At 40.3% G+C, this 110,081-nt stretch overlaps 1 protein-coding gene across 2 annotated transcripts; it reads right to left on the bottom strand.

Annotated features, from left to right (window-relative positions):
* Positions 1 to 27,675: 27,675 nt before the first annotated feature.
* Positions 27,676 to 103,689, bottom strand: KCNK10 (potassium two pore domain channel subfamily K member 10). Of its 2 annotated transcripts, XM_020777574.3 has the most exons (7): positions 102,911 to 103,689; positions 75,045 to 75,382; positions 59,577 to 59,694; positions 51,565 to 51,725; positions 39,150 to 39,336; positions 31,968 to 32,110; positions 27,676 to 29,568 (listed from the first exon to the last, which is right to left on the bottom strand). In XM_020777574.3, exons 1-7 carry the CDS (start codon positions 102,960 to 102,962, stop codon positions 28,954 to 28,956), a joined length of 1,614 nt encoding a protein of 537 aa, XP_020633233.1. In that variant the 5' UTR covers positions 102,963 to 103,689; the 3' UTR covers positions 27,676 to 28,953. The 2 variants fall into 2 exon arrangements, with proteins under 2 accessions (XP_020633233.1, XP_078239842.1); XM_078383716.1 differs by lacking the exons at positions 75,045 to 75,382; positions 102,911 to 103,689 and adding an exon at positions 72,542 to 72,643.
* Between the last annotated feature and the right edge of the window lie 6,392 nt (positions 103,690 to 110,081).

The following is a 110,081-nucleotide window of genomic DNA, read 5'->3' on the forward strand; positions in this document are numbered from 1 at the left end:
TTCAAACTAATAATAATAATAAAGTTTTCTGAAATTTATACCCAGATTGTTCTCAACTAGCAATAGTAGAAAAGATCTATCACAACATTTTAAGCATGCAATTAGCTTATGTGCCATATTAATCATCCACTTGTAGCAGTGTATTTCGTTCACACAGCTACTTCGGAAAAGTTTACTGCACAATACAGAGGTGCAAAAGCAGCTTATGATTTGAGCAAGAAATACCTCCCCCCAGAATTCTGGGTGCCCCTGTGAGGATCTCCCCTAATAGTTTTTATAGATGTGTCCCTTTTATGTTTCGCAATAACATTTGTAGTACAAAAGATGTCACAATTGATCACCATTTATGAAACATCAAGAACATTTAATGAAAGAGGTTGGTAGAAATCCTCTGGAAAGACTATGCACATACTCAAAGCATGCATTATCATTTCTAAAGACAATGCGGCACATGAGTGTAGTCCATGAGAAACTGGAGCATGACTCCACTGGACCACATTTGTGTACATGTATATATGCACTTCCTAGGGATGTGACATTTGTTTGTTTGGTTTTGGGGTTGTTGGGAGGTTTTTTTTTACTCTAACTCTCAGGATTCTTCAAGGAACCATAACCTGGCAAGCCACCATAAAGGTAGATTCTGCCTTAGAAAGTCAAGACAGCTAATTCTCACTGAAGACCAGTTGTGTTCACAAGGTTGTGATCCTTGTTCATTCCACAGCTTGCGTCACATTTTCATGAGAAGCAACTAGAAGTATAAATATTTGATGTTCATCTTTTTCCAGATCCATCATACTCTAAATGTTCTTCCTCCTTGAGTCAAGTGCCAATGTGTCAGCTCCAGATCAACATGCTCAGCTTGTAACAACTCTGGCGATGGCAGTGTGAGGACTGCTGTGTTTGTTTGGACACCTGGCCCTCCGCATGGGCAGGGCTAGGTCACCAGAGGCTGTGAGAAGCACGACGTGTGGGTGATGCAAGTCTACACCCTAGTTGTATAGATTTCAGTGGGACTAAAACATGTTTACTTCTGTGCTTTGTTTTGGAGGCATGATTAACACTGTAGAGAATTAAACAAGGTAATACTAACAATAGCTTTTCTTTCTACCAAGAGATTGTACTTGTGGTTTATGGAACTGTAAGGTATGTTGTGCTTCTCTCAGTATCTCAAAATAGCACAGATATTGAGATGCTAATGACATTCACATACAGTTATATTTAATCAGACGAATGATTGGATTTATTAATTCAACCAAAAGAAGCTTTGTTCTTTTGACCTCCTATAAATATTTTAAAAATCAGCTTTCAAAAAATCCATTTCTATATTAAAGGAGAAATATAGTATTCTCTCTGCTGCCCTGTGTGTGTGTGTGTGTGTGTGTGTGTGTGTGTGTGTGTGTGTGTGTGTGTGTGTGTGTGTGTGTGTGTGTGTGTGTGTGTTCATGCACATCTGTGTATGTTCATCTCTCTCTCTTATCTGTGTGTGTGGGGGGATGACAGTTTCATTGATTACATACAGTATGTAGGCCTTTTACCTCAAAGACGGAACTGAAAAAGATCCAAGGTTTTTTCTATCCCATTCCCATTCTGGGCTGTTCATTATCAGACAGTCTGTCTATACCAGCATGACACTCCATTAAAGTATCACAGAGGAATGACATCATTATTGATGGAATAATAGTGCCAGAAGAATAGCAGAAATTTAGGGCAGGCATTGAGGCTGAGAAACTGTAGCACCGGTAACTATCAATCATAGACCATTCATTGCCATATTGAGTGGTCTTTAGAATTATTTTGCTAGGAAGCAGGGATAGGAGGATAGATTTTCAGGGCCCTTTAAAAGTCAGGCGTCTTCTCAGTTGTAATCTGGTTTGCTTTGAGTATCCTCTTTCTGGCTCAGAAATAGTCTAGGAAACATATCATGGCAGGACCCAAAGATCAATAGCAACAATGGCTAGGCATTACGTTTTTCTTACTGCCCATGACAGAAAACATGACTGAAAATTTCATAGCATGAAGCCCTTTTAAAAAAAAGAATATACTGGTAGATGCAGGGGATATTTTGGAAACTTTCTCAAATGCTGATGCTTGCCATGATGGCAGCTTTTCTAGAAGACTTTCACACTAGCAATAAGTAAGAGAAAATATGCTTCCTTTGCTTTTTATCACCTTCTCTCTCTCTCTCTCTCTCTCTCTCTTTGAGAACACATTTACCTCATTTCTATGATGAATGCTCACTTTAGGACTACACAAAATCCAAAGTAATCAAAGCAGGAATAAGTTCTAGATGGCTCTGTGAGTGCGTCTGTGCGTGTGTAAAAAACTGATTGGTTTCTACAGTTCCTGAGGGTGATGAGAAGATTAGAATGTTAGTGAGAGCACTGAGGCAGTTGGTACGAGTTTCATGTTGGTTAGCATTATCAGATAAAGCTCTGAGTTAAGTGGCGTTTGAGAGAAAGAATGAGTGTGATCTTTTGGTGAAGAGATTGGGAATAAAAGTATATGTAGACATTTATCTGTTAACATATATAGACATGCTGTATAGTAAAGGAGCTGGAAGTGCGTAAAATTATAAAGAAGAAAATTAAGAGTTATAATAGATACTAAAGAAACTGAAATTGGAACATTTTAAAGTTTGTATATTTTGTATTTACATTTATATTTTATATTATACTTTTATTTGTGAACTGAACTACCCACATTAGGAGAGTTCCAGAATGTTTTTAAAGTCTGGTTCTGTCTTACAGAAAAAAATGCAAAGGGGAAGAGAGGATCTAACTCCACAGAAAATAACAAATATCATCCTGGAATGTACACACATACTTCTGGGCAGCAATGGCTGAGTCCAAAGCCAGAAATCTCAAACATCTTTATGAAATATTTTTTCAGTACTTAAGTCTGATGCATCCCGTCAAACTCTGTACTAATAGGTAAAGGTCAATGTGGCTCATGTCATGAAGTTGTTTTTTATCTTCGATTCAAAGTTAAGGAGATCTGGAGAACAGAGTACTGTTCTTTCTTTTCTTTTCTTTTTATTTTTGCTTATTTGTTTATTTTTAACCTGTCAGATTTTTTAACTTTTGAGTATTCTCCTTCAAGAGGTATAGTAAGATGAAAAATAAATAAACAAAGAGATCTCTCGGAGTCTGCGGCCCAAAACTAGGTCTGTGTGAAACTTTGTTCCTGGATACAATGCTTTCCTTCAAAGCACTGGTCCTTGGAAGCCCAATGCTTTGAATGAATATCACCAATTTAATGTGACTGAACAGCAGAGGGAGGCAACATAGCGGAGGGATGACAGAGGATCACATGAAGGATTGTATTTCGTTGTATAAGGCTTGCCAGGCTTTAAAATCCACAGAAAAGGCCACTGACTGGTCACAAGCATGTCTGCCATGAGTAAGATCTTGGTAATTACTTCTATATTGTGTGTCTCTCTTCTGTGAAAGACTAGGTTGTGACAGGAGAGATCGTGTTCAATGATTTTTAGATCAGGAAACCAAGAAAAATATCTGTGACATTAAGGGCAGTTTCAGCAATGTGTCAAATCTAACTTAGAGAGCCTACATATAATTTATTTAAGTAATGACATAAAACAGTTCCTGAGGATTAATGATCAATTTGGATGCTTCAGTGACCCAAACGAACAGTCTATAAGTATCCTGTCTCTCACTCATTAATATATACTAACAAACTGTTATATAGAGAGAAGTACAGTGACAAGCCATCCTAGTGACCAATCATCCTTAATTTTTTGGGAACATGTCTCCCCATGAAACCAGGTATTTTCCTAGCACTCAGTTTTAATAGCATCTGGCTGTGGTTAATGAGACTGAAAAGCAGTATATGTAAGTGTATGGGTACAGGCAGAAGGAGATTGTCCCACACCAGCTAAGAGTATGGTAATTCACCTGTGTTTCTTCTGGAGCCAGACACAAGTTCTTGCTTGGTTGTAGAAAGAAGAGAGCAGCTGCCTGAGGAATTCTGGGAGTTGTTGTCCAAAAACACAAATTTGTACACATCTAGCAGGCAACATCGAGCTAGAGATGAAAAAGACGTGAGATTGAACCTGAGACTCTTCACGTGTAAAATATGTGCTCAAGTGTTGTATCGATACTAAGATACAACAGAACTATGGAGGAACACATGCAAAAGTTCATTAAGCTCTGCCATGTATTTCACTGGCATTCCTTTAACACCTTGGCTCAAGAATCCATTTTTGTTCTACAGTGGGGTCTTGACTTAAGAACGGCTTGAGTTAAGAACATTTTGACTTAAGAACCGCTCTCATAGGAAAATATTGACTTGACTTAAGTACTTAGATTTGAGTTAAGAACTGAAAAAAAACCCACGTGGGAGGCAGGGAAAGTGCAAAATTTGAACTTTCAGTTAACTGTTGGCCAGTAAAAAGGGTGCCTGTCTGCTTCCTCACTCCTCCCAGCGTTTAGAGACTGGATTGGGAGACAGTCTTCGGACTGCCTGGTACTGTACTGCCTGGACTGTATTTTCCCTGCCTTCCCTGAACCTTTCTTGACCTAAGAAAAAAAGAAACAAAATATCCCCCTCTAGTGGTTGAAGGCGGAATAGCAGCTTCCCATTAGTTTCCATGGACGGAAAAGAGCAGATACGGATCAAATGGTTTTCAATGCATTCCTATGGGAAATGCAGATTTGACTTGAGAACTTTTTGACTTGAGAACCGCCTTCCAATATGGATTAAGTTCTCAAGTCAAGACCCCACTGTAGTAGAAGCCACTTGGGAAACTGCAAGGAATGTTGTCAGTACACTGTATCAGTTGAAGAACGAGGACCAGAATGTATGCATGCTTCCTCTGATTAGATTAAAGGGAGTTGCTTTCTTTCATGACAGAAACATGTAAATTCTTTCCTTGAATGCCATCTCACCCCTGAACTGATAAACTCACAAACATAAGTTTGTTAAAGTGGAGCAGTGATTCAACTGCAATACTGCAGTGAAGACTCTGCTCATGAAAGTTCAATTCAAGGCACAAACAGGTAGCTAGCTCAAGGTTGATTCAGCCTTCCATACTTTCCAAGATCAGTAAACTGAGTACCCAGCTAAATTGAGAGGGGGAGGGAATGTGTAGCCTGCATAATTAAATTGTAAACTGCCTAGAGACAGCTTTAAGCACTATGGGGCAGTATATAAACAGTATGCTTTAAATTGGCTGATCCAGAGCGCTAATGGGAAATCTGGTCCAATCTTGAAGCATCTCCGTTTCCATCTCCTAGACCAGTCACCATTTCCATCTCCTACACCAGTCAGCAGGTGTAGACATAATCTTGATGAGCCTAGAGCAGGGCTAGGGTTTTCTGGATGCTGATGTGCTATAATTCCACAAAGGGTGCAATCAGATGGGCCTTCAGCTTACTGTCTGGTCCACCGTGGGGATGGGTTGGTTCACTTCTTTTTTCAGTGATCATATAAATAATCACTGGAATGAACCAAATCATCCCCAGTGGCTTCTTAACTGCACCTTTCTGAGCTCCTGTCAGGACTTCTAATGGTTCCATTTTGGTCCATTTGCTCCACATGTGATCACTGGGAATGGACTAAAGATGAGCCTTCTGACTGTCAAGTCTTCTAGTTTCAGTTTCTGATATCATGAAGTGACTTAATAAGCGAACCAAATTAGACACTTTCTTTGCTCCTCGACAGAGGGGCAAGGGAAGGGATCTTTTTTACTGCCATAGATAATCACTGATGTGCTGCATCACTTATTTAAAAATTTAAATATATTTTCTTTGCCTTATCTGAAGGGCTGGTAGAGAAACTGCCCACAGCTGAATCCATATGAAGCCACTTCACAATATCAGAAATTCAAAATAGAAGGCAGCACATCTCACTCTGCACAGCTTCTGGAACTTTAAAGTTTGATCTAATCTCTGCACATTTAGAAGTTGCATTTCCCCACTTAGTCGGAGGGTGAGATTGTAACATGCACTCACCACTGTCTGTTCACATACATGAGTTCATGCGTGAGAGAGGGAAAGAGAATGTGTGAGAGAAATAAATGATTGAAGAGGGGTTTGTGTGCAAGATTCTTCAAGGCAGGATTTTATTTCTATTTCAGACAATTCCCATAATATTAAAACAGTCCTTTTTTCAAGAACGTAATAAGATAATTATGAGATTTGTATGACAAGGTAAAAAGCCAAGAATCAAAATTAAATCAATGCAAGATACGAAGCAGAGGGCAGGTTTTGACCTTCCATATTGGGTTCTGTATTATAGATCCTGTGGATTAGATTGGATAAAATAATGGGTAAGTTTGGAAAGTGATAGATTACTCAATTTGGAAGAATATGATTTACCGTTCGGTTGGCATGCTTTTTTATGGTATAAAAAAAGATAAAGAGCAAAAACATTTTAATTCACATATGATAAGAAAAGCTTTATTTGGAACTTGGGAAAAGATTATTCAACAAATTTACCAAAAAACACCTGTATGGGTATCACCTATAGAGGCCTTTACACAACCTAATCTTATGGAAGTGAAGCTTCTAAGATATCAAGATTTATTGAAAAAGGACTGTGAGTTAAGGTCTAAAGAAGAGTTAGAGACACATAATATTTACATAAACTGGTGGTCCAGAACACAGTTGGAATCCAGATATAGAAAAGACAAAATAGAGGGTTTCTACTCAGAACAAATGACGTTTGACAAATTTTTATTAGGCTCAAAAGATAAAATAATTAAGAAAATGTATAATTATTTGTTAGAAATTAAAATACAAGATGAGATGGTTAAAGAATGTATGATTAAGTGGGCACAAAACATAGGGCATAGTATTGATATTGATCAGTGGTTGAAAATATGGCAAAATAATATAAAGCTCACAAGATCGGTTAATTTTAAAGAGAATACATATGCTTTACAGCTGGCATATGACTCCAGAAAAATTGTTGAAGATGTGTACGGATGTATCAAATGTGTGTTGGAAATGTGAAGCACATGTGGGAAGCTATTATCATATGTGGTGGTGATGTAGAGTAGTGAAACAATATTGGATAGGAGTGCATACTGTGTTACAACAAATATTGCTTTATAAGGTTTCATTAACTCCAGGACTGTTTCTATTGAGTATGATACCAGATAACATAGATAAAGCAAAGAAGTGTTTAGTTATATATATAGTAACTGCAGCCAGAATTCTTTATGCCAAAAATGGGAAAAGTCCGGTGGTACCAAAACAAGAGGATCTGACTGAGAAGATAAAGGAAGCGGCAGAAATAGACATTCTATCGGAAGTGATGAACGACTGTCCTACACAAAAGGCAACTGAAAGATGGGATTTATTCTACAAATGCTTAGAGTCACCAGATAGTGCTTGAATAACACAGGTCAAAATGTGAACTAAAATCTGGAAGGCAGAAAATAGTAGAAAAGCGGAGTTTGAATTTTGTTATTGCAATATGAATAGATTGGATGTTAGTATATTTTTGTTTCTCCCCCCCCAACCCTTTTTTCCCCTTACATCCCCTTTTATCTCTTGTATCCCATACCCTAATCCAAGTTATCAAAACAATAAAAAAAAATCTTCAAGGCAGGATTCTTGTTTCTCAGAGTGGTTAATATTATTATTCTCGCAAGTGATAGATACGTCATCTTGACATTATATTCTTTATTTTTGTTTGCAAACATTGTGCATTGCACCTGAATCATTTTCTATCTACTTCACATTGCTATATCTTTATTTTCAAATACAATGTTCTAGTAACTTTAGATATGAATTTTTTATTTTATTTTACAGTTTCTTCAAAAATGGGGGGGAGAACCATTACACAGACTCTTTAAGTTTCTTTGAACATCTTTTCATGATTCAGACCTTTGTGGTCTCAGAGTTATGGCTGAAGTCCAGAATATAATGCTCTTTGAGTGTAGGGGTTAATGGCTATGTACAGCAAACAGTAGGACATTGCTGTTTTCAATTTGTGTATGCCGCAAATGTAGCTCTGGAAATATGTATGATGCTTGGGTTTGGTCGCCTCAGGCAGCATGGTGATTATAATATACACATTATTGCCCTGGCAGTTGCCCTGTCTTTAATGACATGTCAAGAGCTGGTGAACTAAAAGATTAGATCTTAAATGTGGGTTCAGACTTTTCTCATTAAAGATCATCATGAGTGTGATCTGTCCTGAAATGAAATCTGTGCATGAAAGTGAGACCTACAGTATTTTGCATGTAATGGAACATTGCTATTGACCTCTCCAACCACTTCATCCTGTCCCTGGATTTTTCTTCCTGCATTCCCAACCATTAGTCCACTTTGGATTGTTCTCTCCATACTCCCCACTGAACCTGACCACATTCATGCTCCACCCCATGAACTGAGTTATTTAAAGAGGCAGCCCATGTGCTTAGAACCTTAAACATCACTGCTTCTCAGAGAAATCTAGGTGCAGTGTTGGATATTAAGAAGCCTGGATTACAGGAACCTTTGGATGTAGAAGGATATTATATTTCAAGTTTTATATACTCATCCAATACTATATTAAGAGGCAACAACAGTTTTGTTCCCACCTTCTCTTCCAATGGAGGGATGAAGGGGTTCACTGAGAATTTCACTGGGGTGTCTATTTTCCCTGGTTCCTGCAATCAATCTCAGGTCTCAACCTCTCTCAAGGGTCCCCTGACACCGGCAAACAAACAAGAGGGGCAGTGATTCATTAGTCCACCACTCTCCCCATCTTGTCATCTTTTCTGAGGGGAGGTAATTTCCCACCACCTCATAGGTGAGGGTTCCCACAGAGGTGAGTGTTCTTCCATTTTACGCTCTCCCTTTCCTCCCTCACTATTCCTGCCAGCTCTTCCCTCATCTTTCAGCTCCATTTCCTACTCTCCTGTTTGCCCCAGTATGAAGGTTTCCTGGGTACATAGCTGATCGTTCCTTCATCTTTCTGCCTCTTCTCTTGGTATCGTCAATTTCTTCCATTTATGAGTCCACAGATTCTCCACCCAGCAGGCCAAAAGCTTCAGAATGTTATATGAAGGTTACCCGTCAGAATCCTTCATATAGTAATGAGTGAAGCATTCTGGGAGTAGCAGCTGAAAAAAAAACCCAATATTTTCCAGACTCTAGAGCAGCCTGCACACAAAGTAACTACTGTTTAAATAGGATGTTTTCAGATGTAGGGTCCTAATGTCCAAAAGGCAATTGCAGCTATTCCATCTCTTCCTCATTTAATGCCGGAGGTGGGGGGGGGGAGAGAGAAGCTGCAGTCAGGAAAACAGTACAAGGCTATATTTTAATTAAAGAATTAAATACACAAGAAGGTTATGAATGGATATTTAGACCTCAACTCCATAAACATGTAGCATAAAGGCACCTTCTTGAATTATGGATAAGCAAATCATCCATGCTTTCCCATTATGTGGCTTGAATAGTATCCAGTCCCCCAAATAAGCTTTTACAATGCTGTACCCTTCCTTTTTAGGCAGATCTTTAGCTAAGAGCAGAAGATCTTATACATATTACCATCATTATCACACAAGCTTTCATTTTGGATGTAGAGGAGAATCTAGTTAAGACCTGCCCATTTCTCTGCCATCTGTTACCAGATTTTTCACCTGGCAGGCAAACACAATCCCCCTATGCCATCTGTGGCTCCTTAGCAGACAAGGAAATATCAGCTGTCACATTTTCTTTCCCTCAGGAAGCCATCTTTTTTTTTTTTTCTTTGCACAAAGGGTCAACAGTCTCCCCTTAGATGTTCTAGAAGGTGAGGCAAATGAAAAGTAATTGCTAAGTTCAGAACTTTCCTTAGGAAGTTTTCATTGCTTTTCAAAGTGAAGGTGGAAATAAAGGTGAAGCCGGAAAACTTCTTTTGTTTGTCTAATAATGGTGATTATTATCTCTCACTACTTATGATTCCTTGAAGGACAAGCAGTTTGTCCTATGACTTCCTTCCAAAGTCATCTTGAAGCAGTGACAGAGCTCCATCATAACACACATGTGCTTTTGTTGACTTCTAAATATGCATTTAGGCCCATAAGAGGCAGCAGTGCTTAAGGATGGGGTTTTTGGATTGTCTGGACTACAGATACCATAATTTTCAATTCTGGGAGCTCTACCTGCCTTTGCAGACACCTTACAAATACCTGAATGTGATGCACTTGAGAGAAAGGACCAAGTTAGAAGGCTTTGAGGTTCAGCGAGTAACACTGGAGTAGGAACAAAAAGTTAACTTTTGTTTAATCGATATAGGAAAGGAAAGCTTCTTCCCTGCACCGCCTGCCCCTCGCAGTTATGTCAGAAGAAGAGAGGAGGACCACACAACTGAAGTCTTAGGAACACACTAATAACTGATTTTTGTTCATCATCACAGGTCAATGGATCAGTAAACAGATAGCGTAATAGAAGAATCTCATCCACCTTTCTTCTACCGTGAATAAAAAACATGTCAAAGTTAATTCTTACAATGGAAACATTTTTGATATCCTAATATTTTCCTCACTGTTTGTTTTAGATTACAAACTCCTTGCCAGCATCAGGCTGTCTATGCAAATGAACTTTGGCCATAGGTAAGTGTTCAGCCCATCACATTGTTATAGATGTATAACAGAGAAAGTCCAGGGGTCCTGCTATCACATCCTTGCTTCTACCCTGCATCCTCTGCTATACATCTAAAATGAATTTTTTTAAAATGAACAGATGATACATCTCAGAGCATAGCACTCTTTCTTCATGAACTGAGATGGATGAGAAACTCAACCCCATACCTGTGGGATTTTCTTATTATTAAAAATTACCTATATTGTTAATTCTTTTAAAAATTATCTTGCACTTTTTGTTTCCTTGCTACCTTGATGGCATTCTCCCCTCTTCTTGCCTTGTTATCTCACACAGAAAGGAACAGTCCGAAGACAGAGACTGCTACTCCCTAGCATCTGCTATTCATTGTGGTCACTAAGGATGTGGATTTTGGATTTTTGTTTTGTTTTTGTTTTAAGAATACAAATCCCACATTTCTCCTTTCTGGACATCCCATCTGAGGAACCAACTGGGAAGCTTCCTTTTCAAACAGGAAGTTAGGTCTATCCAAGACATTAAGCTTGCAAGCTGGGCCTTCTGTCCAGGTGAGCACAAATTAGGTGTCTGTTAGGTCTGGCTTGCATGTGGGACTCTCAGAAAGGTCCGAAAAGCACTTCTCTTGCAGTCATCTCACTCTGTCTAATGGTAGGGATGGTGCTAATCAACCAGTCCTATGGAGGCAAAAATGTTTCATTTATAGATGTTGCGACAACCATTGCTTCTGTACCCAACGTGTGATTACTTTGAAGATCAAATATTATCATTTATAGATGATCCTCCCTGCCCTGATCAACAATGACATGCCTGTTTTAATTGTTATAATTGGATAGGGCAAACATAAGTAGCTCAAAAGAGAGGGCTGTCTCATGTAAATTTTAGCTCATGCCTTTGAAGAGTGATTAATCATCATGAAGGAGGTCCCAATGAAAAGGTCTTGATTTATTGCCTTTCTGCCCAGTTTGGCGCAGTCAATGCTGGGCTCAGTTTCAAACCCAGGAAATAACCACAACATGATCTCATCTGAGGGCACAGCAATTATGTTAATAGAAAATTAAAAGAGGAGGGAGTTACAATAGTACAAATCCCCTGAATTTTTCATTTTCACATTGTCTCTTCGTAGAATGACTGCTGTCAGAAAACGTGAAGGTGCTGTGAAGAATTCCATTTTAGCAAGGAAGCTTCTGATTTAGTGCAGCTATAAATTTTGGAGAAATGGAAGGCGCCTGCTTTCCAAGTCTCCTTTTATTTGTTGTTTCATGGAGCCTAATGATTGTACAGGCTGTGGTCTCAGGAACATTCATCAGAGGGACTGTAAAGCTGTCATGGAGACTGTCCCAATTCTCTGGGTGACTTTGGAGAAGCTGTATAAAGATTATGGGTGTTTGATGGGTGGGATAGTGCAAAGGGATGCTTCCCCAGCTTTGGAATTCTACATTTATTGCTAGCGAATTTGTACCCAGGTTAGAATCTCATTGGTACCATCCCTGCCACACTGTGCAACCTTCCTTCATGCCAACTGTCACCCATTCCAATACTGATCTTGTTGTAGAGTTTTGAATTATTTTGTTAAATTCCTCTAGCTGTGCATCAGAAGTGCAGGGATTCACAAAGCAGAACAGCTTCAAGTTCCCCAGAGTAGTCCACCACTTTTCTCATTAAGTGGAACTTACAGTCTCAACTCACTCTGAGATAATAGAAGGAGCAAGAAGAAAAACCATGTATCAAATATCTGCGAAGATTCTCAGTCATCCAGGTGTGGTTATCTGGAAGTTGCCATGACTCAACTTCCATGTATCATATGTATCATTTCCCCCCCCCCCCCATTAGTTTTCTTAATTGTTTGGCTTTTCCATCTACACATGGTATTGGGGAATACTACAATATGGATGATCCTGCCCTTGATTTCCGGTAACACTTCCTTACTCAGCACAGCTGCCTTTCCAAATTTCCATCTGCTTCTATTCCTAGCCTGCAGCCAATATGCTGCCCTAGAGTAGACCATTCTCTTGAGTCCCCCACTGGTTGTATCGTTATTGAAAGTTAACAAAAAAAAAATCTTCAAAGAAGCCTCCCCAAAAATGTAAACACATTTTGGTATCTCCTGGGTAACAAGAGCAACTGTTGAGTGACCCTTCCACTCTAGAATTACAAATGCTGGAGACATTCAGGGAGTTGCAAAAAAAATTTTAAAACTGCCTTTTATAAGCTGTAAATCTAGGAATGGCACATCTGGGTAATCACCTCTAGAAGCAAAATGTATAGAGCTGGCTGGCTGTGCTTCCAAGAGGTCTTGCCCCATTCCCACAACCATCATAGGGAAACCTTGCATTCACATGACACAGGCACCTCAAACAAACCTATTGAGCCCACCTCCCTTAAGAAAACAAAGAAAACAAAATCCTTCTCCTTGCTTCCTCTTGCCTCTTCCTCCTTCTGGGAAGAAGCTTTCAACGTTTTAAATGTTTTTTCTAAAAGATACAGCATATCAGCACTAATAGGCTTTTTTTTCTTATTTCTTTGTTTGTTTGTTTGTTTGTTTGTTTGTTTGTTTCCTTTCTATCCCATTCCATGGAAGAGGAGAGGAAGTTGTTAATTTCTCAGTATCATGAAACGGCTAAGCTTTCTTAGACCAGTTAGCGATACTGGGAAACTGAGAGCAGAAGGGAAATTGAAAGCATCAGGTTCTGCTTTGGTTCAATCCCAGCATTACACATGCTAGAAATGAACCAAAACAGAGAACTCCTACCGAACCCTACAAAAAAATTTGGCCCCTGAGGAGGAGCCATAAAAGTGCAGGTAAGAACATTCTGGCAATGGGCTAAGTCATGCTGGCTCTTACATTATCTGGTTGACAGAAAAAGGAGCAAACCAGCCCATTCCCACAGCAGACCAAAAATCAGGTCAAATGTCCATGTCATCTCCTTCTGAATGTGTCTCGAAACTGCTATCCAGGGCTTCAGACAGGATTCATTTATTTATTCGATTTTTACCCCACCTCTCTAGACAGCGCAGGAAAGCCCTTGTCATATCCCATCCAAGTATTAACCAAGCCTGTTCCTGCTCAGGTTCCAAAATCAGATGAATTTAGATCTATTCAATGCAGTAAGATAGTTCCTTCCCTTGCCTTCTTGAGTCTCCTCTCCTGCAGAAGTTTATTATTTTGTCTTCAAAAAGTCAGGGCCCACGAGAATTTTAAGTTTCATTGCAAGTTTTGGTCCTACTCTCTTCCAAAGTGCACTCTGGAAGTGACCCTTCCAGAGTGCACTTTGAAGGCTAGAATATGCAGTCACCCATAATTTGAGCATCTCAAATAGAAGTTTCAAAAACCACTCCTGGACTTTAGACCGGACTACTTAGCTAGATGCAGGCATCTCTGATACCATTTTCAGATAGAATCAGATAAAAATGTTTACATACTGATGCTAAATAAGCTAGATGGTAGCAGTAAGGTATTGTGAGTTATGTTGGCACCATGAGATCATTTAATTAAAGTAATTGAATCAGAACTAAAAGAGGGTGGTGGTGGTGGAGGGGAAGATGAATCGTTTTCAAGAATAAACTTCCTCTAGCCGTCTCCGCTAGAGTGAGGGAAAGAATATTGATGAGTCGCAAATCAGATCATGTTAAAGCCCATGCATGAAAACTGCTGCATTATTGATAGCTGCATCTTTCTTTCCACTTTTCCCTCCAAAGATGGATGGTGTTGTTCCAAATCCTGTGGAAGCAAGAGGAAATTGTGGCAAATCACTGCTTAACGAGTATCACTCTTTGAAATGCAGTGCACAGGGCTAAACAAATTCTCCTGTTTTCTTCTATTGTTCAGTGACCTTTTGAAGTGGCTTCATGATTTATTTATTTATTTATTTATTTATTTATTTTATTTTATTTATATCCCGCCTATCTAGTCGCGGTGGACTACTCTAGGCGGCCAATGATAGCAATGATCCATGGATTATCAGGTTTTGTGAGGGAATTCAGTACAGTACACCTGGAATTGTGGTTGGGCTCTTAATGTACCTCCTGAACTGTCTGAAAGGCAAAAACAACAGAGAGAGAGAGACACACACACACACAAACTTTGCTTGGAACATAATCAAAGCTTTGAACATCCTAGTACGTATGTTATAGTTTCCAAACAAAAAAGAAGTCATAGAGATGGGCATGAACTGTTAATTCAGCAGTTCTTGCTGATTTGTTCTTTGACAGAACAGGGAGTTCAACGCTTCCAGGTCCCACCTCCTCCAGTAAGCGCTCACTCAGAGGCAGGACTCCAGCTCCCTCCCCCACCTCCTCCAGACGCTGTGCATGGTGCATAGTGGAGGAGGCGAGGCTGAGACGCTCTGAGCACTTCTTACACTGAGGAACAGACTAGCTGTTCAGTGGTTGATGCCCACCTCTAACAGTCTCTGTTATTGTTACATGGTACTTTTTACGTTATGATTTCCATAGCTTTATTTTCGTATTGCTCAAAAATGATTATTTACCTTTGTTTTCTTAAAAAAAATCTAGATGCCCTTCCGATGCAAAAAAAACTCTCCTTTTGGCTGCCTTGTCATCACTTCAGTGCCCACAACAGAGCACAAGGGAGGAGCATGGAGCATAACAGAAGGCAGCAGCTGAGTCGCATGATATTCCCTTGCAAACATGTTATAAGCACACACCCCTCAGCAAATGTATTACTTTAATTTTAGTTACAGTTATAGTTACAAAAAAACCTACTTACATATACCGGTAATTAATTGTTATATGTATAACTGCTATCCCTTAGTTACTGAGAAAGGAAATTAATTTTATATATAACTAATTATTTGTAGCTCAGTAGTTCAGTAACTTAGGTAAACCACCCAGGTAGACACATTCTAGATGGGCGGTATATAAATCTAATAACAAACAGACAGACAGACAGACAGACAGACAGACAGACAGACAGACAGATAGATAGATAGATAGATAGATAGATAGATAGATAGATAGATAGATAGATAGATAGATAGATAGATAGATAGATAGATAGATAGATAGATAGATAGATAGATTAATAAAATATTTGCCTGTGAAGTTAAGGTTGGGCATTGAATTCCCCACTATGCATCTCAGAAGAGCCAACCTGTGTAGCCATGAACAAGCTGCACAGTCCCAGGGCTCCCCAAGAAGAAGGGAATGGTAAACCACTTCTGAGTACTCTTTACATAGAAAACCAGTTCACCATGAACTCAGTGATTTAGGTATCTGGCTTAGGAGCCAGAGGCTGGGAGTGCAGTTCTGTATTTCTAAAAGCAACCACTCTGTCTGCTTGGTTGCTTTTTCATTCCCTCTTCAACAGGTGTTAAGTTGCAAGCCCACCAGAAGATTCAAACCTACATAGTTTTGCAACACCACTGTATTTGTAACTAGGAGCCTCAGTATGACAGACAAATGCACAGTGAGCCTACAAATGTAACTAGATCCCATATGGATGGTTGTGCAAAGTGGTCACCATCTCATCCACAAAACTAACTTCCTAGATTGTAGAAACAGGAGAACTGGGACAAAATCCACCCGAAGTTCATACATTTTAATTTATATTGACTTGATGGAGATCTAAAGTGGACACAGACATAACCTTTCTCATTTAAAGAAATGTGCTTAATCTTGCTTGTTTCTTTTTATATAGCTTCAAGGTATGGTAGTGGAGGTGTTTAACTGGGTCATTCCCATCGTCTTGAGACTCTATGACAGCAATTCCCAACCTATGGGTCCCCAGATGTTGTTTGAAAACAACCCCCAGAATCCTTTGCCATTGGCTAGGATGCCTCGGGCTTCTGGGGGTTGAGGTCTAACAAAATCTGAGGATACAAATATCAGAACTAGCTATGAAGTAAATAACCCTTAGTACCCCCAGTCTCTGTAGAAGAAAGCACAAAAGAGATCAGGTGTCACTGTTCACAAACAGCATCATCTTCCCGAGGCACAAGCAGAGTTTGGAGAAGTTACTTTTTATCTGTCCTGATTCTCTCACCTCCTGCGGTGATGCTAGGTTATAGTACTGAGAGACAGGCAAACTTGACTCCTCACATTTTTCCTCAGTTAAAAAGCCCCAAAGAATTGTAAGCATGTTTTTCAGGGAATAAATTATTATTTCCTGTTCAATGAGCCACAACAAGCACCAATTTAAAAATGCAAAGTAAAATTTTTAAAACCCGCTCTTAAAAAAAAAAAAGGAAAAAAAACAGCAACAGAGAAATTTGTTGTACTCATCCAGAAGGTCTTTGTTGCAATTTTACCCATCTTTGAAAAACATTACACTTACATACATATTTTAAGACTGTAGCAGCATAATTTATTGAAATGATAATGAGCACAGTTGGATTGATACCCAGCAAGTGATATGGTTTAGAGCAGTGGTCCCCAACCTTGGGCCTCCAGATGTTCTTGGACTTCAACTCCCAGAAATTCTGACCAGCACAGGTGGTGGTGAAGGCTTCTGGGAGTTGCAGTCCAAGAACACCTGGAGGCCCAAGGTTGGGGACCACTGGTTTAGCGTATGGCCTGAAAATTTATGGCCCACCTGATGTTCTTGAATTTCAGTTCCCATCAGCCCCAACTGATGATGATGGGATGATAGGATTAATAGTTCATCAACATCTGGAGGTTTTCATCCATCTTGGCTTACAGGATCCTTGTGTTCTGAACATGCCTTTCTAAGCACCATAAAATCATACAAAAACCAGTGAGAAATATAAAGCTTTCCAGCAAGAGGATCAGGTTATGCTCAGAGGCTGCTCAGAAGATCTGAACTGGTCATATAGCCTGGTCAAGGGCCCGCTGTACACTGAAAAATGCTTAAAATAACAGTGAGATTCTTTATCTTCAGACTGGTCCATGTTCTTAAGAACATCTTAATCTTGGAGGAGACTCCCAATTTTTAAAAGCTATGCCATATAACATTGTTAGGCTTCATATGTACATTCTTACTCTTATGAATATATATATTTATTATAATATGTTAATCTATTATTAATTGTAATATTTTACTTTGCTTTTCTGCTTAAAAGGGGCAGCTTGCATCAATAAAAAGACAATATTTCAAAGCTAAAACAGCAAAAGTACAAATATTAAAAAAGAATTAAACTATTATATTAAAAACTAAATAAAATCAATTAATATAAATTTTAATTAATTAATATCAATTAATTGGTTGATTGATTGATTGATATTTAATATTAATTAAATAAAATCAATCAATACATCAAATCAATTTTTATATATATTTATACGAGTGAGAATATACATCTGAAGCTAACAAATGTCACATGGGACCAGGTTCCATGGTTGCAGCTGGAATAGAACCATACATTTAGTTTTTTAAAATGGGCAAACCACTCCAAGATTAAGATGTTCCTAAGAACCTGGACCCTGATGTTAGGAAAGTGTGAGGGCAAGAGAAGAAGGGGATGACAGAGGACGAGATGGACGGACAGTGTCACCAAAGGTACCAACATGAATTTGACCAAACACGAGGAGGCAGTGGAAGACAGGAGTTCCTGGCGAGCTCTGGTCCATGGGGTCACGAAGAGTCGGACACAACTAAATGACTAAATAACAACAAAGAACCTGGACTAATTTGAAGATAAAGAATCTTATTATTTTGAGGTTTTAGATAGGTAGGTAGGTAGGTAGGTAGGTAGGTAGGTAGGTAGGTAGGTAGGTAGGTAGGCAGGCAGGCAGGCAGGCAGGCAGGCAGACAGACAGACAGACAGACAGATAGACAGACAGACAGACAGACAGAGCTCCAGGACAGCTTAGATAGCCATTATGAGATAAACAGACATGTGCGTTTGATTTGCAATACCCATCAAAATGAACCTTGCACATCAAGAGACAAATTCACATCTGTATATAGATATACATCAAATTAAGTGTGTGCATGAAGAAAGGCATCCATATATCTTCAAGGGCAGGTGTATTTTCAGAAATTGTAAAGAAATAAACAAATTAAATAGGCTGGTGTGTATGAATTGCATATCTTGTTAGGCACCATTCACTCTCTTTTAGAACAGACAGAAAGAGACAAACAGGTGGGCAAGGTAGGGTTCTATTTTGAAATGGGAAAATCTCACCTTCTGCATGCACTATAATAAAGAAGATAGAGATCTGTGCTTTTCTCTTATGACATGTGCTGGCCAAATGCTCTTTGCGTGTTTTTCCTCCTCTCCACAGTATACACAACTTTGATTGTGTCAAAAACACTAGCATCAGAAGGATTTGCAAACAAACATCTGGCAGAAATAGAGGATGATGGCCTTTGCAACAGAGGATGATGGTCTTTGTGAATTGAATTGGCAGGCAGGAAGGACCATGAAAACAGAAGAAGGACTTGTACTTTTTAAAAAGTATAAACACTGTTTTTAAGGTTCCAGAAGTACTGTTACCAAATGATTATTCTAACTTGTTCACCACACTGTAAACACGCTGAAATGCAATCATTCTCTGTTGCACTGGAGATAAAATAAGTGTTTGTGAATAAGGATGATGGATTTCATGACCGTATTGCAGCATCTACATACATTAGCAACACACTGCATTAAATTGGAAAGCAGTAAAGGACAAATTGCATAGAATGAAACTGAACAGGATACAGAACATCTGATCTTAACCATGTCACAAAGGTTTACTCCAAGGTAAGTATATTCAGTGGGAACTACTTCTAAGAAAATCTTTCATTCTGCCCAGTTTAAGGACTACCTCCTCAAAAATAATTCAAACTTATCAAAAGGCCTTGCTTTCAGATAGGTGATTAGGGGACAACAGACTTTGGCCACAATCCTATACACAGTTACATGGGCCTAACTCCCGTTCAAATCAGTGGGACTTACTTCTGGGTAGACATGTATAGGGTTGTGCTATTAGGCTATTATTCAAAACACAATTATTAAGAAAAAAGCTACAGTCAACACAGTGGGATTCACTTCCTAGTAAACATGCAAAAGAGTTTTCTGTTAATTAATGTTATTTTTGATACCCCTATTTGTTTCTGCTTAGGAAAATAAGACCCTGCTTAGATTAATTGCTTTGTGTTGATAATACAGTGGTGCCCCGCATAGCGAGGTTAATCCGTTCCGGATTAACCTTCGCTATGCGAAAACATCGCTGTACGGGGCAAGGAAAGCCTATTGGAACGCATTAAACTTAGTTTAATGCGTTCCAATAAGCGTCCAAACTTACCCCTCCAGTGATGTTTTCGCGGTCCGGCGGCCATTTTGGAGCCGCCGATCAGCTGATCGGCGGCTCCAAAATGGCCGCCGGATGACCCAAAATGGCCCCCTATCAGTGTTTTCGCGCCCTCCCCTTGCTTACTGAGGTCGCGAAAATGCTGCGGGGGGGCATTTCGGGCCATCCGCGGCCATTTTGGAGCCGCCGATCAGCTGTTCGGTGGCTCCAAAATGGCCGCCAGATGCCCCAATCGTCGCAAAGCGAGTGCGGCGATTGGGGCAGATCCGTATAGCGATCCCCAAAAAGGGATCGCTATACGGATTCTTCGTTATACGGTGCGCTCGTTAAGCGAGGCACCACTGTAATTTAATTCCTACCCAATAATAATAACGGCCATCAAGAATAACTAAGGCCATCTCTTAGGTGGGTGTCTTAGAACCCACCCAAGAGATGGCCAATGTCGTCATTTATGCATCAGCTGATCTACAAATATCAGTAACAATTTATTCAAGAGCCACAGAAAAGAAACCAGATCTGATTTGCAGTAGAGAAAAAGAAATAATACCCAATCCACTCCAACAATAAATAAAAGAGGAGAAAGAGGTAGTGAATAGCAAATAGCAAGTAAAAAAGAAAAAGTTGAAAAGCAAGAACAAATATTTATAGACCCACTGACTTAACAGTTTTTCATTTCTTTCAAGCCTATGCACACACAGTGTTTTGTAAAAGTGTCAGCCTGCAGAGGTAATTTCCAAACCAATCTCCATCACTCTTATCCTCTAAAGCAGTGGTCCCCAACCTTGGGCCTCCAGATGTTCTTGGACTACAACTCTCAGGAGCCTTCACTACCACCTCTGCTGGCCAGGATTTCTGGGAGTTGAAGTCTAAGAACATCTGGAGGCCCAAGGTTGGGGACCACTGCTCTGAAGTTTTCTCATCCAAAAGGGAAATCTGAACTTCCCACAACTTGGGCAAAATAACAATGCACTCAGTTGCTATAGCCGTAAACAACTTGCTTTAGGAAAGACGCCTGTGCAGAAGCAGAGATAGCATTATCTAAAACTATAGCTTAGCTGAATTATATAGTTTAGCTGAATTATGTTACCATAGTCTCTCGAGACTGAAGGATGCCTAATCTAAAGCTGAATTCCAGATGCTACATTTGACCATCAGGCCATTGGTTTCATGATAGGCTGATGGGCAAACTTATTTTGTAATCATGAATAACATTTCTGAGTTTCTCTGCCCTCTTTTGAGCCAATAGCCCTATTCAGGCACTACAGAATTCAATGTTCATAACATGATTAGAAGGGAGTGCATAGCCCCTCACCTGTTGTTGCTTTCTTTGTACAACCAGCAAGCACTACATGAGGCAGGAACCTCTCCTCCTTCAGTCTTATTGGTGATTATGTGTATACAGAGAGGTAGAAGGGCTAGATGCCCCCCCAAAAGCTGAGAACATTGCATTTTCTAATGACTGAATTGGGCTGTAGTTTGCATGGAAATTAAATTTAAATTAAATTAAATTAAAAAATTTAATTAAATTAAAAAATACATGGATGTAACTCTCAGTCACAACTAGAGTAGAGCCACGAGATCAATAGGATTTATATAAGTATTGACTGACTGCTGAGCCATTGATTCAGAGGATCTACTCTGGTTAACACTAATAATTGGATTTTCTATGCACTTACCAACAAAAATGGCAATAATATGTTCCCTCCCTACCAACTAGTAAACGCTGGCTTGCTTTGCGATATCACAATATTCTTTGCCTTCCCTTCATCAACAGCCAATTATACAGAGTGGAAGTTGAAAAACACAGAGCATTGTGATGTTGCAACATCAAACATGTTCTATTAAGTAGGCATTGTAGTGAGTTAGGGAAGCAATGTAATACAGTATGTGTTTTTGGAAAGAGACAGGGCACTTGATATAAATTAAGATGCAAAATATTGACGAGACTATACATATATACATTTATATTCCTGATGGTGGTGGATTACACTGTATATCTGAGTTGTGATTTTATTTGTCATTTGTGTTTTTGTTATATTTTGTTATATTAAAAAATAAAAAAATAAGACAATATGATTTGTGCTATATAAAAATGTTACGCATTCAATACTTAGGTTAAACTGGGAAGAATACAACTGTGGGCTAATTTAGAGAAGTGTGTGTGTTCTTTTCATCATTCCTTGATGTTTTACAACTGAAAAAATACAGCTCCATGGAAAGGTGGAGGCTTCTTTCAGTTAGCTGAATGCTCACTCACTTTCCTTATTCATGTGAGAGATCGATTTTCATGACACAGGATTGTGGATTCAACAGACCCCAATTATAGACACTCCTGCATTCAAGATGTGTCGACCAGACCATGACACTGGTCACTCTCATTGGCAAATAATGGAGTGGACACTGACCTTAATGGGCCAATGTGGTGTTAAAGTTAGGGTTAGACTGGGATATGGGAGATCCATGATCTCACACTGACCTTTGAATCTCAGTGGTCAAATCCAGGCAAGCTGCTGTCTAGCCTGAGATACAGTATAATTGTGAGAATAAGCTGTGGAAGACGACAGCTGCATATGCTGCTATGATTCCATTGAGGTTGAAATATTTTCCCAATCTACGAAGATTTAGCAAATCCTAGATGAGAGACCTCAAATCCTAGATGAGAGACCTCAAACACATTGCCATGATGACGAAACCCATCATGGGGAAAGTGGAATTTGTAAGGTTGAGCCACAAAACCTCCTGCTCCACAATGGAGTGGTATATAAGCAGCACAGTTTGCTTTGCTTTTTTCATGTGTGGTTAAAGGTAACTCACTGTGTAACCTTTAGATGTTGTCCTGATTGAACAACTCTGTAGATTACAAAGGTGGGAGAGGGAATTCTTTTACCAGCTTTTTTTTTTTTAAAAAGTATTTAAAGTGTCACTTTTGTGTCAAAGGTCATCTGAAGCATTTCATCTATGAATTTTCCATCATTCTTATCCCTCCATCAATCACTTTGCAGTCTAACTGCATCTAATGTTTTCTTTAAGCAAATCTCAACCTGCGACACAAGGAAATAACTGGCAATTTATAATCTTACATTGGTCCCCAAACTCTTTCAACATGGCCTCTCAGAATCCCGACTCTGTGTTTCATTATGCCCCACCCAAAGTGCTTAATAGTCTGAGCAATAGTTCTGTCAACTTCATCCCAAAATTTTGGGGGTGGGTGAGCCCCCCTGGCCAATCGTGGGTAGGCAGTGGATGAAGCAAGGAATGAAGCAAGCAGTCACATGACACATGACATGAAATGCTAGATTACAATCAATGTGTTTTCTTAAAAACAGGAAGTTGAGGTTCAAGCTGCAGTGTGTGGGGTGAGGATATTGAATTCATTTCTCTTTGCTGGTACCAACTCACGCATGCTACCAACAGCATCTTCTGTCCTGAGGTAAACAATAGCATCAGGATGTGTGAGATGTTGTCTTTGGGAGATGGAATATTTTAATAACGATCTCCACCAAAAAAAACAACAGCAGCTTCACTTCTGAAATAAAGCTCCACTGGCATCCATGTGTTGGTGGTAGGAATCATTGTTTATTTATTAAAAATCTCCCTGTATGCCATGACTTGACTGCCTACTCTGTACCTGCTGCAAAAAGAATCCAAACAAACCAAATGCGTTCAATGAAACTGTGGTCAAAATCTTATTAGTTGTACCTGCTGGCATCGTGGAACTGGCATAAACCTTGTTTGTGAATTTTCACAAGTTAAAAAGTTAGTGTAGGCATCTGCCAGGTCACCACTTGATGCACAACTGGATACCTACATTAACTTTTTAACTTGTGGCAATTTGCAAACAAAATTGATGTCAATTGCCTTATACCAGCATAAAAACTCAGTTGAGATTTGGCCCATACATTTCAATCAAACTGTGAAGAAACTCATTAGAGATGGGCACAAACCTCTGAGGTTATTGCCAGTTTGTATGTGCGGCACCACAGGTGCCACACATTCTCTTCCCCAACCTCCCCAGTTATCCCCCCACACACTCATCAACCAGCAAACACATCTCTTCACCTGTTCAGCCAGTCCCCAGCTGAAGTATGGGCTTCCGTGCCCTGCCTACTTTGCTGATCACCCACTCATGCAAGGAGGCAGGATAGGCAAGCCTGTGCACCTAATGGGGAGTGAACAGCTGAAGAGGAGAAGGAGGAGAGCGTGTTCCAACTAGCTGGGGAGGCAGAGAAGGGAACACACGGTGCATACAAACTGGCATGAACCTCTGAACCAAGGTTCCTTCCCATCTTTGAAACTCATCGATGGTACTAGTCTACTGAGAACATTTACTGGGCGTCTGACTTAGAAGCACAGAAGTCTCTCCCCCACTGCACTTTGGCAGGACATCTGCATTTCTGTGCTAGGCACAGATGAGAAGATTTCTCAATTCTGGCAATCTACTTGACTTGTACACTGGGTACTGAGAGACAGAGCAGTCCATCCCTACCAATGTCCATAGGCTTCCTTCTTCATTCATATGGCTAGTGCCTAAATGCAAGCGTGATTTAGTGTCATTTATCATTTGGCCATGGGAGAGGAGAATAAAATGGCTTTTTCATACCAATCCACAATTTTGTCAGCAGTATCTGAAGTTTATTGAAGTCTACCTCTTATGTATTTATTCATATGATTTTTATCCTGACTTTTTTTCCAATAAAGAGATCTGTAAAACCTCTTAGATGCTTCAGCTGTTCTTTCTTGTAATTAAGCATACAGCCCTACCATTAGCCTGAGTAAGATATATAAAATATTATTTTCTGGACTACTGCCAGTCTCACAAACAGCATGGCCAGAGTGAGCCCCTATAGTGTGATGGAAGCATATGTGTTCATTATAACAGTTTCTACAGCCAGCCACCCCACTAGAGGGAATCCAAAAATGATAATGGCAAGATCATTACGTATCAACAAACAAGGAGCAGGAGTAAGGTTAATAGGTCTTAATTGCCCATTCATGAGCAAATCACCTTCGACAGTTTTATAGTAACAGGGATAGTTTGTAACAGTACATATACTGTTTATGGATAACCCCTTTTTCTTCCAAGTTACTGTGAAGATTGTAGCTGATCTCAGAGATCTGGGAATTCGATCCAATAAGCCCTGGGTCTACTACACTACAAAAACACATCGTCTCTGGGGGTAGATGCTGGAGAGGGACAGTAGTGGTAGCCCCCCAGCTGTCCTCCTGGACTGTGCAGTTGTTACTTTCTGCTGCATAACATGTCCTGGACTTATTGTGATGCCTGAGAAACTTTGATGTTATTCCTGGACTGTGGTAAAAAGTCCATTTTTCCATGAATGGTAGGGAGGAAGACAGCAAGGGGGACAAGCATGGTTTCAGGTATAGATGTCACACCAACAACAAATGCTGGGTTAACAAACCTACAGAGGCGCATCACAAGCCAGACTTCAACCAGCCACGCGAGATTGTTTATTATGAAGTGTGAATCATGTTACCATCTTGAGCACAAACAATCTTGTCTGATATAGGAAACTGTGCAGAGCTGCTGTTTGGAGTGTAAAGCTTCCCCACGGTTCAGTCCATGAACTGTGGCTAAGCAGGAGAGAATCACAGCTGAAGCAGTGAACAGCCATTGCTGCCATTCACTGTGGGCAATTCCTAGGCTAGATGGTCTGACACAGTATAAAGCAGCTTTCTGTGTTCTTAAAAGGGGACAAATGTGCCAACACATTCCTTACCACTTACTGGGATGGTATCATCAATAACATTTCCATGGGGCAACAGAGTTCATCCTATAATCATTTGCTAGATTGCATGGGTTCTGTTTTCCCAGGCAATCTTGTAAAGACATGTGCTTTATTGCAAAATCTATTTTTATCACAAATACAAATGTCTAGCCCCAGCAGATGTTGCTGCACTGTCACAAGTAGGATAATTTCTTAGGCCTAAAGCCAAAATAGAGGGGGGTGTAAAATTGGTTTTTTTTTCTATACCTGATCTGTACATTGTTATGGTGATCACCTGTGTCAAAAGCAAGCCTCTCATTTATTTCTCTATCCCTTTCTCTATAAAAATCCTGTTATGTCCCAATGTGATCATCTATTGAGAGAAGCATATACTCTGCATTTCGAGGGGAGAGAGAGTGAGAGAAAAACATGAAATAACGGGATCAACTGTAAGCAGTAGCAATAGTCCCATCCACCAAAGAGAACTGACCCCAAACATCTGTCCGGAGGTCCAGTCAGATGCTATCATGAGCATGTTGTTAAAAGAAGAAAACACCTTTGGTTTTTCAACCAGCTAATGTCTGAGCAATCAAAATGCAAACTAAAGGTCTGTCCAGATTTGACATTTTAGGTGGATTGGGCTACAAAGGGCCTGGTAAGGTCAGGGGGTGGGAAGGAGGTATGTGCAATTTGGCACACTCCTCTCATTCAAACAGCAAATGACCTCTTGTAGTCCGATCAGCTGTCAAAGTAGAAACAGCAAATAAGAAGGGGAAAAGAGAAGAGGAGGTGGAAAGGGGGGTTGGACTCGACAATCAATCAGAGTTCATTCCAGCTTTGCAGTTCTACAATGACGATGATCATCATCATCATTCAACTCCCTTTTAATTCTTATGGAATGGCCTCCTTTTATAACAAGCTTGCTGTGGCCTCTGCTGGACCCTAAGTCATACTGGCATGTTTCTGAGTTTGTTGAACTGATTAACCATCTACAGGCCACAAGATCATAGTTTGTTGTTAACAGAGGGAAATTGGTTCATCTAAACCAAAACTAATTTGGGGTGAGATGTGTAACAAAAGCATAATGTGCATTATACAGCATATTAGGAGTCGGTGATAGTTTTCACCAGAACATCAATGTGTGGTTATTAAAAACTATTCCTGGTTGTAAATTATATATTTACAGTATAAATTATATTGTAATTAATATATAAATTAAATTAAATTAAATTATATATTAAGTATAAATTATACATGGTTGACACTGTGAAAACAAGGGAATGTAAAGCATTGTATAAGACACTGGTTCTTAACCTTGGGTTACTCAGGAGTTTTGGACTGCAACTCCCAGAAGCCTTCACCACCAACTGTGCTGGCTGGGGTTTCTGGGAGTTGCAGTTCAAAAACATCTGAGTAACAAAGGTTAAGAACCACTGGTATAAGAGATCACAGATTTTGAAAAGCCTTTGACAATTGGGCTGCAGTACTTAGGGATACTAGATGTTAACTCGTAGATTCTTTGATTTCTCTCTAAGTTTGCATGCAGATATCTGCATAGTTCAATGAATTTGATTCCTGGCTGCTGAACCTTGGGTTGAATTTGATTCCCCCCACCATGCCTCCTGGGGGTAAAGCCAGAATGTGTAGTCTTGGGCAAATACATTGAAACTGGGACTGTCTTTTTGAGCACATCAAGAGAAGACAGGATTCTCTGAAAAAGACAAGAGTGCTGGGAAAGGTGGAAGGCAGGAGGAAAAGAGGAAGACCAAAAACAATATGAAGTGTCTCTCTAAAGGAAACCACAGGCTTCAGTTTAGAAGAGCTGAACAGGGCAGGTGAGAACAAGATATTTTGGAAGTTGCTAATTCATAGGATCATTATAAGTCAGAGGCAACTTGATGGCATATAACAAGAAGAATATGACAGTGAACACAAAATGTATAATGTAGTTTCTTTTCTTATTATTTCCTTTCCTTTCTCTTTCCTTTTTTTGTAAAAAAAAAAAAAAAAAGATTCCAAAGGAAGAAAGGAAAAGAGGAAAGGGAAAGTTGCTTTTTTGGAACCCTAACTCCCAGAATGGCTGGAGTATAGTACCTACTTCTTATAGTATACAAAATAATTATTATAGTACAAAATAGTTATTTTTCCAGCTCTGAATTAAACTGAATGGGAAAGAAACATAACACTTAAAGGAATATATTAAAATCAAAATACCATGATTACACAGTTGTTACAATGTTATTAATGGCACTTAAAGCTATAAGCACATCCCATGTTGTCATTGTCTTCTTCAGGAAATTGGGGGGGGGAGGGAAGTGTCTGCCTTTCTTAATCCTCATCACCACAAGGAACACAAGAGCCCTGAGATTTGACGGTTGCCCTGCCCCTTTACCTTCTGTTTTATACCAACTCATTTCTACCTTGTTATAAAACAAATTCAGATACTTCTACAGAGAATACCAAATGATTATCATGCAAAAGTTTCTCCTTTTTTGTTTTTATAGTATGCCAGCATTAAAACTGAAGCTCTTTCAGTGATACAAAGTGTGAACGCAAAAATTTTAAAAACCAAGTGGTTCACTGCTTAGTGAACCAATCACAAGGTTAGGATATTTTTTTTCACTCTTAAACAATGCAATTTTGAAAGTTTTTCAGCTCCCACCCCCTGGGTATTATAAGTTTATTGTGTGATTTTTTTTTTCCAAGAGTGAGGAGTGGTTTTTGCTTTGCATTTTTCCTTCTTAAATTTTCCATTTGTTGCAATAAATATGTTGATTCCGTGGGTTTTCACTTCGTCTCCCTGGAAGAAGCATCCTGTTCTATTTTTCACCAGTGTTTCAGAAGCATCCAGCTGACTTCCTTGTGTGTGGACATTTTTATTATGATTCTTTTGGATTACTAAAAGCTAATTCAACTGTTTCTTTGTTTTGAATTTTAAAAAAAAACGAGTAGGGGGAACATCATGTTTCAAGCCTATGGCAAAACATGCCTTAGTGACAGATCACCCCATATTTTTCTGCTTTTATAAAAAAAGAAACCAACAAGGGAGGAAGGAAATGAAGACACGTAAAGGTCTTTTCCTCATCCCTTTGAATGATCTTCCAAAATGTCTTCTTTCTCCTTGCGCGTCTCTGCCATTTTGTTCATCTTTCCAGCTGTTATTACCATGGCACGCCTGAGCTTTCCCATGGTAAGAATATGGAGGCGGAATCTGTCAAATGTTCCACCTTTAGGTACCATTCTCCAGATTCTGGTTTATGTTTTCTTTTGGCAGAGCAAGCTTCGGTCATTATGGCACAGTGAAATATTCTAGGATGTTATGTAATTCAGACTGAATTAGGAGTCTGTATAAGGCACGCGTCTTGATACATATATTTTCCTAGCTATCTATGTATCGTGTACATGTGTATAAAAGACTTAATATTGGTTCTTTACAGAGTCAAAGAGGATGTTTACATTTAATTCCTGTCTTCAAGTAATGCTTTGTTTTCATGTTCCCTTTCTTTGGTTTCATGGGGGATCATTCCATTCTCCATATGTTGCTCAATACAGTCAGTGAGAACCGCAGTGCTCGAGTGCTCAGAATGACACCCTTTCTCAGAGTCCTCCTCTTTCTTCTCTTCATCCAAGGAGTAGTTCCGGAATGTCTCGTATATTTTTCGCACATCCTCCGGGATGCTCTTTTTCAGGTCTTTGTTTTTCCTCTTGGTCAGCTTGGAAGAAGAGCCAAATTTGTTGATGATGTTGTCCTCGGAGGACCCTTGCCCATGCTTGCTCAACTGCTCCGACCCTTTCAGGCGCAGATTGTTGGGCTTGTTGTTAATGCTTTCCTGAGATGAAGCCTTAAAGTGGCCGCTGTCCAAGGCAGCAAAGACACAACGTTTCTCGGGAGAGAGCATGTCCAAGGAGTGAGCTCGCTGGTCCAACCCCAACCGCCGGCGCTCCATGCTCCGGATGGTGGCTGCCCTCTGGAGCTTGTCATGGATCTCCACGCTCAATCGCCGCCGTGTCTCCCTGAACTCTGCGGTCACATTGGCTTTCCACTCAGCTGCATGGGCTTTTATTTCCCCAACCTGGACAATGGGAAAACATCACACAAGTTTGTATGGGGGAATTCTGATGGCACATATACAGAACAGTACCAAAGACAGATGCAATTAAATATGCATATTACATGCGTATGCAAGTATATACAGTGGTGCCTCACATGACGATGTTAATTCATCCCAGCGAAATCGCTGTAGAGCAAAAACAATGTCAAATGAAAATTTTAAAAAACATTGAAACGCATTAAAACCTGGTTAATGCGTTCCAATGGGCCAAATATATGCTCGTCCAGCAAAGATCCTCCATACGGCAGCCATTTTCGGTGCCTGTAAAGTAAGGAATCCGTCCTAGAAAACAGCGGGGGGCCATTTTGAAAGCCAGTGGCCATTTTGAAACCCGGCGATCAGCTGTTTGCTGATCGTCATAAAGCGAAAAATCGGTTCCTGAAACAGGGAACCAATCGACGGGAAGCGAAATTCCCCCATTTAAAACATCGTTTTGCGATCGCAAAAGCGATTGCAAAAACGTCGACATGATGCAGATTCGTCGTAGAGTGAGGTAAACATCCAGCGGGGCACAACTGTATTTCTGCCCTTAAACAATGCAGTGCATAAAGGCCTTTGACAGCATCCTCTCTTAATGTTGTAAGGACTGGCCCTTTCTGTCTTGCCCATTCACCATGATTTGGTTGTCTTTGATTTATTAATTGCTTTATTGGTTTATATGTGATGTTTGTTTTATAGCATATTAAGATTTATTTTATTTTATGTTTATTTCACTTTGGATGTAGTGTCTGGAGTAATGTTTATCACTAATTGGTCTGGTATACAAGTAACATGTATATTTTGCATATATATCAGATATTAATAATCTAACTAGTATAGCATTATATATGTATAAAGCTATACTGGTTAGATTATTAATTTCCTAATGGATTTATGGCTGTCATCTACCTGCAAGTGTGCATAAATATAATTTAATATAATTTAAAGTAATACATTTGGAGCCAAAGAAGAAAGAACCTTGGTCAATAATCTACTTTCTCTAAAGTTGAAGGCACGGGATTTCCGAAGGCTTTCACAGCCAAGATCTAATGGTTGTTGTGGGTTTTTCGGGCTCTTTGGCTGTATTCTGAACACGGACAAAGAGCCTGAAAAACCCACAACAACCACAGGATTTCCTTTTCAGATTCACTGTTGTAAACCTATGACATCTAATCTAAAACAGATTATCATTACAAATAGTATCAAGATTCCCTGCCAAGCTAAAAGAAAAAGAATGCATAGTATTAGGGGACAAAGTAGATCTGCTTCAACTGCAGTCTTTAATTATAAATTTAGGTTCTTCACAAGGGGCTACTGTGTTTTTTGCATAGGAAAGATTTCCTGGAAATTCTCCTAGAAATAAATACATTAACCGCCGCCCCTTTTTTTTCTTTTCATGATAAATGCTTTCATCATCAAAGTACTTTACATTTAAATCAATTAATGGTTCTTCTTCTTACACTCTAAAGGATCAATACTATAGCTCTACAAAGAACCACCAGAAGCACTGCAAAACAACAAGTCAAATAGATCAGATGGAAAAAGTTCTCGCATAGGTCAGTCCTTGAAACAGGGACTGGAGGGAGACTTTCTTTTTAGTGCCAAAGTTTATGCTGTTCCTAAACTTGACACTGAACAAAGCCAATTATCCTCCCCCCACCTGCCCCAGGTGTCTTCCCATGTCCCATTCAGATATTTTTTATTTAGATGGCCTTTTTAACATTTTGCCTTGAATTGTTTGATGCTGATCTAGTTAGAGTTCTTTTTCTTCATTAGCTTTGTCTTGGATTTATTTATGTTTCTGTTAGAGCTCAGAAATAAAATTTTAGTGTTCATGCATGAATGTTAAAATAATTACTTTTATTTGGATGGGAGGAGTGCATATAGGCTGGAGAATTAAATGTTTTAAAATAACAATGAGATGTTACAACTGTTACTTTCAATTTATATTGCTTCAGATGCATCAAGTAGCTTGCTCTCCTATTTAACAAAAAAGTAGTAGTTTTCATTTTGCACCTTAAAGCATTACTTCCAAACTCTGATTCTCCTTACAATAATGTGCATTTAGCATACTGAATAGTAAGCCACACTGAGGACTGTTTTTAGCAATGGAAAGGTGACATTTATATCTTCTGAATCAGGGTGGGTGAGATGCAGCCAGCAGGACACATGGACAACCCCTTTCACCCAGCCTCCTTACTTGTTTTAATTGGGCTTTCTGACACCAATTCTGACACCAATTTCTAAAGCAAGTTACCAATGTGCAGCTTTGATGTAATGAAGCCACCCACCCAACTTAGGGAAAAATACAGGCAGCAACACAAACCCAGCACTAAGGGACAACCAAAGCCCTCTGAGATCAACCATTTCCCACTAGTTACCTCTTCTTTAGTTTTCTTCGAAAGAACCCGTAGCCAGTCTCCAATCATACTGAGAACAGCAGCAAAGTAAGCAAGACCCACGAGGATCCAAAACCATACCAAGGGTTTATACCACTCCCGGTAGGGGATTTCAGCATTTCCTCCTGAGATGTGGGGGAAGAAATGCAAGCCAATCATGTTTAATTCATTTAGATGCAGAAATATCTCAGGGTGCAACCATAGTTCATTATTTTTATTTCTACAGTTCACTCCGCCCCGCCCCAGAATACCTGCAAATGTCCAAGTGAAAGTTCTGAATAATTAGCACTTGGTAAATTTGTACTGTCTGGTCACAGTTCCAGGTGACCTATATCTTTCTTGGTATAGAATTTCAGACTTACAATAAGATCCTAGTAGTTCAATTGTACTGCACTGGAGGGGCAGTAGAGCTGTCAATACAAAGGAACCACTACCTCTAAAATCCTGCCATTTGCTTTGGTCACTGGAAAATATTACCAGAGGGAAAGACTCAAAAGGGAAGAAATAAACTATTACAGATTCAGGGCTCACATAATTAGGGGCAAATGTCTGGGGTGAGTGGGAGGAGGAAATTAATCTCAAATCCCTCAATACTGATGGGGGTATTCATATTGGTATATGAATATGAGTATCTCCCCACAGGTGAAGATAATGAGGGTCCGGCCCCCTGGGGCCAGATGATCTACTCATGGTCCTGTTACGAGTTAAGTCAGCTGCTGTTACAGTCGTGAAGCTCTCTGCATATCAATCTGGTTGACCCTAGTGGCCTTTGAAGGATACCTTGTGATTGAAGCATTCAGCTGGCAAAGGTCTGCTTGTCTGGTGAGTTTCAAAGTGGCTGCTTTCCCTGTCTCTTAGCTGACGCCACTATTGAAATTAACTCTTTGGGTGCAAATCCAACAGGTAGTCCCAATAAGAGAAAACCAATGAATCTATGGGTTCAATGGATTAAAGGGATTTACTAAGAACTAGCTATTGGACTGTGGCTTTTACTCCTGGTTTTATAAACTATATTCTTCTGGACCAATGACATCAGCAACAGTAAATGTAAATCTCTCCTTTAAATCTATAAATCTAAAATCTGCCTATAAGACGGTAATGTGTAGCGGTGTAGATGTTGGGCTACAATTCCCATCATTCCTGGCACCTGATTCTACTGACATTTGAGTCTACTGGCTTTCCAGATTTTGTTACAAAACCCTTCTATAAGAACAGAACCCCTTCAGCCAGCCTTCTGCAGGAACTTGACAGAAATCAGTGCAAAAGAAGACACACACAGAGAGAGAAAGAGAGAGAGAAAAAAAAATTAGCACAAAAAGGGAGAACAGTGGGAGAAATCAAATGAACTAAAGAAATAAATCTGAAGGTGTTTTTCCTTTAAAAAGAATGAAAAGGGCAACTTTCTTATTGTTGAAAAGAGATAGGGGAGCAATCATGGCCATGGCTATATAAGAGGCCATTCTTGTGGACTTCTGCCTCCCCTAGTGTTTAAATTTCAGGAATGGAAGTGGTGAAACAATTTTTTTTCATTGGAAATATTTCAGTTATATCCCTAATGAGACTTTAAGCATGTGAGACAAGTTAAAATACCTTACAAACTGGTGAGGGCTGGTGATTCCAACTGCACGGGGCGGTGAATTCGTTGTGGCTTATAGTTCTCGGTCTGGGGATAGTGTTCAGCAGATTCTGAGCCACCAGCCTCCACTGTTAGAAACCATTTCCACATTGCCAATATGTATGTGAAAGGTCAGCCCACAAACACAATCCTGTCCATGTCTACTCAAAAGTAACTCCAATCAAGTTAAACAGGATTTGTACCCAAGTGCAGGAGTGTACAGACCTATGTGAGATGACTTCTGATGGGACTTTTCTCTCAGAAGACGTGCATGGGATTGAGAATGTGCTATAATTATCTTTCGTTTAGATGCACCAGCAGGGAGAACTCAGGGTTTTTATTTCCCTGCTGTGGTTCACTCTTCACACACACACAAACACACACTCTCTCCTCCTGAGGTTTTGCATTTTTACAGACCATTTGCAAACCGATCCATTCCAATGATGCCTCTAAAGTGCATTCAGTATAGCCTGCACATAAGTACTGTATGCTTACAATGATTGAAGACTTGCATAAAAAACCGAAGCATAAAATTGTTGGCAGACACCCAAATCCCACTTGTGATGTCAAACCTTTCTCTGTGTGTGCTATGTTTTGGTCGGTAGCTTTATGGATTTCAAAGGATAAGAAAGGGCAAGTGCTTGTGATCTTGTTGCTATGAGGCAGTGAGGTTATTCCTATCACACACATCCCATTGGGAAATCACCATAAAGCAGGTAAAGCTGGTCTGCTGCACAAAGTAAGCAGGCAGTTAAAAAAAGGCAGTTCTGCTATTTCCACACCATCATCACTATGCCCTGTTCAATTTTGTGCTTTTCTTTTCATCTATCAAATTTATTACCAGCACCGATTCTTTTAGCAGATTAATGAACACAAAGGATTCAGTCCTGGGAAAAAATCAATGAATGTCCACTCATCTACACCTTTGCGGGAACTAATCCACATTTTACAAATAGCTTATTCAAAGAAGATCAAAGGTGAATTGTCAATACAGAGCAGGCTGCACATTCAGACAAGCAAAGTATATGGGATAATTGATATTAGTACAAACTAAAATAGTCTTTTAAGGATCTCAGAACAATGCCTGGAGACAATCTGGCTCCTAAAGTGCCTGTGTTCATTAAAACACACCTAACACATGTCAGAATGAATTCCTTTGTTTGCTTACTTGTGACTGTAGTTTTTTCAAGCCATGCTCAAGAATAAACTTGTCATTAAAGGTACAGGCTGAACTAATCAAGATGATTGAGGGCCAGCTGATATGACATTAGACTTGATCAAGCTGTGTGAATCCCAAACCCTTCTAACCTAGGGATGCAGGAGAACACTGCCACATGGCCTAAATTTGTGCTGTCTTAGCTGCATCCTTGGGACAAATGAACTTTAGATCTGAGGTAACTTAGATCATCCTTCATCTCATGCCTTCCTTGCCCGTTTTGGTCCTCCTACTGAGAACCAGGACAGCAGTTGTGTTGGCTGATCCTCCCACTGGTAGATCTCTGAGAACTGGCAGCACAATGTAGTTCTCTTATCACATGAGGTGGGAAATCAATCAATCAATCAATCAATCAATCAATCAATCAATCAATCAATCAATCAATCAGTCTATCTATCTATCTATCTATCTATCTATCTATCTATCTATCTATCTATCTATCTATCTATCTATCTATCTATCTATCTATCTATCTATCTATCTATCTATCTATCTATCTATCTATCTATCTATCTATCTATCTTTACCAACCACTCCATTATTGCAAAACATTATTCTGAATGGTCTACAAAATAGATAAAACATACAATAATAAACAATAAGTACCTAAAGATTAAAACATTAATAGATAGGGACAGGTGGCACCAGAGACAATTCTCTATATGACAGCAAGACGGGGGCGTAAAATCAAAGAGGGTTGATGTGGAGAAGGGTCTCAGCCCAATTCCAAACCAACTACATCAGGTTTATCTTTGAGTTAGGATTCCACTGCAAGTCAGTAAGACTTAAAAGCACTTAGCAATGGCTAGATTCTGGCTCAACAGTTCAGTCTTGAAGGGATGTCAACCATTTGATTTATCTTCTCACACAGTGTGCGGCACAGTAGAATAACCCTCCTCATGCTCAGAGAGGGTGAAATGATGTGTTTGACAACAGAAGGGAACAAGAACAATTTATTTGCACAAATTAAGCTAAATTGCCCAAACAATTTATATGCTTTAAAGAAAATAACAGAAAGTGCACAAAATAATGGGTGCTTTGTTGCATGGATAATCAGCCGGTTGTTCTGTATTTGCTGTGTGTGATTTGCTTCTCGAAAGAAATGGAACTAGTGTTGCACCAAAAGAGCTTTACAGAGATCTTTGTAAGAAAAATAGTGTTCCTCTCTCGCCTAGAAGGGAGAAAATGCATGTAAGTAGGATATTCCTGATGGAGGCATCTTCATAAGGCAGCCTACAGCAACAATTTCATGAATATTCTTTACATTCCTACCATTTCATCATCTGAATTCTACAGCTGTGGGACATCAGCACCATACAAATCCTATATACTGAGAATAGTTTGTGCTTCCTTTATAGTGAGTTTAAACAGTCTTGTCCTATGGATATGAAGCTCAGATGTTGAGTCCCATTTATTTATTTATTTATTTATTTATTTATTTATTTATTTATTTATTTGTTTGTTTGTTTGTTTGTTTGTTTGTTTGTTTGTTTGTTTGTTTGTTTATACCCCGCCTATCTGGACTACCAGACCACTCTAGGCGGCTTTTAGTCTAGTCCCATTTAGTTCAATGGCGCTTACTTTGTTGTATGTGTGCTAAGGCTTGTATTCTAATCTAACCTAATCCAGAATTCTGTGGAATTTCACCATAGCAGCAAAAGGACAAATTGTTCATATCTATGCCCTTAATACAAATTCCCATCTTCATTTGAAGGTATTTGTTAATCCTTATTAACAGAAGTGGAGCGTGCAATGCTGGAGGAACAGATAAGCAGAGCCATTTCCTAACCTTTGCAGAAGGTGTCCGACATTCACTCAAAGTGCCTCTAAAGACATTAAACCACAAGGAGCCCTGATTTCTAGATTATATCATGGCCTCTCTTGCAAGACCCTCTGTTTCTAGTAGTGGTCATCTGGTTTTATTTAGACATGTCGTGGTTGCTTGAGAGGAGGCATGTTTTTCACTTTTCTCTTTCCTTCTAAAACCTTTGTGGCCACTGATGCCAGCCAGATTAGTGATTGTGAAAGAACTGGAAATGTAATCATGAGTTTCGATTAAGTGAATGGTGTAATGAAGTTTGGAATTAGAAATTAATGATAGGTTGACGTGCAATTTAAAATTAAAAAGGGATTGTTAAAGGAGAATAATTTCATCATTATATGGGAAGATTTTTTTGGATTTTGCATTAACAAAAGGGGAAAACCAAATGCCCAAACAAGAGATAATTATTTTAGAAATGGTATGGGGCATCTTAAATATTGGGTTGAGGTAAAAAAATCTGTACTGATTCCTGGTGGTGTGTCTGTGTGTGTTCTGTGCCATCAAGTCGGAAGTCACTTATAGAGACCTTAATAGGGCTTTGAAAATAAGTGAGGTATTTAAGAAGTGGCTTTGCCAGTTCCATATCCCCAATGAATTTCCATGGCCAAGTAAGGGTTCTAACCATATGCTCCACTGTCCTAGTCTGTCACTCTATCCACTATAGCACACAGGGAATCCCTATGGCGGGTTCACTGTTATAGTTAAGCTGGTTAAGTTCTTAAGTGGCACTATGTAATTTATGTGTATTTTCGATTTTTTCTTTGTATTTTTAAAAGTTGTATTTCTTGTATTTTTAAAAGTTATTTATTTTTCTGTTTTGCATGGTGCAGTATTAATGACATTATTTTAAAAATTAAAAAAAAACCTTGTGGTCCTCTTTGGAAAATTGTTACAGTAAAATATCAAGCATGAAACATAAAAGCTGTATTCCCTTGTAGGCACCATTTAGTTGCCATGAATACCTAGAGGAGGATGCCACAGAGTGGCCAAAATCTGATTACTAGTATCAGCAAAAGTAGACTCATTGAATCAATGGGATTTATATAACTTTTGACTTATCATTTAGCAATGGGCCTCCTCTAGTTCAGCATTCATTCACTGAATCAGGGGGACTCACATAACTGTTGATCTGCCATTCAACAGTTTATTTAGTAGGGAAAATATGGTGGTTCGGTTCATTAATTTCTTAAGGATGTGTCTTTAGTTTAGAGTTGCCAATGTCCTCTTGCATAGCTACGCCAGCACAATGCAAATGGAATAAAGTTTGAAGGCAGATTGCCTCAAATTAAGTAGTACCATAGACATTATCTGTTTTACACTTTATAGAACAAATAATGTTTGTGATCATTTCTTACCTTAAGGAGATTCACCTCCAAAAAGGTGCACCATTTTGGTTATGCTGGAATAACTAAGCAAGATATTTTTTGGCAATTGTTCCTTTTTCTCTCCAAATACATTATTTCCCACCCCTTAAAAACTGTATTTTGTAAAGGGAAACATGTGCAGATTAAATGCATAAATCCATGGGATTTTAGCTTTTCGAAATGGCTGCTTGACTTTTGAGCCTTAGCTGTTTGATTGGAAAAAGGTTGCTGAAAGAAATCAGTACATGGAAGCTGAGGAAGTACAAATACACAAATACACACACACACACACACACACACACAGAGAGAAAGAGAGAGAGCGAGAGAGCGAGAGAGAGAGCTTACTCTGTAATGCTCCTGTAGCAGTTTGCTGGCTGAAGGAATTTCTTTCCATCATTGTGCTGTTGCACCTTCCTTGTAATGGTGACACAGGGTACTGCAGCAACCAACATAGCCAGACCACATGATCTGAGAAACCAAAGGGGGCCGTGTCTGCTCTGAGCAGTATGGTTTACACCTTATGATGATCTGTGGTATCTAATAGCAAGTGATTGCCCTGTCTTTCAGCACAGAGAGGTAGTCATTTCAAGGCAGTACTCAAGATGTTATGAAAGTGATCAAACTATTAGTAACTGCATTTATTATTGTTTTATCTTTCTTGCCAAGAAGAGATTTTCTTTTTCATATACCCAAATAATTCTGCAAGCCAATGAATGGCACATTGACTTTCAGAGGAGGGCACTATTTGCTGCTCTACATCAGGCAGCAAAATATATTAAGCATCCCACCACCTTCACTTCAATAAGCCTATCCTTGGTTCATCTAAGCCTTTGCTTACCTACACCATAAATGGGCTTCATGTGTATTCTAGAGCATCTAGGAGCTTAGCCAGATTCTGACACTCAGAGAAGCAATGATTTATACACAAAGTTCTACAGTTAACTGGAAATAAATTGCTGGAACCTTATTTCTAAGTATTTAATGCTCTTAACTGAGTTATACTACTATGTTATTTGACAATGGGAACAAATTCTGCTCTATGGTTATCTTAAAATATCATTAACGGGGAGAATTCAAAACAGTAGTTGCCCACCCTTGCTCCCAAAATATACTATCCAGACATTTATTATTTAATCCAGTGTCTCACCTGCCACAAAATCCCCAAAGCCAACAGTGGTAAGAGTAACTACTACAAAGTAAAAAGAGTCCAAAGCTGACCATTCTTCAATGTATTTGAAGCTGACTGCTGGAATAGTAACAAAGACGATGCAACCTGCCAGGATGAAGAGAATGGTTGATATCACCCGGATCTTTGTCTGACTCACTTGTTTCTTCTGCAAAAGAAAATGATAAAGAATAAGCACTATTTGTGACCCTTTAACATGCAGTTTTCTGAAACCATAATAAAACTAATTATTGCCTAGGAATATCAAACCCAGATCCATCCAATCTGTGTAACGCAGAATGTGCTAAGGAAACCCAGGTCTAAAGGATGCTGATGTAGCTTGGCATCTACATTACAAGGTGGACCCCCACATTTTCATTCCAGGCTGTATTTGAAACTGAGACAGAAGGTGGAAATCTCTGTGGCATGCAACACTACCTGGCTCTAAGGGTCCTAAAAGAAATCTGTTGTGGGCAGATTACCTAGGGAGATCATACATGTACCTTTTCTCATACCTGAGGCAGGGGATCCCACTCTAACTGGATGCCAAGGTGGGATGTGCACTGCCTTGAGTTTCATGTACAAAAAGCAGGATGAATCTTAGGGCTGAGAACTTCCAGTTTTTCAGATGTCACTAAATTCCAAGTCTCATCAGCCACAGCTAACATGGCTAGTGGTGTGTTACGATCTCACACCTGGAGCAAGATGTTTCCCACCCTCTACATTGTTGTAGTTAAACTTCGATAAAAAGTAGGACTGTATCTCTGACATTTTCAGTTCAGCTTGTCTAGCCAGGTCTATGCTTTATGCAGAGCCATGATCTTATTCCAGATCAGATCACATTGTCCAAAAAAGAAATAAGATTTTATAAAAACCTCTCCACCCGCATTCCCTGTGGAAATACCAGCTGTGAATTGGGCAGTTCCCAATCCAACCAGCCAATAAACACTGCAATTGCTCTTGAAGGCGCTGAAACGGTATTTCTTCAGCTCTGAAAAGGTCACTTGAATGTGAAGCATTGCAATCATAGCCAGGTAGCAGCTTGTGGAGGGAAAAATTACATTCCCACAGGTCTCAGCAGTGCAATTTTGTTTCAAATATTCCAAGTTATTGTTCCCTCCTGCAATTTTCTTGGCTATTTGTCCACTCTGTGTCTTTTTTAGCAGAAATAACAGTGAAGGAATGGATGAAATATAATATCGCAAAAGCAACACAACAAATCCAAGGCACAAAGATGTACTGCGGATATATACTGTTCATAAAGAATATCTGAGATGAAGAAAACCATTTTGAACATACCACGCTACTGGTTTGTCAGCTCCATCCAGTCTGTATCTGAACGAAATTCAAAATACTTGGGCTAACCCTTTAAATTTAGACAGTTTAGAACCAGGTGATGTAAAGGACTCCTTCCTCCTGCTTGGACTCAGAGGTCATCCTAAGACAGATTTTTTTCCAGTATTTTTTTCCCAAGAGAGATCTGGTCAACTGTATGTTTGCTATGCGCTGTCAAATGGGTGCCGACTCATAGTGCTGTTAATAGGGTTTTGAAAGTATGTGCGATGTTCAAGGGGTGGTTTGCCACCGCAACCTTCTCAGCGAGTTCCCTGAGGCTCACCTGCCACCTGCTTTGTCTTCATTCCAGCAAAGTCATTTTTGAAAACATCCATGCTTTTTAGGATTTTCCAGCACAAGAAGTAGTAATGATCACCATCATGGATGGCTTTAGAGGAAGATTTGAGCCATCTTCTCATATTCTCAGCCTCAAAGGAAGAAGTTGAGGCTGCTAGCAGCTACTCAGCATGATGGCAATAGATTGTTTCAGAAGCAGTATGCCTGCCAATATCAGTTGCTCATGAGCAAGGAGGTAATACTGACCACAGTCTTGTTTGTGGGCTTTAGACATACAGTTGACTATTCTGGGAAGAGGATGCTAGATTGCATATCCTTTTGTCTGGTTCCACGCAGCTTTTCTAATGTTTCTTAAAGCACTCTATACATTTTGGTTTTTTTAGAATGTCGTACCCTGCCATGTTTCATTTTTGCTCCTTAGTCTTTGTTATGTGGTTTACATAATTTATTTTTATTTTTATGGCCGACATTGTATTTTATTTATTTTTAGACATGGGGATGAATATAAAAAAGAATCGGGATTTCAACGAATATCTCTGATTTGTCAGATATTTGTTGCTTTGTATTCTTGGGGTCCAGAGACCACGACAAATACAAAGCAATGAACATAACCCTTTTATATTCATCCCTTCATTCTCTATCTGCTTATGCCCCTGCGGATCAGCTGTTCCTCGGAGGCACAGGCAGAGAGGGATTTTCCCTTCCCTGCTAAAGCCTGCCCAAAGGGAATCCCACCCCTGGGGCTAGGATATGGCTTGGGTTCCCTCTCCTCCTCTTCCTATGCCCGCGCAGCATAGCAAGAGCACGGAAGGGATCAAAGCAATTCCTTTGCAAAGGCAGTGGGTCTGCGGGATGGCTTGGGTCCCACTTTCCCTCCTCTTCCTATGCCCCTGCAGCACAGCCTCACGGGCTGTCAAAAAAATATGACCCAACGAACCAATGAATTGATTTGTGGTTCATTGGGCCGCTGCAGGGCAATCTGTGGTTCATGGGTCAAGTTTGACAACCCACAAACAAAGACAAAGCGCCATTTTGGTGCTTCGTCCCCATCTCTAATTATTATTTCCATCTGCCACACAGAGAATTTTGGTTATATTGTGGCACAGAAATATTGGGAAGGAAGGAAGGAAGGATCTCAATTGGATTCTATTCTTTAGCAGTTCATGAACAGTGTAATACAAAAAAAAAAATGAAAAAAATCGTCAGCCTGAGTGCTTCGTGGCCAGTGTTCATTTCAGTGTGTTAACATGACCCTATGCCAGTGGTGGCAAACCATTTTGATCTCGAATGCCCAAACTGGGAGGGGGGAGAGAGACAGTGGGCCGCGGGTGGTGGCAGAAGCAGAAGAGGCAGCAGCGGAAGTGGAAGTGGTGGTGGAAGGGAGAAACCCGGGCATGGAGGTGCCTCCAGACCCCACTCCAGATCCGCCTCCAGTCATGCCCAACCCCACCACTGCCTATAGCTCGGCCAGCCCACCAGCGCCACTGCCAGCTGCTCCGGATCCTGGCCTGCCGCCTGTCAGGGTGATAGCACCATGACTGCAGCTGCCTCCTCAGGTTTGGCTGCTGGGGGTAGCAATCCAGTGACTTATGGCTTGCGTGCCCACAGGGAGGGCTCCGCCTGCCAGCTGTGGCACGTGTACCATAGGTTTGCCATCACTGCCCTATGCCGTTCAAGGATCTGAAGTAAGGCAGAAGAGGGAGTGTCAGGGTCCAGCTCTCTTCAGGCCTGGAACCTTAAGTTTTCTTGGATATTAAGTTGAACTGCAGGACCCCTTAAAACTACAGTGCCCTCCTCGGTGACCATAAGAAACTTTGAGGCCTCAACAGGTTACAGACCAATCTTCATGCCAGTTGCTCAGCTTCTTGGCTAGCTCTTTTATCCACAATACCCCTGGGATCTCAGGAATAAGGGTCAGAGGCAATATGCCAGGCTCAGCCACACATTAGATGCCCAGTAAAGTGCCAGGCTCAACGACACGTTAGATGCATAGGGAAACATCTGTCCAGATCAGAGCCTGACTGAGAACCAGGAAGTGCTGGAACCTTTAACCTTCATGAAAGCTCAGTTTGACCTGTGCTATTGCTGAAGCAACAGCTCCCCTAGGATGATCATCTCTAGTGCAGAGTTTTGCTGAAGCAGGGAAGTTATCAGAGACATGGTGGCAAATGCACATTTCTCCAAATCAATCAGGAAATTATTTATTTATTTATTTATTTATTGGACTTATATACCGCCCCATAGCGCTACAAGCACTCTCCGGGCGGTTTACAATTTTAATTATACAGGCTACACATTGCCCCCCCAGCAAGCTGGGTACGCATTTTACCGACCTCGGAAGGATGGAAGGCTGAGTCAACCTTGAGCCGGCTGCCTGGGATTTGAACCCCGGGTCGTGAGCACAGTTTTAGCTGCAGTACAGGCTTTTAACCACTGCGCCACGAGTATTCGAAGTAATGATAAGATTGGGGGTTCTCAGCACATAACCACTCATCCTCTGAGGGGGCTGAGCTTTTTCCAAGCTTGTCCGAGGATGTATCCAGGAGCTCCTTGTAGAAACATAGGCTCTCAAAGCTGGCAACTGAATCTTGGTAAATGGACCACATTTTAATTAAGGTATCATAAAGGCATATTTTCACTCAAGGGATTGAGAAGTGTAAGAAGAAATAATGAAGCCCTATGTGCATGCTATATTTATTGCCACAAAGACATGTAGAAATTCTGGAAATTCAAAGAAGCATGGCTGGTGCACCTCTCCGGGAAACCTTTCATGTCTGAACAGTCTCAGATGAAGATGCCATAACTAGCCAAGCACGGAAGCTGTTAATAAGACATTAGGAGTACAATGTGTCAATTTTATTACTTTATCCCTGAGAGAGATCAGTTGTCCTGTTTGTTCCTCACCTTCAGGTCTAAAATACCACAGTGGCAACCAAGAAAACAAACATTGGCCACTCAAATATTAACTATTTGTTCAAACCATAAATTCCTCCTGCAAAGAGGAACTTGCAAAGCAAGTATAGAGAACACAGTCCATATCTTATTGGCCTGCAGCTCTCATCATCCTTCTTCACTGAACAGAAAGGCTAGGATAAACCATTACAAATCCCCCCCAAATCAGACCTACATTTTGGAGGCAATCAAATGTTTGCAAAATTAAACAGATAAAAATCCAGACAAAAGAACATCCAAAAGCTAAGCTCAAGAAGGAGGTTGTTTCACAGCTGCTCAGTATTTATCCTCCCCTTGGCTATGTGCAACAATTGTTTATGCTCATCTAAAGAAACTTGTAATGTAGCTTAAGAGATGAAGCAAATCCTAAAGTATAAAATTGATCTTGCTTTTGAAATACTACAGGCTGCAGTTGCTATAAATCCTCTGTATGTGTGTGTGTGTCTGCAGGAACTTGACAGCAATCAGTGCAAAAGAAGACATACACACACACACACACACACACACACACACACAGAGAGAGAGAGAGAGAGAGAGAGATGGTTGGCATTCTGCCCATAGTTTGTTTCTCAGCTCCCTGTTGTTTTTCCCCTAGATGGGATACATGAATCTTCTGGGTATAGATTTTGATTTTATCTTCTGGTACCAATTATAGCAGAAAAGCCATAGGTAAGCTATTACAACATTTCCCATTTATTCTGCACACACATACATATGTACATGCTGATAACAAACAATGTGCAGTAATATGAGTGAGGGATGATAGAAATGATTATGACAGAAACAAACTGGCAGCCACTTGTCTAACATGATTGGAAGAGACAACCCAATCAACTCCACCAGGGGTGGAATTTGCCCATCTGACTTGAGTTTGCAGCCTCCATTTTGAAACTCACTTTCAATAGAGGCATGGACATCTGGCCATTATTTTGGAACTTTATTTCTTCTGCATCATCCACAGCCTTGTGGTGCTCAGTCTGATGAACACCTGTATAGAGTCAAAAGCTGGCTGCTATTTGTAATTTTCAATGGTCTAACAGAGGTATCACCCACCATTGCTTTTAGATTATAATAGAAATAATATATTATAATACATACCCCATTTGCAAAAACTCCAGTTCCTCTGTTGCAGTTTGGCCTAACTACAACTGTACAACTGTAACAACTGGCTATTGTTTTCCAATTTTATTGCTTTGTTCATTTCAGCTGCCTGCCTCTCTCTCTTCTGTTGTCTCCCCTGAGCTGAATTTTAGATTTTAAGTTCCTCAGAGCAGGAACTTGCTTTCAGCTTTATGATGCACCATGTATGCTGATGTCACTATGTAAATAAAGAAGTGGAAAGTGTAACATAATGGTTAAAGGAATGAGAGAGCAAGTCCCAGAATCAGATTCTACTTTAGCTATCCATGCAGTGCAAGATAAGTGACCAATTTTTTCATGCACATTCCTGCCTCTCTTCATCCAGAATGTGGTCTATTTTAAGGTTTTCTATTCATAAAATGCCGATAGAGCACTTTGAGGGATGATAATATCTAGGGGGTGACAATAAGGACTATGATTATCTTCTTCTTGACATAATTCCTTCTCTAACAGAGGTAGAACAACAGCATAGCTATACTGATTATACCACAAAGTTTGCTAACTGCAAAAGCTTACCTGATTCTGGGGATGGGGGTGGGGAGTAATGACTGGGAGTTATAATTGCAAATCTTTCCATTCTTTATTGATGGACTGCAGCTTCCATCAATCGTAACCAACACAGCCAATGATGACAAAACATGGGAGGTGCAGCCCAACCACATCTGGAGGGCCACAGTTGCCCACCTTTGCTCTTACCCTTCTTCTACCTGCCCACTTCCCTCTACTAGGATGAAAGGTAGCACAGAGGGGCTGCAACAGCAAGGAGAAATTTAAGAGAACTTTCCCCCTCCCATAATCACCATCATTGTTAATTCCAGAATCAGTGCTTGTAGGAAACATCCAAATCAGCTCTTAAATTTTCATGACAATCATCATTCTTCACTTCCTGTCACCACCTTTCTGAATTATTAATCTCTAATCAAAGTGAACCTAGCAGTTCAAAAGCATGTAAAAATGTGAATAGATAAATAGGTACCACCTCGGTGGGAAGTTAACGGCATTCTGTGTCTAGTCATGCTGGCCACGTGACCACGGAAACTGTCTTTGGACAAATGCTGGCTGTAACAGCTTGGAAACGGGGATGAGCACCGCGCCCTAGAGTCGGACATGACTGGACTAAATGTCAAGGGGAACCTTTACCTTTTCCTTTAATCAAATAGAAAATACTGCAAAACAGAAATGAAGTCTGTCTCATTCCAGCACTGCATTAGGTTGTCTTATTTGTCTTTGCTTTTTAGTTTTGTTTCAATGCTCAAATGCAGGTATGCTACTTGTACAATGCATTATTTCAAATGTCTGGTGCTTGTAATGATTGGTGCAAAATACAAACAAGAGAAAGAGGCATGACACAATTATCCCATTACTCCATCTTGAATAACAGTTTAGATAGATCTGGTGTGTGGAATGTGTGAAAGGGGCTAGACTCTAGACCCTTTCTTCCTCTAGACTCTAGAGGAAGTGACATATATACCAGACTCTTCTTATTATGCTGGTAGCACAAGCAGCACACAAACCTTTGAATCACATGCTCAACATTTGTTTGTTTCCTGCCTCTGTATCATGGGAATAATTGATCTGGGCTCATAAGCACAGAACATTGGGAATTAAAGAAGGATGATTAATGTTACTGTTAATAGAGAATCACGCAGGTAAATCTCCACACCACACTAAGGGAGAAACAGTATTTGAAATAGTAGTCCCATGTGATTTCTAAGCCAGGAGAGAGGTCACACAATTTCCAGTATATCCATGCTAAATCTAGGGGTGTTAGAATGGCAAACACAGATTACCACCATGAACAGAAGTCTACACTGTTGCAAACATGAATTAACCTTCAGATTGTGTTGGCCAACTACATTTTCCTCATAAAATCCTGATTGATATGAGACAGAACAGTAATTAGAATGTGCCCTGCCACTGATCTGACCTGTCCTTGAAATTCAAATTAACCCTCCTGGAATACTAAAATGAGGCAAATAACAAAGAATTAACACAATGGCTGCAAATCTAGTCATAAGCTATAAGTAGAGCAGACTCACAGGACCAGTGGAGGTTTGATGATTCAACACCTATGTAAGTTCCATTGATTCAATGGGCCTATTCTAATGACAATGTATTACTGGATTTCAGCCATTGTACAGGTAAGCAAAGCACTGCTTCAAGAACTCACAGACCAGCATCCTCTTGAGCAGCTCCGCTATACAGTAGAAGTGAACTCACTAATCCTAGCAGATTGCTGCTAATTAAATCACATTAAACATTTGACTAATTAAAGTCACATGCACCTTGAAATCAAAATAGGAACTCTTTATTAGCAGTGATCTGCTATGCTGATGATGTCACCTCTGTTGTGCAGGCAGATGTACACAACGGGATACTGGCCACTCTGTTAGAAATGCAAATTTTTCTTAATAGGATGACACAGACCACTCTCTCCTTCATATTCTATTCCAATTTAACACTGCCAAAAATAGTAACAGAGTATCTTAAAGATCATTTAACTTTATATATGAAAATGCTCCCTGGTAACAGCACGCGAGCTGAATGTGCCCGAAAATCTCCTTCAGGAGTCAAATTCTTCTTTACATTTCTCAGAAAACTGAATGCAAGAATGTTCTAAAATGCAAGAAAAAAAAGTAGTCTTCTCCAGTATAAATCCACACTTGTAAGGCAATTATTCCTTTGGAACACATACAGGTTGTACCAAGCAATAAAAACTGAACTACATCTTTATTCTTGTGGGAGAAATTATCCTCCTCTCTTTCCAGACATGCTCCAGGATATAGAACAGAAGGTACAGGAGGGCTGTTAGCTATAACGTTGGTGGAATGAGCAACCAAATTGCTCGTGGAAGAAACTGACTTAGAGAAGTGTCAAACTGCAGACCCAATCCCCTAGGTTTTTACAAATATACGTATGCGCGCGCACACACACTTTCCCACTCATACGCATGATTTCCTGGTGCATTTGTATCAAGATTTCTGCTCAAGTTCAGTTCAGTTCCCAAAGGACAGGTTGCAGGGCATCCTTGCAAGATGGAACAGAATTTATATTGTTAGCCTCTGTCTCTCTGAGAAAAATACCTTGAGCATGAGATGCATACAGTAAAGGAGGAAAACAGAATGAGTGGAAGAAATCATTCACATTTCTCTTTAGATCACACAGGAATCATCAAAAGATGATCAGCCATAAGCAGCAGGACAGCAACATCTGCAGACACACAAAGCTTTGCAAAACCACAGTTGATTTAACTGGAACGTGGTAAGAAGATTTAACAGTTCCCAGGCAATATTAACTTTATGAACCTGTGCCTTCTTCTTGTCACAGGTCCTCCTTCTCAAAAGCAGAGCCTGGTAAAGTTCATCACGATACCTGCCCTTTAGGCATAACAGACCAATCTCTTTATATCTTTACAATGCGAGGGGATGTAAAGAGATTAAGGCAGTAACAAGAAGTAGTCTTATTGGCCCACAAATGTATATAGATACAGCTGTAGGGTTTGGATGGGTACCTCTCGCCTTTAGGTCTATAATTTCTATTAGCCAATGATAAGGAATGATGGAAGTTCCCACCCCAAAACTCTGGGAGGGCTTCAGTTGTCTGCCCCTGCTACAGATGAAATACAGTACCTTATTCATTTATTTCATTTATTTGATTTATATCCCGCCTATCTGGACCCGTGGCCCACTCTAGGTGGCCTGTTCATCTTTGCTTTCGCTAACCCCCTTGATTACTGGACTGTTCAGCTGACACATAGCTGAAGATGCAGATGGACTACACAACTTCAGACTGCAGTTTATATGACTGAACAGTCCCCACCCCTACAAAAAATATTAAAAAATATAAAAATAGATGTTAAGCAGAAGAATTTTGGCTTCATATTCCCCTTTATTAGGCTATCCAAAGTTATTTCATAGTGATGGATGGATGGATGGATGGATGGATGGATGGATGGATGGATGGATGGATGGATGGATGGATGGATGGATGGATGGATGGATGGATGGATGGATGGATGGATTTAAAATATTTTTACCACACCTTTCTCCTTAAAAAGGACCCAAGGCAACTTACATCACTGAAAGACAACATTTAAAGCTAAAAACAATGAGTATACAATGGTAGATTACATCATTAAAATACAATATTTAAAGCTAAGAACAATGAGTATAAAAAGCAGCTAGAGATGGAGCTGCAAATGGCACCCATATATTACTCATGGTCCACAACACCTAAAAGCAACAGCATTGGGGAAAGTTAGATGCTCAAGAAGACAATGATTAATGACTATTTACATGGCACAGCTGATGCTTTGAGGAAAATCAATTCCTTCTTTAGGAATGAGAACTGTAAGAAGTTCAGCACCAATCAAAGACCAGATAAGATATCGTTTTGGCTGGCTGCATCAGGGATGCTCATGGTCACTCAGTATTAGTGGACACAGGGGCAGTGGAACAACACCACCTCTGGAATTCTAAATTTATGTTTATTTAAATGTATACACAGATAGGGACTGTGTTGTAGCAGCATCTGCTATGGTAAGCTACTTGGTGAACAAATGATTCTGCAAAAATGCATCAGCAATTTGCAAATAATCATTAAACCATTTAGCATTGAGCTTTCTGCCCTTTTTTCCTTTGCTGTTTTGCAAGCAAAAACCTGCCCCTGCTGTTCGCTGCCTCCACTATAATATTTAAAGGCAGACAACATATTTTGGCACATTAGGTGGAAAATCCCGTAGGTCCTACTCTTAAATGGCAGTAAAACTGCAGGAAGAACAAAGTAAATAAGTAACAATGTATTGCCCTTTATGATTGCTTTTTAATGCCCAAATCTGCACTCATCTTGCTCGGCTTAACAATACGGCCTGCCCTGGCCTTATGATGCTATTATTGCCTTAAATATGTATATATTTAATTATATTGCCTTTTTTCATGGCAAAACATTCAAGTGTGCGATAGCTGCCCTGCTGTCCACAGCACGTTAGGCTAGGAATAACTTTACCACCTCATCTGTGCTTTGAGTCAACCAAGCATAGAGAACTGGTACTTTTAAAAAATAAACTACTACAACAAAGTTTAGAATACTAAGTTGTAAAGTGTTCATTTCATTTTGTTTTAGAAGGTAAAGATTCTCTCTAAACATGCTAAGTTAGAAAAGATTCAAACAGAAGATATCTTTAATATTAACTGGAAATGTTTTTTTAAGATACCGCCACGCAATTTGAGAGGTATGCCAAAGGGAGAAGGAAGAAGGGCATCCATCTGCAGATGTCAAAAGTGTTGCAGTTGTAAAAAGAATTTATAAATTATATATACATTTGTAACAGAGATATTTGTAAGGCAGTATGCTCGGAGCAAAGTGTGGAGAAGTTACTGTACAGGCCACTCACTAAGCAGGATAAGGGATTCTGGTAGGTTTAGCCTCAAAAAGCAACTTTTCTAAATTCTGGCTAGGAACACAAAGAGACAGTGATGCAGAAATGAAGAATCCAACTGGGTACTATCCTGAAAGCAACCAAGCAGTAAACATCTTTTCCAAATGTTTCAAGATTCGTTACATTTCACACACCACATCCCAGATGCTAGTCAGAATTCAATCACAATTTGCCTCTTCACATACTGATTGCATTTTAAAGACAGAATAATATATCCAGCCCAGGTATTTTATCACATTCTGTCTTCTACATTTCAAGAGAAAGAAGGAAGTGCCGAAGCAACATTGCAGTTGAATGCCAAGAAGACAAAAATCATGACTACAGAGGAATTGCACAAAAATAGCACTGGCAATGAATAAAATGATGTATTTTGTATACCTTGGCTCAATTATCCATTCAAATGGAGTCTGCAGCCAAGAAATCAGAAGAAGACTGAGACTAAGAAGGGCAGCAGTGAAGGAATTAGAAAAGATCATCCAGTGTAAGGATGTGTCACTGGAAACCAAGATCAAGATCATCCACACTCTTGTCTTTCCGATCACCATGTACGGGTGAGAAAGCTGGACAGTTAATAAAGCCAGCAGGGGATTCATTTGAAATACAGTGCTGGATGAGAGCTTTGCAGATACCCTGGACTGCCAGAAAGACAAGCAAGGGGGTTTAGATCAAATCAAGCCTGAATTATCTCTAGAAGCAAAAACTTTGAAACTGAGGCTGTCCTACTTTGGGCACATCATGAGAAGGCAGGATTCTCTGGAAAAGACAATAATATTGGTAAAGGCGGAAGGCAGCAGGAAAAGAGGAAGACCAAATGCAAGATGGACTATCTCCCTAAATAAAGTCACAGGCTTTAGTCTACAAGAGCTGAGCAAGGTGGTCTCCGTAAGTCGGAGGCAACCTGATGACACACAACATAACTGCCCTATTTGACACACACATCAGTATGAGCAATCTGGACCTTTCTACATTTTTTACATATGCAGCTAGGGATTTTTGGCATGGCCACTAGATCTCCATGACGACTGCTAAATGTGTATTTTCTTCCTTTTAGCAAGCATTCCAGTTCATTCATCCCCATAACAAATCCTTCAAATACTCCCAAACCAAGAAGTCATGTTTATGGGGCAAGTGGGTGTTCTACTACCACAGTGCCCTCCAAGGCAAAACCTTTCAGGACTGTAAGTACCCTGCCATTAAGGTCTGAGACAAAAATGAAATAAAACAATTAAGTCTTACTCGAAAAACCTTTTCCACTCGTGCAATGCCCTTCCCAAAGATGGTCCCAAGCTGGTCACCTATGCCGGCTAGCAGAAAGCCAAAAAGTGGAATCCCAAAGATGGCATACAAAATACAGAAAATTTTTCCACCTTCTGTGCTTGGGGCAATGTTTCCATACCCTGTTGAGAAAGAGAAAGAGAAAAGACATCATGACCTGAATTCTGAAGAGACAATAAAACAAGATAGATCTAGATAATAAAACACATATACAAAGAAAAACAGCTTCTTTCCACATTCCAGTGCTCTGCAGTCCCTCAGTTCTACATGATATATAGAACTTCAAGCATCTCACTTGTTTTCTGGTGCTGAAGCAGAGAATAAAGTGGACATGTGGCCTTTCTTATACCCCCTTCCCCCAATTTCTTTGTATACTGATCTCCCATGGGAAACTAATGGATTTAGGTACCCAACTCAACTCCTTCCGAGTCAGTAAAATGAATACCCATCTCATTGGGTACCAAGTGTTGTTTGCATAATTATGTTGTAAACTACCCAGAGGGTGCTTTAGTATTATGGGGCAATATATAAATCAAAACAGTAACAACAAAATCTATGCTCAAAGGTGGTTACAGCAATGTCAGAAACATTTCCACAATGTAACAACAGCATCCACTTTGGGAATAACTAGTTGGAAGTAATGTAGTTTCCTCCAACTAGTTATTTTGGATGTTTTATAATTTCACCAGTATCTACAAAGTTACTTTTGAGTATAACTAGAAACACTGCGTTACAAAGTATAAGATGCAATATTTAGTTACTTTCAAAGTTACTTCTTAAGGGCATTTCAAGGCATTTTCAGAGGCATTTTGACAGGTTTTTTAAAACGCCATTCTTTTATCAACTCTATGTGGCAAAGCTGATATCCTGTTCAATATTTATGTGTGTGTGGAGCTGTAACTGCAGAAGCTGCTAGGGTGTACTCTTAGTCTTTGACTTTTGTATTTTTTAATAAAAGTTTCCAAAGTGCTGTATCAGAATTGGCCACTAGTGGGAACCAGAAAATATTTCTTTATATTTCCATTCCTGGTTTAAATCCCAAAGGCAAAATGTTTATAGTGCACAATGCAATGGATTACCTGTCTAGTCAGAGCAAACCTAAGTACAATTTATTAATTTATTATTTAAAATACTTCTTACCCCACCATTCTCCTTAAAAAGGGCCCAAGGTGGCTTACATCACCCAAAGATAATATTTAAAGCTAAAACAGCGCATATATAAATACTAAAAAAGATTAAACAAATACCATACTAAAAACAGTAAACAAAAACAACACCAAAACACATTCAAATCAGTAAGATACAACAATCCATTTAAAAACACCACTCAGGCAGCCAGTCACTGAAGCTGCCTGAAGAGAAAAGTCTTTGCCTGCTTGTGGGAGGACAGCAAAGATGGGGCTGGCCTGTCGAAGGGTCTGGGAGCAGCAACAGAAAAAGTCATCTCCTGTGCACCCACCAAATGTGAAGGTAGTGGGACTGAGAGAAAAATTTCCCCTGATTATCTTAATACCCAAGCAGGCTCATAAAGGGAGACACGGTCCTTGAGATAGCTTGAACCCAAGCCATTTAGGGCATTACATGTTAGAACCAACACTTTAAATTCTGCCTGCAAATGGATCAGCAGCCAGAGAAGCTGCTATAACAGGGTGGTTATGTGGTCCCTGTAATCAGTCCCAGCTAGCAATCCGGGTGCTGTGTTTTGTACCCTTTGAAGTTTCAAGACACTTTTCATTGGCAGCCCCACATACAGTGTGATATACTAATCCAATCAGGATGTAAGTAAGGCATGTGTCATCCTGGCCATATCAGACCTTTTATACATGGAGCTGGATTTTACTAATTGCTTAATCTGAGACCAATGCACATTTTTCTCACCATTGCAGAATTGAGGAGGCTTCTAAAGAAAAATCACCTAAAGAGCCGTTCTTCATCATTCATTGGCCACTACTGCATAGGATGTCTCTTAATTGGATCCTGTTGGGAAGATGACTCACCTGGCTAATCTCATTTTCAGGTTTCGGTTCTGATTTACAGTATGCTGGCCCTTTATCACATACGACACTTACTGAACTCTCAATTTCTTACAGTTCTGTCCCTGTGAATCATCAAGAGATTCTCTGACTTCTTAGTCTGTCTGGGAGTTCAGTCTTTTTATGGCTTATTTTCCTGATCTGCTATTGGACTTTTGGTGGAGGGGAGGGTGGTAGAATCTGTTTCATCTCTCCATAATAGTTTCAAATTAAAATAACATCACAACACCTACAGAACAAAGACTACTGCAGGTTGTAATAGTCCTTATTATAGAACTCCTTCATGGAGTTTTGTTTCAATAATTATTTGAAGGTTTTTGTTTCTATATTCTTGGCAACCTGTAAAATTCTATGCTGACATTTTAAAAGTGCAGTCTTTTTATTTTTAAAGTTTGTTCTTATTCCTTTGCTGACTTTCTGTCTCTGGGCTCATCCACATTCCCCATACACACACCACAGCACCCTTTCCTCTGTCCGATCTGGGTTTATATGATTAGTCTGTGCCATCTGTTTTTAAGATTATTGTTGCTGTTTTAATGTTTTTACCTTTATTTGTGTTCTCTATTATTCGTGGTGTAACTGCCCAGGGTAGTGCCTTGGCCCTAATGGGAGCGGAATACAAACTGAATGAATTAATGAATGAAGAGTCCCTCATTTAAAGAGGTAGTTCCATCATCCACTGATTCAGATTAGTTTAACAGAACCACATATTACTTGAGACATAAATCAATCTCTTCCACTTCCTTTTTAGTTCAGGCTTATTTCCCTTCATTTTGAAACTTTTGGTGGGGGACAGTCAATTTCACTCATAACCATACTTAGGTGTGAGTTACTACAAAATGCAATTTGTCTGGAATTTAGCAATGTACATATTGTGACTTCCAAATAATAATAATTTGGAGGATATGAAAATAACGGCTAGTATTGTGTTCAATTTATTTAGACACAGAGAACACAAATGTGAATCTTGTGGCAGTGGCACAGCCAGGTTACACAATCAGAAGCCAGACCACACATAAGACACTGTTTCATCTGACTGCAGCTGAAGCTGAAGCTCTTTACATGTAAACCCTGGACAGGATGCAGGCCAATGGTCATTTTGATGGTGATAGCTAACTAGTATCTTTAAGCTTAAATGCATTCCATTTGTAAGAGATTTGTGAATCCGTTGAGTACAACTTATATCCCGGAAAGCTCCCTCTGACCAAAAAAAAAGGGCGAGGAAGCTGATACTCATCAATTCTTTCTGTAGCCCGCTCTGCCCCCTGAAAATCTGGTATGTCATACAGAACAACATGTGGACAGAGGAAAAGTAAATTCAGAGTAATCGTTATGAAAACGGTTGTTGTGGGTTTTTCAGGCTCTTTGGCCGTGTTCTGAAGGTTGTTCTTCCTAACGTTTCGCCAGTCTCTGTGGCCGGCATCTTCAGAGGACAGCATCTTCAGAGGACCAGAGCACAGAGTGCTGTCCTCTGAAGATGCCGGCCAGAGACTGGCAAACGTTAGGAAGAACCACCTTCAGAACACGGCCAAAGAGCCCGAAAAACCCACAACAACCATTAGATCCCAGCCGTGAAAGCCTTCGCGAATACGTCGTGAAAACCCTGCACCTCATCTTAACTATTTCTGGTCCTACTAGAGGCACACACACCATTGACTGAGGATCACAATTCTAATATATTATATTACATTTTGCAGAGATTTATCTTCTAGGTTAAAGCAAGAGGTCCCCGCCATTCATAGGAACGGGTAATTTATTCCAATATGGATTCAGTGGAATCAATTCAATTTGATTCTTTCTGCTCTGTTATCCATTGTGTTGTATAAATGCATTTTAGCCAGAAAAAGAGAGGGGAGGGTGGAGGAGATAAGAGATGTAGTTACAGCTCAGGCACCACAGAAGTTCAGAACACTTGACTGCCAATTCCATTAAAACCCATTTCATTTCAGCGGTTTGCAGTTTGGTGATAAAAATGCACTTTCACAATGGAAGTACAAACCCAGGTACATAGATCAGACCAGGAATAAATTACTTAAATGGGGAGGAGGGGGGCGAATAATATAGGTTTTCTTGATCATAATGATCAAAAGCACTCTAACGCTTCTTAATGCTACAACTTGTTAGTATTGATAAACTCCATACAGAAAGGTCCATAGCTGAGTGCCAGAAAGCAGAAGCTAAGCAAAGTGTGCTGCTTATATATCACTCCATAATGCTTCAAGCACTCTCTGGGTGGTTTACAAGTTAATTATGCAGGCCACACATTGGCCCCCAGCCAGCTGGGTACTCAATTTACTGACCTCAGAAGGATGGAAGGCTTTGACTGAAGTACTTAACCACTACACCATGAGGCTCCAGAACACTACAACAGCCATCAACAGAACTGCTCCTACTGCATAGGAACATGATTCCATGTCCCCTATGCAGCCCACTGCCATGCCCTCAAAATCTAATCTGGAGGACTTGGGGGGGCATACACAGAAGAGGGCTGCAGAGGGAAGGGAAGGAAAGTCTGGCTGGGCACAATGTCTGCTTATGTGACCCTGGATTTTGCACATCTGGTTTGCTGCAAAAAGCCTCCGATTCATTCCACAGCATTTTCAGGAAGGGCTAGGAAAGCCCCTTATTTAAAATCATAAAGAGCCACTAAGCTAAGAAGACACAGGCTCTGACTCAGCATAAAGCAATCTCCTATGTTCAACAGCATATAAACCCATATGGCACTGGTTCCAAAAGAATTGCACTGGCTGCCAATACACTTCCAGTCTCAGCTTAAGGTGTTGATGATAACATAAAGACTTAAACGGCTTTGAGCCTGGATACTTGAGAGAATGCCTCTCCGTATACAGACCAGCCTGATCACTACAATTTGCTGGGGAGTGGCTCCTCTGTTCTGCCATGGAGAAATGACCCACTATGCAGAGACAAAGAGCTTTCTCGGCTGTAGCACCACAGTTATGGAATGTTCTCCCCTTAGAGACTCAGCTGGCACTAATAATAATTTCAAGACAGGATGGCAAGGAGCAGTGAAGATGGCACCACTAGTCTCGCTACATGGGCAGTAGAGAGGCATTTTGTTTCCTGATTCAAATGAACTACAGCACTCATGACCTCTGTCAGAAAATGCCAGTGCCCCCTTCAATTTAGAAAAGGAGAAAGCCTACATCCTATGTTCTAAAAGTGACACTTCCAGAGATGTTTCTGCCTTGGGTCCCAAAAAGCTATTTCTCCCAGGAGGGCTAGGCCAGTGGTAAAAACATACAGAAACATGCAAATAGAAGCAAAGGAAAAAAGTTGCTCCTGATAGACTCTGCCACCTGCCCCAAATTCTATGTCCAAAAATTAAGCAGGGGTGTTTATCCTAACTTAATTTTTTTATAATGCCTACCTTTAAAACTGATCTTTTTAGAACCAGCAATATGTTATTGTCTATGACTGTCCAGGAAAATGTGAAGTGCAAATAGAGAGGACAGGAGTGTAGCTTGAGATTGATAAACACATTACATTGTATGAGTTCAGATTTCCAAGGCCCAATAAACTGCATCCAAGAGTATTGAAGGAACTGGCTGAAGAGCTCTCAGAATGACTTTTATTTACTTGATATCATGGAATGCTGCATGATTGGAAGAGGACTAACGTCCTACCTTCAAAAAAATAAAAAAAGCAAAAAGATGGAACCTGGGAACTACAGACCAGTCAGCCTGATATCAATCCCAGGGAAAACTCTAGAGCAGATGATAAAGCAGTCAGTCTGCAAGCACTTTGAAAATGCACTAATCACTATGCATAGAAGCCAACATATATTTGTGGAGAACAAATCTTGCCAGAGTAATCTCAAGTCATTTTTTGATCAGGAAACCTCACTGGTAGATGGTGGGAATGTTGCAGACATTCTGTAATATATCTTGACTTCAGGAAAGCCTTTGACAAAGTGCCCCATGGTATTCTGATTAGCAAACTAACTAGCTGTAGTCTGGATAGAACAACTGTCATATGGATACACCTTTGGTTATACAATTGTACTCAGAGAGTGCTTATTGTTGACTTCTTCTCAAACAGGTGGGGTACCACAAGGCTCAGTACTGGGCCTAGTGCTCTTCAACATGTTTTTAATGACTTGGAGTGGGGGCAGGGAATGCTTCTCAGATTTGTGGATGATACAAAATTGTGTGGAATAGTCAATACCCTGGAAAACAGAAAAATATTGAAAATATTAAAAACAAAAAACTGAAAATAACAAAATGACATTGAACAGGGATCAGTGGAAGGTTCTATACCTAGGAGAAAAAACAAACACACAGTTACAAGATGGAGGATACTTGACTCAGTAATTCTACGAAAAAGAAGGGGCACATAATTGTTGTAGATCACAATCTGAGTATGAGCCAACAGTGCAATGTGGCTGCAAAAAAGACAAATGCTATTTTAGGCTATAGTCACAGAAATATAGTGTCCAAATCATATGAAATACTAGTTCCCCTCTGCACAGCACTAGTTAGGTCTCAATTCTGGACACCGCACTTTAAGAAGGATGCCAACAAACTGGAACAAGTTCAGACGAGGGCAACAAGGATGATCACAGGTTTGGAAACTGAGGAAAGACTGGAAGAACTTATCATGTTTAGCTTTGAGAAAAGAAGACTGAGGGGAGATATGGTATACAGTGGTGCCCCGCATAACGGCGCCCCGTTTAACGATGAATCCGCATAGCGATTAAGTTTTTGCGATCGCAAAAGCAATCACATTGCAATGTTTTAAATGGTAAAACATTGCTTTGCGATGATCGGTAAGCTGTTTCGCTTACCGATTTTCGCATAGTGATGTTTTTAGAACAGCTGATCCAAAATGGCCGCTGGGTAAAAAAATGGCTGCCTGCTGTGTTTTTGTGCCCATTCCTCACTTGCTGGGCAGCGAAAATGGCGGCCATATTGAGGATTTTCACACAATGGTGAGTTTTTAGCCATAGGAATGCATTAAACGTGTCTTAATGCATTCCTATGGGCTTTTTTGTTCCGTATAGCGACGAATCCACATAGCGACGATTTTTCCGGAACGGATTATCGTCACTATGCGGGGCACCACTGTAATTCTTCAAATACTTGAAAGGTTGTCTTAGAGAGGAGAGGCAAGATCTGTTCTCAATCATCCCAGAGTGCAGGACCAATAATAATGGGCTCAGATTACAGGAAGCCACTGAGCGCAGTGGTTAAAACGCTGTACTGCAGCTAAAACTGTGCTCACGACCTGGGGTTCAAATCCCAGGTAGCCGGCTCAAGGTTGACTCAGCCTTCTATCCTTCCGAGGTCGGTAAAATGAGTACCCAGCTTGCTGGGGGGGCAATGTGTAGCCTGTATAATTAAATTGTAAACCGCCCGGAGAGTGCTTGTAGCGCTATGGGGCGGTATATAAGTCTAAAAAAAAAAATTTAAGTTGAATATCAGGAAAAATCTCTTCACTGTTAGAACAGTACAACAATGGAGCCAATTAACTCAGGTAGTGGTAAGTGCTCCAACACCAGAGGCATTTCAGAGAAAATGTGATAAGCATCTGTCAGATATACTTTGATTTGAATTCCTGCATTGAACAGAAGATTGAGTTCAATGGCTTTATAGGCCCCTTCCAACTTCATTATTCTAGGATTCTATAGGTAGTCCATCATTTGAAGCTGAGATCTACTACTGTTCCAGATATGTGAATCAAGCAGCCGTTTGTGATTGTGCAATTGTGAATGAAGCCAGCGTTCACCTACTATGCTTTCCAAAAATAATTTTTAAAAGCCGATTTGTATAAATTATAGGGAAACACCTGCAATGAGAAACATAGGCCCTTATTTTCTTCATCTCGGTAAAGCTCCTTTGTAGTGGAAAGAACATTTTGGCAGTTGTAGTGTAGAAGACTAACTTTTCTAAACTCCGTCTGACATGCTGTGTCAATATATACCTATTGTTGTGATGACAGTTCCAGCAAAGAAAAAGGCACTTCCAAGGTCCCAGTGGCTGCTGCTGTTTGAAGAGTCTCCTACAGGGTTGACTCCAGCACTGGTAGCATTGATGACCCTCTGTAAAGGAAATGATGGTAAAATTAAGACAGCAAAATATCTGGTTCTCAAGTATGCAACGTTTATGCTGGCTGGAGGATACTGGAATTATAGTCTTAAAAAAGCAGTTTATTCCATGTTCTGATTGATGTCATGTAAGATGTGAGGCAAAAGCAAAACAAAAATGAAAAATTAAGAAAGTGAAACATTGCAGCATCTTAAAGACTAACTGCAATATTTTAATGTGAGCTTCTGTGGACAAGTCCTTTTCTTCAGACTACGAAAGCTCCTGGCTTAATGTGAGTTTTCATGGATAAACTCAGACTTGTCCACAAATGCTCACATTAAAATACAGCAGTTTTAACATGTCACAACATTTTTGTATTCTTTATTTTACATATTTGTTTTGTTTTTGCCTGACATGCTAGCACAGACTAACATGGTTACCTCTTCTAAAACTACATCATTTGAGATGGGATTGTTATGGGGCACACAGATCCTCCCTATCAATTTCTAATCTATTTGACTATCTGGAGTATAATAAAGGTGGCTTGTAAGCTAAGCATGTTAAAGCTATCCAGAAAATAGAAAATAAATCAACAAGCTTGTAAGCTAAGCATGTTAACACCATCCAGAAAATAGAAAATAAATACAAAAATAAATACAAAATAAATCAACAACAGCAACAAACCCTAGAGGCAGTTGGTAACAACTTATCCCACACATTAAGAAAATTAACATTGACAGCTTGACTGTAAACCAACATACGTAGTGTTCTGTACTGTGACATTTTCATGTTCTAACATTCTAGTACAGACTATATTGTGATCAATTTGATTGGATTATTTATGTTTTAAATGACATGAGTCCCTGAAATGTGGAATAAAAACATTGAATTAAATATCAGATATAAATGAGTTTGCACAATATTGTCAGAGAAGAGGGAAGATGCCTTCATACTTTGCAGGACGTTCCCAGAGCTTGGAGAAGTTAAGCCACTACAGGGATTAAGAGATTCTAGGAGATATAGTCCAAAATACAATTTTAACAAATCCAAGCTTTGGGACTTGCAGATCCAGACACAACCGTGGCAAAAGGTCATCCTCACATTATGACTAAGCACAGCTCAGATGTTGATGGTGAAGAAGGGGGGAGCCTGCACCCAAGACCTCAGGGAAATGTTTCATATGTGAGAAGTAGAAGTTCATATATTCAACTTTACTGAGGACAGTCCTGTAACTGGAGGTCTCTCACTGACAGCATCTGCTCTTTGAAAGGCTATTCAAGATGTATTTGAAGAGAAATCACCCTATAGAGGGAAAGCAGAGACCTTGAGGTTGCTCATCAATAGCGTGGGACCTGGATATCAGTCTGAGTTGGTACACCCCTGGTTACTTGATCTCAGTCTTCTTTATTACCATGCATATTGTATTTTTATTTGAAAAAAAGATTTGAACAAGATTGACAGAAATATCATTTCTACATCCACATGCTTAGACGTTCAGTATATGCATATTTATGGAAATTGCTATCCTCTGCTCTCTTTTGAGGGGGATGATGCTTTCCTTCTTTTTAGTGCAAGGGAGGGACAATTGAGTGACCACTCTTAAGAGAGGACAGTCCTTTAAGTCTCTTGTTTCCAAATACTGTACTCCTTTTCAATGTAAAATATCTTTAGAGCACTTTGTGTCCCTTTAATCAAGAGGGAAAGGACTGAAAACTGTAACTTGTAGCTGATGTGCAGCAAAAAGCAAGGGAGAGATGGACGTGTTATTCCTGCATTTCCCACTGAATCAAGGAGTGCAAAAGAGCATTGGTTTATTTACTCAGTGGAGCAGAAATCAGTTTAATTGACAGCTAGACAAGCCAGACAGGCCATGACACACTGCCAGCAAAAGGAAGGCTTTCTTATGCCAGGGGGACACACTGTCTTTCTCCTCTTCCAGGAGCTGCCTGGTACGTGGCATGACCCATAATGCATCCCTGTTCGCACGCTCTTAACAAGTTTACTTGGCCAAAAACACAAGAGGCAGGTTTGGGAACTTGGTCTATTGGGAAAGTGCACTGCATGTTACTTCGGCCTTTTCTCTTGCAACAAGCTCACACATCCTTGTCTTTGACCATTTTGCCTCCCACTAATTTATAGCAGGTTAATTTCTGCCCTTAAGGACGGACACCCTGGCAGCATTTTTTTTTCTCACTCCAAAAAGAATGCAGATGGGGGCAAAATTTAAATTGACATGAAATCTGTAGTGGAGGAGGGGCGGGTTTCAGGGCTGAGTCTCCCAAGAGAAAGAGAGAGAGAGAGAGAGAGAGAGAGAGAGAGAGAGAAATCTCTCAGGCTAAGAGGGGCTGGCAGAAAAGAGAAAGCTTGATTTATTGTTTGTGGCAACTTTAAAGAGTGAATGCCCCTCTCTTCCCCACTCCCAACTTGGGCCAGAGCTGACTGACCCTTAATTTGCATGCACATTGTGCACATAATGTAGAAGTAGTGCAAGGAATCTACACTGCCGGCCATCTTCTCACTCCAACACATGCACATGTATTACTTTGTATTTGTAATGCAAGCCCCCCCCCTGCCATGGCCTCCTAAAGGCCAGTCCCCTCTGACTTAGAAACAGAATAATAGAATCATTGAGTGGGAAGAGGCCTATAAGACCATAAAGTCCAAACCCTTGCTCCGTGTAGGAATCCAAATCAAAGCAGATCTGACAGACTTCGTAAAGCCCTGTCACCTGGTCCCAGGCTTTGGCCATAAAATCTGCTGCTGATCTACATAGGACCCCTACTCTGTACTGTCCAAAAACACGCAGGAGGGCAGTGGCATGAGGCCCCTGACCTCTTTCAATAAAACCTGTTTGTTTATTGCTATAACTCTCAAGGCGTTTTCCCTCAGACCCACACTGCTCCTCCTGCCTCAAGTAGATGTTTAATACAAACATCTACTGTTGTTTTTCCTGTCCCTTTCTAGCAAAAAAAAAAACACCACCAAACAAACACAATAGCAATTTCTTCTGGTCTCCATGGTTCCTTCTGTCAGATCCCTCTTGGTCCTGTCCTCCATACTAGCATTTTGGCCATTGTGGATACTTTGCTAGCCAGCAGAGGCTCAGGGCACCCCATACCATTCAGCTTTTTCACTCCCCCTCTCCATGCATGACCACGCTGAAGGCTATATGTGTGTATAAGGAAGATCAGGCAGCTGTGTGGATGGGCACATCCATGGCTGGCTTTTGTAAAAAAAGAAAAGGCGGGAAAATAAGAGTAAAAGGCCTGATATTTTTGCAAAAAGGATACCAAGTGTTTTGCATATTAAACATTTCTAGAAGTTCCACAAGTGGCTTCCAAGGTGCCTGATCAGACTGGTGTTTGAAGTAAAAGCCTTCTTCCTTCCTCAAGAAGAGGTGGTTTCTCTGACTTTTTGCCTTGCTTGTTTTTGCTTCTCCTACCTCCTGAACGTCTACACAAGCTTCCCGTGCCTGAGTACTTTACTGTTCTCAATGATCTCAAGGAGAGTTCAAAATTAATTGGTTATAAGTAATGCCGTTAGCTGTAACGAGTTACTTTGAGGGTACTGAATAACTAGTAACTAGGATAAATAAGTAACAGGTGTTTCCCTTCCTAAATTACATTTTAGGAGCATTTTGAAATAAATGCCATTCTCTCACCAATCCTTAGGCTGACAGTTCTATGCAATACATTTATTAGATGCAATACAATTCTTAAGTAAGATTTTTCAGCAGTAATTTTTGTGTAATGATTTTTACTCATTTACCCATTAACTGTATATTCACAACCCTGCACTCCTTGGGGCACTTGTGTGCTAATCAATTAGTACTGTTGATCCCTTTGGATATGTTTTGTAATTTCAGAATTGGCTATTAGAGGAAAGCAGAGAATATAACTGTGTAATTTTATGTCCTGTTGGGAGCAACAACACAATGCAGTAACAACATGTAAGGCAACAAATTACTTCTGTAGTCACAGAACTGACAATGACAGTCGCAACCTGTCCGTCAAGAACAGGTAACACAAAAAATTCCTTTTAAAATTTAACTGTGAGATCTCTATATAGGCCTAAAAAATCAGGAACCTCCAAAACTCCATATTGTTTTTTGAAGCAGGCAAAAGAAAAAGAAATGGAAAATATATTTTAAATTTGCCTGATCTATTTCAGTCATTGAAGTTCATTAACTTTTCACTATAGAGTTACAGAAGCTTCTAGAGTTTATTTAGAGGGGGAAAAGGAGGAGGAATAGACTGCTGATTTGTCATTCAACAACTGTTGAGATAACATAGTAGTCTAAGGCCCCAATATTTAAGGACTCCATATCCATTCTACTCATTGGAAATTATTTAGTAGTGCATTACTTTCTATGCCTTATAAAAATTTGCCCTACTTTAAAAAAAAATTTCACTTTGTTCTCTGGAATCATTGTCTTCATTAGATAAATAAATTAAGCTCCACTCAAAACACAATCTGACCATCTCTAAGAGAATAAATGTAGTATAAATGATGATAACGACCTGCAGAAATCTTGGACAATGGCTGTCAGGTGACATATTCAACAGAAAAAAAATGATATTCCCTGGTGGCCAATTAATTTGCCTCATTACTGCCTTTGGTGAGGAAACAACAACACAGTTGGTGACCTATTATCGTTCTGTACAATTTTACCAGCATATTCCATTTGTCAACATTAAATGGCATTTGCAAGAGCATTTGATAAGCCAGAGGACTTGTTGCTAATGGGTGGTTTTTAAAATGTGGCAGATAAATAAAGATAATCTCAGACTAATACAAGGAGCAGCCTACATCCATTTATATTCCTTGGATCTCTACTCCGAGTACTATGATATCTAAGGAGGTAAATACCAACAATAGCAACTGAGCCTTCTTTTTGCTATAGCTCCATGTTTACAAAAATCACCTCGCAGGAAGGCCTGCCTGGCAATTATCCCAATGCTATCCAGGGATCAGGTAAATGTCCTTTGGTTTTCCCAAGTTTTCCATATCTGGCATATTTTTAAATTTTTCCTGTGATTCTATATCCAGGATTGCCTTGCTATATTTTATTTTAATTCATTTTGCAATGAAATTTGAGCTGATATCCATGTTAGTGAGCCCATTAGTCATCCTGGTGGCAGTGATCACTGTTTCTTTGTTTGACCAATGTGAAAGAAGTGTACATCCAAACAGACATGTTCTCTTTTTCCTTTGGTTTTGGTTTGGATTCAGAATGAACCCTTCCAAGGTGCTGAGTCTATTTTGGGGATGGGATCAGAACCTTGGACAACTCCTGTAAAATGCAAACTAAAACCTAGCAAGGAGTCACAGCAACTATAAAACTGGAGTCACCAGCCACTACTGGCATCCATGAATAGTTGTCCACATCAGATCTATCAATAGATTCAACATTCTGCTCTCTCAGCTGGCTCTTCCACTGATGATGCCTCCTAGCTGAATATCATTTTGTCTACATAAGCCACTCTAACTGCTGAAACCACTTTGCTCAATGAAAATCACATCCTTCACCTTCACTTTGTTGAAGCCAACAACTGAAATCACTTTACTACAGAACCCAAGATTTGCCAGGGTTGATTTCCTTTAGAATTGATAGGTTTGTTCTCCTTGCAGTCCAGGGGACTCTCCAGAGCCTCCTCCAGCACCACAATTCAAAGGCATCAATTCTTTGGCGGTCTGCTTTCTTTATGGTCCAGCTCTCACTTCCATACATCGCGACAGGAAAAACCATAGCTTTGACTATTCGGACTTTTGCTGGCAAGGTGATGTCTCTGCTTTTTAAGATGTTGTCAAGGTTTGTCATTGCTTTCCTCCCAAGAAGCAGGCATCGGCCTCCATATCTTCCCCTTCTATTTCCCAGGAGGTGATGGGATCAGTGGACATGATCTTAGTTTTTTTGATGTTGAGTTTCAGGCCATTTTTTGCACTCCCCCCTTTCACCCTCATTACAAGATTCTTTAATTCCTCCTCACTTTCTGCCATCAGAGTGGTATCATCTGCATATCGGAGGTTGTTGGTATTTCTTCCGGCAATCCTCTAGTCCAGCCTTCCACATGATATATTCTGCATATAAGTTAAATAAGCCGGGGGACAATATACAGCCTTGTCGTACTCCTTTCCCAATTTTGATCCAATCAGTTGTTCCATATCCAGTCCTAACTGTTGCTTCCTGTCCCACATATAGGTTTCTCAGGAGATAGATAAGGTGGTCAGGCACTCCCATTTCTTTAAGGACGTGCCATAGTTTGCTGTGGTCCACACAGTCAAAGGCTTTTGCATTGTCAATGAAGCAGAAGTAGATATTTTTCTGGAACTCTCTAGCTTTCTCCACAATCCAGAGCATGTTAGCAATTTGGTCTCTAGTTCCTCTGCCCCTTCAGAATCCAGCTTGTACCTCTTGAGAGTTCTCGGTCCACATACTGCTGAAGCCTACCTTGGAGGATTTTGAGCATAACCTTGCTAGTGTGGGAAATGAGTGCAATTGTACGGTAGTTGGAGCATTCTTTGGCACTGCCTTTCTTTGGGATTGGGATGTAAACTGATCTTTTCCAATCCTTTGGACACTGTTGGGTTTTCCAAACTTGCTGGCATATTGAATGTAGCACCTTAACAGCATCATCTTTCAAGATTTTAAATAGTTCAACTGGAATGCCATCACCTCCACTGGCCTTGTTGTTAGCCAGGCTTTCTAAGGCCCACTTTACTTCACTCTCCAGGATGTCTGGCTCAAGGTCAGTAACTACATTGTCTGGGTTGTCCGGGATATCCAAATCTTTCTGATATAATTCCTCTGTGTATTCTTGCCACCTCTTCTTGATGTCTTCTGCTTCTGTGAGGTCCCTCCCATTTTTGTCCTTTATCATGTCCATCTTTGCACAAAATGTTCCTCTAATATCTCCAATTTTCCTGGTTTTCCTTTTCTGTTATTTTCCTCTATTTCTTTGCATTGTTCATTTAAGAAGACCCTCTTGTCTCTCCTTGCTATTCTACACTACACTTGATCTTAGCCAAAAGGCCGAGAAGCTATTCTTTGCTATTCTTTGGAAGTCTGTATTCAATTTTTGGTAACTTTCCCTATCTCCCTTGCATTTTGTTTCCCTTCTCCTCTCTGCTATTTCTAAGGCCTCGTTGGACAGCCACTTTGCTTTCTTGCATTTCCTTTTCTTTGGGATGGTTTTTGTTGCTCCCTCCTGTACAATGTTACGAGACTCTATCCAAAGTTCTTCAGTCACTCTATCCACCAAATCTAGTTCCTTAAATCTGTTCTTTACTTCCATTGTGTATTCATAAGGGATTTGGTTTAGATTGAGTAGCCCAGTGGTTTTTCCTACTCTCTTCAGTTTAAGCTTGAATTTTGCTATGAGAAGCTGATGATCAAAGCCACAGTCAGCTCCAGGTCTTGTTTTTGCTGAGACATTTTAGTTTAATTTTGATTTTCAAGTCTGTGCATACATACGTACAATGATACCCAGGGAGATTCACTCTCCACTGTCTGATGTGTCTGTTCAAAATGTTTTCCTTGTGCCTTCACCTTGGCATCAGACAATCCAATCAAAAAGCATGATTTAGAGAAGTACTTAAGCCAAGACATTCTAAGAACTAAGCCTTCCCTTTCCTTCTCCCCCTAAAGAGTATGTATTTCTCAAACAACATGTATATCTAAGACACTGGATTGTACATCCAAGCCAGATTTCCATTCAAAACTATGGTAAACCCATTCAAATAAATGTGGAAAATCCAGCATCTCTCTTGATATGCATTTGGTATCTTTTTATCTTCCACAACTGCCGGTATTTACTGTAAATAGTTTTATTGAAACACTGGTGGAATCCAGGCTCCAGCCTTTCTTTAAATGTAACTCATTTCCTCATCATTATATCTTCAGATTTTTGCTATTGTCTTTGGCTTGAATCCTTGGTGTTTTTTCTTATGTTCTTTTTATGGATGGTCTATCTACACCAGGCAGCACACAGGAATTTCCCCTGTACATCATGTCACTATTCCTTGTGTTTTCTCCACTTTTTCTCCACTTTTGAGCTGCAGAGAGATCAAGCCATTCCATCTACCATCCATTTCCACCTGGAATGGAAATGTTAGAGGAGGGGCTAATGCAGGTAGGCTGGCTTCACGACCAGCAGGAAATGGCTCATCAGATCATTAACATACCATCTTTGGCACCTTACGTGGCCAAACGTCAGAGTGTGTCTACTTCAACTACTACTGCACTTGGAAGTAGCAGTTGGAACACAGTCCCCCACCCACCCAAGATGACCTTGTTTACACCAGAAACTGTTCTATACTTTGCTAGAGTATAGGAAATTATAACCCAGACCTACTTTAAAAGGATATTGTTGCTAGCATTCCGAGAGCATTCTGGAAGCATTGTGACACAGTGGCATGGTGAGAACATAGCATGAATTGTGTGGCTCACTAATTAGCCATTTCTCATGGAGTAGCATGGCAGGGTGGCACCATAACATCTTGATATAAAAACTTATGTCAGTAGTCTGTAGCCTAGTACCCACCCACCACCTCTTCTCCTCAAACCCCCCCCCATGTGTTCTATAATAAAATCCTTCTTGCCACACACTGGATTGCTTCACATCTGGGGGAAAACTAGATTGGTTCACTGGATTGAAAATAATATTATATTGTTGTTCCAAGAATCATGAGCCAAGTAACCAACAGAACATTGCCAATTACATTTCACACCAGTAAGATATGATCCTATCTAGGTGTTGCTTTGATTGCATTCCTGAAGCCATAAGTAAAAGCAGATGTTTTACGGCTCCCTCATCATTATTCTCAATATACTTTTTTTCACAGGAGGGTCACCACTTGGTGCAATGCAGTAAACTGCTGTGCCAGCAATCAAGAAGCTTCACTTTCAGGAAAGTCACATGGAAGTAGGATGGCAAAGTTATTTACTCTTTCTCAGTGGCACTCCAAAATACTGTTCTGTCCTCTAACTCAGCTTCCCTGATTCCGAACGACAGCTTTGGGGGCAATTTATGTTTAAAATACACCTATCTGTGAGATACAGCTCCCAATTTCCCAGCACCTCAGCAAAAAAATCAAAGAGCAACTTTTCTTTGCTGGCAAAAATCTATTCCAATAACGTGCACTTTCTGCCCCTGAGCCATTTGATCCAATAAGCTGCTAAACCGATTTAATTTACTTTTCAGAAACGATTCCTGTTTGAGCCAAAGGTATGCCGGAGGACAGAAGCCTATTCCCCTGAGCTAAAGCCTGTTCAGAATACCTGGCCGGTACAGTGACACCGTCTGTCTCTTCATTAGCTCAATGAACATTCATTAGCTCCCAGAGGTTAAAGGACAGGACAAAATGCTCTGTGACTGACAAAGGCAGAAGCAAGGGGCAGAGCTCAAATCGCAGCACTGCTCAGCCAAGCCAAAGAAACAAAACAAGAGGGGAATCTTTGACATTGATGAAAAAGATTTCTCCATCCTGTGGCCCTCCAGGTACTTGCCATCTGCTCCAGCCCTGAGGATTAGTGGTTATGGAGGATAGGAACTTTATTGCCAAATATCCAGAAATAAAGTGGAGGGAATCTTTTTCAGTTTAAAATGTTTCCATATTGGCAAGCAGGAGTTTGTTCCATCCCATTCCTGCATCATTTTGTGAGTATCTTCAAGTCTGCATGAAAGTCGATAGACATAGGCACACAAAAACGTATGTGCATTTTTCTATACAATTTCCCCAAATGTAGTGTTCCTTTTTTTTTCTTTTTTCTTTTTTTGCATGAGCTCAATAAGTTAGGTTTCTGGTTGTGGAACCAGAGGCTGGAAGTTCAGTTCCAGAAGAGCCAGCCTGTGTGGTCTTGAGCAAGCTGTACAATCCCAGGATGCCTCCAGAAGAAGGGAATAGTACACTACTTTGGAGTGCTTTCTACCTAAAAAAAATACCTGAAAAGTCAGAATTGATTTGATGGCACATGATGACTATTATTTCCCTAATATAGGCCTTCCTGCATGCTATTTTCCATTCTGTGCATGTTTTTGTATGCAATTTCCTTTTATGTATGCAGTTTTGAACACTTCTCTTAACCAAAGAACTGTATCACAGAATTCATAGAAGTGTCAGTCTGAAAGACAATTGCACGTTCATTCACAAATCAGTTTGGGAAGTGCTCATAATCCAAACAAATTTGGCTCCTATCCCTATTGGAATTTAAAACAAAAAAACAGAACACAACAATGCCCTTTAGCTCTTCAAGGCCCAGAAATTACCTTTAATGTGGCTGCAGAAGGACAATGCATAAGTGTTCACTATGATACCAACAGATTTCCTACTGAATGCACAATGTTGCACTGGTAACAAGACTGCACAACCAGTGGCCATGATTGGTTGTATTACAGAGCGTTCGATCAAGCAGGGGAAAGATTACATGATTTCCTTTATGTTCCAAGCAGGATACTACTACTAGCACTGGCATTGTGCAAAATAACATCAGGTTCTGAATACAGTATTTTGCACCTGTTAAAAACACTTGTGAATATTTCTTGCAAAAAAAGTTCCAGAATGAAAAAACACTGTACAAGAACTCCGATAAATATTCCCAACATGGAGAATTTTTTAAAAAAAATTTCATACCTGTAAGAATGAAACAAAGTTTTGCTCCCTGTTATTTGTTGGTTTTCCTTCTGAGCTCTGTGCAAAATGCAACAATGAATTTTAAACTACCATAGCTCATGAGCTGCTTTTGGCTTTATAAAATTGCATTTATCTTGCTTACTGAAACAGATATAAATTTCTGTCCAGAAAAAGCAGTTGGGGAGAGCAAAAAAGAAAAATATTGAGAGGCTTGCATTTTTTTTTCAGTGTATGAGAGGGAAAAAGGTAATGAAGGCAAATTTCTGTTGGTTAGGAAGAAACGAAGGATCCTGCATATTTTTCATTGATGGAATTCATGGCTATGTGATGCACATTTCTCTTTTTATGATGTTCAAGGACCATAAAACCAAAGGTGGGAAAAGTTATTTTTCTGAGTGACAACTCTGTGACACAGCCTTCTGTTTTTTCTCTAGGCATCTATAAAGTTCCATAGGACTCTTAGAGGTTTAGGTGTCAAGACTCTCTGACCTAACACCTTGAAATACAAAACCGCTAAGCTTTTATCCTTCTCTAAGTGAATTAAAATAAAACTACTTCTTCCAATAACCATTGCTTCAGTATGCAGTTTATTGACTTAGCAATGTATAGTCAGTTTAGAGAACCCTATGCTATTGAAATCAGTCTGATCATTACACTAGCACCATCATCATTATAAATAACATATAAACAAAGTAAAATACATGTGTAGCTCTAATCAACCATGGTCTGAGACGCATTATTTCTCTTGCATCTTTAATGAGGAAATGACATATCACCTATCAAAAACAACTGAATACTATTAATACTACATATTGGCTGAAATGCTCTTGTGTAGTTACACAGGTGTAACTCATTGTTATGCCCTCAATAACTACAACAGTGCCAAGGTGGAAGTGTTGCTATCCATGAAACACTTCCACTGGCAATTACACAATTGATCATAACAAGAACCACATAACTGACTGTACAATCAAATTGCACAATCTGTATTGCCTGGGTGCAATGTCCTGCAAAATTATATCTGTGTAACTTTACACTACATGGTGATGAACTGGATTCTAACCATCATTGCATGGTATGTCATGCATCAGATTAATTACTTAATCACTGTTAATTGCTAAATACCATGCATGGTTTGTCATGCATCAAATGCTATCAGAAGAAACTATGCACTGTTACCTTTAAATCTATGAACAATCATACCACCATGAACACATCCAATCCCATCTCCTTTTGAAATCTAAGTAGTATTAAGCTTAGTTAGTACACAAGAAGGAAATTACCAGGGATTTTCATATATGCCTAGGAAATAACCTTATATGGCCAGCTGAAAGCCAGAGTTTACAATATTGGGTTTAATGGACCAATGGTCTCACTCAGTATAAAGCATCTTCCTTATATCAAACACTGAAATAAAATATAACTGGATACCACACACAGAATAAAAATATGAATGAGCTCAGGCAATATATGGGGTATATGTCATCCAGATGTGATTGTAGTTTAAGCTAAGCAGGTCTGTCTCTCTGGGAGACAACTTGGAATCATATGTAAACTGTTCTGAATTCTTTACAGGGAAAAGGTTAGATTAGATTAGGCATCCTTCAGTCTCGAGAGACTATGGTAATGTGCTCTGAATAGAGGACTTGGAACAGCATCTCGTGTGGCTGAGAAGGCCAATTCAAGAGTGACAATCCCTTCCACATTGGAGACAAATACAGTCTGTCCCCTGTCCAGCTCCCTGATTTTGCTGGTTTCAGGACTGCCTCTTTGCCTCAGCCTGCTGGATAACAGTCTCTTCAAAATGGGAGAGGCCACAATGCACCGCCTGCCTCTAGGCTGAATGCTCAGATGTCAAGGTTTCCCATCTGTTGAGGTCCATTTTTAATTTTTAATTAGCAACCATTTTAACTATAATACATATAGGAAGTCTCTCAAATCTCCTGAGTTGACTCAATTGTGATATAGCTTCTTCCAAACCAACTGAACAGACAGGACTTTTGAACCAGTGAACACAATTTTTTAAAGGAATATCCCTCTTCACTATTCAAGTAGAAAGCACTCCGTTTTAATTAATAAGCTCTTGTTTTCAAACAGTTCACTAAGAACTGCTGTTTTGTTACATCAACACTGGCCTAATGAGCAGTTTTTACAGACAATTCTTTTACGTTTGTAAAAGCAACCTACTACAAATGAAAGCACTAGATTAAAAATACTTTGTTTACTTACAGACAACACACTGTGAACAGCAAGAGGATAGACTTCCTTCTGGTGCTCCTTCACTACCCTACTTATTAAAGAGGAAGGGAAATTCATAGAAAGTCACTGTACAAAACCAGATCTTGGTTTTCTACTTAAGACTCTATATCCCTGCTTAGTCTAATAAAGAAACATTCTGGATGTAAAGCCACCAAATAATTGAAAAATGAGACAATATGAAATATATTTCATACAGGCCAACATACAGCTGCTGGGAAATGACAGTTTTTGACCACTGTCTCATGCACTGAATTCAGATGGGAGGATTAAACCGGAAGCTTTCATATGTATGTATCAACTTGTCTCCACAGGCTCTCTAAACCCTTGTTGCAAGTTACCTAAATGGCTGACTACAGATATAAGAATCACTTGTATTTCTGAATCCTCGCTTGTTTGATCCTTTTAAGTATTTGTACACTTACTGTTCTTAACTTTAATATTGTCTTTTAATGATATAAGCTGACTTGGATCCTTTTAAAGAGAAAGGAGAGTTAAAATACTTTAAATAAATAAATAAACAAAGTTATATAGAAAGTAGATGTGAATATATATATGATTTTGTGGCAGAACCACTTTTTGTTTAGGATTTTATTCGAATTTGGGCACCTATCAGCTCTTTCCTTTTCTTTCCTGCCCCCTACCATCCCTCTTTTGCTTCAGATTTCTCTGTCTACAAGCCAGCCAGCACATCTTGCCTAAAGATGTTTTGAACAGTGGTATCATTTTACACTAGCATTAATACTGGAATCAGTTTATGTTTGCCATTTCTGTCAAGCATGATCAGGTGAATCTGGCTATTCACTCTTACAATTCTGCTGTCTGGTAGCAGTTTTTGAAATCACTCCATTGTGCCTAGGTAACACATTATCCTGCTGGTTGTCCTTTCCGCCATATTAACTTAACCTACAATTGGGCAGCAATTACAGAGATTGATTCTCCTTTAATTGGGAGAAATCCATAAAAGACCACAGAAGTGGAGTGAATGACTGTGAAGAAAAATGCAGCCAAAACAGGGTTTCTCTAGGTTCCTGTAGGAAAGACTACCAGGACCCTTCTCTCCCCTACCCCAGCCCACAATTCCCAATGACCCCAGGTTTATATTTAACAATGAAGCACGCATGAATAGGTTGGAGGGGGAAACCCTGCTAAAGGGAGACAGAAATATTGTGAAACGGAAAGATATCTTGTGATTTTCTAAACTTACATTTTAGGAAACATTGGCTAGGATTCAAATGGTCACCCGAACTTAGTATTACCTCAGGCCATCTAAGTATCTGGCCTTGATTAGGGATATGACAAACACTTGGCATTTTTTTTTTTTTAATCCTGGCAATTTCTGACAATTCACCTGGACAGGGAATCGCTCCCCTGAAGACTGGATTTCCTGGAGCAGCAGCAGGGGAGTTGCCCATCTCAAAAAATTCCTACACCAAATTAAGTTTGACAGTCCTGTCTGCATGTGAGTGAAGTATTATTCTCCTCTCATCATTCTTATCGATTTCAGGTTCCCACAGTTTTTAATGGTTGCGTTCATCCTACATAGGATGATTCACAACAGTCTCAAACTGATCAGCACAACAACTAGAAATTGAGGGGGGGGGAAACAGATTAAAAAATCCTATTGAGGGTAATACTCCAGGCAGAAGTACCGGAGGATTGTCAAATTCAATTTTGCACAGGAAATCAGTGAGAAAGACAGATATTATTCTGTCTTTGGGCCCAGGTGGTAGGAAAGACAAGCAATATTAAAATTTCAAAATGCTATGTGATCTAATAATATAGCATAGCAACAAACTCATTCTCACAATTCAGGAAGAATAAAGAGAAAAAAACTGTAATTGTTACATTAGGTGGGTTTGCCTCTTTAAAATTAGGGTCAGCCAAGCTTTCATTGTTTGTTATTTCGTTCTTAATGGTCAGGTAGTAGGTCATAATGACCAATGCTCCAAAGCAGTCTGAATAAAATTCATGGTTTGTTTGGACAGCAGTAAGGAAGGCTGATCTAAGTGCTGATAAGGAATCCAGCACAGTTTGGCATTCATTCCTGGACAATATCTAAAAAAATTAAGCATAGCGTTTTGAAGGAATACATTTAACTGAGGACAATTTGCGGGTGATGAAATCCCAAGTGAGGGAACAAAAAAGACAGAAAATTCCATTAAAAGTTGTCAGACTGAAAAACATCTATATTTACAAACCTATTTTTTCAGAACGAGCCAAGAGCGCAAACAATTATTCTGATCCCAGTTTGTTCCGTTGCCATAATTTAACACCAGTTTCCTGAATGTGAACATTTCAGAAAATTGTACTTCATTTAAAACAGAAAGTAGGTACTTTGATCCTCTTTTTATTACCACAGAAGAAAAACTGAGCACACAAGCCTAAGGGAAATCATGCCTTCCTGTTATACCTGAATTGGGTCATAAAACTGTTATAAGTTGTTTTGCTAAGGTACCCCTTATAATTCTCTTACCTTAATCAAAGCCTCCAATTCTTGTTGGGATACACAGTTGTTCTCCTGAAGGAATTCTGCCTTGTCATTGGCTATTCTAATCTTCTGGCTATTTTCTTCTGGCTGCTCCAGGGCGCGGAACACAAGGCCTCCAGTGACCAGGTAAATCACAACCACAAAAAAGATGGCCACAACGGTCTTCCACTTCATGACGGTCTGCAAACCCTGCGAGGGGGTTTCCATGGTGGCTATCACAGATGTCCGAGGCGAAGAAATGGGAAGTCGTGGCGCTGATTGATGTGTATTGGTCTTATTGGTCTCAGGTTGAGCAGCTGGGGGGACAGCTACTGGAAGAGTCACTAAAACAAGGGGGGGAAATGGATATGGGTAAATCTCTTTGTCAGATCATGGCCTAGAATGACTCACTGACTGATTGATGTATTTACTTCAGTTCTTACCTTGCATATATGTGCAGCAGAATGAGAAACCACCTTTTTTTCTCCATACAAGTAATCATGGTGGATAAAAAATCAATTTAATTTAAATTAAAAAATAATATATTTGTATTTAAATCAATTTGGTTTAAATCAAATCCACCTTACAAGTAATTATTACTATGTTTTCTTTTTTTCTTTTTTCATAATGCCATTATTTATTAGGTTATTTGTTTATTTTGCATGGCTGAAATAATCTGTTCGAGTTTAAACATAACTCCCTTTATAAGAACAGTCCTGAACTGGGTGCTTTCCATTTGTCCTGGACTACAGTTCCTATTAACCTCAACCATGCCCATTATGTTACCAAATGACCATCACCCTAGAATGCTATCCAAGAACAGCTGATTTAAAACTGGAACTTCATATGAAGTAATTTATTTCATTTAAAAAATGTCCTTTTTCTTTTTCTTCTATATCAAATGAACCATTCTGAAGTACAGTGGTGCCTCGCAAGACGATTGCCTCGTGGGACGAAAAACCCGCTAGACAATTGTTTTTTGCGATCACCATGGTGCCTCGCAAGACGGTTTTTTCTATGACCATGCTTCGCAAGACATTTTTTTTGAGACCAATGCTTCGCAAGACGAATAAATTTCATTCATCTTGCGAGGTCCCATAGGGAACCTCACAAGATGATTTTTTTTGCAGGACAGTGATTTTCGTGGAACGAATTAAAATCGTCTTGCAAGGCACCACTGTAATTTTAACCCTTTTTCTCTACCCGACATGCACAGAGAGTCCCAGACATAACTTGAACTTTCACACAAGAATGGAAGAGCCAGTATATCCTTGAAGGATACATTTCCACACAGCAACTCCATTTCAGCCTCAGTTGAAAGTGGTAGATGTAGTTTGCAAAGAGGATTATACCAAATACATAGCTAGCATTTCCTATGATTGCCCTTGAACATCCAACATCCATTCTGGTGAGCAGACAACAGGACTTGGATTCCAACAGCCAGAATTCCTCACTCCTTTAAGGACTATTGCTGTTATTGTGTTGCATGGTTTTGTGATGTTGAATGAAGTGTTATTATAAGCAGATGGATGTGTGGTAGGGGTAGGCAGAATGTGGATTCTGGGTTGTGTATACCCCTAAAGCTTTTTTAAGGACCCCTGACAGCTGGTCAGGTACCCCATTCTCTCATAGCCATGGAAAAACTGGAGGTGAAAAATGTCATTTCTCTCTCCTGAAAACTTTTGGAAGCAGCAATTTTGCTATAAAGTGATAGAGTTCCCCCACCCTCTACCCCCCCAAAAAAAACCCACTTCTGAAAGCAACCCCACATATCCAGAAGCAACTTCCAGAAAGTGGAAGCTGCATGCATGCAATGTCAACTTTAAAAAAGGAACAGAAAGGCTTCCACGTCTTTCAAAGGTACAATTCGACACAGTTGCTCCATTAACTGGATGATGTTTTCAATAAATGGCATCTACAATTCCCTGAAGTGTGATGCCATCTCAGCTCAATTACATCAAGTAAAGTAGAAAGGCTAATTTGTTATTTTTCTGTCACATCCTATGTGGGGGGAAGTTGCATGTGGAAGAATAAGAGATGAAGTCAGCGTCTCTGTGTATCTACAGTTTTCTTTCTTTAAAGCAGAGATGGGCAAAGTATGTTTACCCCAGATATCAGTCGCTTTTTCTGGCAAAAAAGAGTTAATTATAGTTGCCAGAGGTAGCAGGCTGCCTTTTAAATGAGCCACAGTCCCTGTTCAATCTTTAACAATTCAAAATCAATTTTTTTCCACAACTGGAAGTAACTTTCTAGACAACTTCCAATTTAGCTTTCTGCTGCTTTTTTTTTTTTTTTTTTTTGACATTTTTGGTGCTATGCATGATCCCCAGGGCAGAAAATTGGCTTCTGGACCCATCAGACTGCTCATACCAGCTTTACAGTACTGTATAACTTGGATGGATCCAGAATTTTGCCTATGCAACTGGGCTGATGAAAGCAGATTTCCCCTTCCCTCATGGCAGCCTATCCAACCCAGCCTGAAATGGTATACATCGAGTCAAGGAATCCAATTGAATATGATAAAATGTGCTATGTTGTGGGATGGGAACCTCTGTAAATAGATCCATTCCACAAACACAGAAATTAGCAAATTCTGCCCCTCCAGATATTGTTGAACTGCAAATCCCAGCATTCGTCTTCATGGCTATACTAGCTAGACCAGTTTTTGTAGTCCAGACATCTTGAGGGTCATAATTTATTCACCACTGTGCAAGCAGAAGGGAGATCCTAACCTCAACTGCTCATGTTTTCTTCAACAGAATTAACTTGAAGACACAAACAGTAATTATTATTACTGGTTAACAACCACTATACAGTAATTATATAGTGGTAATTATATAGCCTCAGCCTGTCTTATAACATTCTAGCCAGTCATGTGTTGTGAATTTAAACAACAACAAAAAAAAACATAATTGTGTGCCATCAAGTCAATTCTGATTAGAGATGGGGGTATTTGTATATGAATGCCCCCCCACAGGTGCAGATAACGAGGGGGCTAGACCGACCACCCACAATTCCACCACTGCAACGAGCTCCACTGAGCCTTCCTATCACTCTGTTTAAGACATAAGACATAAGACATAAGAAATTTATTTGTCATTGCACTCACAAGTGGGTGCAACGAAATGAGGTGCTCTTCCCCAAGGTAAAACTGGACAACACCACTACAAAAAAAAAGTTAAAAATATACACAACACTCACCATACAAATATAAATACCCCGTTTCTCCCAGCAATTAAAATTCCACCAAAAACTTATGACCCCGCATTTAAACTCAATACTGCACTTGGGTAAAAGCTGTTCTTGAATCTGCTTGTCCTTGCTTTCAATACCCTAAATCTCCTTCCTGATGGTAATAATTTAAAGAGCTGATGTCCCGGATGAGAGGAGTCTTTCAGTATGTTAGATATCTTCCTCTTACATCTGTTCTTATACAATTCTTCCAAAGAGGGGAGTGAACAGCCAATGATGTTTTGGGCCGTCTTAATCACCCTTTGAATTGCCTTTTTCTCTGCCACTGTGCAGCTCGTGAACCATACACAGAGACAGTAGGATAATATGCTCTCAATCGAACTCCGATAGAAGGTAGTTAACAAACTCTCAGTTAACGAACTTTCTCGCAATAGATTAGCCAGTTCTGGCAGAAGGCGAGATGACGAGCCTCTCTGTCAGGTCGCAGAATGGCTAATCCATTGCGAGCAACAAGGAGATAGGAAGACACCACTGAGCTCACGGCAGCAGCGAAATCGTGAGTGGTCAGGGGGCCGGACCAACATTATCTGCACCTGTGGGGAGATATTCATATAGAATACCCCATCTCTAATTCTGATTTATTGTGACCCTTTTCAGGGCTTTCTAGGAAGAGTCATCACCATCATCACCATTATTATTAAAATCAGATGCGCAAATATAGAATGGAAATATTAGACTGATAATAGTACATATAAAAAGGATCTAGAGATCTCAGCAGACTCCAAGTTGACTTTGAATGAATCAGTGTGATGCAACCTAATGCAGTGTGAGGCTGCATCATCAGAAAATACATTGTCCAAACCAAAGGAAGTAATAGTACCACTCAATTCGGTTTCAGTCTCATATTAACTGTGTGTGTGCCACGGTTCTGGACATTAGAGTAATAATAATAATAATAATAATAATAATAATAGTAATAGTAATAGTAATAGTAATAGTAATAGTAATAATAGTACTTTATTTACAGTCCTTAGACCAGTCACATAAGTATAAAACCTTATAAAACCTTAAAAAATTCTAACTTTCAATATTCCATTAGAACATGTTGGCATACATACAACTGAGAACTGCAATCTAATTGGTATTTAACTTCCGCAGTCGAAGTATTGCTACACAAAACCTCGCAAGACTTTAGAGTTAAGGAAGTATATCTAGAAATTGGAATGGGTCCAGAGGAAAATGACCAAGATAGTAAACAATCTAGAAACCAAACCCTGTAAGGAACTGTTGAGAGAGCTCAGAGCAATTTTGTTTTCTGTGGCTCCAAATGGTATGACCTCAACCAATGGAGTCTCATAGCAAGAAAGGAGATTTAGCAGTGGGAAGAACTTCTTGATAGCAAGAGCCATTTGGCAGTGGGAAGAATCACCTCAGACAGTGGTGGAGGCTCTGCACAGGTTGCATGGCCACCTGCCAGGGATGTTTTAGCTATGGATTTCCTACTTCAGCAGTGAATTGGGCCAGCTGAGAGGGGGCTGTGGGAATCCTTTCTGATCCTACAGTCATGGTTCTATGAGTCTCTGGGTGAATAAGCAATGGTACCTGTCAATGCAATATTGACTTCCTCATTCATTCACCACAACTTCTGAAATGGGATACCGTGTACAGTGATTCTGCTTTCAGTATGCCTTCAGTTCTGAAACACCATGTTTGCAGACTGACTTTTTTCTCCCAAAGATAATTTTCTTTATGGAGACAGACAGGAGGTACAACATCAACATCTGCCCTGTATCAGTTCAATTTGTCTTAATTTTAATATTTAGGCGTTTGTTCTCTGCCCAAAAGTGATGTACAATAAACCACTGTATATTCAAGTAGACAGACAGTGTGCTGTAACGAATAGAGGTGCACCAGGACTCCGAACAGCTGGGATCAAATTCCCACTGAGCCATGGAAACTTACTGAGGAGGGGATAGTAAACCATCTCTTGTGGTGGTCTTGAGCTGAGTCTTTGCTTTTGCTCAGTACTTCCAGACTTGAAGGTGGGTGAGGCCTCCTAGTCCAAATTGGGAACTACGTCACCTTGGTCTGCTTTCCTTTATCTCTGGGGGCCCTGGGTCCAGTTGCCTCTAGCTATTGCTGGAATTGGGAGTGCCCAAATCCTTTCTTGCCCAAGGAATCTTCAAGCAAAGGCATGATAACTTTTTCAGATAGGAGACTGCTGAGAACTTCATGTAAGACAGTATAAATATACACTGGTGCCTCGCTTAACGAGCACACCATTTAACGACGAATCCGCATAGCGACCCGTTTTTTGCGGTCGCTAATGCGATCGGCATTGCAATGTTTAGAAATGATCGCATTGCGATCATTTCTGCACCCGGCGGCCATTTTGGAAACAACTGATTGGCGGTTCCAAAATGGCCGCCGGGTGCAGAAAATAGCCCCCCCGCACCATTTTCACGCCCTGCCCTCGCTTACCGAGGGTGCGAAAATGGTGGTGCATGGAGAAACTTCGCAGAACAGTGAGTTTAAGAGCCATAGGAATGCATTAAACTAAGTTTAATGTGTTTCTATGGCGTTTTCCGTTCCGTATAGCGATGTTTCCCCATAGCGACAGTTAATCCGGAACAGATTAACCTTGCTATGCGGGGCACCACTGTATTTCAAAATTCCAGATTCTAACACTATATGCTAATACCATAACAAGTTACATATCCCAATGCAAGACAGCTGCCGACACAGCAGCTTTGTGTTCCCTCTTTTTGTGTTATGACATATAGAATCACACATATTTGCCACAGTATTATGTGACAGTGCAGTGTTGGGCTATCATGGTGGTGCCATGAGATGGGCTTATGATTCTTTATGCTGGGTGGAAGAAAGAAAAATTGAGCACAGACTCATCAGCTGTACAAAAGGACACCACAAACAGAGGCCTAAATCCAGCTGGAATAGAATTATTGAATCTAAAGGATTTATATGTTGCTTTGCCATTCAGCAACTGATGCAATGGGTCTACTCTAGTTTGGACCAGCAAATGGATTTAGGGTCCTCCGGATGGCCACTCCGAAAAAGGCCCATAGATCTTCTACAAAAGGTAGAGCCTCCTTCACGGTGGCTCCAATTTTATGGAACCAGCTTTTGGAGGAGATCCGCCTAGCCTGCTGACATTTAGGAAACAATTAAAGACATTGCTTTTCAGGGAGGCTTTCCACACTGACCCATCTTACCACCTCCCCTCCCTTTTTTTCCCCTTTCTTCTCCTCCTCTTCCCTTCTCACTTTTCCTCTATCCGCTCTGGGGATTAATCAGTGCTATCTGGTTATTTAAGGTTATCGTTGTGTTTTTAATGTTTCTATTTTTATTTTTGTTTTCTGTGTTAAAACCTGCCCAGAGTAGTGCTGTGTCACTAATGGGAAAGGGATACAAATTGAATAAATAAAATAAATAAATAATAATAAGTAGGATTAATTTATTAAAGAGGGCTGCAAGTCTGGGTACCTTTATGAGGTAATAAGGCCATCAAACACAATGGGATTCATCTCAAAGAGACATAATTTGGAATGCCCTGTAAATCGTGTAATCCTACTTTTAATTATTTGTTTAAAAATCTTTAATTTAATAAGAAGGGGAACTTTCCTGGAAATATGAATGATAATCTATAAAAAGAAGATTACATAGAAATCATCATCATTATCATCATGTCCCGTCAAGTCCATTCTGACAATTGGTAACCCTTTCCAGGGTTTTCTAGGTAGAGAGTACTTAGACATGGTTTACAATTCCTTTCTTCTGCAGATATTTCTGGGACTATGCAGCTTGCCCAAGGCCACACAGGTTGGCTTTACTTGCAGCAGGCACAGTAGGGAATCAAACTCTCAACCTTTAGCTTCATTCATGGTCAGATATCTAAATGATTAAAATATCCAGCCAGCCCACACAGAAATACAACCATGTTATGAAAAATGGGTTCTAGAAGAGGCATCTGTATAAACCTCAGGCAAGAGTATTTAAAAATGTAGAAAAGGATCAGATGGTTTAAATGGCACTCTGGCTATAGTTCAATTTCTGTCATCATTTTATACAGTTAATTTTATCTGGAAAAAATTCTGAAGATGAAATGACTCCCAGTTTAACAGGGAGAACAGCTTCTAACAAGAGTCAACATTGGGAAGTCATTTCCAGATATTTGTCATAAATTTATACACATGCATTTGTGCAGAAGTTTTATGGTAACCCACTCCCTGCCTGCTGCCTTCATCCTACTCAGCAGATGAGGTGAACAAATCATATCCAGGAACTCTGTTCTCCAAAGTGCTCCATTGTTGACTCAGAATAAGCTGATTGGTTCTAATAATAAACTCCAAAACACAGTAATCTATTGGAATGTTTCCTCTCACTCCATGAAAATAAGTTATTTCTTCTACAATATCCATAGCATAGCTATTTGCATGGTAATTTTTGACATCTCTGTTCAAATTACTCTTTATTAAGAAACACTTAATAAAGTATTTCTTAATAAAGAGTAACTGCTACCTGTAATTAAAATGTATGGTTTGGCAAATATGTTCACCATAGATCTATCTTAATCTAGATTTAAATTTCCTGCTCCTGACCTAGACAACAAAGGGTATGTCCTGCTCATCCAGGCTGGCCATTTGCTTTTCTCACTAGGAAAAGCCTATAAAACCTTCTTATGACAGGTAAAAAGCAAAGTGTGCTGTAAAGTGTGACGTAAATGAGTGATACCCTGTTTCCCCGAAAATAAGACCTAACCTGAAAATAAGCCATATTATGCTTGAAATATAAGCCGCAGTTAAGTGAAAGCCCACCCTTCACCCACTGTGCAGCAACCAGAAGAAGAAGACATTACTGTATTTGAATAAATGTAGATTGTTCTTTATGAAAAAATAATAATAAAACATCCCCTGAAAATAAGCCCTAATGCTTTTTTGGAGCAAACATTAACATAAGATCCCGTCTTATTTTCAGGGAAACATGGATATTAAGAACCAAATTACAGAAAATAAAAAAAGGAATAGCTAAAATAGCAAAGGCCTCAAAAATAATAGAAAAAGAAATGGAAACCATGACTGGAGAACTGGAAGAGATACAACATGAAAGAAAACAAGATGAAATTAGCTTGCTAAATCTACAATTGGAGAGAGCAAACTTCATACTTAGATTCCAGAACTTCACAGAACAAAAAGAAGACACAGTGAAAGTGATAACTACTTTTTTAGCCCCACTTATGAATATGCAACCAGAGGAAGTTCAGAAAATATAGATACAGCATGAAGAATTAATACAATACACACTAGGAATAATAATCTACCCAGAGAAATTCATGTCAAATTCACAAGAATGGCATTTTGAGACAATGTTTTAAGAAATATGTACGATAAAGAATCTAGTATAAAAGATAAAGAAATTAAGATTTTAAAACATATCTTGTGGTAAATAAGACAAAAAAGGAGACAACATGCAGAGGTGCCATCCCTCTTGAGAGCAAATTCAATTACATACAAGTGGATGGTGCCGGAAGTTGTCTTTTTTTCAGTTTCAGTCACAGAGATATTCTGTTAACTCAACAATGAAGGCATAAGACTTTATGGGGGGAAGAGGGGGGGGGAATGGCTGAGTATAAAATAAGGTAAAAACGACAGATGAGAAACAGGAAGAGGAGCAATCAAGTGGACTACCGGGATCAAATTCAGAAGGAAGTCCAGAATCGGAGCTAGAAGATCAAACAGGAAGATCCAAAGGAAAGCCCACCATGGAAACAGGAGGATACAAGAGGAGGAAAGAAAACCCTAAGAATAAAGTTGGAACAAATAAATTAAAACCGGCTGTGAATTTTTTCATTTAACTTAAACAGCTTAAACTCATTCCGAAAACATAAAAGAGTTTACTAACAATTGCAGAAATGAAAAAAGGATATTATCTGCCTCCAAGAAACCCATATGAAAAGAACTGATCAATATCTATTAGAAAATAAAAAAGCAGGAAAAGTATTTATACCATCAGATTCACACACACACACACACACAAAGAGGAGTGGCAACATATACAGTACAGTATACGAAAGGAATTAGACCCAAAGCTAGTTTTTGCATCTGTGGATGCAAGGGTACTAATGGTGGAAACTCAAAATAAGGCAAAAAAGGTATTGATTGTTAATATATATGCCCCTAATGAAAATGAATAACCCTTCTATGAAAAACTTCAAAAAGAAATAGTAATGAGAGAATATGTTTATTTATTTATTTATTTATTTATTTTATTTTATTTTATTTCTATCCCGCCTATCTGATCATATTAGACCACTCTAGGCGGCTTACAGTAAAAACAACAATGTAATTTTAAGACTTTACAGCAGAAACGTAAATTTAAAAAAAATAAAGAACAGAATAAGAAAAAAGATCGTCAAGGGTTTTCTGTTGGGAAGGCCCACCTATACATCAATGTTTTTAGTTGTTTCTTAAAAATGCCCAGCGAGGGAGCCGCGCGAATCTCAGGGGGCAAGTTGTTCCAAAGGCGAGGAGCCACCGCCGAGAAGGCCCGGTTTCTGGTCTTTTCCTTTCGGGCCTCTCTCGGCGTTAGGGTCCTCAGCCTTATCTCCTGGCTCGCGCGAGTGACACGGGTAGATCTAGGTGGGAGAAGGCGTTCCGCCAAGTATCGAGGTCCTAAACCGTTTAGGGCTTTGTAAGTAAGCGTTAACACTTTGAAATCAATGCGGAATCGGATGGGCAGCCAATGTATGAAATGTTTCTAATGAGTGTTGGAAATGGAAAATATAGGACGGTACTTTCTATCATGCTGGGTGGACAGATAGGGAAGCAGAAAATTACAGATTAGTACATGAAATGTTGAAAAAATGTATCTTGCACAATACCAACTGGAATTTTTTCTATTGAATATTATGCCTGAGATTGTGGATAAAGAAATTAGATATTTGATAATACATGTAATTACTGCAGCTAGGATACAATATGGGAAATATTGAAAGAAAGCAGAAATACCGTCCCTAGAAGAGGAAATGGACGTATTAACAGAAGCACTATAAAAGGTCATCTCAAAAAAGGACCCAAAAACTGGGAACAATTTTACAGCAGGACTCCAAATATGGATTGGAAAACATAAATAAAAGAAGAATGTGAAGGTCCAGCTAGGGAATGGAGACATTAGTAACTATAACAATTCTGGTAAAAACCGTTATATTGTTCTTTTTTATTTCTTCTTATTTTAGTATAACTATATAACTATACAAGTGGATGTAAAAGCACTCTCTCGCTCTCTGGAATTTTACCTTTCCTGTACCCATATCTATTTCCCCAGCACCCCAGCCCCCTATCTCCAATCCTATCCCTATTTAAACAAAAAATTTAAAAATACATGACAGCAAGTGTAGCTGACTGAGCATTGGGTTTCAGGCCTTCCTATGTGATAAGGATGCTGGAAGAAGCTGTCTTGTTGTCCACTGGGCTCTATAGAGAGTGCTTTCTAAAGAACTATGACTCCCAAGAAGCGCTGCAGATATGTCAGTTGTAAATAAATGACATATTTAAATATGTAAAAGTTGTCGGGGGAGCAACTTTAGAAGTCTGCAAATTTGTGTTTGTGGGCTCCACCTCCCAGAATTCTGCTTGTGGAGGTCTTGGAGAATTCTGGGGCTTGCAATCCAAAAACACGAAAGAGCAAAGCCCTCTTGATTACAACAGTTTTCCAGACCTTCATGCAAACCATCCATATCAGCCCAATCATAAAGAACTTGATGTTGAAACAGCCATGGCCATACTAATAGATGTTACTTTTTAACACACTGAGTGTCCACAGTGTTTGCCAACCCTAGTAATGGTGCCTGCTCATATGGTGTGCCTACAGGAAGATTATCTAGGTAAAAGACTTTAAAACACCTCAGTTGGATCCTTCTGTTACAAGTGGGGAAAAAATGAAAATAATCCACCAGACTAGGAGAGTGATGCTACCAAAATAAGTCTAAAGATCTAGGAATATATACTTATTTAAATAGATGGTGGTGATTGAACAAGCAAGGCATAGCATACCTTAGCTTTTTTTAAAAAATTCTGATTAAATCAGCTTATCTCTTAAGTATCATGGCAAATGTGTAATGAGCCCTGACTAATGCTGAAAAAAGAAAAATGTTGGTGTTCCAATGTGTGTCAAACTGTGCAATGCATTTAGCACATATTTTAAAAGCAGTTCCCCTTCAAGTGGTGGATAATATATATATTTTACTATGCCACTTGCTGATATTGCATTCCAGTATGTTTTGTTTTGTGATTGGTCACTGGAAGGTAAACATGGGTTTAATCTGCAAGTTGGACTGTGAAGCCTTGTATCTCTGAGGTCAATGCACTGTGGAATAGAGCAAAGTGCACATGTGTGTTTTTGCATGGCACCTCCCAGTATTCCTAAGTGAGTTCTGGGGGTTATAGAGCAGAAACACAAATATACACACCTTCAGTAGGATGAAAAGTGGACTAACCACAGTAAATGTGAATTTCCCCCTACAGATTTCTAATTTTCCTGTAACAATTATCTGGAAATCATACCCTCTCATTCCAGATATTTGGGGCTCTTAATGCTGCTTTTAAATAGTGAGATGAAAATACTTAGCACAGGACAAGAGGCACATCTTTTCTAAATTAAGGCTTCCTATTTACCAGGCTAAATTGTAGCAACTAAAGGTGTTAAGTCAACCAGAACAATTTCCCAGATTGGACATACAGTAACTGCATTGCAGAGTCACCTGCAACTGAGAGTGTGAGTGGGTAGGAAGGAGAAGGTTTTATCTTGGCCTAACACTAAAGAGAGGTAGCTTGTGTGGAAATTATGACAGAACAGCTGCATCCATTTCCGTAAGCAAATTCTTTAATGCAGTGTTAGAACTGCTGACTTGAGCAACATTTTAGCAAATCTGCAGCAAATGTAGTTGCTGGAGTCAATGAATTCAAATGGGTTGGGGGGGATGCTTGAAGCAGAAGTGAGCAGCTTACCAAAAAGGTATAATGTATTCGCGAAGGCACAGAGTGCTGTCCTCTGAAGATGCCGGCCCCAGAGACTGGCTAAACGTTAGGAAGAACAACCTTCAGAACACGGCCAAAGAGCCCGAAAAACCCACAACAACCAAAAAGGTATAATATTTGCTGAATCTCTGAATCTAGAAGAATGATCTAATTCATTGTTCTTGATATGTGTCATCTAGTTAGAACCTACTTATAGCAACCCTCTTTCAAAGTAAGTGAAATATTCAATATGTGGTTTTACCCATTCCATACCCCCAGTGAGTTTCCATGGCTGAGCCGGGATTTGAACGTAGGCTTCCTGAGCCATAGTCTGTAACTCTATCCATTACAACACACTGTAATAATCATCCTGTGCTGCCAAGTCAATTCTGACTCATGGAGACCCTTTCTAGGGTTTTCTAGGTAGAGAGTATTCATCCCCTTCTTGTGGGACCACCCAGGAACTGTGCAGCTCGTCCATAAAAGCATGCATAGAATGAAGTCCTTAGTGCCTTGCAGATGTGGGGGGAAACTGGGATTTATTACTCCCTTCAGCCACCAGCCATGAGATAGGCAACTCTCCCAGTCCCAGAGGATCTGAAGATTCAACAGATAGGATAAGCTAGCTTTCAGAGCCTACAAACCAGCTGCAGAGAATTAGGAAGCAGTGTCTCACCCCACAGTGTGCAGCAGAGCTTTGGCACAGGATCTATAAAGCAAATATTGATAAACAATCTAACTATGGCCCCGAAAAGCATGTCCTGGGAAGTTTCAAACTGCAGACAGAATACCATAAATGCAAAGAAATAAGATGAGGAAGCTACAAATCAACAAGGCCTCTGCTCTCCTGCTTTGGGCTTTCCTCCTTTCTTTATTTCTTTTTTTTTTCACTTTCTTTTCACGACACCCATCCTGTAGCCGGCCAATCCCAATAATGTCTTCATTGGAGGTTCTACAGCTTTTGTTTCCCAAAGGTAGATGATACCCTAGACCAGTGGTCCCCAACCTTGGGCCTCCAGGTGTTCTTGGACTACAACTCCCAGAAGCCTTCACCACCACATCTGCTGGCCAGGATTTCTGGGTGTTGAAGTCCAAGAACATCTGGAGGTGCAAGGTTGGGGACCACTGCCCTAGACATCATAAGAAACAATGCTTTCCTTGTCACATGAGGTTTCCCCTTGGGACCATGGGGTCTCTTAATATCACAATTCACACAGAAATAATGCTTAATGGTCACCCTAGCCAGTAAAACTTTAAAAAGAAAGAAAGAAAGAAATCTTCCCAAACTGTCATGTTAAAAAAAAAGCATTCAGGTTGCAATTGTGATGTATTATTATCAGCCAGTGTCTAATAACATGATCCCTATTCATTTTTCTTCTTTTGGAAAAAATGACATTGCTATAATTGAAATCACCGTAATTAATTGCCCCAGGACTAACTGAATCGTAATTAGTTTGGAATACAGTATGAAGAGTAAATTAAAAACCTTCTATTTTGCAAATACTTTGTTTACTGCTTATGTGGAAAACAATAGTCCAGCCAACAAGAAACAAGGAAACCAAAATACTGTACAGTGCTGGTCCAGATATAATATGCTAGGCATTGTGCATTGATAAATGAACTACTACAGATTAAGCACCAAAGTCAAAGCTTTTGCATTTGATTATTTTTGGCCAGAATCCTATTGGTTTCCATAAGTTGCTGAAGCTAATTTGTAAAGTGTTGGAGCATGTCTCAGTCATAAACGTGTTAACATCCAGTGCTACAACGAAGCCAGGGCTTCTGCAGCTGAAGCTTTGGAACATTCTGAGTAGTGGGGCCAAGACATCAACACTCCCAGTTTTACTTGTTCCCTTTATGCTCAGCTGTATGAATAAAAATAAAGGGTGAAAGTAACAGGATAAGATGGAAATAACATACAGGCTTGATACATCATGCAAACTTTGGTTGAGAGTTTTCTGCCTCACAGAGGTCAAGGGCAACAGCTGGGGAAATATCATGCGATGAGAAACGTACTGAAATAGAGGAACTGTTGCATGATATTGGGTGACCATTAACCACAACGTCAATGGTCTACCATACTCTTGGAACATCAAAAACTGCAAAGTGCACCAGCAAGTTTGTATCAAAGCTATAAAAATGCTTAATATTATATTATTCAATTGCCTTGTGCAACAGAAGACTGACATCTCCTGTTGCTCAATGAACCCTATTTGCAAACAGTACCTTTACTTTTAATGTAGTAATCTGCCTTGAGAGAGTCCTTTTGTTTGAGTGTTCAGTTTTTATTAACAGCTGCAAACCTCAGCTAGTCACATAGGCAAGAAATGGATTTTCCCATGAACAGAATAGCAAGCTAATGCTGTGGAGTATTTGAGAGTGGTTTGATCTTGAATGAACAATTAAAAAACGTTAACTCTACAAATTAGTTTCGGCTGTCTTTATGGGCTGGGATGACCATGGAGACTGTTATCATGAGCACCTGCACATCCAGATGTATCACTACATCCCTGATCACACATCCAACTGCACATTCAAGATGCAGTCAGTGCCTTACCAATTGGTCACAAAACAGGACTACAGGATACAGACAAGTAAGTAATAAAAATATACTAGACAACAATCTGTTCAAAATCATTCAGGCACGACAACTGATTCTGAATCAGCAATGAAAAATAGATGGCTTTAACATATCTTGGAACTAAAGATATGGATATGGACCCTATGGATTATCAAGTCCAGCCGCTGTCAAGGAGACACAGTGGAGAATCGAACTATGAACCTCTCCTAAGCCACTGAGCTATCCAGCAGTTGACTTGCTTAAGTCTTGTCTAGTTGCTCAAGGTCAGTTTATCTGCTGGTAGGTGTAGTGCACAAACTAGTCCAAGGACTTTTATGAATCTAACACATGCCGTGGTGCTCCACTGAGGTGCAACAGACAACACTGACTTTCATTTATTCTTACTACCAGCACGATCAGAACAAAGAGCTCGCTCAAGGCCAAGGGATGGCATTTTAGAAGCACCACCAGTCATGAAAGTAGTAATCAGCAAGGCTGATATTGTGGCCTGGCAGAAATTGCTGCCTAATGCCTCCAAGTGGAAATGGAAGTCACAAGCATGAAAAGCTCCGTAGAAAAAGTGCAGCACCCTAGAGAGCAGTCTGTGGAGGCCTCAAATGTTGCTTGTCAGCAGGAGTTCAATTAGCAGTGAGTGAATCAGCTTCTAGATCATTTTAGTTTTGCATACATTTAATGGTAATACCATCCCATTTGATTTCAGCTTCAGTTTGAGTTTTTTAAAACGTAGAAAAAATATTTATTTTCATATGTAATCTTCCCTAGCATACATATTTGATTGTATACTTATTTCTTTTCCATTCAAGGGTCCTAAATATATATTGTATATTTTTGCACATAACGTATCCTAATACATACATTTTTGTACACTTTTTAAAAAAAAAATGAGATCTGCAACACTGAAATGTGGGAAATGTGGCATCAGAAGGATAACTGTATTTCAATCCACACATTATTTATTGAAGTGCAAATTAGATCATGGGATTCATAAGTTACATTAATTGGCTTAGTTTACCTGTCAGTTAGCTTATTGCTCAGTTGCTGTCCTACTATACTGTGCCCAGAAGGAGCACTTTGTGTAACTATGCTGCCTCTACACATGTGCATTAGGTAGATTAGATTAGCCTTGTTATTTTCTAGTACACCTATGTTCTCTTGTAAGAGAACTATTAACTTGATTAACTTGTGCCAGTGGGGGAGTGGAATTAGGAGAAACACTTAAATAAATGTCAAAAGATCACAGATGTACATTAGTGTCCAATCCATGGCAGATAGGGTCAAGAAGAGATGGCACATAACACTTGCAAGATGATATAAGGATTAAGGGTCAGTGAATTCTCAATGAGTGTTATAAAAACCCTATGTCCCTAGACTACTTCTGTGTCCTACTAATTGATACATATGCCACTTTTTAAATAGCACTGGTCTCTGAGATGTTTTCTGCTGTTGTTATGTCCCACTTTTGGTCTTCAGAGGCATCTGATTTTGGAGGTAACAAACTATTGTAAATTTGGATTCAGACTGTTAAATCTGCGGCAATATCTGCTAGAAGGTCTGTCAGCTAAGCAAAACAGCTAAAATGTTCCTGTGAGCTTTTAAATTCACCTTATTGTTCTCTTCTCTGGAGCAATAAACCAGGGAGAAGGATAAACTTCAAAAAGGTTACTGGATTGATTAAAAAAAACATTTCACAGAAAAGCCCATCCTAACTACAGAGATGGCCATATCTCAAGGTTTAAGCACATGGCTCAGAAAGGAAGGCTTTAGCCCACTCTCAAGAGATGCGATGAGAAAGGGCTGAGAGAAGACAAGTGGCACATATTTAACTCTTTCTGAGGGGCAACAGCACAGTGACAGATAGTCAATGAAAGGAATAACTACAGCTTGTTCTTACTTTCAGGGGGGAGGTGAAAAAGAGATTATATTGTGGAAGATTCTTCCAACACATACAATGACCCATTTGGCCAAGAACCAAAGGTAACATTTCACTGATGGAACTGCTTCCATTAGCAGAGCCAGAATATAAAGTGGTTCTGCCTTGCACCATGCAACCTCAAAAACTACCCCGGAGAGCTGGGACACCCCTAGGAACACTTTTTCAACTGGTGTAAAGGAATGTAGCAAGGAGAAGAAAGTTCTGTGAGTTAGTAAATATCTGCTACTGCAAAGCTGATTTAACCTGCATAAATTTGTCTAACCTTTTAAAGATCTATTCTTCGTTATTATTTTGTTTTGTTTTAAATTCAAATTTTAAAAACCAAATCTTGTTTCACTCCTTTAACCAGAAAGGGCCTTTTTTTAAAATGTTCATACAATTATTGGGGTAAGGGGTTTTAAGAGAGCTGTTGAAATAAATGATTTTTTAAAAATAAAAATGCTAAAGAGTCATATTTAGTGTGAATAATCATCATGTGTGCTCTCTAAGGCAACAGGAGCAAAATCAATTTGGCAACATCATCTGACATTGGTTGGAAATAAGAGAAAACACCAACTGGCCCATTGCTGTCTTAATGAAATAATGCCAGCTAAAACACCATGGACTAAATCCAATTGCGTCTCCTAATCATTGCTCCACTGAGTGTGAGTCTAGCAGTCAGATCTAGACCAGGCTCTAAAATATCTACCTTATCTTGGTACCAGCATTCAGAAGCTGTGACTCTACGGGCTTCTCTGTGTGACATAAATACTTACTTCTCCAGGGAAGAGGTCCATATTCCATACTCTGCACCATAGTTAGATTTTCAAATGTTTGCTGCTACAATTCATGTATTAGAAGGAATAGATGTATGTATACTGCAAGTGACTGTAAAAAATTGTGAAGTGTGCTGCTTATATACTGTTTAAAATACTATCTGGTCAGTTTACAATTGAATTATACAGGCTACACATTGCCACTGCTCCCCACGAGGTGGGTACTCTGAGGTCGACTCAGCCTTCCAACCTCAGAAGGATGGAAGGCTGAGTCAACCTCAGGCAGGCTGCCAGCATTGGCCGGGATCAAATGCTGACCATAAGCAGAGTTTGGACTGCAATACTACAGCTTAACCACTGTGCCATGGGGCTCCTCAAAAATAAGGCCCCGGAACAAAAACACACACACACAAAAATAAGAGGTTCTGCTTATGGTATTAGGGTATTTGGTTTAAAAAGAGGTTCTAGTAATTTGATTATTCCTTCAGTTAAAAGAGTATTAGTCAGGAAAAACAACACAGAAATTTGGAGAGATAAGACCGATCTCATCAACACTGTCTTTCGTTTTGCACAAAAACTAGCACTTTGTATGATAAAATCATTCTAGAAGCATTTAAAGCTGAAAAAGGTATCTTTACTTCAAATACAGTTTATTGTAAGTATATACATAGTATACCTATACAACGAAATTCACACAGACACCCAGAGACCAGATTCACATGCACACACATAAAAAATCCCCAAACACTCCCCACCTACTAAAAATCCCCCACTAAGAATACAAACATTTACACTGCAGGTCAAGTAACACTGTCCAACTATTCACTACTGGTGGTCTTTAAGTTCATTATTAAGTGCAATTATAGCTCTGGGATAAAAACTATTCAGTAAACATGTGGTCCGAGTCTTAATTGTTCTGTATCTTCTGCCAGACGGCAACAGTTCAAAGAGGTTGTAAGCAGGATGGGAAAAGTCTCTAAGGATGTTGTGTGATTTCCTCAGACAGCGGGATGTGAAGATGTCATCCAGGTTGATAGCTGGAGCCCGATGATATTCTGGGCAGTTTTAATGGTTCTCTGTAGAGCTTTTTTGTCCGCTACAGAGCTACTCCCAAACTATACCAGAATGCCATAAGTTAGGACACTTTCAATGGTGCTACGATAGTAGGACAGAAGTAAATGCTGAGATAAATTTAACTTCCCGAGCATTCTCAGGAAATACAGCCTCTTCTGTGCCTTCTTCACCAGCATGTTGGCATTTATAGTCCATAAAAGGTCCTCTGAGATGCAAGTGCCAAGAAATTTAAAACTACCAACTCTCTCCACTTCCTCGCTATTTATGTACAGTGGTAAATGTACATTTCTCTTCCTCCTAAAATCAATTATGAGTTCTTTAGTTTTTTGATGTTAAGTGTAAGATTATTTTCTTTACACCAGAGTATCAACCCATGTACTTCCTTTCTGTAAGCAGACTCATTGTTCTTATAACTTACAGTTATAATCTGTAGTTACAGTTACAAGAAAAAAAGGAGGGAAATGGAGTCTCCAGCATGCAGGAGCTCCCTTATGCTTGCTGCTTGGAAGGTAGTCAGAGGAAGAGAGGCTATCAATAAAATAAAAGCAAAAAATAAAAACCAGGAAGTGGTGGGTGGAAGCTTGCCTCAAATGTCAGAGGTCTGGAAAGAACCTTACCATTTAAGTTAGTGGCAAAGGACAATTGTATTAGGCTATAATGCCCCTCCCACTAATACCCAGTGTTAATACATGCAAAATTACTATTATTCCAACAGATTGGTGCTTAGAAACACAGAATATTTTTCCTTACATCATTAAAAGACAATAGAGATGGGCATGAACTTGAAAAATCGTGGTTTGTAATCATTTGTGGTTAACCTCAAACTACAAACCACCATAAATCAACCAGAAAATCAAACCAGTACACAATTCAGTTTTCGGTTTGTGCCGGGAGGGGGGGAAACAACCTGCTCCTGTCACAATGCCACTGCTGCTGCCTCCCTGTGTGCCATACTCTGAGGCACTGGCCGGGCTCCTTGCAGGGAAGCCAGGGCACTGCCTCTGAGCATGCACCTGCCTCCCATCTGATTGCCCTGATCAACTGGAAGGCAGGTGTATGCTCAGAGGCAGCAACCAGTTTCCCTGCAAGGAGCCTGGTCACTGTCTCAGAGCATGGTACTCACTCAGCAGCCAGGGAGGAAGCAGCAGTGGCAGTGGCAGTGCTGGCGGCAGCAACAGCACGACCATGTAAACTAGGTAACTGGGACAACCATGTGACTATAATGTAGCCCAGCTAGCAAATATCCAGCAGTTGGGGCCAACTACATGCTACAGAGAACCTGTTCTTAGGAAAGGAATTCCTTAAGTACTGAGAATGTCTGATTTTTACAGCAGTTTTTCAAGCACAGCATCATTTGCAAATTTGCTTGCTCTGTTTTGTGATTGGTCATTAGAGACGGCTTCTCAACAGCTGCACAAGCAGAATCCCCATCTCACCTCCTTATCTGAGTGGGTAGCTGCTGGAGGAGGCAGGGAAGGGAAATCTGAGCTCCTTCCTGCACTGGACAGCCTCGGGAGAAGGAGGACCGGGAGGATGTGTGACAGATTGTAAGTGGGCCAGCCAGCTGAAGGGTGGAGGAAGAGAACATGCAGCATTGGAATGGGCTGAATTAATCCATGCCCATCTCTATTGGTAATTGAAAGGTAAGCACAAGCTTCGCTTGATCAGTCCCAAAAGTATATCTGAATCATGACTCTGGAAAACTAATAGATTTCACCTTTTAATGAAAGCTACTTGTAATGTTTTGTTTGGCTGTTTGCAATAATATTCTAGGGCGAGTGAAGAATGAGCAATTGCTTACTGCTGGTCCTGTAAAGGACAGTGGGCTAAATATAAACCCTCTGCAAGATATAGCACAACTGTCTGCTATATGTGAAGTACCAACTATGAATCGGAAAATGGACTAATTAAAGAAGCAAACTGCACTAATTAAATAAATGCTCCACAAGGATATTTACATCAGTGTACATGTTAAACACTTAGCACAGTAGCAGCAGGATCAAGCCTTTGCTGGCACACTGGCTGTTGAAGGTTTTTTTTCAATCTCACATGCTGCCTCTTGTAGGTGTGGCTGGGAGGAACTTTTCTGCACTGGGGTGATTCAGCATTAATCAATAGTTTTGTCCTGTCTCTGAATTCGAAGAGCGCCCCGCCTCTCTCAAGAGTGTTTTTTCCATCTCTAGAGACTGCTGAAGTCTGTTGCTGTGAGCAGTTGTGTTTGTCAGTTTGCTGTTTGATCTGTTCACAACTGTAAGTACAGAAAATGGTTTAAACAAAGGTTATGTTGTGGGAAGAATGCTTACCATCTGCTATTCATTCAGCGCTACAGTCTTCCATAACACTAGTAGCTCACCACTTTTTTCTTTAAAGAAATTAAAGATTCTTTTTTCTTTAATTGGGTACAAATTCTTTTCTATTTTGTGATATGGTTAAGTTATAATTCCACCAGATCTTGGAAAAATTACTTTTTAAATTACAATTGCCAGAATTTGCATTTTGTGAAATGATTACATTGCAGGCTGGGAGTTCCTGGGAGTTGCAATTCCAAGAACTGACACCCCCTGAACTCTGGTTTCATTTAACTTTTTCCTGAGTCTGTGAGGATCCACTTTGCGAAGAACTGACATTGCCAGCTGATATGGTACAAATATTCAAGATTTTGCACTTGACTTTGTTATATGATTTTGCTGAACACAGAAAGAAGGCTGAATCCTGGTGTTGGGGGAAAGATGAAAGACTGCAACAGCAGTGCAATCCCCAAGTGGCCTGGGCACCCATCCTGATTGCTCAGGTGAATGGCTTGCCCCTGATCTCATCGGAGGTAAACAGCCCAGAGAATGTGCCAGTAATGACAAACTGAGCTGGTGGTGGGAACCGGGGGCCTACCAGATGGCTTGCACTTGCTCATAGTGAGAGAAACATGTCTGGGCTCAGCCACAGTTTAGTCATCGCAGCTGTAAGAATAAATGAACAACAGAAATGTCATATCATACAAGGGTTATGACTGTAAATATTGTATAGCAGGAATAAGTCACTTTAGGATATTCCCTGCTCCTTGCAGAGGAACATATATGCGCATAAATGTCTCCTAATTCATAATAAATTGACACCTGTCCAATTGCATGGGACTTCTCACTCCCTATCCCAACCCTTTCTATGGCAGACAAAAGTGGTTAGAGGTGGCACTTGTATGGATCTGAAAAACGATCCTAGGACTATCTATAAATTACTAAACTGATCACTCCAAACTGAGTTACTCTTGGCACGTGGCAGCTGTATAAAGTGTGATAGTTATCATTAACATAGCAGCTCAAGAGTAACTTGAGTTACTCATTGTAATTATGGGAGTATCATTGTAATTATGTTATGGTTGTATTTTAACTGTTTTTGACTATTGGAATGTGCTATGCTATAGAGCATAATATAAATAAATATTATTTATTAATGATAATAAATGTTGTTGTTATAACTCAGTTTAAGTGCTGTCTCCTCCATATACACTTTCTTTATCAACTAGTTTCACTATATCCTTTGATTGCTCTTTCTTCCCTCCCCCCCCCAACGCAGACTCTGGAACTCCCTCCCACAGGAGGCTAGACTGGCCCCATCTTTACTGTCCTTCTGCAAACAGGCAAAGACTTTTCTCTCCAGGCAAGCTTTCCCTGAGTGAGTGACTGGCTTCCTGAGTGAGTATTTTTTTAAAAATGGATTGTTGTGCCTTACTGCATTGAATGTATTTTGGTGTTGCTTACGTGTTTTAGTATTGTATTCATCAATCCTTCCAGTATTTTATACTCATTGTTACTAACTTAAATACTGAGGTGTTGGTGTGTTTTTTAATTTGTTGTAAGTCACCTTGGGACCTTGTTAAGGAGAAGCACAGGTTAAATATACTATAAATGGATGGATGGATGGATGGATGGATGGATGGATGGATGGATGGATGGATGGATGGATGGATGGATGGATGGATGGATAGATGGATGGATGGATGGATAGATGGATGGATGGATGGATGGATGGATAGATGGATAGATGGATAGATGGATAGATAGATAGATAGATAGATAGATAGATAGATAGATAGATAGATAGATAGATAGATAGATAGATAGATAGATAGATAGATAGATAGATAGATAGATAGATAGATAGATAGATAAGGTTCTAGTCACATTTCTAATTCTCTGCCAAAGTTCACATTTTTCTTACTATATAGAAAGTTGAATCCTTGGACCAGCCTTGCTCATCACTCCTTAATGTACCCTCTCCGACATACCCAACTTCATGAGGAACTTATTTTGTTGTATACTATCAAAGACACTGGTTTAACCTGGGTTAAAATCCTATAAGTACCATGTTTACCCTCACAGCCCTCTCTCTTCTCCATATACCTCCTTATTTTTCATAGATCTCTCTCTCTCTCTCCCATTCTTCATCTTGGTTTTAATCCAATTTACCTCAGAAGTACAACCCCTATGATCCCTTCACCACCATAGCTCCCAATTAATGAATATTTGGAGTCCCCCATCAGTTACAGTGTACAGTAATTCAAGACATGTACATTTCTGAATGCAGCTTACTGAAAAATTGTCAGAATTATTTTTGTTCACAGTTCAGAAAAAATAATTGTGAGGGTCCCCAAATTATTTTTCTGTGTGCCACATGGCTATATTTTAAGTTAGACCACTCCAAAGATATCCTCCAAATTTATGAAAATCCATTCAGCCATTTAAGGCAATATAGTAGGGGTGTAATTGAGGGCCTTTAAAGTGATTTTTGAGCATGGCACATTGCCCGTTTTTCAAGTCAGATCATCCAAAATGTATTCAAATCTGGTGAAAATCTGTCACCATTTTCATGTCATGTGGTAACAAGCAAACTACATAAACTCACTTTCATTTATTCAGATGTATATATGTGAATTTCTATGTCTGTGAGGGGGGTGTTATATGGGCAGCCTAGCAATTATCTTGCTGGGCCATATATGCTCAAGTTTACTAAATAAATTTAAAGGCCAAACCATGACCTGCATATGTGACATCTTTCATAAGTCTTTGGAGGTCTTTTAAAGAGGAGATCAGTACTAGTTAAGGGTAACTATAAATTTATAATCTGCCCTGCTTTGAGACCCTTAAAATGTCATATATTACAACAGAGTAAGTTATGTTGGTAAGAGACTAGAGAGACACAAAGATCTTACAAAGTTATCTTTAAGGCTGGAGAGTTTGCACACCATCTCCCCAGAAGAAACAGGCCCAAAGCACTTGTGTTACCGTAGCAACTGTGCACATCTTATGCTCTCAGACTATATAACCATATCACTCTATAGAAGTTCCAAATATTAAGCCACAGAGGAGCACTGCAAGGACTGGTAATGCTTGTCCACCCTATCTGTTAACTTGAATGCCATATCTCCCATTATCTTGTCATTTTACTCCGCACAAGAATCACACAGGACTGAAATTATTATCCGTTTAGTTCATATACATGAGGTACTCTGGGGAACATTTTGCACATGACACAAAGGAAAATTCAGGTTTCCCACAGAGCTTATATTCAATACCAAGTCACCATGGTTATGTTCCATGAGCTCCAAATACACATATTCACAGGAACTCACAGTAATAGACAAATTAATATAGAAAAAGGGGGAAATCTCAGTCATGACCAGACAGCCTCAGCCTGTTAACAACTAATTTACTGAGTGACAATTCAATCACATAAGAAATTTCTTTTTATTGACAGCTACAGAAGACAGAGACGTGGTGGTGCTGTGGGTTAAACTGCAGAAGCCTCTGTGCTGCAAGGACAGAAGACCAGCCGTTGTTAGATCGAATCCACGTGATGGAGTGAACTCCCGTTGCTTGTCCCAGCTCCTGCCAACCAAGCCATTTGAAAGCATGTAAAAATGTGAGTGGATAAATAGGTACCACCATGGTGAGAAGGTAACAGCATTCCGTGTGTAGTCACGCTGGCCCCGTGACCACGGAAACTGTCTTTGGACAAACGCTGGCTCTACGGCTTGGAAATGGGGATTAGCACTGCCCCCTAGAGTCGGACACGACTGGACTAAAAGTCAAGGGCAAACTTTATCTTTACAGAAGACAGAACAGTGCAGTCAGAAAAATATTCTAATGGAACTTGGTAGAAAGAAAACTTCCACAAGCAATCACCCTTCACCTTAGCAATTGGTTGTCAGACTCTATACTGAGAGGCAGTTATATACAAGGATAATTTACAAATAAAAAAGAAGCACATCTTACAGATACGTATGTATGTCCCAGCACATAAATTTATACAAAATAATATATGTATGTAATGTAATGTAATGCAGTGTAAAATGGAAGGATATAAAGTTGTTCAGCCTGTTCAGCTGCATCAGCTCCAGATCACAAATGCACCATAATCTACATTATTCCAGCCATTTAGAGACATCAGATTGTTTAACCTAAAGTAATTACATTTAACGTTGACCTCCATAACAATAATCATCCTACAGTTCATACCTATGTGGACAGCCAAATGCATGTAAGCAAGCAAGCAAACAAACAAATCTTTGCTGAAACAAATCAGGGGCAGAGACTCAGCAGCTATATTTTGAGAAACTCATGCCATCTTTCAGATTAAACTGTTCATAATGTTTGCATTCTGAGTACACGTGTTACTATCAGACATTATGCCAGCAATGAAATCATTACTTATGTTTTACTGTATAATAGTTAAAGTACACAAATTCAAATACATCATGTAGAAGTTGTTGGACACAGTGGTTTGGGGGTTTTTTTTTAAAGCAAAACAGTAGAAAGTTATGTTTAATGCTAGTTTTTTAAAAATGTGCTTTGAGTTTGTGACTGTACCAATCACAACTGGAAAGATGTCATATTCAAAGAAGGGAATGAGATCTATAAGAAAAGTCATTTTCACCAACTCCCCCTTCTGAAACTCTTCCCCATTCCTTCCCACACTGTTCTATAGGATCACCAGCTTTCTGGAGCTGCTTTCCAAAACAGACACAGAAGAAGGAGAATATTGTCTTGCCTCCTCTAACAGAAGTCTCCAAGGGTGGAAGCTCAAACCCAGGAGCTCTGAATATAAACCTTTACATATTGTCTTTGGTGATTTAAAGGTAGTGGTTCATAACTGATCTTCTGCCTTCTGTTCTAATGCAAGCAAGGACAACTACTGCAAACAATATGTTTGTTGTGGGGTGGGGTGGGGAGTTAACTTGAGTGGAGATCAAGACTGAAACTTCACCAAGAATGAACTCAAGTCAAAATCATCTATCTAAGAGATCTCATGATCCAAGAAGTTACAAGATCTAGAGTCCTAGCAAGAAGTTCCATAGGAATATTTCAGAAGGCAAATGGTCTAATCTAAGGACAGTTAACGATGACATCATGTATGGCTTAGATATCCTACTGTGTAACCTCATATGCAGTTTGTCAGCAGTGTCTAGGATAAAACTGGCAATAGGGCAGTAAGTACCTGTGTTACTGATTCTGCCCATGTGAGGGCAAACTTCTAAATCTTATAGCACTACTGATAAGAGAACCTAAGGACAGTTCTAATATTCAAGGAGTACCCAAATATTTTTCTTCCTGTAGCATATGCAAAAGTGTTAGAAATAATTCAGATGTCCTTCTGTTTCCATTAGTCTTGTTCCATAATCCGTACATGATGTCAGGATAGCACAAATATGAGAACTATAACATGCTATCCGTGAAAGAAAAAAAAGAATCACATCCTCTGTAGTGGCTGGTTGTCAACCACTTTGAGCTCATCTCTTAAGTTTGGTGAACTGGAACAAACCACTGGGTGGGAAATGTCCTTCACAGCTGATTAATTAACTGACTTTGGCTGCAACATTAGTGTCCCATGGCACCACAGTAAATTATGAATATTTTGTCATCTTGTTATTTCACATCCATTCCTTCCTTCCTTCCTTTTACCCAATCTGGAGATCTCTCTCTTTTTCTTTTTCTCTATCTCTTTTTCTCTTTTTGCAAAATAAGCAGGAAAAAATGGTGAGAAAATTTAGTGAATTACATGATACTCATTCTTCCAGTTGTCATGTACTCAACACTTCAGAATTGATATAGATTTCATGCTTTCCATACATTGAAATAAATCATTATGAAATAAGTACACTTCCTTTGCCCATTTTCTCTGGGGAATTCAGGTCCCTGAAATATATCCATAATTCAGCTCTCATGCTATTAAATAAATAGTAGTGTCTGAAATTCTGTGCCAGCTGCATCTACTTTTAGGCTAATGGTAGAGTATACAAAGGGTGAGGAAAATGACAGAAGAGGAAGCCAATCCTAATTCTTCCAAGAAAAATATAAATCTGGCTCCTCCTCATTTCTGGAATACGTTTGTCATACAAGCCTATAGACATATGCTTTCAACCTTTCAAATGAGCTTTATGCATCTGCCAGCCAAATGGATTTGAGACCAGAAGACTACTACAAGGCATTTATTTCCCTGTGCACTAACTCTCCAGAGAGCTAGCAGCAATCATTTGTGTACGCTGCGCATGCACGCGCATGCAAGCGCATGTACTTTAAACAACTCAAGATTGTTTTACGGAACATTATGGCAGTGACATGAGCATCAACCTCACCCACCACTCCAGCACTCTGCCCACAACCTAGCCTTCATATAAATCCTTCCACCTATCCAGGCGGGAGTATTACTTCGTTGTCAGTGAGGCTTGAAGGCAAAATACCTGAAATCTCTTCCTAAGCTTTGTCATTTGCCATGCCTTGGTGACTGGAACCTACTGCGGTAGCATTGGAGCCTGCCTAGATGCCAAAAGGCACTGAGGACATCAGGGTGCCCACCTCTCTGTGTAGTGGAAACAATGCTCTTCAGAAGCAACAAAGGAAATCTCACAACAAAATACTGTATGTAGCAGCATCCCACCCCACCCCAGGATATAGGATCCCAAGATAAGTTTGCATCACAAAGACTAAACCAAGGTAGCCTGGAAGGAAACTGGAAGAAGGCAAGGAGGAAGTGGGGGAGAAAATGTCACATTTTCTTTCTTTTTTTTACCACTTGGACAAGTTTCTCCTGCCACCTCCTCCCTCCAGCTAGTAATAAGACTGACCATCTTCCAAGACAGTTGAGAGAGGAGAGGAGGCGCAGTTAGCTACAATAACAACAATGCCCCCAGTCCAAATCTCAGCCTCTCCTTTCTCCCAGTTTTTAGGCTGGTGGAATACCAATGCCAATCTTAAAGACAAGCAACGAGGATAATACAGATATATATATTTTTTAAATGAAAAAGCAACACCAACCTTGAGGATCCCAGTTCACCTGTTTCCTTGGGGTCTCAATTGGAAATTTCATCGCTTCCTTTGCACAAGGAGAAGGAATGGACTGAATGAATTTCCAACCTTTTTTTTTCTCCTGCCTCTGTGCTGCAGCCAAACAAACAAATTAATTTGAGGCGGGGAGGTAGAGTCTGCGCCCTTGGAGTGGGGAGGAGTAAAAGCGGGAAGGCTAGGAGTTGCCAGGCAAAGGAGGTGCACGTGAAAACAAGGAAGGTAAGAAGAGGGTTCAGCTCTGGAAAATAAGGCGGAGGGGAGATGAAGCCGTCCTAGTGGACCGGAGCAAAGTCAGCTTCGATACAATCAAGATGCGAGAGAAAGACGCCAGCTCGGAAAAGGAGAAAGTCCGATCCCTGGTTTTATAGGATCGCCGAGAGCAGCTCGCCCAGGTTCCCTGCTCCTTTTCGCAGATGCTTCCAGGGTGTTGAGTTGACCACTGCAGCATTACTCACTGGGCTGCGGGCGCATACGTGAATGGATGGTCCAGCCAGTTGCAGATCCGGGGTGGCTGCCAGGGAATCTAGCCAGCCAGCCAGCCAGTCACTCAGTCAAGCTTTGGCAGCCCGCCTGGTCGCTGCGCTCCCAATAGCTCTGGCGAAGGCATTCAACAAGCCCATCTCCCTGGCATCATCATCATCATCACCAGCCAGCTGCCAAAAGGAGGGCGAGCGCGGCTCAAGATCTGTGCACGGCTTGCACAAAAACACATAAGAAGCATAGGGGAGCAGGAGCAGGCAGATGATGATGATGATGACGACGAGGGAAAAGAGAAGTCATCGCCTACTTGCTAGTGGGTGCTACAGCCGCATGGCCTGCGGGAAGGTGGGGGGCCACCATCCCATCCGAATGCAGCACCAGCCAGGCGGCAGCAGGCACACGCCGGACGGAAGAAGGGAGCGAGCCCCCCTCTCTCCCTCTCTCTCTCTCTCTCCGAGGAGCTGATCTCAAACTTCAGCGGGGGCACCTTGGCTCGGAAGGCGGGGTGGGGTAGGGGGGCGGGAGGCTTCTCGGGTGGGAGGGAAGGAAGGCAGGAGGGAGGGGGGCAAGCGAGAAAGCGCATGGCTTTGAGAGGAGGAGGAGGAGGAGGAGGAAGAGGGGGGATGAGCTCAGGTTGCGCCGGGGGTGGGGGCGCTGGTGGTGCCTGGCTACTTACTGGCTCCCTTCCTCGCCTGGAGGAGGAGATTGCATTGCAGTGTTGTTAGGTGGAGTTTCGCAGCGGCGACGCGCTTGCCTGCCTGCCTGCCTGCCTGCCTGGGTGGGTGGATGGGTAGGTGGGCGAGCGACTGGATGGCAGGAGACGCGGCGGCGGCGGCACAGAGGAAGGACGCCAGCTGCAGATGAAGCCCCGGGAGCGGGTGCTGCTGCTCCTTCTTCGTCTGAGGGTCCCACCTTTCTGCCCCGCCGGCGTCCGAAAGCAGTGCACCATTGCACAATGACGGCAGTGCTGGCGGCGGCGGCGACAATGAGCGATAATGAGGATGGTCCCTAGTGATGGGCGACGAGAGTTGCTCTGCGCGAATTGGGGGGGGGGAGAGGGAGTGCGGGGCTCGAGTGCAAAGCCAAGGGAAAATATAATTGCTCATCACGCCAAGGACGCTCTCCCTTTGGGGGACGGCGAGATTATCCAAACTCCCTACCCGAAGCGCTATTGCCGGATAAAACTTAGTCGCCTTTCAGGTCCCACAAGACTCCGCGTTGATATGGGTCCGGGCACGCTGCAAACGCACACGGTTAGCGCACGGACATCGCTGCCGAGGGACTCTGGACCCAGCCCTCCGAAGTTGCTTAATTTATTATTTATTCAACAATGACGTATATATACCCGGCCTTTCCGTGCCAAAGTAGCGCTCAAGAAAGCTTACAATCTTCGTAACAGAGCGAAAACAAAAGCAATTGTGAACCAGAAGCTAAAGCCGTTATAACCAAGTAAAGCCAACCCCCTACAGCCAGCTTGAAAAGACGAGAGAAAAGTCGTGTGAAACATATTGCCCGGCAGCAGATGGGGTGGGCTTCCTCTTGGATTCTTTCACGGCTGACGGCCAGTACATCATCATCATCATCATAAAAAAATAGCCGTAATAGTAGTAGTTATCGATATGTATCGGCCATCAGCCGTGACAAGTGTGTGTGTGTGTGTGTGTGTGTGTGTACATGTGTACACAAGCCCTTATTCTCAAGTCATTGCCACGGTGATTTCATGGACTTTACCACGCTCAGGAATACGCGGAATAAGGATTGCAGCTTAGGTTTGGCAGGCTTCCATTCTCACGAGCATTTGGCTCCACGTGTATCCTCCTCCACTTGTTTCCGTTCCGGACCAAAATATCCGACGCGTCCTGTCGGCGCACGTTGTATGCGTTCAGGAACATAACGCGATCAGGCCAAGCCTGGCGGCAGACAATGAACAGAGAGAGAGAGAAGACGCCGAGAGGAAGCATGTTCCTGGTCGGAGGCCAGCAGGAGCCCTGCAGGACCTGCACGTTACGTCTGAATGGGGACACTGAGGGGATTGGAGTAGTACCATCAGGCGTTGTGGTGGAAGGCTTTTGCCTTCGTCCTGTCTGGGAGCCATTGTGGCGACACCGGGCCACAGAGGACAAGTGGCTTGAGAATGAAAACGCTACCTGTTCGCTCTTCCCGGAGCCACAACCTCCTTTTTTTCAAAAGAAAACACTGCCCCCCTCCCTATCTTAGATATTGAGGGATTTTTTGCCCTCCACCCAAGGACCCTGGTCGCGTCATTCCTCCCTTGCCCGGCCCGTGGCCCTTTCCGCGTGTCTTTGCGGCAGCTGTCGTCGGCTCACTCTGCCCCCTTCCGCCCACTCCGGGGTTGATTGCGGGTCAAAGACAGGTTGGCACCAACGGATTCCCCCGAAGGGAGGATCAGCTGGTTCTGGAGGCAGCGGCGCCGGCGCCCCAGCGATCTTGTACGCTTGACTACAATCGCCCAGACGGAGGGGGAGAAAAAACGGAGACAACCCGGGGTTCCTTTGAGATGCGTTGGGCTGCTTCAGCCTCTGGAGTGATTCAAGGGTGGATTTCAGGCTTGTGCTTTCTGTTTCTTTTGCTTGCCGAGATTGATTCCCCCACATGTGAATCCAGATCCCTTGCTGGATCCACGTGTACAAGTGGGATCTGCAACAAAATGTTGCAATGTGGAATGCTCCTGTAGGGCGAAAAAACTGTCTTCTCCCAAAATATGCCCTTCTTGCCACCATCATCTTTCAACAATCAGTCAGCGTCCCATAGCCATTGGGCATGCTTGTCTCCATTGTACTACTGGGGGTAGTTTTTCCCCTATGAGGATTCCCTTCCTAATATGTATTTTTTTTTTGAAGAACCTTGGAGTTTCCTCTTTCTGGTCGCCCCTACGAGGCCATTTTATCTGCCTAAGGACTAGCACCCCAAGAACTGAGATTACTTTTAGCACTTAGGTAGGGCATAGGTTTTTCACACTACCTCTTCAGTACTGTCTCAACAGCTGGTATATGCCACACCAGACTCATTCATTCCAAACACTGAGAAGAGTGACAGTCAGCTATGGATGTTAAGTACATCCAGAAGGTGACAGTTGTTATTTTCTGTTTCTCAGGATAACTCTATTCATAGGGGAGCTGTGGCTGGTTTGGTTGGGTTTTTGTATTTGTTGCCTAAGTTGCACCGGATGCCCAGTAATGGCAAATCAGCCATTTGAACGCTTCCTTTTGTCCAGAACTCAATAACTGGCATGCCACTGATCAGATTGCATTAAGAATGTTTTGTGGTGCTCAAGATCATGACTTGTATTTACAGTGAAGTGTACCCAAAAGAGCCACCACCAGGTACAGTCTAATCAGAGAGAAAAAATTGCCGGCCACAGAGACTGGCGAAACGTTAGGAAGAACAACCATCAGAACACGGTCAAAGAGCCCGAAAAACCCACAACAACCAATACTTCAGTACAATGCTGAAATGCAAGTGAACTGTGCAACTTGTGCATGCCGCCTCTTTGTTCATTTCTTCTTAATATCTAACACTGAACTGAGGGGGGTCATCATATTAGACATATTTTCAGAGCTTTGCAAAAGGTTTTCTTTTTGAGCTACATCTCTCAGATTGCCCTATGGCAATATTGGCTGAGAGATCCAGAGAATGTGATTTAAAAAAAAAAAAAGTTCAAGCTCTGTGTGTTTCCCATTATTTCCAATATATTTATTAATTTATTGTATTTATACTCTCCCTTTCTCTCTGTAAAATCTTCTCTTTATGGTAATGATAGAAAGCTGGTTCTGAAGTTAACAGGGACCTATTATTCATTTATAGTGTGGTAGATCACTAGTTCTTAACCTTGGGTTACTCAGGAGTTTTGGACTGCAACTCCCAGAAGCCTTCACCACCAACTGTGCTGGCTGGGGTTTCTGGGAGTTGCAGTTCAAAAACATCAGAGTAACAAAGGTTAAGAACCACTGTGGTAGATCAGTGGTTCCTCACCCTGAGTTTCCAGATGTTCCTGGACTGCAACTCCCAGAAACCCCAGACAGTAAAGCTGCTGGTGAAGACTCCTGGGGGTTTTAATTCAAGAATTAAAACAGACATTGTTCAAATTGGCCTTTTATAGTTGCTTAATATTTATGGGTTATTGTGATTATTCAAATTGTTTTATTGCTTAATTTTTAGCAACCATTTTAATGATTTTATTGATTTGTTTTTCATAAAGTTGACAGCTGCCTTGAGTCTTTTGTTTTGGATTTTTTTTTATTATAAAGTTGAAGAAAAATGCAATGAATGAATGAATGAATGAAGTGTGGTTTAATTAACCATTTTTCTACTGCAGCCTCTTTTCTCCTTACACAAATCTAAATGTGGAGATTTTCTCTATTTGAGGATTTCTAAGGTCAGTAGCATGGGCTGGAATCTTGAAAACCTCAAACCAGAGTGAGACATTGCCCACATTAGTGGCTATCTAGTATTTCAGGGACACCGTGCTTCTTTTTCCCATCTCCTGGGATGGAAAAGCTGGACATTCCATCAGATACATCAGATCTAACCATGAGTTGCTGTGCTTGGAGGAACAAAGCATCACCTTGTTGACCAGGCCAAGGCCTATCATACACATCCCCTGGAAGCCTCCTGGTGCTGCTTTCTACAAAGAGAGAGGGCACTGAGGCCTGAATACACACTATTCAGGTGAGCTCAACTAGGACACACCCAGCGTCTCAGGATGACATGGATGCAAAACGTTGTGATATGAAGATGATCCAAACCCTCAGCTTCTCTTGAGACAAGAGTGTGAGATGACCTTCATTCAGTGGTAGGTTAGGTCACCTGCTTTGCCTGCAGAAGGTGCAGGGACCAATCCCTGGTGTTAAAGCACATAAAGCACTGAGGTTGGTTATTCCCTATCTCAGTTCCTTTCTTGGCCACACTGCAACTAAAGAAACACCCACAAAGTAATCAGGATTTGTTTCAAGTCAACCAAAGCCTGGTTTTCATTCTGAATAATTTTAATTTCCAGAAATCTCAGTATGATACTTCACATCCATGCTGAAGTAGCCACAACTGAATTTGCAAGAAATCTGAGGCCTTACAAATGCACAGATTGCATTCCAAAGTAACCTGGGTTTGGAATGCGACTTCTTCCATTTAGGTATAGGGAAAGATAAGCTTGAATAATCCAAGCTGTTCCTCCTATGATTACAATCAAAGTTATTGTAACACGGCAGCAAAGCACCGTCTAATCTCATTCTGTTTTACATTCAGGTTTGGTAATCTCATGTCACTTAGAATTCCAAAGCTTCTTCAGACTTCAATGGGATTTTCATCTATTCAGCAGCCCGTCATTGTCCTGGTCCTAGAGTAGAAGCAATAATATTAAACTCAAGCCTTACAAAACTCATTATTATTCTATGTCTGCACCCGGAAACTCCTTTTCCCACTCTAAGGAACACTAACTGAGTTCTGCAGGGGTGTCAAAATTAGGAAGAAAGTATGAATGCAAACTGATAAACTCCGTGTAAACTTGTGATATGTTTCTTTCTACGTTTCAAGAGCTTCCCTTCTTATCAGAAATCAACATAATGCCAGTTTAAATTGTGTGACAAGCATTCATTTTTCCTTCTTCCTGTTGGATTAGTCATGTACAGAGTTTGGGATGATTCCAAAATCTTCTAGACAAGATGTACTGAGAATTTTCCTCTCATGTTTTGGAACATTTTAAAGAAGATACAGTAGTTCCCTGATTTCGGTAACACTTCAGTGGGTAGCAAATAGGCTGGAATCCCAAAACTTTATGAAATGAAATATGACTTCATGTCTAGTTTGGCCCTGAGTGTACACTGTGATGGATCTGATCCAAATCATATCTTTTAAATTTACTGAACGATCTTAGGAAAACTATCTCTGAATTTGTTCAAATGGTATCTCTGTGTAATATGAAAAGCCTTTTCGCAGTCCCTTGTGTCACCCCAGGTCTCCTCGCTTCTTAGGATTCTTTTTTTGTTAATAAAAGAAAAGTTACAAATAACAAAATTTTGTTGTTGTTTAGTTGTTTAGTCATTTCCAACTCTTCGTGACCCCATGGACCAGAGCACGCCAGGCCCTCCTGTCTTCCACTGCTTCCTGGAGTTTGGTCAAATTCATGTTGGTAGCTTCTATGACGCTGTCCAACCATCTCATCCTCTGTCGTCCCCTTCTCCTCTTACCTTCACACTTTCCCAACATCAGGGGCTTTTCCAGGGAGTCTTCTCTTCTCATCAGATAGCTAAGGTATTGGAGCCTCAGCTTCAGGATCTGTCCTTCCAGTGAGCACTCAGGCTTGATTTCCTTCTAAATGGGTAGGTTTGTTCTCGTTGCAGTCCAGGGCACTCTCAAGAGCCTCCTCCAGCACCACAATTCAAAAGCATCAATTCTTTGGCGGTCAGCCTTTTTTATGGTCCAGCTCTCACTTCAATACATCGGTACTGGAAAAACCATAACTTGGATTATGCAGACCTTTGTCAGCAAGTTGATGTCTCTGCTTTTTGTTGTCAAGGTTTGCCATTGCTTTTCTCCCCAGAAACAGGCGTCTTTTAATTACATGGCTGCTGTCACCATCTGCAGTGATCATGGAGCCCAAGAAAGTAAAATCTGTCACTGCCTCCATATCTTCCCCTTCTATTTG

The sequence above is a fragment of the Pogona vitticeps genome, chromosome 1 (genome assembly GCF_051106095.1).
Source record: "Pogona vitticeps strain Pit_001003342236 chromosome 1, PviZW2.1, whole genome shotgun sequence".
Lineage (NCBI taxonomy): Eukaryota > Metazoa > Chordata > Lepidosauria > Squamata > Agamidae > Pogona > Pogona vitticeps.

What these genes read in the sequence shown, in the direction of transcription:
- KCNK10 (XM_020777574.3), bottom strand. Translation starts at nt 102,962, where the DNA reads ATGAAATTTCCAATTGAGACCCCAAGGAAACAGGTGAACTGGGATCCT. An exon ending in GGTGAACTGGGATCCTCAAG is followed by an intron (nt 75,383 to 102,910) that starts GTTGGTGTTGCT and finishes CCCTTGTTTTAG; the next exon opens with TGACTCTTCCAGTAGCTGTC. An exon ending in GAGTGGAAAAGGTTTTTCGA is followed by an intron (nt 39,337 to 51,564) that starts GTAAGACTTAAT and finishes TTTCTTTTGCAG; the next exon opens with AAGAAACAAGTGAGTCAGAC.